The sequence below is a fragment of the Vidua macroura genome, chromosome Z (assembly GCF_024509145.1).
Source record: "Vidua macroura isolate BioBank_ID:100142 chromosome Z, ASM2450914v1, whole genome shotgun sequence".
In the NCBI taxonomy this organism is placed as follows: Eukaryota; Metazoa; Chordata; class Aves; order Passeriformes; family Viduidae; genus Vidua; species Vidua macroura.
Genome location: NC_071611.1, coordinates 46,860,709 through 46,994,044, shown reverse-complemented (window position 1 = coordinate 46,994,044; position 133,336 = coordinate 46,860,709). Strand labels below are relative to the sequence as shown.

General features: G+C 40.2%; 5 protein-coding genes and 3 long non-coding RNA genes across 10 annotated transcripts; 3 read left to right on the top strand and 5 right to left on the bottom strand.

Annotated features, from left to right (window-relative positions):
* Positions 1-1,987: 1,987 nt before the first annotated feature.
* GTF2H2 (general transcription factor IIH subunit 2) lies at positions 1,988-15,917 on the bottom strand. Its single transcript, XM_054002776.1, has 15 exons — positions 15,489-15,917; positions 15,322-15,399; positions 14,335-14,371; positions 13,630-13,716; positions 12,762-12,812; positions 12,306-12,360; positions 11,413-11,518; positions 10,365-10,455; positions 10,114-10,201; positions 9,260-9,367; positions 8,034-8,097; positions 7,044-7,147; positions 4,529-4,631; positions 4,193-4,232; positions 1,988-3,770 (listed from the first exon to the last, which is right to left on the bottom strand). Exons 1-15 carry the CDS (start codon positions 15,542-15,544, stop codon positions 3,651-3,653), a joined length of 1,188 nt encoding a protein of 395 aa, XP_053858751.1. The 5' UTR covers positions 15,545-15,917; the 3' UTR covers positions 1,988-3,650.
* LOC128821585 (uncharacterized) lies at positions 15,417-16,906 on the top strand. The gene is made up of 2 exons (XR_008441155.1): positions 15,417-15,468; positions 15,916-16,906. It is a non-coding gene; the product is annotated as an uncharacterized LOC128821585 (long non-coding RNA).
* Positions 16,907-18,610: 1,704 nt separating this feature from the next.
* Positions 18,611-27,203, bottom strand: MARVELD2 (MARVEL domain containing 2). Its single transcript, XM_054002775.1, has 6 exons — positions 25,791-27,203; positions 24,149-24,181; positions 22,934-23,070; positions 21,956-22,127; positions 21,491-21,541; positions 18,611-20,581 (listed from the first exon to the last, which is right to left on the bottom strand). The coding sequence occupies exons 1-6, from the start codon at positions 26,868-26,870 to the stop codon at positions 20,465-20,467; spliced, it is 1,590 nt and encodes a 529-aa protein (XP_053858750.1). The 5' UTR covers positions 26,871-27,203; the 3' UTR covers positions 18,611-20,464.
* Positions 27,204-36,003: 8,800 nt separating this feature from the next.
* LOC128822309 (serine/threonine-protein kinase PAK 3-like) lies at positions 36,004-40,296 on the top strand. The gene is made up of 4 exons (XM_054004002.1): positions 36,004-36,049; positions 38,190-38,236; positions 39,642-39,779; positions 40,168-40,296. The coding sequence occupies exons 1-4, from the start codon at positions 36,004-36,006 to the stop codon at positions 40,255-40,257; spliced, it is 321 nt and encodes a 106-aa protein (XP_053859977.1). The 3' UTR covers positions 40,258-40,296.
* A 7,025-nt stretch (positions 40,297-47,321) lies between these two features.
* On the bottom strand, positions 47,322-48,165 carry LOC128822257 (uncharacterized). Its single transcript, XR_008441421.1, has 2 exons — positions 47,658-48,165; positions 47,322-47,578 (listed from the first exon to the last, which is right to left on the bottom strand). It is a non-coding gene; the product is annotated as an uncharacterized LOC128822257 (long non-coding RNA).
* A 6,776-nt stretch (positions 48,166-54,941) lies between these two features.
* On the top strand, positions 54,942-57,047 carry LOC128822254 (uncharacterized). The gene is made up of 3 exons (XR_008441417.1): positions 54,942-55,348; positions 56,176-56,298; positions 56,835-57,047. It is a non-coding gene; the product is annotated as an uncharacterized LOC128822254 (long non-coding RNA).
* An 8,002-nt stretch (positions 57,048-65,049) lies between these two features.
* Positions 65,050-67,528, bottom strand: LOC128821826 (acrosin-like). Its single transcript, XM_054003157.1, has 5 exons — positions 67,375-67,528; positions 66,881-67,093; positions 66,311-66,576; positions 65,894-66,030; positions 65,050-65,490 (listed from the first exon to the last, which is right to left on the bottom strand). Exons 1-5 carry the CDS (start codon positions 67,434-67,436, stop codon positions 65,152-65,154), a joined length of 1,017 nt encoding a protein of 338 aa, XP_053859132.1. The 5' UTR covers positions 67,437-67,528; the 3' UTR covers positions 65,050-65,151.
* Positions 67,529-73,570: 6,042 nt separating this feature from the next.
* Positions 73,571-130,728, bottom strand: LNPEP (leucyl and cystinyl aminopeptidase). Of its 3 annotated transcripts, XM_054003395.1 has the most exons (19): positions 130,246-130,728; positions 109,570-109,676; positions 106,645-107,485; positions 104,120-104,258; positions 101,321-101,452; positions 98,909-99,029; positions 98,099-98,253; positions 97,657-97,770; positions 88,481-88,612; positions 85,625-85,756; positions 84,343-84,503; positions 81,738-81,826; positions 80,849-81,029; positions 79,647-79,803; positions 78,102-78,286; positions 77,272-77,433; positions 76,283-76,423; positions 75,226-75,307; positions 73,571-74,226 (listed from the first exon to the last, which is right to left on the bottom strand). In XM_054003395.1, exons 3-19 carry the CDS (start codon positions 107,445-107,447, stop codon positions 74,095-74,097), a joined length of 3,018 nt encoding a protein of 1,005 aa, XP_053859370.1. In that variant the 5' UTR covers positions 107,448-107,485; positions 109,570-109,676; positions 130,246-130,728; the 3' UTR covers positions 73,571-74,094. The 3 variants fall into 3 exon arrangements, with proteins under 3 accessions (XP_053859370.1, XP_053859368.1, XP_053859369.1); XM_054003393.1 differs by lacking the exon at positions 109,570-109,676 and having other exon boundaries at positions 130,246-130,351; XM_054003394.1 differs by lacking the exons at positions 109,570-109,676; positions 130,246-130,728 and adding an exon at positions 117,640-117,653.
* Positions 130,729-133,336: the final 2,608 nt, after the last annotated feature.

Sequence of the window (133,336 nt, the reverse complement as noted above, 5' to 3'; positions counted from 1 at the left end):
TTGACCCTGGCTGGACAAGAGATGCCCACCAAAGCTGCTCTGCCCTACCCTCCTTAGCTGCACAGGGAGGAGGAAACACAATGACAGGCTTCTGGGTCAATATAAGGACAGGCAAATAATTATTCACCTCTTACTGTTGGGCAAAATGGACTTAAAGAGAGGAAATTAATTTGCTACCAAATTAAAGTAGGTAAATGAGTAATAAACCCAAATCTTAAAATACCTTCTTCCCACCCTTCCCTTCTTTATGGACTTCACTTACAATTTTCTCTACCTCCATCTCCCAGCAATGCAGAGAAATGAGGGCTGTGGTCAATTCATCACACAACTCTACTGCTTCTTCTCCATTGGGGGAGGACTCCTCACTTTTCCCCTTCTCCCGTGGGAGACATTCCTCCATGAACTTCTCCAGTGTGGGTCCTTCTTTAGGACTGCAGTTCTTAAAGAATTGCTCCGGTGTGGGTCCCATCCACAAGGTGCAGTCAGTCCTTCAGGATCAGGCTGCTCCAGCATGAATCCCCCAGAGGGTCATAGCCAGCAAGCCTGCTCCAGGATGGACTCTTCTCTACATGAGGCACAGAACCTGCTACAGTGTGGACCTTCCACAGGGTCATAGCCTCCTTCAGGCATCCATCCACCTGCTCCAGTGTGGGGTCCTCTTTTACTCCTATTTTAATGAATGCATTTTCAGCATTTCCACTCTTGGAAATTAGCTATGAGTGTTGTTACAGAGGGGAACTTCTATTTCTACAAAGAAAATGTAAACTGGAAGGAAAGTGAAGGCTCTTGCCTTTTTGAAATCCTCTCCTTTCTACATGGCAGCACTGTCTAGTCTCAAAAATTCTTGCCACACCTGCATCCTCAACCGCACCACAGGGTGTCTTTCTCCAGCACTTTTAAGTCTGAAACTTTTGACACATCTTCAAGACCTACAAGAATTTCTCACAGGCCTCCTAATAACCTTATTGATTGACTGATCTTATGGCAGATAGAGTAAATAAGGAAATAAATAAGAATTAAGAAGGTTGGAGCTTCCCACAAGCAAGGGATACTTGAGAGCCAGTGAATCCTAGTCAGAGAATAGGTGGAGGGAAGATTTCCTCCATACTGCTTTAAATACACAGGACACAGATGAAAGTCTTTATACACCAGAGAAATACTGCCTTAGTAGTGATTTTTTCAGGAGCTGGTTTGAACTGCTCTACCAATGACCAGGGTAGGAAAGAACAAACCAAATTATCACTGTGATCACAAGCTAATAATGGAGTATATGGCTGCAATTTCAACACTGTTTTTACTTTCAGAAATAGAAGCTGGGTAGAGTATGTTATTTTGGTATCTAGCAAGAGAATAAGGAAGATTTGAAGTGTTCTGACAAATCCCTTTTATTTCCATTAGAAAATACTGACTGCAAAGATGAAAATATTACCAGAAAACGCTGTCTTAAGGGGCTGTCACCAGCATCAGAATATGTAAGAGCCAGATGCTTAGAGCTTGGAGTGGCCTACTAGACCAGAACAAACACTGTATGTCCTGTTTCAGCTAGTTTTTAGTAATAGGACTGCAACCACCTGACAGCACAAAGGGTTTATAGGCATTGTTTGACTCAGCACAAAATGAGATGCAGATGCTCAACAGTAATTTTTCTGACAACACAAGAGAATGACTGCCTCTATCCAGCATGCAGGCACTATAGAAAGAGCTTACTAACAATTAAATTAAAACTGCCTGAAAGAAGTGAAAAGTGGCATGTATTGCTTATATGAGATGAGCATGAAAAATTGAACTAATGTAAGAGGAGATGTTTAGATTTTTTGCTTGTTTCTGTGTTAAGTTTCAGCTGTTATATTGCCATTTCTAATCTGACAAAAAAACAAAGCTCAAAAATTAAGTCATATACACCCAGAACAACTCAGTCACAGTTGTACTGACAATCATCACAAGGTGACTCAAGAAAACCCATTGTGATGTATTGCTTCAGACACTGTATCTGTAACTTCCTTTTATTGAGGTGTAGCACATTACAATTCTCATAGGTTCAAGCTGCAAACATACTTTGAACAGACACTGCAAAATGGCAGTCTTGCATTTGTGCCAATTCCTGTTCTTCAGGTAAAGTTCGGAGAAAGATGGACACCTCCCCTCCTGCACTCACTTGTCTGTTGCTCTAGGGGTTTAGCCAAGGACAGAAGATGACATGCAGTTCTGTCAATTCAGCATAGCTTCAGAACCAAACATCATCTCTTTTTGTCTTCAATACTGAGTCCACCAAACAATAGCTTGTATTAACTCAGGTATTGCCCTTTTGCAAGTTCACTGCCTTTCAGCAATCTTACCCTCCTACAAAAAAATTGAAACTTAACCCAGACACAGGAGTATAAAAAATTTATAGTTAGCTTTGAGTTGCACCATTAAAACCTAAAATTTGTTTTCAGCACATTTATAACAGCTGTATTTGAGCTGCCTTACCAAACGCCAAGGTGAATACTCATAATACTTGAAAATAATACATGAAATGTCCACCAATTAATTGCTCAAAAACATCTTTGTTAAATTCTGGCAAAAGAGTATTTTGATCTTGTCTTAGGTTGCAAATGCAAGATGTGGCTGGGGGGGTGTATTCTATTGCCATCTTTTAGAGGTGGGGCAGTTATCGTCTGTTAATTGGGCAGTTTTCTTTATCTCTCCCACAACCAACCCTCCCTCTGGGAAGACATCTACTGTTAATGGCCCTTGAGTGTCACTGCATGACTGATAAAATGACATCACCCCATTGTGAGATGCTTCGCCCAGGGGGAGGAGCCAAGCATTGCTACCTGGATATAGTCTGAAACCTAGAACACCACAGGCAGCCTTTTCCCACTGGATTCCCAGAGAAAGACCAGACCCTACACAACCACTGGACCTTCAGAGGAAAACTACACCCTTCTACAGGATCACTGCTTCAACAGAACTACACCTGACACTCCAGGAGGACTGCAGCCACCATTCAATTGGACTGCTACCAGCAATTGCCGACCAGCAAGGTGTCAGGCTGTATTCTGACTCTGTCAGAGACTTTTGTATCACTGCTTTTTTAATTTTTATTTTTCCTAATAAAGAACTGTTATTCCTACTCTCATATCTTTGCCTGAGAGCCCCTTAATTTCAAAATTATAATAATTCAGAGGGAGGGGTTTACATTTTCCATTTCAAGAGAGGCTCCTGCCTTCCTTACCAGACACCTATCTTTTCAAACCAAGACTGATCTACAGCAATCCACAATCCAACAAAAGCAAAAGCTTGTAACAACAGATATATAAAATGTATTTTCAGGGCTTTTTTTTGAACAAGTAATGAAACCAAGATGAATCATCCCATTATCATAAAAAGCAGTTTTATCACTTTCATATTTACAAATACACGTTATTATAATAACAGCTGGAAAAAGCCATAGTTCTTGAGACAAGAACAAAAAATAGATACAGATAATTCAAGTATATATTAAAAGTAATAAAATAAAAACATTAACATTTGCTCCTACTTCACTGTTCATCCCTCTGTAATCATCTTCTTGTTCAGAGATGCATCAGTTAAAGTGATGGCTGAATAAACTAATTAGATTCATGCAAGAATGACAAAGATACAGCAATTTTTAAAAAGGTATGAGATCATACAGATACAGGAGCAGGGTGCTTATGAATACAGCCAGGACAGCAGTGCAGAGAATCATGAACAAACAGATCGCATTCCACACAAAATGCGTTCTGACACACTTTGCATATGTACACCTGTGTGGGAAGGACAGAAAGACAAATCAAATTAGCAAAAATTATCATCATAGCACTACAGTAGGGCAACAGTTACATCATCAAGGTAATGTAAACAGACTACACTGCTAGCATCACAGAAACTCAATTGAATTAAAGCTTCTGACAGCAAGTGTATTCACAGGCTTGAGCTCAGGTCACTATAAATGCTTCCAAATGGCTGAGAGTGGAAGCTTTTTTTTATGCAGCTCCCTAGGAAATTTCTTCCCACACTTCTACAGACTTTGCAGTCTAGAAAGTGTGACTGTTTAACACATAGCTCTATTTAACCATGACCTTAACTTTCACAAGTATTTTTCTGGTCTTTAGAATATAATGCTAAAGGATCATCTCTATTCCTCACACCCCTCAATGCAAATTACAATGCTATTCAACATACTTACATTTTGATCTTTCATCTCTCCCTGGCAGCCTTGACAATACCTAAAAGCAAAATTTTATACTTTAACTGAAAAAAAATAGTCAAGACTGTGTAAATCAATGTTAAAAAAATCCATCTCATACATAGTAACAATTTCTGGCAATTATTTCAGCTATTCAGCTGAACTCACAGACCATGGAAACGACAAGTATTCCTTAATGCTAGAGGTGCCTCACACCACCCAAACACCCAGGATCTCCAGCAGCAAAGAAGCTGTTGCCAGCTATTCTTACTTTTGTGACAAAAAAAATTATAGGATCCACAAGTACACTCATTATCACAAGTAAGATTTGCATACCGTTCCCCTTTGTATTCTTCCAGTGGAACTTCCTGAAAGGCATCTAAAGGAAACAAGTGGTGGTAAGACCGAGCCAGGTGAGGTGCAGACACTAAAGTAAGACCTGCAATTAAAGAGACACCAAAATTGTTACAAGGAAATATTTACTGAAAAGCTTTTCTGTATGAAATAAAGTAAAAAGGAAAAATAATATTTTTGATTACTTAATGGTTGAGAGCTTAAGAATTTTAAAAAGTAAAAACTTGTTCCATTAGCCAAACCTGTAATCCTGTCCAGTTTTAAATCCAAATGCAAAGAACAAGCAAATTGCTCAAATTTCTACTGAAAAGGTTTAACTCAGCCTTTAGAAATACATTTACAACATACAGTGGTGAAATTAGGAAGCTCCTTTTAGCAATGATGGTTCTGCTGTATCACACCACCAATTAAAATGATGCCCTGTTACAAAGCTCTACTACAGCTTGCTAGTAGTTACTGCCAAAACCATGCCACGGCAACATTCCAGCTAACACAGGTCTGCTGTTTTTAAACCAGTTAATTTTTGGCACACTATCACGTGGCTATGTTTCGGATCTATGCTGGAAACAGGGTTGATTATGCAAGAATGTTTTCTTTACTGCTGACCAGTGTTTACACACAATCAAGGCCTTTTCTGTTTCTTACTCCACCAGTGAGTAGGCTCGGGGGTGCACAAGGCATTGGGAGGGATTGCAGTCAACAGTGCACCAAGAGAACAAAGGGATATCCAATACCATGTGCCACCACGCTCAGCCTATAAAGCTGAGTGGAGAAGGTGGAAAGGGGAGAATGTTCAGGATGATGGCATTTACTTTCTCAAGTAACTGTCATATTACCCATGACAGAGTCCTGCTTTCCTGGAGATTCTGCTGATTGGAAGTGGTGAATGAATTACTTTGCTTGTCTTGTGTACACAGCTTTTGCTGTAGGTTTTCAATTGCCTTTAATGTCACCTATGAGTTTTCTCACTTTTACTCTTCTGATTCTCTCCCCTGTAGCAGTCAGAGGCCCTGCAAGGCCTCCACGGCCGTCACTAGCCTAAGATAAGAAATGCAGAATCATGATGAGTGGAACAGAGCTACCCCTCTTCCGCACATCAGACCCCTGTTATCTCTCTGTAAGGCTATAGGTCATAGTCTCCTCGACCTCAGCCATAGGACAAATCCTGATCCCACAATAGCCTATATAAACCCATACCATTGCCCAGTTCAGACGGAAGAGCTGTCACTGGAACCCTTTGCAGAAGCTGCCAATAAAGACATCTCCACAGAACTCCACACAGCCTTCACCTCTCTCCTTCCCTGCGTCTGCTGAGGCACTTTGCGAGCACAGAGCTGAAATCACTAGAGCTGGAATCACTCACAAGTGCTCGCTAAAGTAGCCAGCGGCTGGGAGCTAGCCCAAGGGCCCAGGCAGGCTGCGCCTCATCAGCACAGTGCTATCCAGGACACCTATGGCAGCTGCTGCCCCGGGGGCCAGACGGACCCCTGGGGAACACCAAGCCGTAATACTCCCCCATCTCACCAGTGTGTGGGTGTCTGGGGCTGAGTCACCAGCTGGGGTTAGACCATGACAACAGGTAAGGCATGGGCTGGCACAAACATCTCACTCACTCACTCACTCACTCACTCACTCACTCACTCACATGTAGTGTAAATGTCCAAACTGTTGCTCTGCTGATCACTGCAGCTGTGGAGAATCCACTGCAGATACACAGGACTTCTCCAGTTACACTATCCCATTGGTGGAATGAAACTCATGCTGGTAGGAAAAACTTGAAATTAAACTACGATAAAGTGACCCAAAACCATAATTTTTTCATCCTCTTGCCAAATACATGCATCCTAGTAATACCTATTGTGTTTTAGTCATGTGCCTGTGGAAGCTAGGAGAACAGCACCCCCTCACAATATTAATATTATAAACCACACTAATCCTCTCTCCCACCTTCACTAAGGGCAATGGAGGGAGGCGTCATTGGTTGTACTGTCCATTAATATTCACAAGACCAAGGGGCTCCTGTTTACAACTCTACAGCCGGCCCTTCAGTTAAACTTGGAAATCTTTCATCCATATACTCATGGAGGGAAGAGTACTTCTGTCCTCCTGCTCCAAAGCACTCCATTTTTATGGCCTTGCACTGAGGATTCTGAAACATGGGTTTGTTTAGTTAAATGAGGATTCTTGAGAAGTCACCATTCCCATGTGCATCATCCCTCTTCCCCACTTTGCCTTAGGTATATTCTTTATACAAATATAAATATGATGTATCATACTCCAATAGGAATATGATACAGCTTTACTGTTACAGGTATAGTCCTGAGAGACACTTTTACAAAGTTGACATCCCAGGTCACCAAAATGCAGGACTCTTTAAGCAGGTTTTTAATTAGTAAAGAGCTGGCTTTTAATTAGTAAGTATAGCTGAATTTTTCCACCCCTTAACTCTCTTACCATGAACTCCTGATTCATCTACTCACCTCTTCTTGCTACTTACCACAGATTTTGCATTCCACAGGAAGCTCACAGTATTTGGCTCTGCACTGAGGACAAAAATATCCACCCAGTGTAAGACCTGGGTCACTGTTATTTTCCAATTGCCTACAGTAGAAAGAAACAATTCAGTACTTAAGAAACAACACCATGCTACTGGGTAAGTACAAATAATGTAGTTTTCACATCAAGTAATTAAAAAAGTTTCACTAGATTGCATGTAACAGTTTAATATGTAAGTGTCAGAAAACAATTTATATGAATAGATATCAGTGACCACATTTTCCCACAGGAACCAAAGACAAAATATTTCCATATAAAGGAGCCATATTTTATTTAAAAATAAAGATATGAACAACAACTGCATGCTTGTTTCTTTTTAGACACAAAAATATTCTATATTGCCTCTAAAATGCATGTACTAATTATTCTTTCAAATAGCACACGGTGTTAGACACTGTTTCATTCTGAAATTCAGACTCCCCTATCACCCTGGAAAATAATGATTCTTTTCACTGAGAAGTGCACTGGTGCAGTCATCAAATGAGGACTCTATTCCAAACTTCCCTTTAAAGTCATGTTAAGAAATACATTAAAAATATTTTATTCAGCTAATACCCTTCCATCCCCATAATTATCTTTTATAATGATAGTAGTAACTAAATCAAGAGCTGCAAGTAATTACTTTAACACCTTGTAGCACCTATGTGCCCCAATCACTGTAACAGAACTAAGTACCTTAAAAAAGGTACTTACTTTACTACCTTAAAAAAACTTAAATGCAAATTTAAAAACACATATTTAACAGAGGATACTGTTAATACCGGAGCTACCAATGGAAATAAAATGTCTACTGAGAAGTCACAAGACATGGCTTACTCTTCTTTTTTCCAAATTATTCTGCAATACTTTCACTGTTGAGCAGATTTTCTAAATATGACTAATTAACATTGAATTCTTATCAGCTTGTTGAATTCTAATCAATGCTACTTACGCCATGCTAAAGGAGGGTTTTGCATCTTGATCAGATAGAGAAGCAATAGTATGCTGAGGAAATCCTGAAGAGAAAAACATCCCAAAATTACAGTTTTAAACATGCAATAATGTGTCAATTTCTTAATTCAATGAAGAAGTTCAAAGATTATTCTAGACATTCAGGCCTATCTCCTTCCCATTTGTTATTACAGCAGAACTAATACACTCTTGCTAGTATCAAATTCTTCCCAAAGGTCTCTAACACCCACACCTCCCTGACTTTACTTCTCCCCAACTGAAAAAATGTCTTTGCCATAGACTTTGTGTTAACTGAAGTGGACTGGAACCCCATTTTTGAAGAACAGTTAAAAAGTAAAATATGTGAAATGGTAGGAAAGCAGAATGAGCAGCATACAAATGTTCACTTAAACAATAGTTTCTAATTAAGGGGGAAATATTTTTATATGCATCCATCCAGCCTATATTCACCTTCTAAGTGCAGTATATGACAGATGAGACTACAGGACTTTTTGGAGACTATTATCTTTCTTTCTTTCTTTCTTTCTATCATTCATTTTTTACAGATCATGACAGGTGAGAAGTTGGTTTTTCCAACTGCAGCTCAGGCTTTACACCTACGAGAAGTAAACCTTTTCATTATCTATATCTAGACATAAAAATACATACATTCTTATCTATGGAAAGGGTGGATGAAAGTGAGAACTTAGTGTTCTACTTTGAAGCATTAGAGTTCCTATTCTGGTTTAACTCCAAGCTTAAATTTATTGAGAAACAGATCAAGAAAAGAAATGGTAATCTACTTCTTGAAAGAATACTCAAGAAGCTGCTAATAAACATGTACTACCTATGGTTATTAAATCAATTAATAGTTTTAAGAGTTGCCTTCTGCAGGCAAAAAAGCAGAGGGAGAAAAAATAGTTTTTCACCCTTCATTTCTATGTATTAAATTTATAACAATTACTGTGTCATCAATATTGTTCCACTTTGTTGTTTCCAAATTCTGCTCAGTAATTTGTCATACTTAATAAGCTTTATTTAAAAGCTGACTACTCAGAAGGAATAACATAAATAAAACAGATACTTATCTAGCAAAATAAAAGTTAAAAAAAGTTGCACAATGTCTTTATTATGCATCTCATTATTTGTATTGCCTTAACACAGAAGAGGCAAATAAAGAAAAAGACAAAAATCTCATGTTAGGAGTTTGACAAAACCATATCCTACCCATTCGAATAAGGGAGCACTCCGAAGTTGAACTAGCAGGTGGAGGACTAACATGGTGCATCAGCAGCTCCTTATAATGACTTTCATCCAAAATAACGTGGTATGTTCCTGTCACAGACAAAGAAATGCCTTTCTGTCAGGTTATGAACAAAAACAAAAACAAACACAAACAAACAAACACACACACACAAAAAAAACCAACAAAAAACCCACAAACAAAAAAACACCAAAACACACAAACAAAACCCCCCCCCAAAAAACCCCCAAAGAAAACCAAACAAAAAAACCAAACCAACAAAAAACCCACAAAAAAACCAAAACCAAAAACCAAAAAAACCCAACCAAACAAACATATACATATGACAGAAAACAACTTAAGTAGAAAACACAATTTATCCAAACTTGCTCCTAAAAGGCAGCCCTGTTAATGCTACAGTAAATGACAGGTTTTAAAAGTAGTAATAACAGAATGTTAAATTAGGTATGAAGGCACAGAGCTTTTTCTCCAACATTACACTGTAGTAATGATACTATAAGAGTTACCACTATAGCAATGGATATTAACATGTTTCACTGATGAAGTTCCACATCACATAGCTTTATACATGGAACAAAAGGTTTGAAAATATATGTATTTCTTTTCTCTAGAGCTGCAGCTACCAGCTGGTAGTAATTTCACTTACTACTGTACATTTTGTAGATTTGGGCAACTCTTTAAATTTTCTGCCAGCACAATGGAAAATATTTATCCGTAAAAATGTCAAAATGCAGTAATAAATATAAAACAAATTACTTACTTAATTTTTATTTTGAACCTGTGTTAGTAATATAATTACTGAACTTCAGATACATACCACCAGTTTCTTGGGCAAGTACTGTACAAACACGAACTTCAGCACTTAGGCCGATGACAGATACTCTGATCTTTACTGCTTTTAAACACTTAAAATAGAGAAAAAAGCATACTCAATTCATGTGCAGAACAAGAAATAGTAAAAAGGTTCAAAGTCTTAAACAAAAATTAATTGGTGAGGACACTGCTACTGCCTGTTTTTCCTCCAGTAGCTTGGATGTTCAATGCAGTAGTCAAACTTCAGTTCTGTACCTTAATTAGATCATAGATGTTGGCTGGATCACATGTCGTCAGACTGCTGAGGACTACCAAAATCTCTCTGCTTGTATGTCCTGGCATGTGCCTAAGGAAAGCATATAGTTAATTTACTTATGCACACTAAGCTATTTTTATGGTAACATCTCCAAGGACCTTAATTTGCTGAAGTCAGAAGGTGACATGATATGAAATTCTCTACAAACTGTGGTAAGATCCTTGTCTGAGCACCAGATTTTCACCTTCTGAAAGCCAAACCTTTCCAATATCTAAAATACCATATTTAATTGTGTAGTTGTAACCTGATTATCTCCTGTAATGAATCCTTTGTACCTCAGCCATACTCACAGGTAAAATTTCATCTTCAAACTAGTACACTGTAGTAAGGCTTCCCGACTTCTTAAAAAGCTCTAATCAGTTTTTTAAGTGTAAATCCATTACTTTTAATTACTTCTAGTTATTAGTTGAAAACTCTCTTCCTGCTAGTAATTAAATAGCTTTTCATGACACTAGTTATCCGCTTTGTTCAGTCAGTGTTTTAGCTGTAATTCTTTACTCAGTCTTCCACAAACTGGGATACATCTCAGTATCTCACATTGCTAAAAAGTATTCTGAATCTATCCTACCTGAAAATTGATCTTTCTAAAGTATGCCAAAACTTTCACAAGATTATTGTAACAGAATGCTTTTTCTTTTCCTGTTCTCTTACATTATTAACCCTATGTCCTCTCTCATAGCACAGTCCTTCAGTAAAAAAGAATGGCAGTGTCTTTCATCACAGTATCTACATACCATCATCAATTTGGTTTTCAAATTTCATTTCTATGAGAAAAACACCCCTAAATACAAGCATCTAGCGGTAGAAAATAAACTTCTGCACTACTAGAATATTTAACTTAATTATTTGTATTTTAAGAGGAGATAAATTCACCTTTTAAAGACTCAAGTCAGCATGATGCAAGATGCTATTTAGAAAAAATTCTGTCTCTGCCTCTCAAAAGTCACAATCACAAAGAAAACAAAAAACCTCCATGTATATACTAACTTTAAAGTCTGCATGGCCAAATTTAGGGAATTATATAGAGAAGGCTCTCCACTGCAGTTCATATCCACTGCTTTCTTCAGAGCAGTTACATGCTTTTTTGAGTTTCCTGTAAGTGAAAAAAATGCAATCAATTTAACTGATACAACAAGTTAAAGAACAGAAATATTTGAAGTATTTATGTAATGAAGTGTACTTGTACAATGACAGGGACTGGTTTCAAAGTGGAATGGATCTGTATTTTTCCTTAGAAATTAGTATCTTGATCAGAATTCAGAAAAGAGTAAAACAAACTTTTACTGTATAGGCACTCAGATGCTATAAAGTTTAGAAGCCAAAAAGAATAAATTCATTGTTGGGTATCATTAAGCACTCAACATGAGGGTGAGATGTCCCATAAGCAGAAAAAGAGTTTTGTTTCCTCTGTTATCCTCAAAGCATGGTTCAAAGATTGACTGATCCTCAATTTCCTCAATGAGACCTGCCGAAGCCACAGAGACTGGTGTAACAGCAGGCAGGAACCAAACAAACCTCGACTTCTTAACATCAGATCAGATCTCACAAAATCCACAGATGTCGTAATATACAAAATTAACAAACTGAGTAGAAAATAAACTATAGAGGAATCAGAACACATCTGAGTTGTATTCTTCTCGAGAAAGAGACTTGACTGGAGATCAAGTAGAGACTTGATCACAAACAAGCACACAATGACAATTCTGGATCAAAGCAGATCAAAACGTAGATTATGGTTTCAGACAACGTGCAATAATCTATCTTTTAAATTAAAACTAATTATGATAATTTAATTTTCAGCAGTGTATCAGGCAGAATTTAGAACACCAATGAAAAGGATAAAAACATCTGCAATTTAAGAAAGAATACTACTTCCCTACCTGAGAGTTCTGTCATTTTTTCTGCTCTTTTACTCTTAGTTACAATTAAGCCAATCTGAAAAAGGGGGGAAAAAAGACCAAACTTTTTCTTAGAAAGTTTTACAATGAGTTTATTTAGAATTTTACTATATTTTTTTACGTCTTTATGGACCAGAATTATTTAACCATACAAGTCTATACAAGTTTTACTTCAAGTGTAACAATAGCAGCACAACATGACACATCAGATTATAAACACTCCTGTATTTTAATTACTACTGCCAAAAGGTACGAAAAGAAATCTTCTAAAATTCTAAATGTCTGGCAGAAACAGGCAGAAACAAGAATTTCAGTAGACTGATGAATAAAGCATCTGAAGGTACACATAAATTGAAAACAGTTTACTTGGTAGTGTTATAACCGAAACTACCTTTTAAAATATTTTCTGTTATTTGTTTCTTGCATGGTTGTACATACCTGACTAATAGGATTCTGGTCAAAGTACTCTTCAACAAAATATTCCAGTAACTATAAAAAAAAGTTAAGGCAGTTAAAAACTAATTATATTTTTATTACAGATACATTAAGTAGATGCAAAACATCTAGTATCACTAAAAAGCAAAACAAAGTAGTTGGGTAACACAAAAAGGGGGAATGAACCTTTCCTTTCCATTATTCTTTCACCCTATCCCTCCCCCCAAGTAATCAATTAAATGAGAATTCAGAAACTACACCCCCTTATTTTATTCATATCCTACATTGAAGTTCTAGATTCCTGCTGGTTCAAATGGAGGTTTTCAATACACCAAAAAGCACTACTCTGCACAAAACCATCAAAATCCAGGATTTCATGCTCAAGTATTGTTGGAGAAGACCATTCAGAACACGAAGTGCACAGTTCAAGTTCACCACAATCTGAAACAGCAATCCAGTTCAAATAGCATCCTTTCAAATAAGAATTCATAAAAAAACCCAACTGTAAGAAAAAAATACAAACTAATTCTAGATATGTAATGAGAACATGTAATCCCCTTATTTTGGGCAACACTTAATTTCCACATAGTTTCCAGATATGTCTTCCCATAATATGCCGTACAAAGTGTTTTCACTCTACAGAAGTACATGTGCAAGGCAAACTAATGCCCCACAGATTTTACTATTCAAAAAACAGGTAAGTTTTTTACTATTCAAAAAACAGGACAGACAGAAACAAGGAGACAAATGTAGGGATGAGAGATGAGAAGCTATGCAGATACAGGAAACTGCAATTCTTTGAAATGCAAAATGCAACCAGTTTCTAGAGAAATGGTGGCTCAGTAAGGAAAAAATTTGAGTGCAGGAATACCTTCAGAGTGCAAGTAAGTCTGTTCGGTTTTAAGTCTTGGTCCTCCATTGTTCTTGATCCATCAATAACCACGTAAAGGTGACGCATCTGCATTTCCACCATATGTGAAAATCACTCACAGAATATGCATTGAAATGAATTAATTATTCCATTTACTTTAAAAAGCCACTACTTCCTCCCTCTAACAGGGAAGATTCACTAGATTGAGAGGTGCAATTAACAGCAACTGAAAAGTAACACATTCTTCCACTTTTTTCTTAAAATGAAAAAAAACCAGTCTTGAAAAATGCACACTGTTCTCCTCTCATGACTCTCATAATAAGTTACAAAACATGCATAGTTTGAATATTTATGTCTTCATCTGAAGAACTCAAGTGTTGTACAAAGCAATGTGGTTATTTACAACGCATTTCCATCATGTCCACTTTTCACAAGAAGAGAAATGGACAGTGTGAGCACGTGTGGTCTGACTTCTTCTGCCAAACACACCCTGTGTGTCAAACCTCCAAACCTGAATAGCCATGCTTCACTTACACTGCTAACAAACAAAGAATGCTTTAAAAAAAAAAAAAAAGTAACAGCTGAAACCACAAGGTTTGGTAAGAAGTATGCTAGGCCAGCAGAAGTGTATTTCAGATCTGGCATACCACCTCTAGCCAAATAGTTTTGGACTAAGAACAGAAGAGGGTTAAGGTATTAACATACCATTCCAAGCCGAACTTGTCCATGGTGTTCACAGAGTCTAACAAAACACAGAACAATTTAAGTCAAATTCAAATGAGTGAATGGCTCCTAAAACAAAAGTCCAAATAAACCCAGTATTAGACTTCTGGCTAAAATGTAGAAGCAATAAACAGCAGACACTTACTCATGCTGAAAAACCCCACAGCTCAACTGCAGATTTCACAACTCTCAGAAAATAAAGAAGAACTATTTCTTACTACCAGGTTTAATGAAGCTTTAAAATTTTATCCAAATTTGACAAATCAAGTTCTAATATAACTTGAAATAATGCAAAACTTAGGATTTTTTTCTAGCTGTTTTTCTGAAATCTGAAACAGAAGTCTGTAGCCATGATACCAGAAACTAGATTCTGTTGTGACAGGACAAGGAACAATGTTTTTAATCAAAAGAGGGTTGATCTAGGTTGGAGACAAACATATTTTTACCACGAGGGTAGTGAGGCACTGGAGCAGGTTGCCCTGAGAAGCTGTGGATGCCCCATCCCTGGGAGAGGTCAAGACCAGTTTGGATGGGGCTCTGACCAATCTGGTCCAATGAAAGGTGTCTCCATTCATGGCAGGCTGAAGTGAGATGATCTTTAAGGTCCCTTCCAACATAAACTATCCTGCGATTCTCTGATATGTATACTAAAAAAAAAATTGATGGAAGATTCCTCTAAGTTGTGCAGATTGCAGCTGCAGTGCTCTGCAGTGTTTCATCAGATCAAGACCTGTAGCTTGCATATACATGGGATACAGAGGTGGTATACATTCAGTGTTTAAAGATAAAAATTAATATTTCACAGGTTTTTTTTGCATGCACCTGCCCCTCTGAAGGAGAAAGGCTATAAAAACATCCTGCAGGCATGCCTTATGCTTAATTCATCCCACAGGACCCAGTTTCAGGATGATCAAGCCCTTATAACTGACAAGTCAGTGCTATTAGCACGCTCGTGGCCACACCACGTACCTTTTCCTCTTTGCCTTGAAGAGAATGTCCTCGATGGTTGCCTTCAACGACCCGGATTCGTCTTCCTTAAGAATCTCCCTACGCAGAACAGACTGTTACAATGAGCAGAAAGGAGGTTTTTCCTCCTTTGCCAGAAAGGAGAGAAAGGTGAGGGGGGAAGAACATACCATGTTCTTTCGTAGCCTCCTTCCCAGCGCTTGGTCCGCTCGGGTTCGTCATCCATCTCCGCGGGGGCTGAGGGGAGACCAGGGGAGATGCGGGGCGCTGAGGGAATATCAGGGGAGCCCAGGGGAAAAGAGAGGGTTCAGGGGTGACGAGGGGGACTGCAGGAAGAAGATGGGGGTGAGAGGGGTCTGAGAGGAGCCGAGGGACACTGAGGGGGGTGAGAAGGGCCGAAAGAGACTAAGGACAACCGAGGAAGGCTGAGTAGAGCCGCAGGACCCGGAGCGCGCACCCCCGCCAGCAGCCAGGCCCTGCAGTCCCCGACACGTTGGCGCCCGCCCTCTTCCGCCTCGGTGCTCCGCCAAACCGTCCCGGCCGCCGCCCGGGCCGCGGAGCGACCGTTCCAGGAAGGTTCCGTTGTGTTTTCCACAGCACTATCAAAATCCTCCAAGTGCGGTGATGGAGAAGACGAGAGCCTAGGGAAGACGCCTCATGGAGACATCGATGGAGAGGACGAGGGCCTAAGGAAGACGCCTCACGGAGACATCGCTCGTGCGGGCGCAGAGCCCCTCGCTCGTGTGTGCGGGCACAGCCGCCAGGCTCATGGCACTGCCTGGGTCTCGGTGGCACTTCTGCAATTAACCGAAGAAATTTCAGTAATTAATGGAAGAACGCAGGATCCTGGGAAAAGCACTGGATTTTAACACATGATTGTGCTCATACGCCGGTTAATGAAGGCAGCCATCTATCACCCCGCCAGCAAAAGCAAGAAAATTCAGGTATTTTGATGTTAAGTAATCATGTTTTCCATCTACCTAAAATATTTGAGTATTCATGTCACGTCATTTTACATTTCATAAGCACCACAGTGAGGATTAGCTCAGAACTAGCTGAGCTAATTGCTGATTGCTCTGCAGAACGATTAAAACTTTACTGGATACAGTGGAAATATGCCAAGACTGGGCTTCACCTCTTGAATTACAGGAAAGTTACTGAACATCCGTTTCCAAGGAGTCTCACTCAGCATCCAAATAAGGCAATACATGAGGAAGAAAGCATGTAAACAGTAGTAACAATTCTTGAAACAAATGGGGCAAAACTAACCACTTCTGTACCCTTCAGCTTATTGCATTTGTCAGGAGCAGTGTATAATTATAATGGAAAGAGAGGAGAAATTTATTAGCTTTCAATTAAACCATTCCTGGGAAAAAGCTATTATTTTTTTGAAGGAAAGCAATCTGAAGATGGGAAAAGAATTCTTTGAAAAGTCAGGATTTGCTTCTTGGAACTGAAAGAGTTGTTTGAACAACTCCCATTAGAACATACACTATTTTTTCTTTAGAAGGAAAAACTCCAATCTATAAAACACTGAAATTAAATGTCTTATAAGCTAGCACTTTAATAAAGTGAGTGAGAAATGAGACTTCTTTCAGAACAGGAGTATTTTTTATTCTCAAGACCAAGAATTTCAGTGCTGGACTGGAACACAGGATATACAGTAATTTTGTAAAACTTAATTGTACGAGTGCTTGAAATCCCACCATGATTTTGAAATTAATAAATAACATACTGGATACCTTCTTTTACAATTTCAAAGCAATTAGGTTCTTAACTGTCATGAGCATGTGTAGTCACTATGCTGGCATGAAAGCTGGTCAGGCTATTGTGCAAGACAAAATTTTGGGTATGTTTGTTAGTCACTACTTTATGTGGCCTGAAAAAATGTACAGTTTAGTAAAAAGTATGCCAATCTTACCACAGCTGTTTTGATCTAGGATACCCAACTGCTTACAAAGACAAGAAGAAACACAAATACAGTTTAGAAACTATGGTATTTGTAGAAACACTAAGAATCTTGAGCATCTCAATTTGTAGATCTGTGGAGCCAGGTAAGCATTTTCTAAGAGGAAAACTGAAGGATAAAACATCTTGTAATACACACTTGGGGTTTGAGGAGAGGCTGTAATTAAAAGCAAGCCCACTGATGTAAGGCAGTATTCCTTGGTGATTAATTTATGTGTTAGCTACTTTCTGCAAAAACCCAGTCACACAGGTACAACCACACAGCACATTGTTTACACATACATGCAAAAATGTAGATTCAGAGCTGAGCCTAGAGGGACTGCACAGAGAGACTGAGATGATAATCAAAATGTCAAAGTTTTGTCTGGAGTATGCCTTCTATTCTTTAAGAATATCAAGAGGCCACTTTCCTTGATAGTTATTATGGTAACTCAGGTTGAGGGATACTCCCATCACTCTCCTCCTAATTTCTGTCTTGCTCCAAGTTGCTTCAGCTTCCAGCCATTAATTCTTATTTCATTCATCTCAATTTCTCTGAGAGATGAACATGTTAGACTAATCTTAGATTAACAGTTTTTCTCCAGTATGTCTGTAGTGTTGTAGACAAAACCCTTTTCAGTCATCCATTGGTAGGTTAAGAGGAATACCAGAGCACAGATTGTATACACCAGAAGTGCTTCAGCAGCCCTGAGGCCTGTAACAGACCTAGGACGAGCAAGTAACTTACTGTAATGGTTGCAACATGTTGCTGCAGCCTTAGGATGGCCTTTGTACCCTTAGGATGGTAGCTTACTTCTGTCGAGCCCTGCATCAATCCTGTTTGGAACCCAAAATGCAGGCAGAAGGGAGTATTTCTCTCCCAGCTTCTCTTCCCAACATTTGGAATATCTACTTGGCCACACCTGTGGCATCTTGCCAGGAAACACAAGAATCCACATACAGATGTTGCTTCTTAATCTCCTCATTCCAGGCACAGGTATGCTGTTCCCTTTTCCCAATCCATTTGTCGGAAACTTTGCAGGAAAGAAGCAGCAGGATGGTTTTCCACAGGCTATGCAGACACTGTCTGAGGGACTAGGAGCCAGCTTCTCAAAGACTAAAACTCAGAACACTGTCAAAAGGAGCCTGGAGCTGGGTCTCACTATCCTACAGAAAGAAGACCTGTTAAGTGTGCAGACTGTGAATCTTCCAAAGAAAACATCAGTCATATGTTATTGTTAGCACTTTATGAACACCAGTTGATCCTCAGATGTGTGCTAATCTTCTTCTGTTATTGATGCAATGCCCAGAACTCTCACTGAGAAAAAAATGACAAACCTGGGTGTACAGTGAGAGGTCATTTATTTAGATTGTGGAGATTTGGACAAGTACTTCTCTTACAAAGAACAATTTAACTAACAAGTATTCAGCACAAGTATAAAAGGTTGACCCATCTCCTTTATAAGGAAGAGAGGTTTCTCCTTTGAAATGAATACAAACCAGAACCAGAAAGGCACTGAAAAGAGAGAGAACAAGGCATAGCACTGGCTATCACCTGTTCTCAGAATGATGAAAAGACTGAGGCACCTTCCAGTAGAAGGCTTTGAAATGAAGAGGTGCCAAATTTTCAAATTCTCTCAGTGTTCCCATGACATCTTGTGCTATTTACTTCATCCACTAAAACGCTTGGAATTAAATGTCTGATAAAATTGGAATGTCAATTTAACAAATATGAAGGTGGGTGCATGGCCATCAGTATTGCAGCGTGAATGATAAGGGTTGAAAAACCAGCAGGGCTACAATGGTGACACTGAGGTATGTTAATACATTTCCAGCAGTGAAGGGCAGAGTTAGTACTACCATGACCACACTAAACTGGAAATGGCTTTCATGATGTTGTTCCTTAATGCATAAGTTAAAACTTTCTTTCAAAGAAAAAAGCAAATCACTAATAAAAATTTGCAGTAATTGTAATCAGAGCACCTTTTTCAAACAAAATGTCTTTATAAGCAATAGAGTAATATGGCTACACTGGTGGGTTTTGTTAATATTAAAAAACATATTTCAGAACAGACAAATTGCAGTCGTAGAAAACTGTACAAAAACTATCAATGCTTCTAACAATTATAGTAAGTTAAAAAGTTAGTAAAGTAAATAAAGATATGAAAAAGGATACAAAGAGAAAATTTACTGGCTTATGAAAATACTTGCACAAACCTATCGCATAATATCCCCAAGAAAATATAAGAATAGATATAGAATTTATGCAAATATGCTCTGGAAAGTATGTCTTTTAATACATTTTATCTGGCCTTAAAGAGGATACTAACAATTTATACTTTGAATGAGAATTCATTTTGCTGTACTCACTCTCTGAATGCCAAGTTAATTAACAGCTGCTGCGTAGACAAGAAGTCCTGTTACTTGCTGATGAAGAGTGAAGCCCTTAAACACACGTACCCCTAACAGCATGATCCACAAGGTAGGCAGAGCACACTGACCTATAGCAACATTAATGGGACACTAATATGCCTCCTCCTGTACCTCTATTCCTTTAAGGCCAAGTATAGATTTGTTGCATCATCTCTGAAGAGGGCAATACAAAAACCAAACCCAAGTCCCCTTCCCCTAGCTGGTTAAATAAGAAGGTATTTTTCCTCTCTTGTTAGGCAAAATTCAAGATGATTTCTAGTATAATTGACAGCATTTGGAAATACAATACAAAATTTCTTATTAAACTAGCTTCTGAATTGTCCAAAATATTCAATACAATCAGGCAGTGCATCAAACCCCATACAGAAAGAACAGCTCAGCTCTTTCTGATATCATTAAGAGTTAACATATAAATAAAATCCAAAATTGTTAACAGCATTTCTGTGCAAAGTTTCCATAAGGTATGTGGAAACTGCTTTCTCTGGTAGGCTTTGCAAGTTTGCAAATGAAGTATTTTCAAATAAAGTATTCAGATTTAAGAGGCCAGGATTTGCAGTAATGAAAGCAGAAAGTTAGCAGCAGTTTCCTATAACTTCAATTACAACTGGATCTGCATACAAAACCTATCAGTAATGTACAACATCCAAACATATGACAGTGATTAAGTAATTCCCATAAGTGTACTGTTCAAAGAGTAAATAAATAGGTTAAAATACGCATATCAATTTTAAAACCAGAAAATAGTGTCCATGAAGTGAAGACATTACTAAGTTTCTACATTCCAATTCATAACTTTATCATAGTCCTGAATTCGTTGTTTTATGTGAGAAAGCTTATTCTTCAGATATTCACAACGCTCCTTTTTCTCCAGAAATGCAGGATCCTGCCAAAAATACAAAAACCTTTACATTAATATATTAGGCTTTCAGACTCTTCCAAGAATAGTCTATTATTGGTTATCTTATTGACTAATATGTAAATATTCTCAAAAAAATCACAATCTTTTTCCCTGGCCCTTTCTTATTTCCTGTTTCCCCTTCCTTCATGAAAGCCCAGAAGAAAATGTTCTGCCTTTATATGCTGTAGTTACTTAGTAAATAGAGCTGTTTTAAAGCCGGAAACTGCAAATATAAATGACATCCTAATACGTAATTTAGACTTTATACACATATTTGTTGTATGTGCAATACATCCTCCCCCCCCCAAAAAAAAAAAAAGCAATGAAGTTTAACTAACATGGACATAAATTCCATGGAGAAAAAAAATGTGTATTTGTAATGCATAATGTTTTTAATGGAACACAGATACATATTTGCTGCCTGCATTTAAAAATTACAAAGAGAAACCTCTTGGATTACACTGAAAATTACTTTCTGAGAGTGTCTTAATTCCATGCCTCAAAAAATACAAAATTTCTTTTGAAGTCTAAGACTATGTTTTCTGGTTTTATCCATTGGCTGTGTCAGTCAGTGAATATAACTGAACTAATCTTCTGAATGCAGAATGCTAAGAGATTAAACATACTCTCAGAAGATGAAAACGCTCAATTCTTGGGTTGTTGTTTGTGGTTTTTCCCCACATGTGGCTACTGGAATCATAATTCTCAAAAATGTTCATTGGCATGAGTGTAGAGGTTGTGACCTAACTTTGCCTAAGTTTTAGAAGACAAAATACACAAAACACTTCAGGTACCCTGAGATACTGAAATCTGCCTAGTGTCAGAAGTATTATCTGTTTACACTCTCTTTGCTAGTCATTAAATTCAATAGCAATGTAAATTTAAAATACTTACGTTTTTCTTCTTCTTGTATTCCTGCAGAACTTTTGATATCCTTTCTTGTTCCTAATGAGAAACCAGAGATTTTTAAACTTTGAATGTGCTCCATATATGCATGTATATACTACAAAATACTCATCAGAATTCTCATTTGATCAGTACCTTGTGGTTATAACATTTTAGATGTAAATCTTGTATTTGAGAAATAATGAAAATATATTAACTGTGACTCACTAGAACTTAAAAGCTACTAGTATGAAACAAAGAAACAAAAACCCCCAGAAAACCACATATACGTCTTAACTGGAACTTGGTATCGCTAACTAATGCCCAGAGATGATGTAACATATGGGGAAATTTCCTCTCACACCAGGTCACAGCCAGCATTAAAAGACATTATGCCCTACCTGAAGACAGTAAAAAACTGCCTATACCACCTAATACAACTATTTTCCATGAGCCCATTTCACAGGTACTCACATATATGCTTTCAGGATGGTGTGGAAGCTGTTTCAGCAATGCATCCAGCTCATCAAACTTTTTTAATACAGCATGAACTTCCATAGACAGTTCTTTATACTCAGCAAACTGATCATTGAATACTGCTTTGTACCGGTCTCTCATTTCATTTGTTTGAATTACAGGGTATTTCCTGAGAAAAAAAAAATTAAGAATTGGTTTTAGAGATACGACTGACTAACGACATTTAGACTCTTCACCTTGGGAGTGTATTCCTGTATTTCTTGCTAATCTCATAACCTGCTGAAATTTGCATGTCTGTAAAGCATTGAAATCAGAGAATCACCATATAGTTGAGATTGCAGGAGATGTCTGGAGGTTATCTGATCTGACCTTCTGTACAATCAGGAACACTTGGACCAGGACTATGTCCAGACAGCTATTGATATCTCCAAGCATGGAGACTCAGTCTCTCTGGCAAACCTTTGTGAACCCTCAATGAGAAAAATATTTTCCTAATATGCAAGTGAAACATCTCCTTGTTTTTATTTGTGCCCATAGCAAATAGTATAAAAATTAATTTATTATATCAGACTTGGAAAAGCCTACTCTTTAAAAGGGAACATGTTATAAACTCAGCATTAGAAAGTATAAGAGTAGTCAAATTTCAGGCCCTAAAAAGGCAATTTCCCATGTATTTTAGTTTCTTCCTCTAATATCTATATTGTGGTCTTCTGTTCCTTTGGCAGTTCACATACTTGCTAGATTATGACATTCTCTTTCAACATTTGAGGTTTGTGGGGGGTTATTTTTTAAATTAAGACTCCTTATTTATATTTACTGGTCTTATGCCACTGATACCAGCCCCATCCTCTCTGCTTTTTAATGTTAACACACAATTGCGAGTTCCCATAGCATGTGCATGGGAGGAGAAATGCAGAGTGAAAAACTATTCAAGTATCCTCCACTAAGGTGGTCCATCAAAATCAAGTCACTTACGCTAAGTAGTCTGGCATCACTATAGGTTTAGGAATGTGACCTGCAGGTATATAACCATTAAGTAGCTCTGGTTTTCTTTCCAGTGACTTCAGCTGCCTGTAACTGATTTCTTCCCTTGGTCTGTCATCACCTTCATACTGTTTTAAAGAGAAACAATTTGTTCTTAATGAAATCAGTTTTACATAAATCACAAAATATGCAACTTTAAGACAGAGATACATATATTGAGCAGCAGTAGAAGCAAATCACAGATATTTCTTACAACTCTTAGTGCAATTAGACAATCAGTTTAATGACTTACAGTAATGCTTTCCATACAGTATTTTTCTTACGTTTGTCCTAATAGCAGTACAGATAAATATTTCTGGAGGTTTGGAAAGATTTGTTTGCATGTCTTAAAAAAATAGTGTAAGGAAGTTTCCTTCAGCATTCGTGTAATTTGTGGATGAACTGGAATCATTCAGTTCTTTGGAGTTCCTTTTTTTCCTTGCTTCCTATTGCAAAACTCATCCTTTGATCCAGAAATAAAAAAAAAAGTGAAATCTTAGAACATAAACAAAAGGATCCTGATCGAGTACTGAATCAACAGAGAAACAGTGGTAGGAAATTCACAGTGTCTATAAGGAGACATTTAAGGTGGAAATTAATACATCATAATTTCTCTGGAAAGCCCATGCCATCTTTGCAGTGTATGCAATGATACTTTGTGTGGCTGAAACACTAACACCGCTGATGCTTTAACTGGGAAGGGCGTCTTTGTAGCAGTCTCAGAGATTGAGGAAGAAGCTCAACTCACAGGGCACCTACACTGTGCTTCCACTGGCTCTCCTGCAAATTAAGCACAGTGCCAGGAAGAAAAAGTCCCAAACCTACCTCTCCATCAAACGACCTGCTGTTTTAGTCATGCCTGCCAAACTCTGTGATAAATGCGACAGAACTTGTCACTTCATAGAAAAGGATAAGAGCACACAGAGAAGCAGCCATCACATCTGCTATTTTACAATTTTATAGATGTTGTAAGCTAGCTTAACTAGGATTCTTTACAAGCTCCTTTTTAATCTTCTAGGCAGGAGACTGCCATCCAAACTAACTTAAAAAACTAAACCTAATCTCCTTGAGGTCAAATAAACAAACAAATAAATAAAAACAGTCACAAGGAAAATAATAATCATTTAGAATTACCAGTAAACAGAAAAATTAATTCCTATTTCCTACCTTCTTTTCTGGAAAAGAGGATTGTGTTTTCATCTATTAAAAAAAAAAAAAAAAAAAAAAAAAAAAAGGAAATAACTAAGTTTTATTTCCAGCAAAAATACTATGCAAAAGCACAGACTACTAACATTTATACATTTTCAAAATCATACTGTACAGAAGATTACATTTATACTTAGGTATGATGAAATTTAGCATAAGGAGTATTTTCAGATCCACTGATTTAAAGACTTGTTGTTTAAGGAAAACAGCCACCCAAACCCCAGAACAACAGGATTTCCCAGAGCACAGCTGTAAGGAACAGCTTGCAGGAAATACTCCATCCACTTCTCAAGCTCCTTTATTATTGTTTCACATTCCAGCCCACCTTAACTCACTAACACGCTGAGCCTAATTCATTGCCTAGGACACACAACAGTGCACTAACCAGTAGCTCAACCTGCATCTGATTTGCACAGCATTCTCCAGTCTCTAACCTCTATTATTAAAGTATTCCCTTTAGAAATGTTTAGTAAGTGGACTAAAAGAACTTGGATAATAACAGGGAAGAATAAACACCTTGTGTACAACTCTGGCAATCACCTCACTCTTGCAGGACATACTATCAGTTGGTTAAAAACCAATTATAATTAGTTTTCAAAAGTAAAGTCTCAATTTTATGCAGGATGGTGAACTGGAAACCAGTGTTAAATAAAAATGCTGCAAATCAGACTGCAGTCACAGAGCAGAGGAAATGCAACTTTAAAACTCTCTCCTTCTAAAATCCCTTAAAGGCTGACCCCTCCTTAATTTAGGCTTATGTACATTTCACATGCATTAATTTTCATGCTATATTAAATCTTACTCATTTTTAAAGGGTGATGTTTTTCATTTTTGGTGATGTTTTCAAATGAAGGAAGTTTTACACAAATTACTTTCAACTCTCTAGGTAAGAGTGTTAAATCTCTACTGTTATAGTTTATCATTAACCAGGCAAATACTGAATGCTTCTAGTGTGGGCAAGGCCAGTAGCCAGGCAAAATATTTGACATGAAAAAGATGTTGCTGACTGACATTTGAGACATCAAAATCTAGCCAAGGCTGTTACTACAAATATTTGCTGATAACTATTGTGAGGAAAGCTGAAAAGTCATAAAGAAGTTGCTTGGAGTTTTGCTTGCAAAGTAAAAGTAAGTATTTCACATTCTTAGGTTTATCCACACTGGCACTTGATGTGCTGAATGCACAGGTTTCGAATAAATGCTAGGTGGCTTTAAGCCACCTAACTCTGCTGAACAGATGAACATTGTTCATTTTTTCCTTTGTTTGGAAAATACACACTAGGAAGTAGTTCCTCAGCTGACTCAAGAAGAGAGCCCAGTATTATGAAGAGAACAGAGATAGGTCCTTACCCAAGGGTGAATTATAAACATTAAAAAAAAGCCATAAACCAAAACGCGTCCACGACTTTGGATCTGACACCTTAAAAACGCCTTTTGTTTGTCAGTTTCTAATACTTAAAGACTGGTTAAAATTCAGCCTCAGGGCTATAGATCTGCTATAGAGAAGACACTTGATCTGACACAGTCTACACCACGGTAAAATCTTACAGCTGCTCCCCATCATGTGGTACCTGGTAGATAAAAAACGGTAACTAATGACTTACCTCCTGTTCCATTAATTCCCTGTGCCTCCTGGCCCCTTCGTGCCTCCACAACTTTAGGCACACCATCGCACTAATTAGATAGAGGATCACCGTGACAAACAAGAAGATTATTGCCGCGGTCTGACCGCCCTCCACACGGCAAAAAGCCGCATTTATCGGAGTCTTAAACAACTGGTAATAGCAGAGCCCACCTCGGTTGGTATCGTTTACGTACACTATGGCAGCAGACATGTACAGGATAAACAAGGCCATATTGATCCCAAACTCGGTCAGAGGCCACCAGTTGGAATCGAGGAGGATAGTTCGGTAGTACATGGACATGCCCAGCACGAGCAGCACTATGGTGACGATCCACGCCATTCCCGCCACCACCAGGATGAAAGGCGTTTTGGGCCCGCTGTAGGCGTATCCCCCGTAGGCGCTGCCCGCCCCGTATCCGTAGGGCTGCGAGTACCCGAACATGTTGTACCACTCGTTGTCCTTGTGTATGTAGGCGGTGACACAGGCGAAGACAGAGGCGCCAAGTAGCAGCTCGGCCACGCCGAGGATCCTAAGCAGCCCTGCCCAGGATTTCATGTAGGCGTACCGCTGGTGGTACTCCTCCACCCGCTCGCTGTACGTCTGCCCAATGCCGGCGCGGCGCTCCAGCGAGCCCGAGGGGTCTCCGGAGGGCAGTATGGCCTCGGCCTCCTTCCCGGAGTGGTAGCTCCCGCCCGACCCCCCGAATGGGTCCGTGTAGGAGCCAGGCACCGTCCTGGTCCCTGGTTGCAGCGGGGCGGGAGAGGCAGGCGGCGAGCACTCGACCCCGTCCGAGATATACCTGATGTCGGAGGCCGTGCTATCCCAGCTGGAACCGGGGTGGCGTCTCCCTTTGAAGAAGTTCTTCCACGAGTCCGGAATGAACCGCCGAACCGGCTTGAGCTCTGCCAGCCCGCTGGGGCCCGGGCTGGCCCCGCCGGGGCCGAAGGGGGACTGCAGGGGCAGCGGGGGCGGCGGCAGCGGGGCGGCGGCTGACCCGGGACTGGCCCCGCGGGGCAGTGGGGACCTGCCGGGCCGCCCGCCCTGCGAGCTCCGCGACATGGCCGGCGCTACCCGCGCGCTACCCGGCCCCGTTCGGCTCACCCGACGGGAGGAAACTGCCGCGGGTTTCCAAGGGCAGCCGGCGCCGGAGAAGGACGAGCCGGGCGGAGAGCGCCCAGTGGTCCGGGAGCAGTCGCCCAACACCTGCGGCGGCCCCACGGCTTTCGCCCGGGGAGGCGGGAGCTTCCGGCCGGCCGGCCGGGAGTGGCAGGACAGCCCCGGCCAGGAGCGGCAGGAGTTTTCCCGAAATTGCGGTGCGCCGGCGGTGCGGGAGCCGGCGAGGCGCGGCCGGGCCTCGCAGGAGGGCTGTGCGCCGTGACTCACAGCATGACAGGATGGGTCAGGTTGGAAGGGACCGCAGAGAATCATGTGTTCCAACCTCCCTGCTCAGCTGCTCAGGGAGGGTCATTCCAGAGCACATCGCACAGGATTGCGTACAGACACTTATTGAATATCTCTGGTGAAGGAGACTTCAGTATCTGTTCCAACGCGTCTTCACTCGCACAGAAATAAAGTATTCTTCATATTCAGATGGAACTTACTTTGCAGCAGTTTCTGCCCATTGTCTCTTGTCCTATTGCTTGGCACCACTGAGGAGAGCCTGACTCCATCATCTTGATACTTTCCATTTAGGTACTTACAAATATTGATAAAGTCCCCTCTCAGTCATCTCTTCTTGAGGCTGAACAGGTGCAACTTCCTCAGCCTTTCCTGGTAAGAGAGATGCTTCAGTCCCCTCATCATCCTTGTCACCCTCCCCTCAAGGAGCTTCATGTCTCTCCTGTACTGGGCACCCCAGAACTGGACACAGCATTCCAGGTGTGACCCTGCCAGGGCTGAGTAAAGGGGCAGGATCACCTCCCTCGACCTGCTGGCAATACTATTGCTAATGCACTGCAGAATCCTCTTGACTCTCTTGGTCACAGGGGCACTGCTGGCTGATGGACAGCTTGTTGTCCAGTAGCACCCCCAGGTCCTTCTCCACAGAGCCACACTTCAGTCCCAGCTTGTGCTGGTGCTTGGGCAGCACCTGGCACAGAGCTGGCCCAGTGATGGGGAAACCCAAGGCACTGAGCAGTCTGTTTGGACAAACCAATTGCCATTGTTTATCAGGTTCAGGAGCTGAAGAAGAAATCTGGTGTGCAGCACCATTGTCTTCTGCAAAGGGCTTTCTACATTCACCACAAAATCTGCAGCTGAGTACAAAACAGCATTAATGCAGTAGGAGTTTTATTTAGATTGCCAGTATGGGCTATCAACTTGTCTATGGTATGCATCAGTCTCTTCTTTTACAAGGTTTAAAATTCCAAACAGTAATCGTTTTTAAGGTATAAATTTTTTATGAAACCTTCAAATGCTCACAACTTATCAATCGTGGACCCTGGAAACAAACTGTACAAATGCAAGGTAAATAAAAATGTGTTAAAAATAAAGAGTTATTCCTTAATTTAATAAAAAGAAGGTGTTCTTAAAAAAAAAGTTCTAAGCTTACCTCCAAAAACACCTTTACAGTAGTGTCTTCCTAAGACCTATGAAAAATAATCACCGGTACTGTATTGGGTAGATCAAAATGAACTTAGAATTAAAGACACTGGAAAGTAATTATTTCAGATGTTTAGTCAAGTGGTCCTGTTTGCATTATTTTGGATACCGAAGTTTATATATCTATTTGAAGTGTTTCTCACATTTTCATAACATATTTACACATTGCCTCCAAATAATAATAAAACCCTACAGTCCATAAGCTATGTATTTATCACACAGTTATCATTACATACCTTGAAAAATGAATTAATCCAGATGGTAAAGCCTCGGTTAAGACATAAAGCCTTTTATTAGGAGTAATTAACATAGCTTAGTGACCAGATGTCTAAACACTGTTTTTTGGATTACATACCATACACAGTAATCACCTGGTACTTGCTTCATTGTACACATTTTTAAAATGTAATGCAAACTTTGGCTTTGTTTATTATTGCAGGAAAAAGCTTTTAATGCCTTTAAAAGAATCAGTAAGCAATGAGGATCTAGTTAATAGAGTCTATTGGATTTCCAAAAGGCTTTCCACCAAGTCTCCTGGCGCAGACTTATTTTAAAAGAAACCTTAAGCCTTAAACGAAGGCTTAAGGCTAAAATAAGAACTTCAGTCTTAGGTTTGATAAAAAATTAACAGACGGGAAGGAAATTGGAGAAGGGAGTATGAGTTAATGGTTAACTCCTGGAACGGAGGAAACTTGCCACTAGAGTTCTGCAAAGATCAGTGCTGGGACCTGGGCTATCCAGTACATTCCTAAATGCAACCTTGTGAAAAAAAGGGAATCCTGTGAAGACTAAGATGAGCAACTTTGCTGCTGATGCTAAGTTAGACAGGTCAGTAAGGATGTGCTCTGCCAGAAGGATTGTGCCAGGACTTTATGATACTGAATAGCAAATGACATCACAAATTCAACATACAGAAAAACCTGAAATCTGGGCAGTATAAAAAGAGATGAACAATTTAAAATACTGCAACATGAGGACCCTGACTCATGTACTTATAAAGCATGACATATGCCTCATTTCTGATGAGACAGATACTTATTTAATTCTATAAAGTTACTTAAGTTTTAAATAAGCTATTGTGTTGTTTCAAACCATGAGTTGACACTGGCAGGCAGTCAGAAGAGCTACAAACTTGCTGTTAGAACAAAACCAATACATTTATTTCCATTTACCTTGCTAATGAGGGGATCCCCAGAGCAGCATCAGGCAGAAACACAAATGGAGATGGTTTGTGCTGGAGGATCACTGGACTGTGGTTCTCAGAGGCTTATCAAGAGTTATTTCCAACTGCAAGGTCACTTGAGTGATTTACAATCCTTCTCAACAGTCTTCCAAGCTTTAACCCGTTCCTCCCAACACAAATGTAACAGGAGAGCTTAATTCTTGGCTATGTTGTGTGACTAGAAGCATATTTATTTACCCACCATATCTATACACCATATGTGGGGTTTTAGTTAGGCAAAAGGAGAGGGAGTATTGACATTTTGGGTTACAAAAAATGTATTAGTATGCCTACTGATAAAAAAACCAAAACCAAAAATCAATGAATGAACAAACTACCTCACAACTAAGTGCAAAACTTACACTCAGTGGGTTTGCTGACATAGCATTTTAAGGCAGGAGCTCAATCTAAATATGCTTTGGTTGTAAAGAGCAGCTTGAAAAGAGATTTTAGAGCAAGACAGTTCTCTTGATACTGTAAGGGAGGGACATAACAGCAAAACAGGAGTGAAAAACCTACTATGCCACAATTAATCTACATACTCTGTGCAAGGAAAAACAGCAAGATGGCTTTAATGATAACTACACATAAGCTGCTGAAGAATGAATCTGGAAAATATATAAGTGGTTAATATATACAGATCACAAATATGGTGAATTCCACAATTTCTGCCTTCACTGGATATTATAATTAAATTTTTTATCATTCAATCATAAATTTTGCCATCTGTGCAGACCAACATGCTCTTTTTTTTTTCTACACTCTACAAAAGTATTGATTCAAATGTAAAAAATTGACAAGTGCTTCTGTATCTCATGAACAAGCTATTTTTGATAAGCACTTAAAAACTATCACATTTACATGACAGTTTAATGTGGTTGAAACTGCACAAGCTTAAAGTTAATGTTAGGAATATTTTGTGGTATTTCTACATTACTTTTGTCTCCATGAACAAGTAATTATGATTCTCTCAGAAATACAGAGAAAGACTAACTCGGACACAGAGAACAAAATTTGTAAGAGGCCCCAGATTTATTCTTCCATTTAAGGAAAAATACAAATGCACTTCTTCAAGCAACTATTTCCATAAAACTAGCTTTTAGTAAAATATGTGACCAGTTTAACATTGAATGGAAATCTTATCTGCACTACTTACTTATCTAACAGATTTATATATAATATCTCCCTCAAAGCACCAAGCACATACCTTTTTACTGATAGGGAACTTCTGGGGCTCAGATATAGCCCAAAAGCTTGTACTTCGGATGTAGTTTAACAGTCATTAAGGTCACTGTCACCTACACTAAGCTAGACATGTGAAGCAATATAGCTTCTAAGAAAATAATTGTCTTGTACCCTTCATGAACAGTTAGAGAAGGATCTAGAAGTTCCGTTTCAGGATATTTAAAATACATATATGAATAAGAAATTACATTCACATTTCTAGATATTATTCTTACAAAGGACAACAGCAGTACTCAAGTATTCATTGTCTCTCTGACATAATTTATGTAAAAAAAAGTTTGCATAGCTGTGGTGAAGATACAGGCTGAACATTTTTACAGACATATCTGATTTTTTTTTACAGCACCATACTAAAAAACATACAAACAAACAAAACATAAATAAACAAAATAGAAAAAAAATAGTTCAGGATTTATGCATTGTAAAAGGAAAAATATTCTATAAAATCTAGGATACATTTAGATAGTTACGGAGCTGGCATTCATGACCTGAGAAGTGGTGCAGGAGGAAGACTGTTTTCTTCAAAACAAAAGCTATTGGTGAGGTATAGGGACAGAAGGTTTTGCTGCCTTAGCTCTGGTGATTAGAGAAAGGTGAGCTCAGATTCCTCCTGACATTGTGGAGCAGAAGAATCAAAGGCAGCTATGAAAAAAGGTTGCAGCAAAGAAAGTTCCACCCCACCCCCCATGGTCAGCTGGTCAGAGAGAAAGAGAGGCAATGTCTATCAAAATTAGAATACAGATGAGAAGGAGCAAGAACAGAGACATGTAACTGCATGAATAGCAGCTTAACGTGTATCTTGAACAAGATTTCGAGCAACTACTGTCTCCATCGACCAATTTGTTACATTGTTTTCAGTTCCCAGGACATTCTTGATGAAGGCATAAGTACTTAATTGCATAGGCAGTGTTACATAGTCGACATCTAATTAGTTACATTATGCTTTATTAAATTATTTTCATATCCCCTCATCTCCTTATTTCTCCTCAAATGATTTTGGAACTATACATTGTTGCCTAAACATGGATAGCCAATGGCATCACAGATCCTGATTCAGTGGAGTGCAGATAGTATTGCAGTATAATAAGTATAAAATTCTTATGAACCACAGTTTTTAAATGTTAAAAAGTCACACTGTGGCCCCATACAGGGAGCAGGCAGGAAGTAAATTTACAGAACCTGAGTGTATAAAATGTTGAATTTTCAAAATCAGGAAAGTGGAAAGCATTATATAGAGGCAGCAAAGAGAGTTGGAAGAACCTTTCAGGTCAGAAAGGAGTTCACACATATTTCTCTCTGACAACAGACATAAAGGAGGTGAGAGAAAAGGAGAGAGGTAAAAACTGCAGAAGGAATCAAACCCATATACACAAATAAGTGAAGCAGTAGCTGAGGGGCTGCAAGACTGTTTCATAATCTTTGAGAAATACAAAACATAACCACATCACTGTGTAAATTCTGTACAAAAAGGAAATTTTGCTTTTACATAAGGCAACAAATGTGGTGACTATTTACCTGGCTTGCTGTGTGTGACAGCACATGAACCTACCGCAATTAGTTATCCAGTTTTATTACATACATGTAGTAGATGTTTATTGAAGCGTGTGCTATTTAGCTAATTGATGTAGACAGCTGCAATCCAAGTTACCACAAACTTTTAATACTGTTTTTATACTGTTTTTATGTCCAAGCATTAATTAGAGGTGAATCTAAGCCTCACTTTAGCAAACCTAGCTACTAGAAGCTGACATTTTTTTCTCATTGAGAACGAAGAGTGAATCAAAGCCTTCTAACTTTTGCAGTAAATTATTTCCCCTTGAACACAGAAAACACAGATGAAAGTATCTTTTCCACCTTGCATCTCCTACTTTTCTGAAATATCAACTATGCTTTCCTTGTTCCAGATAGTGCTGTCACTTCATGTTTGAGAGGTGAGGTCCTTTTCCTCTTGGACCAAAAGTGACTTTCCAAAGAGAAAACAAAGCAATAATTTGCATTAATATTGATTTGATATTGATATTTGAAAAAGAGTATGATTCATTTTTAAGCTCTCTACTTATTACATTGCTACTGATAATGGTCTAAATTGGAAAAAAAAAATAAATAAAATGAACAGAAAAGGTTTTATAAATAGAAGCACTGAAAGAATTTTATTAGGAAGTCAACCAAGTCAGCTAAACCAGCAATCTCCATTCAACTTTTGTGCCCTTGAGAATTTTTTGAATAATGAATAACTGATCTAAAAGAGAACCTGGCATTCTTGGTTACTAATTCTAACTCTGATGAGTGTACAGCTTGCCTTTCTTTTATATTTCTTCTTTATAAATAAAGCAGAAATGCAAATATACATAAATCATCTTTCAGTTGCATTCTCTTCAATTATTAATTTCTCACCTATTTGCATGACCTGTATAATGTTCTCACTGAAATATAAGATGGCAAAGAAACCTTTCATTTAAGTTATTTTTCTAAGAACTCTTCTTACAATGATATGAACTACAAGGAATGAAACCCTTCTTTAACTTAATGCTCAAATTTTAAACCAACAGTTGGATTTAGCGGCAGGTGAAAGCTCTTTATTGAACTAAGGGAACTTAACACATATATTTATCTGCCTCTTCCTCCGGGATTACTATGGATCCATTTTATCCATTAATACTGAAAAAGGGAATGTATTACTTTTGTTACACATACAGAAATGCAGAAGAAAAATTACCTGTGTAAAAAGCAATATTATATTCTGATAGCGCACAGGAGATCAGCATCAAGGTGAGGTCTCCCCAAAATTTACAAAAGATCACTGACTACAAATCTGTTATCTTCCTGAACACCTGAGCAGTTTTTATTTGAAATGATCATCCCTTCTCATTAGTCTCCATTAAATAAAATGCAAGACAAGAGTGTTCGGTGCAATATGATTTGAGTATCTAATTTTGACATATCATGTGTAGAAGTTGTAAAACTGTTACCTTTGTTTTTCTGAAGTTCTCTTTGTAACTCTGGTTTTTATAGTTCAAAATAGTTTATTTAAAATTTAAGGTTACCTTAGGACTATTTCATTTTTTTACACTATATATGAGCTCTTCAAGTGAGCTACAGTGAATTTCTCTTGGATATGCACATCCATTTATCCATGTAATGGCATGAACTCCAAAATGCCAAAATGTTTTTAATGAGAGGTATTTGTCATCTTTTACTAAAGTGCACAAAACATTACAAACTTAGAATGTTACCATTAGAAAAAAAATTATTTTTGTGCTTACAGGTTAAACCTAGAAACACAACTTGTGGCAGCATATATGTACTACCACACAAACTCTCTCCCCTTTGACATACAGCTAAGATATCCCAAATATAATCCCAGCTCTTCAATTTACCAGCAGACCACCTCAAAGCAAAAGAAATAATTTTAGAAGTGCCATACACAAAGTCAATGTGCTATTTCATAAATGCTGCAAGTATGGAGGTAACAACCTAGATAAGTATATAGAACATAACAGTGAAAATATCTCCGCTAAATAAAGGTTACATCATAATAGCTTTGGTCTGTAAAGTCACAGTGGCAAAAAAACTATCAAGAAGACCGGGCACTGTGTTAAATTATAGCAATGTTTACATAGCAGATATCTAATATTGGATTTGGGCTAACTAATTTTGAGGTTTTACATTACAGACATAACCATTCTACACATTCGTTATCAAAAAATATCATTCGTGCTCCAGACCAATACATCAAAAATGTTTTGCACTGCTCTCTTTACTGAGTTTCAAGAGGGAACAGAATACCTTAATAGCAGAACTGGTCAAATGTCATTTAACTTTCACGAAAATCATATGCCTTTATCTGTCATAGAAGAAAATGGGAAATTGTTTATTGCATCACTTGAAAAACCTTGCAAATCACATCCAGAGAGCTTCTTGCGTGAACATAACTCTGTTCTTTATTCTGCTAGGAATATACAACATTCAAAGTAACAGGAAAAAGTAGGAAAGGGCTCTTACCCTTCTTGAAGATAGGAGTGACATTGCTTTCTCCAGTTTTTGGGCAGTGCCCACAGTTGCTGCAATTGGTCAAAGGTTGCTGAGAGGGGCCTCAGAGTTACCTCTCTCAACCCCCTCAACACCCAGCATTTGATGGGTGCATCCCATCAGGGCCCATGGACTTAATTATTTCTAGTTTGCTGAAGTATTCCCTGACCTAATCCTCTTGCACCAATGCCAAATCCCTTCTAATCTCAACCATGCTGTGATTCTGCATTCTCTACAAAGAGCCAGATAACCTCTGGCTCTTTGAGTCATAAGAACACTACATTCAGAGAAGTAAGCAGATCAGGATTGTGTAGTACAGAAACAGCAATCAATATTATAGAAGAGACAGTAAGCATAATGAATATTGGAGAGGTTCTGCTTTTTGTAAGATTGTTGAAAACAACTGTTAGTCCTTCTGCAGAGGAGGGTTCAAGCTACTGGCCACAGTTTATGGCAATCTATTGAACAGAATAAAATCCTTTACTGAATGGAGAGGTCTGTAGAGCCAGAGAGGATACCACAGCAGATGCTACTGCTCTGACAAAAGCAGCAGACCAAGAAATGGATAAAGTAACAGATCACTAGGCCACTTCTGGAGAAAAAAGCAGGATAAAAAGTGAAAAATGTGCTGGATAAAGGAAATACAAAACTTGCTATGGAGAGTACAGTTTAGGAGCTTGCAAGTCTAGTGCGAGAAAATGACCTCGACAAAACGATCATAATTCAGTGACTGCTACACAGATGAGTGCGGTGGCTGCCTGCCACGACCTCAAGCAGTCGAGAAGCACCGGCTAGCACTGCCTGTGAGAGGCCGGGTGGCTGCCACGTGTGTGCAGGCACTCCAGGGTTATGGCACCTGCCTCCTTGGTAATGCTGAGTCCTGTGGCGTGGGTAACGCAGCTTTGGCGGCTTCACACGTTGAGAGACGAAGGGACGAGAGGACACTTTGTTTGCGAGCCCTAAGATCTTTTATTCCCCCATGCGTGGTCGGAGCAAAATGCTCTCAGTGCAATGCAATGCAAATGCTGGAGAACAACGAACGACAACAGGTTAAGTAGGGCGTGGGCGGACAGGGGTGGAAACCTAGCTCGCCCAATGGGGACAAATGACAGAGAAATGACATCAACTATAACAACCAATGGTAACATAACAGAGGTGGGTACAGAATCCTGGGACGAATAGAAAGGCTAAGGTGGGGTGATTGATGCAGAACTTTCATGAAGAAGCTGGGGGTGGTTACAAGATTGACACCCAACAGGGAGTGAGCAACCCCTGACTGACAGAACCAAACAAGGAGAAAACTGGGAGAGGTGAAAGATTGACAGGTAACTGTGGATCTGGGTGGCAGGAACCTTCGGGGTAAATAACTTGGAGCAAACCACTGTGACGGGGAAAAATAGGGGAGTACAAAGAACAAACCTAACTAACATTAACAAAACCCCTAACTAAATCAACCCAACCTACAACAGATGAGTACAGCCTTTCAGGGTATCTAGCATGCAGAGAGACAAAGTGTGACAAAAAGAAAAAAAGAATGAGAAGTCCAAGTGTGGATACAGTCTGTGAAGGAAAAGTGATGGACACAATGAAGCCTCCTAATAAGAAAAAGCAAAAGAAGAAACACTGAAAACCTGGCCTAGGATGGCTTGGAAGGAGCCTTTCAAGGTCACCTCGACCAAATCTCCTTAAGCTAATGAGGAAGTCTACAGCTTCCTCATTATGGGAAGTGGAGGGGCAGGCACTGATCTCTTCTTTCTGGTCATCAGTGACAGAATCAAGGAAATGGCATGAAGTTGTATCAGGGGAGGTTTATATTGGATTTCAGGAGAAGTTTCTACACCCAGAGGGTGGCTGGGGACTGGGACAGGTTCCCAGGGAAGTGGTTAAGGCACCAAGCCTGTCTGAGTTCAAGAAGTGTTTGGACAGTGCTCTCAGTAGCTGGCAGGCAGGTTTGGAGTCTCTGCTGGAGAATATTTCATTATTGCATGGCAGTACACAGGAAGAACAACTCTGTAATCAGAAACACTCAGCTACACAGAGGAAGCAAAGATGGGATGGATGAATTCTGATGCAGTAACTGCAAAATGGCATTATGCTCAGAATGTAAAGTAGAGTGAGGAAGGAGGACTGGGAGGACATGGACAGTTGTCGTGTTTGTCCTCCCAAGTACACGTTACACATGATGGAGTCCTACTTTCCTGGAAATGGCTGGACACCTGCCTGCCCATGGGGAGCAGTGAGTGATTTCCTTGTTTTGTTTTCCTTCCATGTCCAGCTTTTGCTTTACCTATTACTGTCTTTACATCAACCCAGGAGTTTTGTAACTTTTACTCTTCCAGTTCTTTCTCCCTTGCCCCTGGTAGTGGAGTGAGAGAGTGGTTGCATGGTGCTTGGTTGATGACTTGGGTTAAACCACAATACCTTCCCATCCACTGCCACTGGCACATGCCCATAGTGCCAGGTCCCTCTCCGCTTACCATGGCTGCCATGCTTCTGGAAGCTGGTGCTCCTGGCCAGCTGTTGTATTGATGCTCCTCAAAAACATCAGCAATGGAACCTGCTCCCATAGACACAGGAAGGAGCTATAGTTGTAAAAGGGACAACCTTCTTTCTACTCCAGGAAGACCAAGATCCTCGTCTTGGTGGGATGTGCTGTCCCATCCATTGTTCTCTTCAGTGAGACAGAGGCACAGAAGAGAGACAGGGAAGAGAAAGTGGAAAAGGGAGGGAGGGAGGGAGGGAGGGAGGGAGGGAGGGAGGGAGGGAGGGAGGGAGGGAGGGAGGGAGGGAGGGAGGGAGGGAAGGAGGGAGGGAGGGAGAATCACTCCATCAGCCAGACACTTCCTGACTTTGAGGATCAGCCAAGGGGCCAGCTGAGAAGTGTCTTCCTTGAAGCCCATTTCTTCATGCAAGTGTAGCTTTACAAGCAGCATCAAGGCCAATCTGTTCTGAGTGGTGTGATCAGTCACAGAACTCTGGTTATGCATACAAAGTGGTGTTTGGATTCAGAGAAGCTGCTCTAAAGCCCCAGTGCCCTGTACCCTGGGAGGACACCATCTTTTCAGTCACATAGCCTGTCATGACTGGCAGTCAGGAGCCATCCTACCAGTCTGTTTGCCCAGAAAGCCCTCTGACCAAGGGACCACAGGGTCCTTACTGTCCCCTTGGCCACAGAGAAAGGCAGTGCATAGAGCAGCATGTTCATTCCCTCTGTGCATAGGCACCATCCGCCTTTATTTGGCACATTGTCCTACATAAATGCACTGCTCCTTTTCATTCAGAACCTGTTCCACTATCATGGCTGCAGCAGGATTTCCTGCTGGAGGAGGTACCACCAACAGGGCCCTGGGGCTCTGTGAATCTTTGGAGTATGGAGGGTCATGAGATCAGGGACAGGCCCCAGCTGAAGAGAGACAAAGTGCACCAGTGACTGTGTCAGGGAAATAATAATTTATTTCCTGTCTTTTGAATAAAGATTTGCTGGAGCCTTGATTGTGCCACTACTGGACTGGCCTCTTGCAGGGCTGGGAGAGTTCTGGCAGCCAGGGGCCCTCCTCTTCCAGGGGTGCTGGAACCCCCCCATGTGAGAAGTTCCTGTCTTAGACAGAAGAAGAAGGTCTGCATTTGCTGTCCTGGGCAGAACCTGCCTTTTCCACCTCCCTCTGCTCCTCCTGGGCCTGCACCTGCTCTGCAGACAAGGACACAGATGAGGGACAGTCAGTATCCCTGCAGAAGGCAGTTTGTGAGGTGCTGGCTTGGTTCTTCATATCAGAGCCTTCAGGGCTGCTTGTAGGGGAGGCAAGATTTTGCTCCCAGGAGCTTGTGGAGCTGGCTGCAGGGTTGTGGTCCTTCTCCCCAGCAGTGTGGGATTGCAGTAGCCTCTGGGCCTCTGTGCTGCATCCATGCACAATGACATTAATAAGGCCATAGGTCAGTGGTGCTGTATATCCCTCAGGGTCAGGCTGCAGCATCTGAAACAATAACTTCTCATCCAGACTACAGAGGCATAGGGCCTGCAGGATGTGTCCCTCTGCATTTTTTACCAGCCACCACTGGGACCCATATATTGCTTCCAGTCTTTGACACAGCCAGGGCAGCATGGGGTCTAGGAGATGCTTTTGACCTTGGAAAATTCTACCCACACCTCAGACAGGAGCCCCCCATATATAAGGCCTCTGGCCTTATAGGCCCTTGCTCAGCTGGGGGCATTTTTCCCTGTGGAGAAGATGGCAGGGATGGCACAGGGCAATGGGGGCTGTTTTCAGCCAAGTGGCTGGGAGCTCTTCCTGCCTGGCGACAGATCTCTGGCAACTCTCCACAGGGTGTGACAAGACACTGCAGATAGTTGTCTTCTTCATGCACAGAAAACTTGACAATCAAAATTGTGTTGGAATAATCCTTGGAAATAGTAGAGTTAGATTAAAGTCTGTCTTCCACATCGGCTGCAGAGCTGGTATCAGTGCTCAGAGAAGTAAAGTGTGCTTTTGCTGATGGAGTTGCTCCTAATTCCATCAGCCAATGAAATCAGGGGCCAAGGCAAGAGCCTTTGCCTATTGGACTGGCTATGGCTGCCTCGGGCTTTGGGTTCTTTTAGTAGGGGTAGGAAAGCTATCTCCCACCCTCTGGCAGGCAATAAAGAGCCACTGGAGAGTGGAGCTTGTCCAGTGGGGTCTGTGTGAGCAGTTTGGGATGTGAAGGAGGCAGGTAGAGTGTGGCATTTCCTTCTTCTCTAGGTTCAACAGCTGATAAGCACCAGGGGCACCCTGAAGCTGCAGAACCCCAGGCAACAGTCCGCTTGGTTGCGAGACTTTCTGCACTGCTGCCTGGAGACGGACGAGGACAGGTGCTGGTCTGCCCAGGAACTTCTGCAGGTAAAAGGCAAAGCGGCTGCCGGGTGCGCCAGCCGCCCGCTGCCAGAGGCTCCTCATCTGCTCAAGTCCAAGGTGTCAGATGGGCCCCGCTCCTAAGAATCTCCAGTCTGGGGGTTTTTTGAAGGAAAACAGAGGAGAATCCTGGCCTACGATGGGTTGGAAGGAGCCTTTCAAGGTCACCTGGACCAAATCTCCTTAAGCTAAAGACATCTGGATTAATGGATTTGTGGGATTGGAAGCCATGTTTGCCTCCTGTAGCAAGGTCCTGGATGTGGAGACAGAGGTGCACAGAATGCCCTCCTTTCTGTATCTTTCTTGTTGCCAGAGAAAGCCTGTTGCAGCCTGTGAGGTAAGTAGAAATTAATTTCTTCTTTTTCTCTTTGGGCAGCATCTGTTTGTAACCTCAGCCAAGCCGACCTCCAGCCTGACGCCTCTGATCATGGCAACGCAGCAGTTTATGGCCGACAGGAGACACTAGCCCTGGAAGAGACCACTGTTGTTTTCTGTAGTTTCTAGTTTCTAGCTCGTAGCTTGTAGTTTGTTTAGACTGATAGTCAAAATAAATAGGATAATAAATAAAACCTTCACTGTGTTGGAAGCTTCCCTTTGTTCTCACCCTGTGAATAAGCTCTAAATTTGCTTCTGAATGGTCAGGTGTTTCTTAAACGTGGGAAGAGCCATAGATGGGGTTTGTGGCATGGATTGGAAGTGGGCAGAAGTCTTTTGCCTTTGTTGCCACCAGGCCACAACCTCTTGTGGAGAGACAGGCTTGCAGCTGTGACTAGAGGAGCAGAGTAGGGCAAAACGGGGCAGAGCAGTGGTGTCACTGCTGGGGATGCTGCTGTGGCTGTGGTTGTGCTGCAGCTCTTGGGAAAGGTTGGGAGTGTCTGTGTTGCTGTGGGCAGAGGGGGAGGGAGCCGGGCTTCTCCACAGGCTCAGGCACAGGCGAGTGTCCAGTGGGAAGGCAAGTTCTGCCATGGGAACTAAGGCCAACATGAGGGAGTGAAAACTTGTGCAGTTTGGAACTGCGTGAGCCACTGTGGAGGCCTGTGGGCCTGCTAGGGGACTTCTTGGCTCTATGCTCTGGAAGAATGTCCCCTGGACTTTAACCTTTCCCATGGACTCCTGTTTTTCGTTTCAATGTACGTCTGATACATTTTTGGTGATATATAGTGATCATATAGGGATTATTGAAAGTCACTTACTTTGCGATGTTTGGTGGTAATTGACGGTATATTTGACAATCATTTAAATTTAAATTTTAGTTGCACAATATTTAACAGATTTCCTTTCCAGTTTTTGTATTCGACCCCCCACTTCCCTGAACCCACTATCCCTGAGAAGGACAGGACTGGAGACGGATCCTGCTCAAGAGCACAGGCAAGCCACCAGCCATCTACCATCTCCCCTCCTTTTCTGTGCCCTAACCCACTTTGCGACAGCCCTCAGCCTGGCTCCCACTTTCCTACTGTATTAGCAGTCCCCGATTTTTGTTGTAATTCATGTTTCAGAGATTACTGATGTAGGCGACCCTCAGAAGCCAGTCGACCCAGTTCTTTTATTTATTTAGGCAGGCGAGCTGGCACCCTTCGCACAGCCGGAGGAAGGGCTCTGTTGCCCCCACAGGAGACCTGTGCCCGGCCCCGCTGTAAGGTCCCCACAGGCTAGTCCCCCACAAAACCTTTCCTTTTGACTTGTGTGTTTGGTGAAGGGCACCAGGGGAAGGTGCCACCAGAAGTCCTTTTGATTTTCTGTTCTCTTTTGTTTTGTGGGTGAGGGGGAATGAAGTGGCAGAGAGCTGCCCAGGACTTGGGCCCTTAGAAGTGAGGGGAAAGGAAAATTTTATTTACTTATTGTTTAGTTATGCTCTGCAGTATCAACCCACCTGTTTATTTAATTCTCAAGTTTAGTTAAAGTCTATTAAGCACTGTGTTGTTTTTAGTTAAGACAAGATTATTATTTTTACTATGATTGTTATACCTTTCATTTTAAATAAAACCAAAAAGGAGGAGTTGTAGGAGCTTATCCTGGGGGGGATGGGCCATGAAGTGGCCACACGTCAGACAATCAACGACCAACATGAAGCCACGGGAGAAGAGAAGCCACAACGGATGACACCCAGAGAACTTACAGTGAGCTTATCATGAAGAGTAAAGGACTTTGGGACAGACTGGGAGTGGCCATGCAGATCAACAGACGGTGATTGGCCAGAAGGCTTCTGGAACTTGCCATGAAAGACTATACACACACACACACACACACACACACACACACACACATACACATATGTATATATATATAGTGGCAAGCACATTTCTCTCTCTCTCTCAGGATTTTTCATAGAGGTACACAGAGAGAAAGAAAGAGAAAACAGTTTCTATTTCTGCTCTTTGTTTTTCCTATGTGCAATGTGTTTGGAGAATTGTTTACCTGGGGTGATGGCTTGGTTGGATTCTGGTGAGAACTGTTTGAGTCTGATGGCCAATGAAATCCACCTGTGTCTGGACTCTTGAGAGAGGGTCACAAGTTGTGGGTTAGTTAGATTTGGTAGTTAGAACAAGTAGGTTTGTAGTTTTAGTATCTTCCTTTATATAGTATATTAATGTATTATAGCATAGTTATAATAAAGAAATCATTCAGCCTTCTGAACTGGAGTTGGACATCATAATTTCTTCCCACTGGGTTTGCCTGCATTTTACAGTAATATATATATGTATATATGTATATATATATAAAAATATATAAATATATATATAGATCTCTACCTGTGTTGACCCCACTTTGGCGTCTTCTGAAGCAGCCTCTTTATGTTGTGTTTTGCATCCTTGTTTGTGCCCTTTTATTTATTAAATATCTTCAGTTTTGGCACTTCAGTTGTACCCATCTCTTCTCTGTTGCTGTGCCATGTGACCACACCACGGTCATGCTGCCGAGACCGGAGAGTTTCCCCGCGCTCCCCAGGGATGCCTGGGGTGTTGTTGCTGACCCCTCTCTGGCCGCCCCACTGCTAGCTGGGTCGGAGATCACCAGTGGCTGGACGTGCACGCCACAACAAGCCACGGCCTCTCTCAGCTCAGTTCTGTGAGATGTAGCTCACTTTTTGATAGGATTAAGAGGGGACAAAATCTTTGAAGCAAAAAGTATTTATTGATATCAAAGAATCAGCTGAGTCGGATGTGTGTCTCTCCTCCGAGAGACACACACACTTTGTTGAAATGGTAACCTTTTTATACCCTGTTGCAGCCAGGGGGGTCACTGTGACCTTTCTGATTGGTTGGGTATTCAGGAACTTAAACTCCCTCCCGACCGCCTACCCTTCCCCTAGAACCTCCTTTCCCCTCCCCTCTCATCTTTCTCCCTTTTTTGGCTGCATTTTCAACCGTGCTTCTTTTTTGGTTCTGGACAATACTTAACAGGTGCAAGGAGCAGATCAAACAAACCCGTCTAAACCATAGAAAACAGAATAGAAAACAGAATTAACACTTTTCCTTCGCTTACTCCATATTCCTCCTTGAATGAAGCAAAATGCTTTTTTTTTTTTGTTTTTTTTTTGCCATGTCTCATGGCACCCACCACAAGTGAAGGAGGTGCCAGACAGAGCTTCCCTGGGGTCACGCTGCATGAGAGGTTGGAAGGAGGCACAGCCAGGACAGGTGACCCAAACTGGCCAAAGAGATATTCCAGACCATCTGACATCCTGCTCAGTATTCCAAGCTGTGTGCAAGAAGGAGGAAGGAGGGGACGTTTGGAGTGATGGCATTTGTCCTCCCAAGTTACTGTGAGGTGTGAGGGGGCCCTGCTGTCCCGGAGATGCAAAACACCTGCCTACCAATGGGAAATGGTGAATGAGTTCTTTGGGTTTTTTTGCTTGAGTGTGTAGCTTCTGCATTCCCTATGCAACTGAATTATTCTCCACCTGTGAGTTTTCCAGCTTTTACCCTTCCAGTTCTCTGCCCAGTCCATCTTGCTGGTGGGTCATTGAGTGAGAATGACTGTGTGTGGTGCTTGGTTGCTGGCTGGGGTTAAACCACAGCATGAGAAATCGAGAAAAAGTGGTTTAAATGCAAGAGGAGGGAGAATGAAGCTTCCAAATTTTGGAATGGTGGTGGTTTTTCTGTTTTCCTGAGCCTGCCTTCCTGTGGCCTGTCCAGCACCTGACATGTGGGCTTTCTCTCATAGCTTCCAGTTTTGCTGGGACTGGCCCATTTGGGCCCTCTGCTTTCCTCCTACCAGCACTTTGTGAGTTGTCTCACAGTGTGTTGGAACTTTTCTTTCTTTCTTTACATCCATAGTAGCCTGCTCCCTCTGATGTATGGATGTGCCCAGGGAGGTTCCCAGGTGTGCATCTCAGATGAGCAAGGCTCCTTGGAAATGCCACAGCAGTGCAGCAGCAGGATGATGTCTGTACAGTGGATATGTTGCTTGGCTTTCCATTCTTTCATTCATCCTACCCTCTGCAGGCCTGTGTCCCACCTTCTTCTGTGGTGAGCATTTGAGAAGTTCTATGCATGGTTTTCCTAAGACTGGGGGTGCAGCAACACTGAGGTGGTGTTTTCAGTCCTAACCTGTATCACTTGCTTGCTGATGTTAGCTCTGAAGTAAATGGGGAAAATGACAAGCTTTCAAGTCTAGGCAATTACACTGGATATTGAAAACAATTATTCTTCAATAGGATTTCAATATAGCACTGCAACTTCTCAGTGTTTGGATCAATTTTCCAATGCTGCTCTTACTCATAGTGCATGCAAGAATTCATCCAAGGCTTTAGCACTCCCACCCTCTTTTCCTGGTCTGTTATTTCACAACTGACCCAATAAGCTTTGTGATATTTGTTATAAGTTCTTTTCCAGCTTAACGAAGACACCAGGTCACGTGTCAGGGAACTTGGAAATGGGGTGAACAAAGAGAGCACAAGAGACAGAGAGAGGGGTACCGATCCACTTTCTTTTATAGTTTTCCTGGTGCGCACCTCTTATGTAGAACATATTTTGCCACTGTTTCAGGTGTGTGCAGTCAGCCCTTTGGTGCTTTCCAGGAAGGGAGTTCGGAGTCGGAGTTCACACAGCAGCACTAAGGACAAGTCTCAAGACAGAAAGAGCAGTTGGCTCAGCTCAGTGCTTTCCCATCTCCACTCTCTTCCAGTCACAGCTTTTCTGTTGCAACAGTCAGAATGTTTGAGATAAAACATTGTTATGCCTGGTACTCCACAACAGGTGACTGTGTAAGTTATTATCTTGTTATGCACAACACTAACGGTTTACTATTCTAGTAAAAAAAAAAAAATACTTGAAAGCATGGAGCTTTATAATATCTTGTAAGATTTTGAAAGAGAAATGTAGTTTTTATGTTTCTTGAAGAATTGCTGGCCTGGAGGGTGAAACATGCAGTAAACAGCATGAGTCGCCAATATGAGGAAAGCTACTTGATTTACCTGAAATCACAGAATCATAGAATGCTATGGGATTTCAGGGATACTAAAGACCAGCTAGTTGCAACCCCTGTGCCATGGACAGGGCCACCTTCCACTAGGCCTGGTTGTCCAAGCCCTGTCTAACCTGGCCTTGAACACTCCTAGGGAAGGGACAGATGCAGCTTCTTTGGGTAGGCCATGCCAGTGCTTCAGCACTCTCACAATCAAGAATTTCTTCCTAACGTCTTCCCTCAGTTTGAAGCCATTTCCCCTTCTCCTATCACTACATATCTTTGTAGTGTCCCTGTCCAGCTCTCTTGTAGCCCCTTTAGGTACTGGAAAGGGCTGTAAGGTCTCCCAGAGCCTTATCTTCTCCAAACTGAACAAACCCAGTTCTCTTGCCTGTCCCTCAGAGCATAGGTGTTCCATCCCTCTGATCATCTTGGTGGCCTCCTTGGCACTTACTCAAATAGCTCTGTGTCCTTCCTATGCTGGGGGACACAGAGCTGGATGTAGTGTTCTGGGTGGTGTCTCACCAGAGCAGAGTGAAGACACACCCCCATCGACCTGCTGCCCACGCTGCTGGTGATGCAGCCCAGGACACAGTTGGCTTTTTGGGCTGTAATCCCAACTTTGTTGAAGCTGATGAGGTTCCCATGGGCCAACTTGTTGAGCTTGTCCAGGTCCCTCTTGATGGCATTTCACTCCTCAGGCATGTCACCCGCTCAGCATGGCGTCACCTCCAAATTTGCTGAGGGTGCACTAGATTCCTCTGTCTTATGTCCTTGCTGAAGGTGGTATTGGTTCCAGTATGGGCCCCCAAGAAACACCACTTTTCTCTGAGGCCCACAAGGACACTAAGCCATTGACTACTACCATCTAGATATGCCAGTCCAACCAATTCCACTTCCACTGAACAGTTCCATCAAACCCACCTCTCTCCCATTTAGAGCAAAGGATGTTGTGGGGAATAGTGCCCTTACAGAACCCCAGATCAGTAGCCTTTCCCTTATCCATGAGTGTGTTCACTCCATCACAGAAGACCACCACCACTTCCCCTGGATGAGTGTCTACTGGTTCGCCCCTCCCTCCTCCAGAGAGAATTTTTTTGCCACCCAGGTTCTTGTGGGCTGAGTCATGCTCAGAAGGCGTCTCATAAGATGTTTGTGAGGTATACAGCATACACCTGGCCTGGGAGCCAGCACAGGCTTCTGCAGCAGGAGCACGCAGCAGGACAGCAACTGCCTGTTCAGTCACTGAGCTTGCTGCAAGGAAGTGGCAAATCTGCAACTTTCCCACTGTGCTCTGTCAGCCAACCTTTTCTGTGGTCAGAATGAACTGTCCTAGACACTGTACAAACATGAGAAACAAAAAGGCAATGTGCTAAATGTTATTACTTTTTCCTTCTTCAACAGCCTGTAGTAACTTCTTTCTGCTCTCCAACAAACTGATCGCTCAAAATACAAACTTAATGTGTCCAAAAACACTTTACAAAGTTTTAAAGAACAACACTTCTATTTTTTGCTAGGTTTTCTTGGTTGATTGGTTGGTTTTGGTTTTGTTGTTTAGTTTTTTGAAACATATCTGCAAAATGTATAATTAACATCCTTATGAACAGTGCTTCTGGTATTACCTCCTCTTCCACTCCCCAGTTTGATGCACATTTCCTTTTCCTCCTGCCTTCTTTTTATAGTGCTCTACACTGTTATAGATTAGAGTGCATTCTACATTAATGCAGATTATAGCGCATTCTACATTAATGCATATGTCTTTTCCCTCCCACTGATTGAATGAACTCTAATTGGTTGTACCTTCAGGCTGTACCAGTCCTCTGACTATACATCATCAAACTGTACATTTTGCATTAATGCCTTAGGCAGAAATTGTGTTAGGCACTAAGTGTTTTCCTCTTCTCATGTGATGAATGCCTGGTCAGTCTTTCACTCCTGATACCTCTGGTAGCACACCCCAGTGTTTGTTCAAAAGTTTTTCAATCATCACAGCTGCAGCAGGATTTCCTGTGTGGGAGGTACTGCTGAAATGGCCCTGGAGTCCTGGGGGCTCTTGGCTGATAGTGGAGCATGACGTGCAGAGAAAAGCACCAGAACAGGGAGAAAGCAGCACTCAGAGACTTTGTCAGGGAAATGACAATTTATTTCTTTTTTCTTGGCTGAAGAGTTCCTGGATGTGTGCTAGTGCTGCTGGCACGGTGGCCTCTTCTTGGGTCTGGGGGAATTCTGGAGGCTGGGGGTTCTCTTCTTCTGGGCATGCCGGGACTCTCCAGAAGAGTGGTCCCTGCCCTGGTCAGGAGCAGAGGGGCTGTAGCCCTGAGCAGATGGACCTGCCGCTGCCACTGTCTGCTCCTGCTCTTCTTGGGGCTGGTCCTGCTCTGAGCAGGTGGGCATAGATGAGGAGTGGCTGGGACTCCGCTGGAGACCAGTTTCTTGTGTACCAGCTTCCTCCTCTACCTCAGAGCCTGTGGGTCCACTGGCAAGCATCACCTCCTGGGAGCTAGTGTAGCTGGAGCTACTGGAGTTGGTGCTGGCATGATGGAAGCACAGCAGCCTCTGGGCTTTGTCACTGCACTGGCCTGCAATGACATTGATGATGCCATAGACCAGTGATGCTGTGTGCCCATTGAGGAGAGGCTCCAGCAGCTCGACCAAAATATTTGCATTTGGACCACAGACACAGAGGCCATGCAGGATACAGCCCTCTGCAGCCTCTGCTCACCACCACTGCAGGAGGCAGCCCAGGCAGAACTGGGGCAGAGCAGAAGCCAAATCACTCCGAGTGCTGTGGCAGATAGGACAGCTCCAGTCTGTCCCCATGGCCACGTCTACTTGCTGCAGCAGGCTGTGGAGAACTGAGGGCCAGAAGGAGCTCCCACATGCAGACACACTCAGTAGAAGCCCAGGCTTGAGCTAAACTGGCCCAGCCGACTCTGCAGGCACACATACAACCAGTGAGGGATGTCATATCACAGTCCATCTCCTGTTGATGTTGTTCTCTACCACCCAGTGATGTCACAGTCAAAGGATGTCTGGCTCCTGAATATAAGCAGTGAGGGATGTTAGGTTACAATCTGTCTCCTGGTGATGCCATTCTCCCACCCAGTGATGTTACAACAGGACATCTGTCCCTGCATTTCCTTGTGCCTCTATGCATACGTCCAGGGCTACTGCAGCTCCACGTTACCCTCTCTCTTCTCGCCCATGTCTTTGGCTCATCATCACAGTTAAATGCAAGCCACCAAGGCCTTGGCCATGTGTCCAGTTTTAGTATCAGTTCATCACAGCATTTCTATGGACATTGTTGTGAATTTTTTAGGTGAATTTTGATTCCTTATTTTGAGCAGGATTTCTGCTTATGGATCTGATCCACACTGAGTTTCATTTTTCCCATTTCCTACCAAGCAATTCAGCACTCTTATGAGGCCATAGTAGTTTCTGGAAAGAAGTAGTTAAAAGGTGGAAGCAATAGGGTCCTTTTGAGAGGGAAGACGAGGTCAAATCCCACAAAAATAATGACCTGAAAGAATAGATATTCAACTGGAGAGTCAGATCCACAACCTGGCTCCATTCACAGAGGTCTTTGCCAAACCATTCTAAACTCATTTCCACATTAGAAGGATGGGTCTTTGAAGATATCTCTTCCACTTTCTTTGTTCTCCGCCTTCATTGGAAGCAGAGAATTAGAAAAGGAAGAACAAATATAAAATTTACCTTTTCTGATAAAGGAAACCCCACAACAAAAGAAGTCAAGAAGTCTCTTGCTCTGCTTCAATGTTCTCCCTTTTTAGGCTGCAGAATTTTTTTTCAGCTCACAATTCAACTGGACCAGGTGGACAGTATCAATTAGTGCTCAGCAGGTGTTTTTCAGTGAATGCATGCTTGGGTTTATATCTGAAAATTAGTGTAAAGGGAGATGATTACTACAAAAGCTGTTCTCAGACTTAGAGAAAGTTGGGTAGAAAGGTAGGTGAGTAGGTGGGTAGGTAGGTAGATAGTTGGACAGATGGATGGACAGACATAAAAGCTGCCTTATATGTTTCAAACTATATTACATACAAATTTAATACAATTTTATATTAACTCTAGGATGCTTGGCCATTAGAAATGTAAAGAAAATAAACACACATGTTAGTTGTATATGTAATTTACAGGATCCAGTGGGTAGATCTAAAAGGCAATAGCATAAAAATTGGACCATACCATCTCAGTTGCCCTTCATCATGAAGGAAAATTAGCAGTATTTAATCAAATAAGCAGTATTTCAGGAAAGCCCCCACACCTTTCATAAGGAGGACCAGGAGAGAGAATTAATGCGCTATGCAGCTAAGAGTACTTACTGAAGTAATGATAAATTGACTCCCTGTCAGAGACTCTGAAATGGATTTCCATCTTCCCAGCCTTGTGAAACAAGATTCATCACTTGAAAGAACAGCAATGGTAGCAGTAAAGTCAATAGCATGTGACAGAGGTGTATTGAAGCAACGATTTAGGAAGTTCAGTGTATAAAATGGATTATTAGGCCCAAAATGGGGTCAAAAGTCCTTGCATTTCATGGCTTTGTAGGAATGTAAGAGGAATGGGAAAAGACATCCTTGTTTCAATCAAGTGAGAGGGGATTGTTTCCTTGGAGTTTTTGTGCATGCAACCCTACATGCACAGGGATATTGTCTAAGCTGAAAATAACTGCAAATGATTCTGTGAAGGCAGAACTTCCTTAGCGATCTTGCCACTTTCATGGGCTTCTGAATTGCAATAACAAAAACAGAAGTATAAAAATTTTTCATCTGACCTCTGATGACTGTAAACAATCAGAGTCTTTGATAAAATAAGGCAGAGTCACTGGTTATGCTAACAAAGCATCATCAGTTTGGCTTTGAGCCTTGTAGTATCTTCACACAACTGGACTTGCTGCTGTTGGCAATCAACATGTTAACCTCATGCTAACATGAGGTTAACACAAATAGATTGAGATACCACTCACCACTTGCCCCACCAGACTAGCAGGACATACATAATTTATCCTCTAGGCTTTCATATCCTCAGAGTATATATCTGTATTTTGTTAGAAATTGCTGGATGATCAAATTTAAACCACATTTTGTTATTTATTTAGTACTGTAAGGAAGGAAAAGAAAGTCACAAAATATTGGTGAGATGTCAGAGTCCAGGACATCCCTCTGGCTGCCCTGGCTGTCTCGAGACCCTGGCAGGGGTCTTGGAGACCCTGGCATGAAGTCAAAAACACCTGTGGCTTTGATTTTAGGCTGTGGAAAGGGCTGTCAATTTTGTATGAGGAATTACAAGCCAAAAGGGTTTGAGTAGTGTAATAGGCGAACTGACACAGGGTGGAAAAGTAGAATTTTGGGGTTTTTAAGATAAGGGATTCAGGGGACAAGATGGAGGGATTTGGGAGTGTCGTGACCTTCTTCTCCTTCTTCTTGCAGTCCATGTCTTGCTGTGATAGTGACACTTTTCTATTGGTTTAAGGCAGGGACACACTGTCCAACATAAATTTTAGATATTAGTAATAAATTATAAACATAGTATACCTAACTTTTGATATAAAAGGTAAACACCACCTGACAGGGGAGGGAAGAATGCCATGGCTGCCTTGCTGAGAGGATCTCGGCAGGTCAGAGAAAGAATGTTTAGATAAGAAAAAATAAACAACCTTGAAAATGCAGTCGGAAGCATTCCAGGCTCCTTCTTTGCATTGGGCTAGGGAAGAAAAGACTCTTTATGATCTCTTGAGGTCACCCTGATCCTTCAGAACCTCGAGAGAAATCAACAGGGAGAAAATATTTGTAAGCCATAAAAGAAAATCTGACACAGATCTGTCTAGCATTGCTAGATTAGCTTTCCTTATTCACAAGAAGAAAACTGTAATCCAACATCATGCTCTGTAGAATGTCATTAGGATGTTCCCTGAGAAAAGTGTTTACAGCTAGTTCATCTGTAATAAGAAGTTAAAAAGGAACATTTTTTTTCTGTTACTAGTTTTACTTGCTGGTAGTATGCTTGTCTCTTATATATAAGGGGTACAGAGTACTGCAGAATAAAAAATTCAAAATAAATATGTCTTATGTCTTTTACAGTGCTATTCTAGGCATGCCTAGTGAAATATTACTTTGCTTTTTGTTAATTAGTAAATGACTCCTAATTTTCTGTGTCACATGCAATTTCACATGTAACAAAAGCTCTCTCAGCGTGCCCATTTTCTTACATATAAATATAAACAACAGATACCAACTCAGTGTTGCCAGGTGTGGATATTCATCATGGTACAAACACAAGAAAGTCAGTTAAATCCAATGCCCATCTGCTAAGACATTTAGATACAAAGAGAGCTACCAAGCTGCAGCCTACAGCAGAAAAGTCAATGGAGTGAGCATTCAAATGTTCACATTGAATGTTCACATTTGACATGTTTAGCATGTCAAACACATGCTAAAACAATGTGCAGTACTGTGATTGTATGCAGTAGACAGACAAGGACTTGTGCATGCACAAGTCCTTATAGCATGGCACAAAGGCAAGAGCTGCTCATCACCCTGAATTAAACCCCTGATATTCCTCACTCCAGGATATGGCAGTATTGAATTATTTTCATTGGAAAAGACCCTTAAGATCAAGTCCAACTGTAAACCAACAACCTTGTTATAAGTACAAATCCAACTATTTAAAGTTTCCTGCACGGTGAGGAAAGGTATTGCTTTCCCAGGTGCAGCAGAAATGCATACCACCAAGAATGATTCCTGACAGCAAAACAATGAAGGAAATATCTAGCAACAAGTGCGATCCAGCAGGGGTCTAACATGGGATGTTTCCTGTTTAAACTTGTTTGCAATGGGCAAAGCAAAGGAGAACACTGACATTGGCAGATGATGATAAACTAGGGAAGAGGAGGAGAAGAAGAAGGAGGATGTCAATATGTACAAGAGCAGGGCAGCCATCCACAGGTAGCAGAACTAGGGGGAGGAATCAGCTAAAAGGAATCCCATCACATTCAGATGGACAAAAGGGATTATCACTTATGATGCACATGTCACACCACAAATGGATCCTGCATCCAGGTCCTGATCCACAAGTCAAGATGGAAATTGGCAAAATTCAGGGAAGGCCACCATGAGAGTGGGGCTGAGGCATTGACTGCGATAGGTGAGGCCATGGATCCAGGACTGGTTCACTCTGGAGCAGAGACAGCTGTAAGGCATCTGAAAGCACCGTGAGGCTATGGGATGGGATGGGATGGGATGGGATGGGATGGGATGGGATGGGATGGGATGGGATGGGATCAAGGGGCTGAGGCCATGCTCTTCACAGACGTGCCTCGCAGGAGAAAAGAGAAAATGGCATCAGCTGAAGCTACAGAGGCTTGGGTTGGAAATAAGGAAAAGCTTATTACAACGTGGTGGAGTGAGGGTCCAGAGAGGTATTGCATCCTTTAACTGGTAAGGGCCGAGGCAGCCTGGTCTGACCCGATGAATGACTGTGCTTTGAGCAGGAGGCTGAAGGGGAGATCTTGTGAGGTGACTTGCAGCCTGAATGATTCCGTTCTAAATTTTCCGTGACTGGTGAGCTCATTGATGTTCCAGAGGTTCATTGTATGGTCACGCCGTCTGTCTGAGGGATGGCGGAGCACAGTGCCCCCTGCTGGCCCCATGCCATTACCCAGGCATGTGCCGGGGGCGGGCCGGCACGGTTCTTGCGCCGCGGCTGTTGGCACTCGGTCGTTGGGCGTGCACGTGCCCCGCCGTGTGTCGCAACTGTTGCTGACTGCACACGATGGAGGAGCTGCCCCCGCCGCCCTCAGCCCCGGCCCAACCGACCTCGAGGTTGTGTTTCAGGCCCTCGAGGAGGTTGTTCCTCTGTCCCACCCTGAACTGGCTGCCTCTTTGGATGTGACTCTATTCGATGGCAATGCTGGAGTGTGCACTGAGAGCTTTTCAGTGCCGTCACGTGCCTGAGAAGTAAAGGCATCTTTAGTTAAGTGCTTGTTTATTAAATGCAAAATTTTAAAAAGAGAAGTGAATCAAAACTATCCCACCTTCTGGAGCATGAGACCATTACTTGCGTTGGCCAGATTCAGGTGCTCATTTTCAAGGGAAAAATGCACATTTGTAAATTCATTCACGTAGACGAAGTGGAAACTTTTTAGGTTATGTCTTTAATCCTAAAGAATATTTTGAGAATTGCCACAGAAGGCAAACATTTTTGTTGAAAACTCAGTGAAATGGTTAGATGGAGTTACTAATTTTATGTCTTCTATGGAAAATACAATTTTTAAACATTTGGTTGGTCCAAAATATGTCCATACTTTATGGCACCTGGCAAGTTGTGAGTGTCCTTTGCTCTACCTGTGGCTGGTCCTACTTGTATAGAAAACTGGAAGTCTCATGTGCAGAGAGGGGCATGGGAGAGGTCATTCTCTTACATCACCAAATGCACTCTCTCCTTTTGGTTTTGCACACAAAGGAAAAGAAAAAGGTTGGCTGAATCTTTTGCTGCTGCATGAGACCTGCCTAGTATGTAGGCACTTGAAATGCCATGTTTGTGTATGTGTTGAAGCTACTGGTTTTTTATTTTGTACTCTCAGTACCCTGATGCCTTCAATTAAGTTTCTACATGGGAGGTCCTCAGCTGGTGCAAACTTGCCACTAGTGTTGTCTGTGTTGCAAGGATTAGTCATCTTCCTCTTGGGAAAGATGTATATTCTGATGAATCCCTTACAAAGCTCCAGCCTGAACTAGACTGTTCTATTCAGTGCTGGGTAGAGAGGAGCATGTCCTTGTGCCAGTGCACACAGAGGTGGCAGGACTCCTTCCTTAGTGCCCACTAAGTGAATTGCCTTGCCTGCACTTCGGACTTTGTCAGTTTTGACAGCTTTTGAACAGTGTTTCTAGAAGTCTATATTTTCCATTGCTGAAGGCTTTGGCAATTAGAGCCCAGATTTCATCCTTAGGAATAGAGGGATTAAGTGTGTGAGTCAAGGTGTCTTGGTTTTGAATCCTCATGAGTTATGTATGTGATGAGAAGGTTATTGTTGATCCTGGATGTGAAGTGGTTAAAGATTTGCAGCTTATTCTGTGTTGAAGAGTAGTTCAGGGACTACTAGGCCTTTGGTTTGACAGCTTCCCTCTTTTGATTAAAAATGTCCTTTCTTTAACTCTTGGCTCTTCCCAGACTTCCCTGTATTGACCCAGCCTTTTTGCATATTTTTATACGGCTTCATCAAAAAATGTCTATTTCTATTAGTATACACAGGCATTGATCTTTAAATATCTGAGTAAGAGCAGACTAAAGGGGGGGAGTGTGATCTTTTGGAACTGTCCATTTCCTTTTACTCAGTGTGATGCCCTTTTGTCTTCTGTAAATTCACACGTACCAGTTTTCAAAAGCCGTCTTTTCCTTAACAGAAGGAAATGTTGCAGGCTCTAAACAATCATTCATCTTCAAGGTACTGATGGCTAGCCAGTTTGCAGAAGAGACTTACTGTTGCATCCCAGGTTGGTTTAGTTAGGGGTTCTAATAACTGTTAGTTAGCCGGTTCTATGTACCCCCATTTCCCCTCACAGTGGTTCGCTCCGGGTCACTCACCATTGGAGCCTTCCCATGCCAATCTTGTGGCCACCCCCCCCCACCCCCCCCCCCCGTCCATTCCTGAGAGTTCTGTGTCTGTTACCCCATCCCCATATCCCTATTTGTCCTGGAACCCTGTATACACCCCTGTCATGTTCCCATTGGTTGCTGCAGTCCACGTCACTCCCCCGTTGCCTGTCCCCATTGGGCAAGGGGGCTTCCGCCCTTATCTGCCCGCCCCCTATAAAACCCCATGCGTCCCTTTGTTCCATCGCCATCTTGTCCATGCAGGCACTGGGAACAGACACTGCTCTCCACCGCAGCCACCACGCAGCAGTAAAAGTTCTCCAACCAACCGCAGGGCAAGGTGTATCATTCCTTCGCCCCTTCATCTCCTCCCAGTGCCAGTTACAGAATGTGGCAGCCCATGCAGAGGCTCGGCGCCGGAGCCTCCAAACCAGCAGCAGCCCCGGACTCCTGGATGATACACAGAGCCTAGCCGGGCTACCCGAGCCGCCTGGGACCGGGGAGAAGAACGCAACGCCACAACTTACATTCTTTAACAGGTGGTAATGAGAATATCTTTCTGTCTAAAGATAAATTCCAGGTATTTAACTTAAGGCCTTTACTTCCTCAGTGGAACAGATACCTAACTGGCTTGTCAACCTTTATGAGGTTTTTATAACCCTGTAGATTTTTGCTACATAATAATGGAAACATAGCCATGCAGTAAATGGTTGCCTACAAAATACATATGGAGCGGGAGAGAAGAGCTCCAAAAAGCAAGCAACATGTTATAATTTAAAAATTATTAAATTATTAATTTATAATTAGACTTAGTAATTGTATGAGGTGGGTGAGATTCACAGCCAGAAATGTATGGCTAATGAATGTAGTTTTGAACCACACAGACCTCTGCAGTGGTTTGAGTGAGATCTCTCAGTAATAACACACGTATAAGTCTAGTGGTAACTAGGAAGGCACCTTGATTTCTCCCTCTGGGTTTTTTCTTGTTTCTTATAGCTAGTGTCACAAGCAAGGTCAAAGTTAAGACTGTGACGACATGTATTCTTACTTGCTGTATTCTGTTTCTTTTTTTGTTTTTTTTTTTTTTTTTTTTTTTGTTTTTTTTTTTTTTGTTTTTTTTTTTTTTCTTTTTTTTGTGCTTTGGTTAATAGGTATTTTGTAAGAGTCTGAGTTTCCATCTGTCAAATGTCTGAATCTAAAAGGCTTGCAATGTTAACCACGTTAACAGTGTTAACCTTGTGTTACATGTCCTTCCAGGGTGGAGAAGAACAGTTATTATTGTGTCCCAAAAACAATTACAAGAAAATAGCAAATGATCATTGGGTTTGCTTCTTTTTTTCTTTTTGTTTTTTTTTATTCTTTTAAGAAGAATATTTTGGGTCAGTGTGAGTCTTCAGGAAGTGAGCCTGTGAACATTGCGGTGGAAGAGAGAGCTTCACTTGACAAAGCATGAGCTGTGGGAACAGTTCCCTTGAGCCAAAGGACCCTGGTAAGAAGAGAGTACATGTTTTTAGAGATGATTGAGACAGCTACTCTGAGCCTGACTTCTACAGAAAGGGGAAATCAGAGTAGTTGATCCAAGAGCTGATGGTAGAGTTGAAGAAGCTGTTATTCACTTCAAAGGGTAGTTTCTCTGTCCCAGGTAACAATATTAGTTAATAACTCATCTCACAATGCCCATCAGTTTCTACCATTTAAGTAAGGAGTGAGGTCTCTTTGTCAGTACAGAGAAGAAGCAAGGCTGGAGTTCTTTTCATGAGATGTGAATGTTTCTGTTCAAAGTTCTTGTGGGTGCCATTTACAGTGCTAGTGTTACAGCTTTTATCAGGGTACTTCAAAACTTTAAAGTTTTGAAAACGTGGAAGAATTCCTATTCTTTAAACAGCAGGCTTCAAATTTCCAAGGGAGAACCTGCCTTTTGGACCATGTTTTATAGTCTCTGATAAAAGTACAATTACTAGATGTGCTGCCAGGGGAGACATAAACTAGGTCCCATGTTGACTCAGTGTTCCCTTTGCTTCCTAGATGTCCATCTGCTGTACCTTTCCAGAAAGGCTGCTCTGCATAGGAGGAAGCTACCAAGGGAAAGCCTGTGAAAATGGACCTGGGATCCCTCTATATATAGTTATACTTATCGATGTATTATGCTGTTGTACTTACACAGTTAGAGGTATATGGATATTTAGATAGATATACTGATATTTGCATGCTTAGATATAGGCAGTACAGTTGTAGCAACCTGCAATAAATTAAATTTTTTAACTGAAATTGACATTTGTATATTTATATGTAGTCAGCAGACTCTCTGCCCATGTCTCTCTCTTGGGCAGGATGTACATCCTGTCTTGTCCCTGAGAGTTCAGTTGAGTCTTCCAGGGTGAGGAGGAACAGCAGAATCACTGCTGTCAATCTCTGTCATCCTTGCAGACCCTGAGGGCTGTGGACACCATGCTGGAAGCAATGGTGCTCAGCTCTCCTGCCTCCAGAGTCAATGAGGTGCTGCATTACATCTTTGAGTTCTGGCCTGTGAAAAGAGTGGGCATCACAGGGCTATTCCTCACCCTATGTAGGAGGGATTGCCCACTCCTGAATAAGTGATCCCCAGCTCAGTGCCATGCAGGCAGTGTGCTGTGGGGAGGGTGCTCAGTTCCCCTGGAGAAGCACCAGGGGCTGGTACCAAGCTCTTTTGGAGTACAGTGGCTGCAGAGGTTGGCATCTGCCTTGCAAGAGGGTTGGCCTGGAGCCTTTGTTCCAGGTCTGCAAGGGACTCTTTGAGCAAGAGCCTACCAAGACTTTGTTCAAGATCAGAGGAAGCCTTGAGGGACCATGCAAGTCTTGCTCAGGAGTGGAGTCACATTGCTCCTGCTGGGGTGGGTGCTTGCTTCCAGGGTTTATCTACAGCTTCTCTTTTCCCAGGTGCTGCTAGACTTCACCAACTCTGAAACTATGCTGTGCAGAAGAGGGTCTGAGGGAGGATCAGAAATCTGAGTCATGGGCTGGCTGGCATTTCCAAATGGGCAGTAAGGCCCAGGCATCTTCCAGCCAGGCCATGCTGCCCTCCCTGCTGCTCTCTCCATAAGGCTGCTATCCAGCTGGCTGCTTCTGAAGACCCACAAGGCCTTTCACAGCATGGTCTCACCTGGATCCAGCCCTGAACCCTGCTGTTAAGGAAGCTTCTCTGTATGACCATCCAGGAGCCACTCTGGCAGTCACATTCACACCACCTAAGCTGGGACTGAAGCCTTTTCACAGCTACACCCCTCACACTCACATTCAGACCAGGATTCCTTACCAGCTCAACCCCAGGTTTCCCACAGCAGATTCCCAGACATCCAGGTCCTTCAAATAGCTAATCATGGTGCAGTACATAAATAACAACAACTCCATCTGGTGCCCCTGAGAAGGGGCCCTGAACAAAGGAACCCCTGGGCTTTCATACCCTCACAGCACCAAAGTCTGGGGGTCTCAGCTCCTGCTGTGTCTCAGTGTCCAGTCCCCAGGCTGGTGCCACAGGTCCCTGTGCCCTTTCCTGTGCCAAGGGTCGGCAGCTCATGGCCTCTTGCCTCTGGCTCTCATCCAGAGCTCAGCCTGCAGCTCTCACTGTAACTGCAACTTCCTCAATAGCCTGCCTCCCTAACAGGCAAGTGCCAGCCACAGTGGGCACAAGGGGAAGGGGAAAGGCAGCAGAAAGGGGAGAAAGCAGCAGCCACATACTGTGTGAGAGAAATAATGTATTTCCTTTTTCCAGTCTAGAAATGTGCTGGAGCCCTGCTAGTTCTGCCAGCAAAATAGTTTGCTTGCAGGGCTGGGTAGAATCCTGGGGCCAGCAGCCCTCCTCTTTTAGGGATGTCAGGGCTCCCTGTCAGAGTGTCCCTAGCCCTGACAAGGAACAGTTGGATGGTGGCTGCTGCCCTTGATGGCTAGAGATTTCTGCTTTCTATATGTTTTTCATGTATTTGTAGATATGTAGACTACTAATACATGGTTCTACTTTTCCTACCCTTTCCCCCTACCTTTCAGAACAGTTAGCTAACCTAAAACATTCCTGAAATACTGTTTAATCTTGTTTTTTAGGCTACCAAGGACACTGTGTTTTCCACTAGAACTTAGGAGACATAACCAGAAAGACCTTGGAACTCCACTGGGGCAGAACCCAGGGGAAATTTACCTAAACAACTGCTCTTCTAATTGGACAATATTTGTTAAATATGCTAATTTGTTAAACTTACAAAAATTGTAGAAATCCAGTGCCAAGTGTGCCCATGGCCATAGGGGCACCTGGAAGCTTCCAGTGAGGACTTAGGGTTTTTTGACTATTTTAAGACTGTTGCAAGAGTTTTCTTTCTTGACATTAGACAACATCCTGGGCAGAGAAACTTGGCACCACGACCTCCCCCTGCTGTTTCTGGGACTGCACCTGCTCTGTACCAATTGGCACAGACGGCTGGAGCATGCGGAGGGCACAGAGGACAGCTTCAGATGCACTGGGTTGGTCCTCCATGTCAGAGCCTGCAGGGCTGCTGGCAGGGCTTGGATGCCAGGTAGGAGTCCCTCCCTGGGAGCCGGTGGAACAGGAACTGGCCTCGGGGCTGTTGTCCTCCTTTCCAGCAGCATGGGAGCACAGCAGCCTCTGGGCCTTCTCACTGCATTGGCCCACAATGAAACTGACAGTGCCATCAACCAGCTGTTCTGTGTATTCCTCCAGGAGAGGCTGCAGCATCTGGACCATGACCTCCCCATTGTCATGGATCAAGTGGGAGCTTCAGGCAAGCCCTGCCTAAAACTCAGATTTTTGGCAACAGCTTAAATTTGGGTTGCCCACACCTAAAATTACTCTAGCCTTCAAGTTCTAAGCATGGCAGATCAGGTCTATTCATAAAATGAGTTATTTATTGAACAGACAGCAGATAACCAAAACAAGGCCTTAATCCAAGTTACTTACTACATGGTATAAACCAAAAAGCACATCTAGTAGACTACATAAAACAGTACACAGTATTATTGTACCTATATTAAAGCTAGCAAAAGAAATTGTATCGATTAGGAGTCAGATGTAATTTACCACTGAAATGATGATAGTGTACACTAAATCCTTTCACTCAACCTCAGGGAGTAACCACAAATCAACTGTCCCTGCTTTGGGGGAAAATCCCATACATTTCCAGGGAATGTGCAGAAGATTTCCTGCTTTGTGAAAATTTGGTGTAGCTTTCATAGTTTGTAAGGTGGGGTGTCCATCAGTCAGAAATTCCAGCTTATCTTTCCAGATGTCACTTCCAGAGCAAGATGTCTGTTATCAGCTGGCAGTGTTACTCCCATGGTGTGAAAATAACTCACTACAAGACAGCTTGTCATATTTGCATTTTTTCACCAATTAGCACAAAACAGAAAAGTTCTGGGGCAAGGTGCTCTGTTATTCCATCAGCTAAAAGCAACAGATAATCTCCTTTGGGGCGAGATGCCCTGCTACACCACCTGGACCACAGAGGCACAGGGCATACAAGACTGCCAGCCACCATGAGACCCCTGCTGCAGACGCCTGCTTAGCTGGGGAGACTAACTCTCCCCAAAGACTGAGAAACAACTACAAGGCACTGGCAGATGTTTCTGTCCAGGAGGACAAGAGCTCCTTCTTCCTGGATCCAGCCCTGCATCCAACCTGACTGCTGGTCTCTGGTGATTCTCCCCGGGGTGTGATGACACACTCTAGGCATTGTTGTTCCTGCAGAGAAAACCTGACAGACTCTATCAATCCTCTGCAGAGTGGGCACTCTGGTTTCTTCTCTGCCCAACGCAGGATGCAGCCCATGCAGAACTCATGGCCACAGGGTATCACATAAGTGACACCCTCTCGCTCATCATGACAAATGGGCCAGCTCCACTCTGTCCCCATGGCTTTGTCTGTTCTCCATGGAAAATTCAGGGAGTCCTGAGAAGCTGCTCCCCATCACAGGGACTACCAAAGTGTCTCACACACTGCAATGGAGAAATCTTGGTCCCTTACTGTCCCAAGGAGGAGATGAAGAAATACCCAAGCCCCTGGAGAAGGATGCCTTCTGACTCTTCAAGCCCTAGTGCCCTTCTCACTACCACTCTGGAGAGATGCAGCCCTCCAGATCTTACAGGCATGCTTGACAGGCTGTGTCTTTTCTGCAACCCTGGGAAGATGGTGTCTGGCAGCTGAAAATATGTAGGGTTGAGACACTTGTCTGTCATAAACAGATAGTGGGAATTAAGTGGTTCAATACCTTTGAGGTGCTGGGCTGCTAAATAAATCTCAGGGCTGGAGGCTGGATTTTTCCTTTCTTTCTATCTTTTTTTGTTTTAAGTTCACTATTGAATTAGCAAAGGTTATTAATTGAATGCAGTTTTTAAAACAGGCAGGTTCTCTTCTTACAAAGTAAACACTGTGGACAAAAATCCAGTGTGGCCTTAGCAGGCCCTACACACATCAGCTGGGTATGCTGGTCAAGCATCACCTGTGCAGGTGATCTCTAGTGAAGACTAGATGAAGACTTTGCTCCCTGCTGACAGGTCTCAGGGGCTCTGAGAACCTGTGCACCCTTGATGACCAGAGCTGCATAAAATATTGCAGGAGACTTAAAGAGCACAATTGCCTTAAACACCAATCACAGAATCACAGAATCAACTAGGTTGGAAAAAACCTCTGAGATCACTGAGTCTAACCTATGACCAAAGATCACCTTGTCAACCAGACCACAGCTCTAAGAGCCATGTCCAGTCTTTCCTTAAACACCTCCAGAGACAGTGACTCCACCACCTCCCTGGGAAGTCTATTCCAATGCCCAAAATCACCCTTTCTGTGAAGATTTTTTCCTAATGTCCAGCCTAAACCTCCCCAGTACAGCTTAAGATTTTGTCCTCTTCTATTGCTGGTTGCCTGGGGGAAGAGACTGACCCCCACCTGGCTACACCCTCCTTTCAGGGGGTTGATATGGGTTGATAAGGTCACCCCTGAGCCTTCTCTTCTCTAGGCTAAACAACCCCAGCTCTCTCAGCTGCTCTTCATAGGGCCTGTGTCCCAGACCATTCACCATACTTATTGCCCTCCTCTGGATGCATCTGAGCATCTCAACATCCTTCCTAAACTGAGGGACCTAGAACTGGACATAGCACTCAAGGTGTGGCCTCACCAGTGCTGAGTACAGGGGAAGAATCACTACCCTGGTCCTGCTGGCCACACTATTCCTGATAAAGGCCAGGATGCTGTTGGCCTTCTTGGCCACCAGGGCACACTGCTGGCTCATGTTCAATCACCTGCTGACCAGCATCCCCAGGTCCCTTTCTGCCTGGGCACTGTCCAGCCACTCTGACCCCAGCCTGTGGTGCTGCAGGGGCTTGTTGTGACTCAAGGGAAGGACCCGGCACTTGGACTTGTTAAACCTCCTATCATTGGACTTGGTCCAGCTATCCAGCCTGTCCAGATCCCTCTGCAGAGCCCTCCTACCCTCTAACATCAATACTTTCATCCAATTTGGTGTCATCTCAAATTTGCTAATGGTGGACTCAGTCCCCTCATCCAGACTATTAATAAAGGTATTCAGCAGGACTGGCCCCAGTGCTGAGCCCTGGGGGGCTTCACTGGTGACTGCCCACCAAGTGGATGTGACACCATTCACCTCCGCTCTCTGTGCCTGGCCATGCAGCCAGTTTCTAACCCAGCAAAGAGTGCTCCTGTCCAAGCCATGGGCTGCCAGCTTTTCCAGGAGTGTCCTATGGGGAGATGGTGTCAAAGGCATTGCTGAATGTCAGGTAGACAACATCCACAGCCTCCCCTCATCCATCAGGTGGGTTACCTGGTTATAAAAGGAGATCAGGTTGTTCAGGCAGGACCTGCCCCTCCTAAATCCATGCTGCCTGGGTCTGATCCCTCAGCTGTCCTGTAGGTGCTGTGTCACCACACTCAAGGTGATATGTGCCGTAGCCTTACTAGGCACCAAGGTCAGGCTGACAGGCCTGTAGTTTTCTGTGTGGTCCTTATGGCCCTTCTTATGGATGAGCATCACATTGGCCAACTCAGTCATCTGGCACCTCCCTGGTTACTCAGGACTGATGGTAAATGATAGAAAGCATCTTAGCAAGGTCTTCTGCCATCTCCCTCATCAACCTAGGATGGATCCTGTGTGGTCTCATAGACTTGTGAGCATCTAAGTGGCTCAGCAGGTCACTAACTGCTTCCTCCTGGATGACAGGGGAGGCTATTCTGTTTTCTGTCCTCATCTACCAGCTCAGGACGCCAGTTGTCCTGAGGACAACCTGTCTTATTGTTGAAAACTGAAGCAAAGAAGATGTTAGGTACCTCAGCCTTTTCCTCGTCTTTGGTAACTATATTCCCTCCTTGTCCAATAAAGAATGGAGGTTCTCCTTGCCCCTCCAAGATGTGTTAAGTTCACTGAAGGACTTTGCCCACCGTGACAAACTCTCCAAAGAAGCAACTGCTCATCTGTGATGACTGAAGCTCCCCCTCCCTGAACATGCCTCTGTGAAACTGGGAGTTAACCCACTTGAGAGGAACGTGAGATAAGATTGTCTGGGTGTTATCTCAGACTAGTGGGCGGAAAACAGATACTGGAAGAGAACTGATACTGGATAGAAAGAATCCACACAGAAAGCCAACCCAGCAACTGTGCTGAAAATCAACTCTGTGTGGAGCCAATGAGCATTAATTCCTTTGTTTGCTAAAATGTATAAAGAGCGAAAAGTTTTGAACACCTTGGGAACCACATCAGCAAGAAGGCCAGGGTGAAGAAAGATGCAACAGGATGCTTTCTGGATCCAAGTGTGGTGATAGCTTTTTACTTAAATTGTCTCTGGCCCTCCTTTTCTGTTTCTTTCCTATTCCTCCTCCTCTTTCCTATTTCTGTCTATCTACTTCACGTTGACTGTTAAAAAAAATCCATACTATTGACTTTGGCACATGGTGTTGTCTGCATCTTAATTCAGGTAGAGGCGTCTGTCAGTAATTGGATCATAACAGATGTGCTGACACAACAGACTGCTGCTGTGAGAGGGTGAGATGTGCAGCTGATCCTTGCCCCAGGGATTGGCACTGGAGAAGGCAGGTGCAGCTCTTATCTTCCCTGGAGTGTTTGTGCATTGGTGTTACATTCCACCCCTATGTGGAAGGCAGCAAACAAGATTTGTAGATGTTCACAGATGAAAAAGAATGGCAAAAACCAAAAGGGTCCAAAAAAACCTCACAAATATTTATTAACAAACTACACACTCAGCATGGCAATTGGTATGTGTTTTGCCACTATCTTCTAATAGTAAGAGAAACAAAGAATAAAATAATAGAGGGAAGAAGAAAGGAAAAAGAAATCAGGTAGGAGAGGAAAGAAGTTCATGGTCCTGGGTCCAGCACTGATCCAGCCAACAGGTGTCCAGGGTCCTGAGAGAATGCCACCCAGCCTCTGTGGTGGTACATTTTTATAGGTAAATTTTCCCCATTCTGGGATTAGGTTCCTCACTCTTCATACAAATAAGTTAGCATGTGCAGCCCAGTATTCTGGACCTTTCTGGAAATGGGCTGGGGGACTTTGTGGTTTTTTTTGGTGGTCTTGATTCTCCCTCTACTGGTCTTGCTTGCTCCTTGACCCCACTCCTACATTTAAGTTGTCCTTTATGTTGTGTGGTCACCATGGGCTGGAACAGGAAATTCAGCTCCAGAATGGTGCTGCCTTACCTTCATATGGTTCCCCTTTCCAGACACATCCTGTTATAACTTGCCTGCTTGATGGCTGTTTAGGGATGGCTTGATGGGTGTTTAGGGCATAGCAATGTGTTAACTCTTTACTGCCTAGGTTTCTACATTGGTCAAAAAACCCAGTTACCATCTGATAGGGACAAAAATCATCCTTAGAGCAGAGAAGGGTTTCACTTTCTTAATGACAGGGCAACATCTGCACCCTTTTTTTTTTCCCTTTCTCTTGTTTTCCTAGTGTTGTGTTTCTTGCACTTCTTGTTGTTGCAGACTTAAGGAGCCAGATGCTACTTTTCCACTGTAGATATATTAATATCTGTAGGGAAGACATTGATCTGTACAGAAGGGAGTGTGAAGCCAAATTCTTCCTAGATGAGGGTGAAGGGTTCCCTGAGTTAAGGGCTGCTTGGGCAATTATCAAGCCAGTAGGATTTTAGAAAATTTGGATGGAGAGTATTCTCAGAGCAGAAAATACAGGTCTCTTTTTTTTTTTTTTTTTTTTTTTTCTTCTTACAATTTAAAATTTAATTCAGTTTAATGAATTTCAAATTAATATAACACAGAAGGAAAGGGTTGTGGTCCACTTTAGCCTGAACTGCAGGTGGTCCATTTTGCAGTTCAAAACATTTTTTCCTTTAGGTAACGCAAGATATCCTTCAGCAGATTAAAGAATTGCAGCAGCTTTTCACGTGGAAATGGACAGGGTTGTGTTGGTCTTGGAGTTACTGTCTGCAGGGGGGCTGCGGTGTATGTTGGCGCTGGTGCTGGCGCTGGAGTAACTGCTGGTGCTGGCCTTTTTCCCATTGTGGTCCAGATCCAGTTGTAGTAGTACTGAGTGGAGCTGGAGACTGCAGGCCGTTTAGGTCTGGCACAGCCTACTCCCCAGCTGGTCACACCAATTTGCCAGAAGAAGCCAGCACGCTTATCTTGGCAGACAAGAGGCCCCCCACTGTCACCCTGAAGCAGAGCAGAGAGGATTAAGGTGCTTTTGCTTGCCTCTGTCAGCAGTTAGCTGGCTCCTTTATTTTCCCAGCCCTTGCCAGAACTGGATTCCTGGCAGAGCAAGGCTCTGCTCAAGTGCTGGGACCTGCAGAACCTTGACACCCTTGGGAGCAGGTTGGGGGCCTGTTAGGTGAGACTCTCTGTCTCCCCTGTGTGTGGATGTTTCAGGGTTGGCATCTGGACCTCACTGGAGCAAGGACCCACAGATGGGAAAGGGGGTGGAAGCTCCAGCGGTGGTGCAGAGCTGGGGCTTTGAGAGCAACTGACCAGGGAAAGCAGGTGCTGGGCTGTGCTTGGGTGGTGTGATGGGGGGCTGCCCACACTGCTGGGGGCTGGGGGACTCATAGCACGCTCCTACCTGGCAGGTGCCAACACCGCCTTGCCCAGCACACACGTGGAAGTCGTAGATATACCCTTGCAGCCACTCGCTACTGTTGCAGAGCTGCTTATCGACGACTTGGACCTTGGCCTGCTGCAGGACATCTCTACCTGATGCTGTGAGCAGGGAAAGGAATGAGTTCCCAGCAGCTCCTTGCCTATTCTTCTGGTCTGTGTGTTGAAGTCCTTCCCTAGGGCTTAGCTCTGCCTCTAGAGAGCTGTTGGATTGCTGTGTCACTGCTGTCTGGCGTTGGGCAGCAGGCCAGACCCATGTCTCCAGAGGTATATATCCCATAGCCCAACTCTCATTTTGGCTTCTGCTGTCAGGAAGCCCCATACATCCCTCCCTTGTGTGCCAGCCTTGCCCTCAGGGCACAGGTCCTTTATGGAAACTCACATTTTACAATTCTGTCACCCCAGCCAGCAACATAACAGTTTTTCAGCTCCGATACTTTCACCGAAGGACCAGGCAGGCAGGCAGTCTGAATGGAAGACCTGCACCGGACTGGCCGGTCCAATTCCAGCAAGGCGATGTCATTATACTCAAGTTCAGGAGTATATTTTTCATGAATGATCAGCTGCTTAATCCGGCGCACTTCCACATCAGGGCCTGACTGGCCCAACGAGGTGGCCCCAAGCACGATGGCCCACTCGCTGAGGGGACTGGAAGGCAGATGGAGAGAGGGGTGAGAGGGAGTAGAATCATGTGCTGTGACAGACCAGCACTTCCCTGCCTTCTGCTTCCTGAGGCAGAGAGGAAAAAAGGACTACAGTGAGTGAAAGAAAGACTCAAAATATGTTAAGCTGGAGGCTGCTAGGAAGCAGCGGCATGAGCCCACTCTTCTCCCTGAGCAGTGTCCCAGCTGGGCCCTGCAATGTCAAGGCACTAGGCACACTGCAAGGAAATGGGATGGGAATAGTATGCACTGGTGGTATGGGGATATCCCTGTACCTAGGTCCTCCTTACTTTGTGATGTTGACAAAGCAGTGGGCAGCTGTGAGGAGCCACTGTGCGCTGACGAGGGTCCCTCCACAGACATGCACAGATACTGGTGGGTTCCAGTAGCAACGGACACTGGCAATGCCTGCCCAGGCTCCCATCCCTGGCATGACATCTGTGCCACCCACAACACGTGTTGAGCCGAGCGTAGTACCCATGGGCCGGAGACCACAGGTCTGTCTGTAAGCAGAAATTCATTACTGTCCTGTGAGAAGGCTTCCACAAGGCTTTGGTTGCAAACCCAGCGGGGCCAGGGAACTGCCTGGAGTGTGCGTATGTTGGCCTGTTTCTGCTTGAGCCCCATAGACAAGTGGTGCCAGCCACCGGGGTACTGGTGATAAACTGAGGCTCCTGCCCAGGGTTTTGGAAACTGGTATGGACACAGGTGGCAAGCGGGCATCCAAAGGGAACCCCCTAAGCCTTAGCCGTGGTCCCCTCAGGTCAAGCCTGGGGCTACTTACCCACAGGTGCCATGTGCAGGCCTGCACAGAGCCAGAAGGATGAGGATGCACAGCAAAATCATTGTGGTCAGAAACAGAAGTCAGCTGCAAGGAGAGAGGACTTGTCACCTCCAGTGCAGCTGCCAACGTAGTGCCACAGAAACTGCACTGCTGCAGTGCCCTTGGCCCTGGAGCTGATGTCACAGAGGGACTGGTTCCATGTTCTGGTCATGGTGCTGGCCTCTGGAAGGCAGGGGAAAAGGCAACATAGAGCCACAGAACCACAGCAAGGTCTGGATTGGAAAGTACCTTAAGGATCGACTAGTTTCAAACCCCAGCCATGCACATGGATGCCTTCCACTACACCAGGTTGCTCAGAGTCCCATCCAAGCTGGCCTCAAATGATAACAGGAATGGGGCATCCACAGCTTCTCTGGGCAGGCAACCTGTGCCAGTACTTTGACAATGATACAAGATTTTACTTGTCATCAAAAAATCCTACAGAATTTGCAGCAACAACAATCAAAAGCAACACACATTCTGATTTTTAAAAACAATTTGTGAAATTGTTTTCACTTGCTTTGCTTGAGACAGAAAAATCAACTAAACAAATGTAACTCAAGGCCTTAAGAAAAAAAAAAGTCTCAATGCCTAAGCTCTTTTGGTGTTGTTTAGAAATTAACTATGACGAATTCTAATTAAAAGTCATTTTCCATCAAGAAGCCAGAGCCCCTTTACAGTTGAGCCTGTTTATTTAGTTGTTTCCACTGGACTGCTGAACAGCTTACCCCTATTTCGAGAGGTACAGCAGAGGCTGTGCACTGAACTGCCATTTCAGTTACTGCCAATAAGTTCTTTTCTTTGACTACCAAATTCCAGTTTTCTTAGCTTTCCTTTGATGAAGTTCAGGGATATCCAGAGTCAAGTTTCAAGTTCCCTAGTGTGCTGTACACAGATGGATCATGTGTCAGAAGCCTAAGACACTGCATTTACAGTTGCTGTCCCCAAGAGCTGGAAGCCTCTAGGACCTGTGTTCCCTTACTCCATTACACCCTTGTCCTCCTCTCCGAGTGAGCAGTTCCAGCCCTTTGGAGGGACCCTTTCCCTTTGGGCTTGACTTGCCTGCCCACAGCTGCATTTTGCAAATCCCAGCTCAGGGAGGCCTTGGCTCACACAGCAGAATGAGTGGGACTGCATACATGGCTATCTGTGAAAATATACCACTTTATTTCTACAGCAACTGTCACCATCAGCCATTGCACACATGTGGAGGAGGAGTGTGGGCAGGACAGAGTGGGCCTTTGGCACTGAGGCTACCTTTGGATCAGCAGCCACTGCCCCAGAAGGAGAGGGCTGTGGTCCACTGCAGCCTGAACTGCAGCCAGTCAATCCCTCCCTAGCATGCCTTAGGCTCCAGGCTGCCGGTCTTCAAGCTGCCATTTGACTTGAGCACGAGATGAGGCTGGGTTTTTGTTTCTTTGAACTCAGGAAATCTGGTAATCCCCTTCCCCTGCCTTGGTTACAGGGGAAAAGAGAAACAAAAATATTTATTTCAGTTTGTTGCTGTAGTTCTTTGGCTTTTAAGGCAGAAATGCTTTTCATGCCATGCCAACAGCGGTATTTCAGGTGAAGTGGGCATGAGCTCTAGGCCTTTGGCTTTTGCAGAAGGAAAAGGAGAAAAAAAGGAAAAAAAATAGAGAAAAAGAGAAAAAATAGAGAAAAAGATAAAAAAAAAGAAAAAAAAGAAAGAGAAATGAGAAAAAAAGAGGAAAAAAAAAAAAGAGAAAAAAAAGGAGAAAAAAGGGACAAAAAAAGAAAAAAAGAGAATAAAAAGAGGATAAAGGTTTTCCCCGGAAAGTGTGTCTGCACCAAGGGAAGCCTGAACCTCGTGTGGCACAGTTTCAAAAGTTTTACCCTTGCAGATTCTTGAGGGCCTTTGTTGTTGATGGCCACGTCCCACTGCCAAGTGTGATCTAAGGAGGCCTGCAGGTGTGATGTTTGAACATTGAAAGTTGTTGTGATCAAAACAGCAGGTTTTTGGTTTTGCTTTGTTTTTTATATTTTCCCCAGTTTGGAAACTCCCCCTCCCTCCTGCTCCTCCTTTTTTTTTCCCCCTTAGGAACAGGGTAGGAAACTTATTTTTGGTTTGAAACTCTCAGACTCTCCCTCTGTAACAAATACTTTCAGATTCCCACTGCATACAATATAGGTGATACTACAGGCTGTTTTATATGGGTATGGGAAAAACTACAGGTCTGTGTTTTTGGAGGAGAAGCCATGCCGAGGTGTGATGGTGATGGACTTGCATGGACGCAGAGGTGGATGATGCCTGGGAGGATGTAAGAGAGCTGTACACACCCAGCCCAGCTTGTACCTTCCCCCTGCTATACAGATGAAGAGGTAGCAACTAACTGAGGAATGATGAGCAATGCTGTCAATATTCAGTATGAGACGTTGGAAGGGAAGTGTCTGAGATCCTGGTAGAAAGGCCACCACAGTTGTGGGTTTGTCCATTGCACAAAGTCCCTACGCCTGTTGCACAATGTTACAGCATGTGCAGCAAAATGTGCCGTGATACTAAATGAACAAACACTGTTATTTCCACAGGCTTTAAAAAATATTATAGCTTTTAAACCAAGGGGGAAAGTCTCCCCAGCTCTGGTGTGAGCCTTCACCACAGGGCTGGATAGTTTGATTTCTCACAGAGGCTCTCCTAACTTGGAGAGGTCAGAAGAATGATGTGATGGCTGCAGACAGTGGTCTGTCATTTTCTTATTTGTTCTTGAGTTCATTATCATAGGGCTGATTTGATCTTGACACCTTGTGCCATGCAAATATTAAAAAAAAAAACAACCTGCTGAGTCATGAACAAATCTGAGTTGTTTGGCCAAAGCTGAAATTTGAGAAGAGGTTTCACGATTTCAGGAACACTTGCTGCCAGCACTAGTTGCAAAGCTGGAGCAAAATGGACTTTGAACAAACGACAGGAGTGCACCATTAAGGGATACAGTGAAAAAGAGATCAAGAGAAGGTGTTATTTCCTCCTTGGATGGATGCACTGATTTAACTGTGGTTTCTGTATCAGCTGGCTCCCCAATATCAAAAGCAGATGCCACTTTTTTGCAGACCTCTGAATCCTGTGCAAGGGTGTGCAGATACCACTGGTCAGGCACAGCCACTGGCATCATGAACCCCATAGCTGGAAGCATCAGAAAGAGAAGGCCTTTGCTCTGACAGAGCAGGACTACTGCTGCAACAATCCACATCACTCACTAATCTCCTTGGGGCTATGTGGGCACTATGTGAGGTCTTCTGCAGGCAGGTCCATGTGGCTAGTTGTTCTTCTGAGGGAAAGTGGTATTGTTTAGTAAGATGACCTTTTTCCAGACATTTTTTAAATTTAGGGCAGTTTAAGTGCGTAATTTAGTTAAACACATCTTCCTGCCTTTAAAAATAGAAGTATGGGGGAAGAAAGCAGTCTATCCTTATGTAGAGGTGAAACAGATGTTTCTCCTCCATGGCTCTGGGCAAGCCTGCACAGACCTAGGGGTAAGGGTCTAGCCCAATAATAATGGCTGAACTGGTGCACATCTGATGCCCACTCTGAATGTGAGCACAATAGCCACAGTAACAGGATGGAACTTTTTTCTTCTATCCCCAGACACCCCTTTCCAGTGGGTACAGTTCATCCTCAGGACCAAGTAAGGATGAGCAGCACATCCCTCATTACTTATTCTCTGAGCTGGATGAGAGCTGTATGAGAGAGGCTGAAGATGCTGAGTGGAAACAAATGGCAAGGTAAATCCCTGCTGCCAGCTGTGATGGGAGAGAAGTGCCCACACTGGCAGTACTCTCAGGCTCTGCCTTCTCCTCTCTGGAACACTTTCTGCAGCTGCAGGTGCTGATGTGAGCAGCTTTCTCCTCTTACCACCAAAGAAATTTAGCAATGGAGCTGGAGATCAGGAGCTGAAGAGGAGGTAAAAGACAGTATCAGGTGCAGGATCAAGCCCTGTGTGGCCACTCTGTCCTTGCACAGCCTCTGAGATGAGGAGCTGCACCACCAACGAAAGGATGCTGCTGGACAATTGTGCCAACAGCATCAAAGACACTGAAGGTAATGTGGGAGTCATATCCCTCTGGGAGTGGCCAAGCTTGGTTAGTCACACGGCCCTTCACTCCCAAATCAACCCTGCCCCAATGATGTATCCTTTTTCAGAAGTCCTGCTGTATATTTAAATTCTGTAGTTATCCCAGTAGCATTGCTAAGGCTCACTCATTAAGTCAATTCCTAAGGCATCTAAGGAAACATCTGCTTACTACACTTCAGCCTATTATCAGTCTGCTTTTGTACAGCCCTAATACTTGGTGTCCTACAAATGGTAGTCTCACTTACTACGTACTACTTAGTTATACTAAGAATTCCATAATCCTGCATTACCTGGCTTAGCTTGAACAGTTCAAGTTTTTGTCCTGCACGTATGGCTAATCTTAACTAGTCATACTCACACTAGCTCTAACCAGAATCCAGTTAATGGGACATCCAACTCTCTCTGGCTCTCACCAGAGTGGCAGTCCTTACCTTCCCTTGGAGGCTTTTTCACAGCCCTCCTAACACTGGGTTCCTGCTCTTTGTTTTGCACTGACACCTCACCCTTTTCCTGACCCTCACCCTGCCCTAAACCCATGCCCAGCATGAACGTTGCCAGCAAAGGCAGTCTGCCCTGCACCAGGTCTTAAGACATTTCAGTCTTCATCAATTCCCAATACACTCAAAAAAAGGAGAATTATATTTAAGCATTTCTCATGGAAGGAGGAATTGACTCCAGTACAACTTATTAATAGGGCTGGAGACTCCCTAACAGAAAAACAGTTTTAAAACCTCTACAACTGACATAACAAAAGTATGCATATGCGACAAATGGTAAAATGAAAAAAACCTCCCCAACTTTCCAGATTTTCTTGGTACACTTTCCTGTCTAAAACTCAGCTCCATGCTATTGTTTCATAGTTGTCATTAAAACATTTTAACAGAATAGTGAAAATTTTTAAAATTCCAGAGCAGAAATGAAAAGGAAGATGGGATCCTATTCCGCAGTTTTGATTTTAAAGTTTTAAAGACTCAATACTGTGACCAGGAATGAAATAAAACACATGTGAGGGGACAGCAGAGATAGAAAAGTGGAAGTTTACTACTGACTTCTAATTTAATTTAAGAAGTGACTAGGAAGAAAAAGATGGCATATATACACATACAAAAATATTCAAAGATGGAAATAGTATTTCTGTAGAATTTGAAAGATTTAAAATAAAGGAGGAATCAAAGTAATAACACATAACAGTATAAAAACTCCAAGCATATACTTAATTGCAATTCTCATTCCATAATTTAAAAGTTCTAAATCTGCTTGCATGAATCCACAGAAGATACACTGGTAGTGAAATGAAAAGATAAAAAAGTATGTTTACTCTTGCATGTATTGTATATATATATATATATAAAAAACCTAAAAAATTGCTTTTTTTCATCACTTCTGAAAGACATAGATTGCACTGCAGGTATTGCATCTTTATAGTGTTGTGCATTAGTGTTTTAGCTCCTATTCTTCAAAAGATTTTGAGGATCTGTCTCACAAGATTTTTTACAATAGCAGAAGAACAAATAATTAAAATGTAAATTAGAAACTTTCTTAAAACTAATGGCATAGAGTGAGTAATAATGACAGATTACACTGTGATTTGCAAGTTATCAGGCAATGAAAGACCAGAAGCTTACAAAAAATAAAGTGACTGATTAATCTATCAACTGCAAATGCTCTGCAACAAGTAGTGAAATTGGAAGTCAGTAGTCAAAAAAGCACAAATCAGTATCAGTCTAACAGATAACTAACCTGAAAAAAATACAGTTCTGTGCAGCTGGTCAGAGACCAATACCACAAAATCAGTTAAAGTTTGATAACTAATGATGAGATTCTCAGAACTATCTGATAAATTCAGAGTGAAAGTACCAAAGTCAAACCACCATTTCTAGAAATCCCATCTCTAAAACACTTGGTTTTGCTATCTGTTTCTTCTTTTCTGTATTACCATCCAGCCACTTTTATATATCAAATATATATAATCAAATAAATATATTTATGCTAATAAATCTATTAGCATAAGATTTTTAAATGTGTAATTTCTAAAGAACACCATGAAAATAAAAAAATCCAAACTTAAATCAAATTGGAATTGTATTTATTTTGCCTCTTGAACTTCGTAACATTCACTACTACTTACATATCTGAAATATAATTCTGTTTCACAACAGCTTCTATATCTACAAATGTGGAAACCACATACAGTTTTGCATTAAGAAAAAATCTACTGCTCAGTAAGCAGTCTGCAAAGAAGTAACAGCTCACGGTAACTCTTTCTTTCTTACCTGTCAGTATTAACCCACTGCCAAGAAACTATAACACAACTCCAAAAGAAAGGGCATAAGTTTCATATATAAAATTATATTTAATCATTTGTGCAGATGTTTGGTCTATAGATTAAAAGAGTTTCAGGGTAAATACTTACATATTGCTCAAAATGCTTCAAGGAAAATAAAAATTTTTCTGAGACATGCCCTGAGCTATCTAAATTCCTTAATAGTGCAATGTTGCAGTGATGCCTGGTTTCACCCTGGCTTTTCCAAATGAAACACAATAACTGCTCACAGAGCTCCTAAATGGCTGACACAGCACAGTATTATATGCACTACAGCAGTTCTTGTAGCTTTGCCAAGTTTCTCTCCATCCACTGGATATTGAGCTGAATTGTGTCAATTGCCTCTTTTACACAATGCAGTTGAGAACTCTCCTCTGATTTTGACTCAAAAAATGACTTGACCTGCATAGCAAGAATAAAGAAAGAAAAAGAAAATCTTAATTAAAATCAATATTAGCCAGACAAATAGGTTCAGCAGCAAAGGTTATACACATGTTGCAGGAAATCCATTTTTGAGAATTGTCTGTATCTATGCAGTAAACAAACCTCTCAAAGGAGTTCTCAAAATGCAAGGAAAGCATTTTCACGGATACAGCAGCAATAACTCATTTGGTTTCAATATGTCATTTCACCAATAAGCAAACACTTATTTACCATATCACAAAGCCAAGAGAGGATGCAGAGCTCTGGAAAAGGAGTCCTATTCTGTGACAAAGAATCGGTTGTTGCAAGCAATCCTCTTCAGCATTCTGGAACAGCCCCCACACCCAATCATCTTTATAATTGTCAATGGTAACACTTAAAATATTATAAATGAAACCATTAACACCTATCTCTACCAAATATCTGAATGAAAACATTAGACTAAACCGTAAACAATTCTTGATACATTAACTTCAAGGGAAGAAGCCTTTTTAGGGAAGACAACAGAGCTTTCTAAAAGCTATTAAACAACTCTTGGCTGATACTCAACTTCCACAATAACTCTTTGGGACTGATGACAGAAAAAAATAGCAAAAAGCAATTTTTATCGCACAGTACCATATTTCAGAGATACAGAACGCATATCTCATTTACAAAATCTAGATCAAAACTAGATATAGATCAAGTCATTATTTTGTGAGACAGTGTGTTCCAGCGTACAGGAAAACACAACACTATAAACCAGTAACTGGGTTCAACTCTGTAATGCAACTCTGTCACAGACTCAGTATATAATCTCCCAGTGTCTATGCAAATATTTGCCGTGTGTGAAATAGGGAAAGCAACTGATACATATACTCCTAACAGGGTGTCAAGGATATAAGTAACATGTGAACATGTATTTTCCTCATCCTTCAACTAAATGAAAACAACACTGGCACTAGTAAATACCCCCTTCCAGTAGATTGTGCCACCAACCTCAAGCAGATGTGCCTTCGTTGCAAACTGCGAAGTTGACCAGGTAATGATATTCTGAATAGTATATGAGCCTAGGTGAAACCTGTAAGACAAACAAGTATTTTCAGCTAGGAGACACTTTAAGATGCAGTTTTGGTGTACGTATGCATTCTTTTCTACTGTTTCTACTTTTTTGTTTAGTAGTTCAAAAATATTAAAAACACTTAAATGCAATACCTTTCATTACAATTACATACCTTATTTTTGAAAAGAAATGTAAGTTCTTAGAAATCCAAGCCTCTGGCTCCCTATTCCCTCTAAAATGTAACATCAGAGTGAAAAGCCATGGAAAATTTTCAAACTTCTATCACAGATCAAACAGTAAAGAACCGAGGACACCACACAGTGAATATCAAGATCTGTATTTGTGGTACGTATGTGTTCTAAAGCTCTTCCAAAATTGAATTTGCAACCAGGTTTTCTTTCAAGTGAGGTAAGTCTGTAATATTGGTTATGAAGAGCTTGCTAGAGCAGAAGTTTTCATAGAGGAGAAACTTTTTAAGCAGCATGAAACTATTTAAAATCAAAACTGGGATTTAGAAACAGAGACTTTGGCTTTTTGAAGACTTGGGGGGGCCAGCTTTCCTGCTGGGTACCCTTCAAGGACAGTGAGAGAAAACATATTTCTGAAGCAAGTGGGATATTTGGTTACTTGGCTTTAGGAGTGCTGTGACAATTCAGAAAATATAAATGCTGAATTATTTCCCTGGATGTCCTTTTGAATCCATTTGATTCACATAAATATCTTGCAACTGAACCAATCATCTTAGAGACAGCAACCTTTCAAGAGAAATTAAGATCAAGATTGTTTAGAATTACTCTGAGGCTCTAGGACGATTGTTCAGAGTTCAAATTTTATGTAGTAAGTTATATTTGTAAACTCTAATTTTAAAACATGATTTAGAATATTAATATGAATCTTATATGAACGTTCCTATTTACTGTCTTGTTTGAAACAATGAAACAGGTGCTTTTGCCACTGTGAGTTTGAAAGTTTCAGCTGCATCAAAAGCCTTACTTTCGTATAAGCTTTTCCCAGTTCTCTTTGACGAAGTCCCAGGCCAGTAAATATCCAGGCAAACTCTGGCTAACGGTTGCTATGATATGTGAAAGCTCCTGTGACCTGATGACTTCTCCTTCAAGACTGTTCTGCATTAGCCTAGGAGACAAAGCATATGCAAACAGGAAAAAAACTGTAATTTTTATGTTCACATGGGCTTCCTGACAGTCCTCAATTAGATGGGAAAGATGATATAATACTTTAAGCAAGCAAATTCTGGCACCTGGAAGGAATCAATGTTACATTTTATTACAAAAACTGTATTTACTTAGCTTTAATTTCCAGAAGTCAGAATGACCTTAGCTCTAATCTGAGTACCTAAATTTTCACTGGCGTTGGAAAAGATAAGTAAATTCTAGTAACTTGTAAAAGAAAAACAACAGATTGAAGATGTAAGAGACAGAAGCTGAAGACTAAATTAACAGGACAAGTTTGTGTTCTCCATGCAGTATTAAGATTTAGTCTACAGAGAGGAACATAATGTAAACTCAAATTTTCACCCAAGAAAGAAATGAAAAAAAGAAGAGGAAAAAAACCTGAACAAAAATTATACCTCCAGTAGTTATTAATTTGAGTATAAAGATAAATCAGTCTTTTAAGGTTCTATAGAGCAGCTTGCAATTTTGCTATCTGCACTGCAAAATCCAAAATTTTGTGTTACCAGTGGTGCAAGGCCTGTAAGTTCGATTCTTTTCTCTTTATGCATACTCAGAAATCGTTTTTTTGTGCTGCTCTGTTACAAAAGTTATTTTTAAGTGAAAAATATAAGGTTCTTTGTGTGTATGGAAGCCTGTGCAAAACATTTGGATGGATTTTCTTTAGCCATCAGAAACTTTTTCAGCAATAGAAAAAGGAAATGCGCTTTTCCAAGAAGATTCTATCACTTGTAATTTAAGATTCTATCACTTGTAATTTACACAGCATACAACTTTTTGTCTCCTTCATACCATATCAGCTTTCTGGCATCTTCTGTGCTGGCCAAGGCTTCAATCATTTTGCTTTTCTCTGCTTCAGAAACTGAAGAAAAGTACATCTTCAGGAGGAATTCCCAGCCATCACCAGACTTGGCTCCAACTGCAAATATGGCTTTCATAACATCACTAGACAGACTACAAGGAAAAACAAAAGCAACAAAACAAATAAACATAGGGGGTACAAAAATGCTCACCTGACGAAATAAGAAAGAACTCACAAAATTAAAATATTAACTTGAAGGAGATGCCTCTCTTTGGAGCAATTTGATTCTGTAGCAATTGTTAAGACTTGGCATTACTGAACTCATGCCAATCTAATACTTCCAGTCACTAGGAAAAAGCAAATCATTTAGCCACATGAAAACAAATTGTACACAAAACTGAGAATTTTCTATGGCTCAAAATGCACATGAATCCACAGCAGAATGAGTTCTGCATGTGCTTTGGCTTTGCCACTAAGTAATCTTCTTTCAGCATGCAGCTCAGGAAATTCAGATGAAAAAAAATTTATGGCTTGTTTTGCATTTAAACCAAATGAGACTGAAGACAAAGCCTGGCACAGTCATGCGAACAGCCATTACCTCTACATGTGGAACAGTTAAAAGGTAGAATCACATTCTTTATCAATACTAAGTCGGTGGTGGTGGGGTTTTTGGTTTTTTTTTTGGTTGTTTTTTTGGTTTGTTTTTTTTTTTTTTTGGATTGTTCTGTTTGCTGTTGGGGTATTTTTTCCAAGTAAAATGGTGGCAATGTAACAGGAAAGCAGATGGGTAAAAGAAGCGGAAGCTCAGTTTTTGTAGTACCTTATTGTTCCGTTCGACTTCATCCATGTCTCAAACATCTTAGCAGCAGTTGTCCTACAGTTTCTTATATCATGGGTGCAGGCAAAAGCCAGCAGTGTTGACCGGAGCTCTCGTTCAGACAGGGTCCCATCATCTGTCCAGTACTGTTGATCCATTTTATCTCCAAGCAAGTGCTCTATCCTATGCTAAAGGAGGAAAAGTTACTAGCAATAGCTAGTAATCCTTCCAAGAGGATTTTCTATATATAAAATTAGTTTAAAGCAAGAAAAAAATAAAGGGTTGAACTTTCAAACCGTAGAAGCTAAACACAGTAGCTTTTAATCTATTTATTCTAACTTACACATCCTATTTCTTAACTGTAAGAGTAAGTATCAGATACCACATAAATCTGAAAGATGGGCCAGGTTACATCTTAAACTGCACATGGAAACTGAAGACCCCTCTTTGAGCCGTGTCTCAAACTTGCTTGTAATCAGCTTACAATCACAAAGTACTGTAAATTCTATATTTTTATCTGCTTTAACTTCACCAAGTCACAGTAAATACACCTTCATTTAGCACAATGATATTACTTTTGTGTGTCTATAGGCTGAACACCCTTCAGTTTTGTAGTTCCATAGCTTGCCAAAACCACAGCAGGATGCCTGATCAGCTATCACATCTCAGCTGAAAATTTTGAACTTAAATAAAACTGCATAAACACTGCATTGCAAACCAGAGCTTGGGCTGTTTATAGCAGATACATAACAACTTTGAGTAAATTGAAATACTGCTTTTTTTTCCCTTATGTTTATTTAAGCACTCACTAGTTATCCCTTCCTATCATAAAGAAAAAATGTCTGTTATTTTATCCAATCATTTAATAATTTCCTTATAGACTAAATCCCTTTACTGATTTACACTGTGAAGCAGCAAAGGTCATTTTAAACCAGTATATGATTATGGAGAAGAAACTCCATAATAAGAAGGTAAACACAGAAATGAAAGACATATGCTCATCAAGAACTGAACCTACAATATTGATTTCACTGTCAAGTCTTTGTATTACTAGTATTACTCTATTACACAACTGGCACGGGACAATGACAACCATCCTTGTGTTTCTATTTCTACAGAAAACAGTTCGTTTTTTTCTCTTGTCTCTCTATAAAGCAATTAGAGCTACGATCTCTAGCCACTCTAACTTTTGAAAATAACTTTCCTGCACAAGAGAAGTACATGGAATCTGTTTAATTACATATTTCTATTGACTTGTATGGGCACTTTAAGATAGCCCCAGACACCACTGCACCACACTTCCTACAAAACATTTTGGGGCATATGGGTATGGTATGGAAACAGGGAAGAAGCTGGTCCAAGATATGTAGCATTTTAGTAAGAGACCATTAGAAAAAGCTGGCAAAACTGGCAACTCTCTAGAGTCCCCATCAAACTTAGTGAATTTAATGAATATGTTCAGCAGTCAACATGTAAAAAGAGAATGTAACTATAAAGAACATTATAGCTAATTATTTTAAATTATCATTTATGAAAACTAAGACATACCATGACTCGTGCTGCCAGTTGTTGTTCACCCTTTTTGTCTAAAAGGCTGTATATAAGACTCAGCTGAAACAAAGCTTGAGTAAGTGGCGCAGTGCTGTTCTCTTTGTTGAGGTAATCAATCAACTCAAAGGCCTTTTCCAGGGACTCTCTTCCTAGACTATGGGTCAATGAACACAAACATTAAAATGGACTATAAAACAAAAGCATTCTCTGAAACAAATCAGAAGTGATGCTTTCCATTACACTAACGGAGAGATAAGTGAATAGAGGAGGTGACATAAGAAACAATTTACATGTAGAAATGTTCATATTTTAACTTCAGCAAGATTACAACAAAGCAACAATGGCCACTAACATGCCTCCAGTTAATAAAAATTGAAAATGGGTAAGGAAGTGTGGCAAGGATGTCTGAAAATATTTATCATAAATAAGGGTACTCAGATAGAATAGCAGTTTCTGAAGAGACGATCTATAATGTTCTGCCTCACCTGCTTCTGATAGTGGTGGTGAAACACATGAGAGGGTACCAGCAAAAATTTAAGAGGGAAATAGCTTACTTTTCTACAGTGGAGCACTAGAGTACAGGAAAACAGTTAGCAGGCAGATTATTGGGCACTAAATAAAACAGGGTCTTCCAGAAATGGAAACTATCATGTGGCTCTCTGTGATCCAAACAAATAGATGATGCTATAAAGAAGAGGGAAATAACATCCAGGCAACATAACTGTTGCCCTGATTTTTAGAAGTGTTTTCTTTTATAGTTCTTTTGAAAGTTTTAAAGTTTTCATAAAACTTCTTTAGCCTTCTGTTACATATTTGAGAGTCAGAGTTCCCACACAATTTCATGTATAAATAGAATAGTTTACATATTTCTCTGTGGGTGGAGAGAAATGATTGATTGATCTTTGGACCGGTGTGGTTGGAGAGGTGGTAATTCCATCCTCCAATCCACGGTCACCTTTGGAATTCTATGAATACCAGATGTTTGAATAAAACTGGGTCTTTTTCTCTTTTGAACTTACCAAGCTTCTGTGTACTCATTTTGTGTCCAATAGCAACAGTGAACAGTTGCAACAATGTTATTGAAGACTGAATTAAACTTCCTCTAAAGCAGTTGTCTCTAGAAACTAAATTTGATCTTCTCAGACTTGGAAAAAACTTGAAACACATAGTAAATATCTTTTCCAGTATAGAAGTCTTACCGTGCAAGGTTGAAGATATTGTTGATCAAATTCGCTCTGTCTTTAGGACTCAGAGCAGTGTGGTTTTTTTTCAAGAGATCAATCAGCGTTTTCCAGTCTTCAGCATAGTGTACTATGTAATAGCCATTCATGTCCACGTTGAATTTTATCCATTCCACCTCTTCTGGAAGTTCAATGACAGCTAGTGGATAGACAATATGTTATCAGCTGAAACAAACATTTAACAACTGTTTATTCAAATCAAAGTCTACAAAGTAGATTAGTACCAGAGAGACAGTAAATTCTTTCCCACTATTTCCCCCTACAATGACAAAGGAAAAGCCAGCACAAAGGTTTTGAAAGACAGCTCAAAAATTCCAGGTTGTACTTCCTCATCCTTCTTCCTACATCTGATTGAAAGAACATTATCACAGTCTGCCCCAAGCTGCACCAGTAAATTTTTCTCCTTTTGTCCTGTTGTTCTTTCAAACAGCCCCATCTACTGATCCAAATAAAATATTTTCCCACACAATTAAATAAAATAAATATTTCAGTGGAAAGTTACTTCCTAACATTTCAGCAAACTGGCAAATTGACTTTCATATAACTTGCTCTCTAAAGAACATATAGTTTGAGAGATTGTGTGTATGCACTGTGATGAAAAGCATAGGCTTTTACAAATTTCAAACCTGTGATTCTGTTCCAGTTGCTGTCATGTATTTATACACACAATGCTACAGGGAGCCAGCTCTGTGATGATGACAACACCAGCAGTGCTCTGCTCCAGATCTCTGAAATTACTTTGTACCCTGTATGTCTTCAGCTTCACATCTTACTCAAGGGTGCTCTCAGAAAAATCATGTATCTGTAACCCTAAATTAACTTGCTACCAAAGCTTTTAGTTACATACCTGACTTCTGGTCCAGTAAATATGCATTAGTGCAATGGGTGAAGTTGCACCTATTTGTTATGTAAGTGAGAGGAATATGCCACAGGTAACTGCAAAGGAAAACAAATGTTTACTAACATGTTCTATACATATTATCTCCCTTGAATGGTTTGTTTTAATTTAAGCACTTTTATTTACTAATAATACTAGAATCACTGAATGCTGTGTAGAATAATAAAGTATAAATCTCACTTATATAATCAGAATATGATGAAAGAACACATGAACAGCATGCACAGAAATTATTTTTTTAAATCCCACCATGTTGAGAAATGGGTACATTTTATAGAACAGACTGGATTCAAAGAGACCTTTTAAGGTCATCTCTTTCAGGTCCCCTGCAATGAGCAGGAACATCTTCAACTAGATCATGTTGCTTAGAGTCCTATTCAACCTGGCCCTGAATGTTTTCAGGGATGGTGCATCGACCACCTCTCTGGGCCACCAGTGCCACTGTTTTACTATCCTTATCATAAAAATACCATTCCTTATATCTAGTCTAAATCTACCCTTTTTTATTTTAAAACCATTATTCTTTGTCCTATCATGAGAGGACCTACTAAAAAGTCTGTCTCCATCTTTCCTTTAAGTACTTGAAAGAATGCAGTAAGGTCTCCCCAGAGCCTTTTGTTCTCCAGAGTGAACAGCCTAAACTGTCTGTTTGTCCTTGTATAAGAGAGGTGTTATGTCCATGATTATTTTTGTGAACCTACTCTGGACTCACTCCAGCAGTACCATGATCTTCTTGTGCTGGGACCCCAGAGCTGGATGCAGGGTTCCAGGTGGAGTCTCACCAGAGCAGAGCAGAGGGGCAGAATCCCCTCCCTCCCCTGCTGCCCACGCTGCTTTGGATGCAGCCCAAGATACAGCTGGAATTCTGGGCTGTGAATGCACACTGCGGGCCTGTGTCCAGTACCACGACTTCCCCCAAGTACTCCTTTGCAAGGCTGCTCTTGATTTGTTCATCCCCCAGCCTATGTTGATACCAGAAGCTGGACTGACCAAGGGCCCACTGCTTGAGCTTGCCCAAATTACTCTGGATGGCATCCCTTCCCCCAGGCACACCAACTGCACCACTCAGTTTGGTGTCATCTACAAATTCTCTGCAGAAGCATTTGATTCCACTGTGTACATCACTGATGAAGAACTTAAACTGCACTAGTCCCTAATGGACTCTACTTTTCCTAGTACTTCTTTCCCAGTTACAGCATGCTAGGTAGCTAGTCCAAAATCATACAGACAGTAAATCTCTGGCTGCATCAGAAGTTCATCCAGTATGATTTTTACCTGAGTCTAGCATTGTTTATTTGATCTTTTACATGTTTTAACTAAAAAAAGATTATCCAAGTACAAGACTCAAATACCAAATTGTGCTATAGAAACCACAATTCATTGCATACCACGTGGGCTTTCTTAAGTGAACTGCAAGCTGGAAGAACAAAAGCTAAGGAGGCTCATAATGATGATAAGGACTTGGCTATTTAGAGAAAAACATAAATCTGAGTGGGATGAAAGAAGCTGCACACATAAATCTGATTTTGACAGGGATCTCCTCTATGTATGATTCACAGAGAGTGCTCTTTTTCTAAATCTTTTCATACATGCCCCAAACTTAGATGAACTAGAAACAGAAACTACTTAGCTTAAAAATCCTTCCCTTCTTCCCTTTCAACCTCACATTGCTTTTCCTTCTCCACATAACAAAAGTAAAACAGAACCCTCTAAATTCCTACATTTCAAGAGACAAATTTCTTTCACAAACCTAATTTTCTGCAAGGTGATGCAATGGACCTAGCTCCTGTTAAAACTTCAAACAACTGAATAAAACCAGCAAAATAGCAAAAGAATTCACACTTACATATTTTTGTTAGAAGACACTGTTGAGGGTCATATGGTAAGTCACATGTGCAGTAAACAAAATTTTAAAACTACCAACGGCCATATCTTTGGTTCTTCAGTATTTTTATATATATTTCCTTTTAGGTTTTGGTACAATGGATATTGCCTCTGTTGTACATTTAGTCATTTGTTGTCATGTAGTACTGTCATCTTCAAATTTCGAAGCCAAGAAAGCATTGACACTAGCTTCTCTACCTTCTTGTAGCAAAGCCCAAGGTATACAACTGAATTTTGGAAGTAAGAAGCAGAGGCTTTAAAGTAGAATACATGCATCTGTAACTTCTGCGAAACTTCTGCAGCCTGCCTTTCTTCAGAGTCTTGTTAAACGCACAAAACTTTCTCAAATGTAAAGAAACCTTTACTTACTAGATCTGCCTTTTTTTATTGAAAACCAACTCATGATGTCAAGCTTAAAAGCTTCAGGAAAAGGATGCATGTAAGAAATTCAGATTACAAAGGGTGTCACTGATTTTTACCACTTCCTTCAGTGGAAACAGACATGGACCTTCAGGCAGACAACAGATGTGTGAATTTCTGTGCCAAATTCTCTGCTACTACCTGCCTTCAAAGGAAACACTAAAAGGCCTGAATACAAGTCAGAAAGATATACAAGCTTTAAGACAGCAGCTTGCTTTTCATGGATAAAAAGTATTAAGAAGGCAATAACCTTGCATCGGATGTCCAATTTTCTGGTTCCACACGATATAAAAATTTCTCTTGTTGTACTGAAATAATCTTTCCCTTTCGGACAACAGTGACTAAAGGAAATCCTTTATGCACAATCCAAGTCTTCATAATTTTTTTTACATCTAGTGTTCCATTGGTAATCTGTAAAAACAATCATAACATAAAAAGCAAATGGAGAACACTTTATTCTTAAGTTACTCAATTAAACTAGTTGCGCGATTTTGCATCTGTAAACAATCACTTTGACAGTGAACTTGCGAATTTCCCTCCACTCTCTGGGCCTGGCCATCCAGCCAGCTCTTAACCCAACAAAGAGTGCACTTGCCCAGGCCATGAGCTGCCACCTTTTCCAGGAAAATGCCATGGGAGACAGTATCAAAGGCTTTGCTGAAGGTCAGGGAGACAACATCCACAGCTTTTCCCTCATCCACCAGGTAGGTCACCTGGTCAAAAAAGGAGACTAGGTTGGTCAGGCAGGACCTGGTCCTCCTAAATCAGACCCATGCTGGGTTTGATTCCCTGGTTGTCCTGTATGTGCCCTGTAATGGTACTAAAGACAATCTGCTCCATGACCTTCCTTGGCACTCAGTTCAGGCCAACAGACCTGTAGCTCTCTGGACCATCAGTCCATCCCCTGTTCTTCCTGCTGTCTCTCCACCCTCCTTTCCCTGGCCTCTCTGACTCCCACAGCCTTGCTGACACTAGCCCTCAGTCTCTTCTATCCGAGCCCTTGCTTTATTGAGCGCTTCACACTCATTTTAAAATTAGACACAGCCTTATGCCTTCCTTGTGACTTGAGAACTGCCTGTACAGTCTGCTTTCCTAAAATTTCATCAAAAAACAAAAGCTATCACAAAGTTACACTAGTAGAGAGTAACCCAAGACTTCTGTGAAGCTGGATATAGCTATTCCTTGAAAGTAAATTTTATCCTGAATTTTATTACTTTCATTCCAGTCTTAACACACTACCCATGTAATTCTAGACAGGGTATGTCCATTCTGGATGGACATGCAGGGCAGTACATACTCACTCACAGTGCTTTTTTGGGATGATATGCAATATAGCCCAAGAAGCTTCAGTAATCTCCCTATCTATATGAAAGAACTTTGGAATAGGATGAGCAACTAATTGACAGTATTTACCTGTAGTCCATTATCCTATTTTTTTTAATAAACAAGAAAATAAATGAAACCTATGACACTCTTAGAGAAGCGGAGGGAAAAAAAAAAGAAAAGAAGAACAGTGTGTCCAAGACGGATACCTCATTCATGCTGTCCCACAGGTCATCACTCTGGGCAGTTCCATAGTTGTGATTATGCAAGTATACCTCAATGCCAGCTTGGAAAACATCCTTAGTGAGATAATGCTTCAGCATCAAAAGAAGTGAAGCCCCCTTTAAGGAGAAAAAAAAAAAAAAAGAAAATGAATCAATAAATTGAAGTTAAAGAACTTTTTTAAGCATATGTGTATTATAGCTCTTTCACAGTACAGGAGTAAGTCAGAAGCTAGCAGATTTTATTCCAAATAATATCCTTCAAATAATTACCTTTACACTCAGTTTCCTTGGAAAAATATTCTTTTACTATTTCAAAAACTCCAAATATAGTTACAGAAAAGGCTAATGTAATTTAAAAATTTTTCCCAGCTGCTTTGGAAAAAATATTTTAAAGGCTCAAACTACAATTACAAAATGGACTAGTAGAATTTGACATTTTTTCCAATCAACATAATCTGAAAACTATTGCCTTCTTACTGATATGTCTCTGCTGGCTGCCATTTTTCATTACGAATACTCATCTGTATGGTACAGAACTGCACTTTTGAGTCAGTGTTTAACAATCATATGATGTGCACTTATATCAAAAACCTAAAAACAGAGGAAAAAGATGAGATGCACTTGGTAGGCTGGAATTGACTGCAGAAGAACAAGTATGTTTAAATACAGCCATATCTTGTAAAGAAAAAAAAATAGTAGTAACTGAGTAGTTTTAGTATCAAAAGGGTTGTGAATGTTTCTATGTGAAAGCCACCAGTAAGTAAATTGCCTGAAGACTTGCATACTGTAGAACTGAATGCAGAGGAGCAGCCATAGATCAAGAATAGTTTAAAGGTGCACTTTATATTTTTGCTACAATTTCTAGGAAAGAAACAAGAAGGAGAAAATTTTAAAGAGACAATGCATTGTTCTCATAAATTCCAATCTCAAGTTCTGGAATTGGAGTAACATCTTATCTGAAACTGAAGGCTGCCTGGTTATTTACTAGTCACCGAACGTCAGGAATAGCCCTTACTACAGTTTTTAATAATATAGCCACAATCTCCTCTTCTGTATGCACCCATACTTCACCTACAGCTCTGCTCCTTTGTTTTTCCTACTTTCATATCCTTCCAGGTGGATTTTGTCCCATGTATGGGTGTTAGGCTTACTGACAGTCTGCAAAACAGTCAGACTAAAAATAATATTGTACAATTATTTCTATTCAAGACAGTACAATGCAGAGGTCACCTACTAATCTGTGTCAGTTGGTAGTCCAATAAAACAAATTATATTGTACAATTCAGTAACAAACAATCCTTTGCTTATCTGGGACTACATTGCAGTGTCTTCTCATGTGAATTGCCAAGAATTCTACCTAAGCTACAGAGTAGTGGAATACAAGAACTTCATGCAGAAATTAAAAGCTATGTAATGAAATCCTCTGAAACACAGAAAGCAGCTGTGAAAACACTATTTCTGACAACATACAAAAAACCTCTTTTGGTCAGCTCTTAAAGGTGTAGGTTAGTACAATTCTATTCAAACTGTGCACATACTTATTAGTAGCAATGAAGTAATAAAATAATTCTCCAAATACAATGTGATACTAATTGACTGAAATGCCAATCCAATCATTTAGGAAACTTTTCCATTAAAATTATATAGAGAAGTTTCAATCAGTCAAAGACTGTTGACAGTCTTTGACTGAAACTTCTCTATATAGTTAATTGGCTCTAAAGTTAGTTGGCTACAGACATGATTGTGCCAAATGCATAGCTTCCAGAAGCTCATCAAAAAGAGAAATACTTGAGGCAGTACCTCTGAAGCAATAAACAACAGCCATGCCTTTTGATAAAAGGAAAAAATCCAAATTCATTTGGCAACCAAGGTAACCTGAAAATCACACATATCCGTTCTTGCAGTTGAGAAAGCAAAGTCCAAAATAAATGGAAGCACATCACTACCGTAAGTCTATATGGCATCCCAGACTATTCAAGGATGCCAGACAAGATGTGTTGAATAGTTGCAAAAATAAGTCAGAGAAAACAAACCAAGACTGTCATGGGATCTGCATTCCACGGAGCAGAGGAAGATGTAGTATCTGACTATTTTCTAGCAGAAAATAGCTATCCCCATGATTTCTAATTAGATGAAAGTACAAGACAGTGATGGAAAAAAATGCCAGCTACTCCAAAATAAACAAACAAAAGGCTTTCCTCCAACACTACCAAAATCTGGTATCTAAAATCTGAGACAATGTGAATAAAAATTTTGCAAATACAGGTATTTCTTCTCTCATGCATTTTTAAATAAGGCACTGAGATGCTTTAATAACATAAGCCTCACACACATGTCTCACTAGACATTAGAAATAATCACGTTTCAGACAACCAGGACCAGCAGTAAAATAATTTGCATTCAGAAGCAAGCTTCCAGTTCAGGATATCTCTAAAATACTGGGGTTTTTTTAAACCAGGGAGAGTATAACATGGAGCTATTACTTTGGTGTTTTGTTTTTACTCTTTTTTTAATCACTTGTTACAGTCTGCTACCAGAAGAATATATGCCTAACTGGTTACGTTGCTTCATCTATTGGTTCCCCTCCTACAATTATATTTTGTGCTCAAGCATTCAACAAGATGGTAAGTAAAGCAACAAATACATATACATAATATTTTCCTAATTAAATGCTACATATATGCTCAAAAACATTATTGAGAAATCCTGCATTGTTTGAGTTGGGTGTAAATAACCTCCAAAGGTTTGTCAATACATGCCTATTCACTTGTGATTCCACATTCATAGTTTCAATAGCTAATGTATCACTTTCTAAATATTTTGGAATATTTTTACAGTTACCTTGATGTAAGAAAGAGCATCAAACATTTCTTCAATTTGCTCTGAAGACTGAACTGCAGAAGAGATTGGATGTGAAGAATTCAAGGCATCTTTCATCATAGCCTTGAAAATTGAAGTAAGGAAATCTTCATCCTAGAAGAGAAACATTTTTAACTATTTAGGAAGCTGAAATGTACATGTTAAGCAGAAAAATAAAAGTGGTCTCTCCTTTGCTCCTCCATTGCTCTATGCAGCAAAAGAATTGTCAGGATATTATTTATAAAAGCTGCTATTTCCCTGCCATATTTTAGCAGTGGAATCTCACTTTTGAGTTTGCATCATTATACAGACCCTTAAGCCCCTATCTTAGGCATGTGTCAATGGCACCCGACAAAAATGCACCTTCTAAATAAGTGTGTGTCAAATTTCCTATTAAATTTCACTGCTGTTTTCATTTACAGGAGGCAGGGAATACAAAAATATGACTTTCATGTGCTTTAAGCATGAAGTCTAGAGAAATTATTCATTACAGAAATGTTTGGGAGAATGTAAACAGCACCTTATCTAGTGATTACCAAAATCTCTTACTTCTTTTCTTCTAGAATGAGGATATTTGAATTTATTACATTGGTAACAGAACAAACAACGCCAAACACTGAAAAGAAGCTGATCATATCTGTATTTGTTCATTTCACTTCATCTAGGCAAGCAAACAATTCTCTATACAGTAGAGTTAAAAAAAACCCCAAAACCCCCAACAATAACAACAAAACAAACCCACAAAACCCCTCTGTGAAATACAATGCAAACAACTGTTAAAGTTTAAAATGTTAAGGCTATTCTTCTTGAATGGAGAAGTTCTGGGTGATGTCTTTTATTTTCACCAAAACACATTCTGGGACTATCAAACAACGAAATGAAGTATTTGTCAAGGCAGTTTGTCAGACAACTTTTAGAATGAAGTACACAGATGTTAGATGTGTCCTTGTTAAATAAGGACACTATTTGTGTCCCACCCTCAGCACATATGCACCCAACAAGCAGAATACTTTTGGTGACAATCCAGCTGAACAACCAAACTAGGCCAAATGAAGAAGTTTTGAAACATCCAGTGCTGTAAAAGAATTCTACTGGACCAGGTTACCAACTCAAGTTTCTTAATACTAATAAGAGTGATTTAAGTACTCACAGCTCTCCAGAATGCTGAGAAGAACGCTATCTATCAGGCAGGAAAGTCAGTACAAATCAGGTGCTTAATCCCATGACTAAGACAAATTACATAAACACTCCTGGAAGTTGATTTCAGGCCTCAGGTATGTCCTCTCCTTGGAGATATCTCTATTCGGAATGCAAAATTACTCTCTCCACTACCATCTACATTTAATTCCACTAACCTTTGTTTATCTGCCTGTCATTCTCAGTGACAAGAAAGTTTTATAGAAGTAGGTGATATCCTTTCATTGGAAAAGACAGACTAAATTTGAATCCATCATGTTTTCCAGTGTCTGAAAAGCTAGGTCACTTAGTACCTGAGTGAGTTAATAAATAATCACTGCATTATTATATCAGAAAGATTTTATCCTTCAGCCATGTATGTAAACAGATGTGCCTGTGGGAGCAGTGCTTTGCATTAAGCGTAACTCAATGCTATCAGAATCCTTTGTGGTGGACCATTTGATATTTTTATGCCAGGTCTGCTCATTTGTGAAGTTCAAACTGATTCAGACACAAGCACCACAATGATGGGAAGACAGGAGTTACTTCATGTAGGGAAATAAAACAAAGGGAACTTATAACAAAAAGCATTTACTTAGAAAGAAAAGACTCTTCACTCAAGGCAGAAGAAATATATGAAAGTTTTAAAAAATGTAGCAGGTGTAACAAGTAGCGGGTGCACAGCAGTTTGCAGAAAGAACTATTATATAAGCATTTATCTTTGAGAGAGAAGTCTGATGTTGCTATTAGCGAATTGATCACAAATATTATTGGTTAGCAAGCCTATTAACAATTATACTATTGGCTTTCCAGACTGACATTATTCTAACCCAATGGTGAAAATATTATAAAAGCTATATACACTTTTAATAGACACCTGTGGTTATACCACAACTGAGGACTGTGTTTCTTTCCTATGCTTGCAAATGGCTCCTTGAACCTACATATAATCTCCTAAGGCAATCCTGGACTGTGCAGTGCATCCCGACTGTACCAACAGTGAGCTTCAAGGATCACTGAGGACGTCCCTTCATTGCTGGCTAAAAAAAAGGTTAGCAGCAGAGTCAGGCAATTCCCTCATAAAATGGGCAACAATATCTCTAAACTAGAAGCCTTCCATAAAGGCTGCTTACTATGTATAGCAAAGGAGCAAAATCTTAAAATTCAGGAAAAGAAATGAATACAACTCCTTATATGGGAGAAAACTAACTGTCGCTGGTACCCCCGTAAAGGCTCCTATGACCTCAATCACTAGACGTGAGTGGAAGATGCTTTAAAAGCACATCAAACACATATGCCCGAGATTAACTCAGATGAATTTATAACATGGAAAATTATATATTCTGCATTGCAAGCTTTTCATAATTCCGAAGATATAGTACTCCCAGCTGTAAATTTTCCTGCTGATGCTTCCCCCGCACCCACAGCAATGCTTTCATGTTCTAATTCACTTGTTTTGCATGTGGACAGGACCACTAGGGAGGAAAAAGAAAGTGAACTTGTAGAAAAAAGCTGCAATTCGTATTCTAAAATACCATTGCAACAGCTGAAAAATATGGCTGCAGCACCATCTACTGACACAGAAGTGCCAAAACAGCCCTTCGTGACTGATAGTGAATTTTCTCTGCTCCCTGAGCCAAAAGACTTTTTAGGTATCTGTAGAAAAACAGCTTTGCTTCAAGGGGATGTTGAATTGCTTCATCCTTTGCCTGTAGTTTATCAAGGCAATCAGCCTCAACATGAGGAACTTTCCTATGAAATGGTTAAAGAATTAAGAAAATCTATGAAAGAGAAAGGATTGCAATCTTTCTATACCTTGAGACTTATAGAAGCTATTGCAGAGAGCTGTGTTATGTTACCTGCTGACTGGAAAGCTTTATTTAAATCAATTAGGACAGCAGCACAATATTCTATATGGTGGACAGAGTACAACAGGCTTTGTGAAGATCAAGTGCGGGCTAACATAGACACTGCTAATGCTGCAATAACAAGGGATCATTTGACAGGGACTGGACATCAGACCATGATAAAAGAACAGTTAGGGATGCCCCCAGAAACATATAACCAAGCAAAGGAACTGGTTAAAAGAGCTTCAAAAAGAGTGACGGACATTAATAAGACTGAACATGGCTTCTCTACTATAAGGCAGGGACATCAAGAGGCCTACATTACTTTTATTGATCGTTTGCAAACAGCTGTGACAAGGCAAATTGATTTACCAGATGCAGCTGAAGTTTTACTCAAATCCTTAGCTGATGAAAATACTAATCCTGACTGTTGCAAGGCACTTGACCTAGTTAAACACAAACCAGATGTTTCCTTACATGACTTTATCGTAACTTGTGCACATGTTGGTACAGAACAATACAAAGCAGGTTTACCAGCAACAGCCTTAGCTCAACAGCTACAGGTTGCTAGGGCAACAGTCAAATGTTTTGACTGTGGAGAAGAAGGTCATGTGAAAAAGCAGTGCTCAAAGAATAAACAACAAAGGGAACAAAAACCTAATAAACTGTGCCCTAGATGCAAGAAAGGTTACCATTAGAGCAATTAATGCCATTCTAAGTATGACAAAATGGCAAACCTCTGCCACAGCAGGGAAACTCAAAGACGGGTTCAGAATCCTTTGCCTCCCAACAGAACAGGATCCAGCTGCAGCTCAAGCTCAAGGAACATCAGGGGAACCCCAGGCAGTTGCTGGCTTGGACTTGGCAGTTTCCACCAAAATCACAATAAATGACACATTGGTTCACCTTATACCTACAGGTTTAAATTGACCCCTTCCTTTTAAATGTCATGCATTGTTACTCAGGAGATCATCATCATCTAAAAGTAGACTCTCTATTTTACCAGGAATCATCAACTCTGAATCTAGGGGTGAAATAAAAATCATGGCTCGGACTCCTAACCAACCTTGTACTGTTCCAGCAAGATCATGCATTGCTCAATTCATCCCACTTCCTACATTGCCAGATGGATACCATCTGTCAGTGCTGACAGAGGCACTGGAGGTTTTGGGAGCACAGGCACTCCTCCCATTTACTGGTCTAAATTTACTTCAGTGCAGCAACCTTTTCTAGCCTGTGTTGCAGATGGCAAGTCTTCTACAGGATTAAGATACCAGAGCCGACAAAACCATCATCAGTGAATGTGATTGGCCACCGACCTAGCCCTTGTCAACGCCATCAGCGATGGTCACACGCACTGGAGGTCAATAGATGTCACAGGAGGTCAGCAGTCAGCTAAGGAACTCATGGTATATGGGCCAGAAGGGAAACAAGCACAGCTCAAACCACATGTACTTTCTACTACTGCACACTGTGGGGAAGAGATTTGTTATCACAGTGGGGACTGACACTGAAAACAAACTTTTCAGTGCCTCTGATGTGCAGCCGAGACTTAAACTCACGTGGAACATTAACACCCCTCTGTGGGTGGATCAGTGGCCACGCAAAAGGAACGACTGCAACAAGCACAAAAGCTGGTCAAAACAATTGGATCTGGCAAATATAGTTCCTTCTACAAGCTTCTGGAGCACCACAATATTTGTGATTCCAAAAAAGACTGGCAAATGGAGACTTACAAGATATGGCTATCGGTGCACTAATAGCCCTGATCGGCGCTCAGCAACCTGGAATTCCTAATCTGAAATTAGGAAATTTGGGAATTACTGAAAATTGGGAATTACTAATAATTGTCTTAAAATATTATTTTTTCACAATTGCATTACATCCTGATGCTGCACCTTGTTTTACTTTTTCATTACTATCCTTGAACAACACTGAACCTATGCAAAGGTATCACTGTGTTGTGTTACCCCAAGGAATGAAAAACAGTCCTACAATGCGTCAGTTTGTGGTAGCAAGTGCTTTACAACTGGTGCGACAGCAATTTTCAAAGGTTTTGCTGTATCATGGTATGGATGATATACTGCTAGCAGCAGATGACCCTGTAGTACTGCAGAACTGTTTTTCCCTTTTGTGTTTTTCTCTTGATAAATTTGGTCTTTGTATTGCAGCAGGCAAGGTTCAAACTGTCCCACCATGGAAATACCTAGGGTTTCTATTATTTGAACAGAAAATTGTTCCTCAGCCCATTGTCCTTTGGACCTCTATTAAAACACAATGATTTGCAAAAATTATTAGGAACTATTACCCTTGTTTAATTTACTTAAGGGAGGCACAGATTTAATATCTCCTCTCCTTGCAATCCAGAATCAGAAGCCTGTGAAGCATTGCAACTCCGAATGAAATTCAGACCACTCTTGTACCCAGACAACAAGCAGAGTTACCACTCAGGCTTTTTCTTATCCTGGCTGAATGCCAACCATAGGCACTAATAGCACAGTGGTGTACACACAACAATTGTGGATGATAGAGTGGATATTTTTACCTCACACATTTTCAAAAACAGTGAACTACATTGCTTGACTTATCGTTAGGCTTGTTTCCACAGGACAAAAATTATGCCAGACCCTAAGTGGGGATGATCCTTCTCACATCCACATTCCTTTACCTGCAAATGCCTTTCAGGATATATTCCAAGAATCCTCACCTTTACAGGCTGCCCTGACAGACTTTTTGAGAAACATTGTTAATTCTTTGCCGAAAAAAAAACTTTTGCAATCTTTAAAAGATCTTTCTTTACAGCCACGTTTTTTAACATCATCACAGCCCCTGTCTGGAGCAAAGACAGTTTTCATCGATGGTTCTGGGAATAATCAGAAAACAGCTGTTGTTTGGAAAAACTCCACAGGGGATTGGGAAAACTGATTTTTCAGCCAAGGTCAACACAGCTAGTAGGTTAGCAGCCACTGCAGAAGCTCTGATGGTTTCAAAATGAACCTTTCAACTTAGTATCATATTCCTTTTATGTAGTAGGTATTTAAACTGTACTGAACATTAATTTTTAAAGCAAGTACTCAATAAGGATTTTTATGCTGTTATCTACTGTGCATGATTATGTCCAGTACCATTTCACTGTTTTTATGTTATGCATCTCAGGTCTCACTCATTGTCTGGACCTCTGGTGGAAGGGCCATGCAGCTGCTGGCACTCTGACGATGACGGCAACAGTTCCGAATCAAATTACACAAGCAAAGCTGTCACATGACTTTTATCACCAGAATGCAAAATATTTGAGTAAATAATTTGACCTTATCCTTTCTCAAGCCAGACAAATTCTTAATTCTTGCCCTGATTGTGCTTTTTTAATACCTTTACCTACCACAGTAGGTACAAATCTAAGAGATTTGGATGTCAATGGATGCTACACACGTTTCCTCTTTTGGCACCCTAAAATATGTGCATTTATCAGTTGACACATATTCCAAATTTTTGTTGCCTCCACTCATAAAGAGAAAAAGGCAAGAGATGCCATTAGTACAGGTTGTGAGCTATTGCTACTTTAGAAGTCCCCAAAGTAATGAAAACTGATAATGGTGCAGTATATGCTTCACAATCAAGGAAAACATTTTTTCAACAGGTCAAACTGTTGTGGAACGAGTACATGCCTTTTTAAAGAACATGCTTCTTAAAGACAAAAGAGGGGATCCCCTTGGTATAACATCTCAGGAACAATTAACAAAGCAACATTTGTTTTAAATTTCTTAAATATTTCCAGATTTGATAAGAAAACAGCAAGTGAAAAAATATTTTCCCATGATGCTTTAGCAGATTCTCAATGACTTCTTTATTATAAAGACTTGCAGAGTGGACAATGGCTAGGCCCTTGCTTTTGCTAACAGGGGGGTGTGGTTATGGTTGTGTTTCTCTATACACAGGAGCTCATTGGCTACCTGCAAAGAACATCAAACCCACCGCAGAAGGGATGAAGACTTGAAGGCATCACAATTTTGGTTTGGTAATCAGTTGCAATGGGTTTGGGCACAACGTATGTAACCCTTTTTATCATCCTCAGTGTATTCTCAATGAATGTGAATCAAGCATGGATCTCACAACCACACATCAATGTTAGGTTCACATTAGCCAAAGCAATTAACCAATCTACCCTTCATATATCCATGACCAGTCCTAGTGATCCATTTCAATCATGCCTGGTTGGCATTCCTTTGTTGGAGGACAAACAGAACAAATTATACAATCAAACAGTTCCATGTGATTGTACAGCTCCAGGTAAGCGTAGATCATCGTGGTGTTTGGGATCACAGCAGTCTAATGCTGGCCAGTCTGTGAAATGGTATATGGGCAATACTGACAGAGGCATGAGAAAAGTAAGTAACTTCCCTACTCTCTCACTGCAGCCTCAAGTGCTAGATGTACTAGGCTCTATAAAAGCTCCTGTGTGTTTTTACCTTAATTATGCTAATGATTCAAAAGCAGACAACACAGGGGTTGATGTAAGTGGCACTGGCAATTACTCTAATGCTTCTGCCTGGTGTAATTTTACTACTTTCTCATAAATCACAACATAGATCTGAGCAGTAAGCCTGCCTCATAACGTATTTTCAATTTGTGGCAACAGAGCATGGAAAAGCATTCCAAGTAATGCAGTGGGAGGTCCATGTACTTTTGGTCGTTTGACTGTTTCATCCCAATCTTGAAACTCTAACTAATTGGACACTACAACACAGGTGAAATAAACATGACGCTCAGTCATTTGACCCTGACTGTAACTCTGAGGTTGAATTCTGGAATAGCGCAAAGAGATTTTTTAGTTCCTTAGTTGCCTGTATTGATACTGCACATGCCATCAACACAATTAACAAACAAGGTTGTTGGCTTGCAAAAGAAACCAAGGCTACTAGTAATGCTTCAACAGGATTGTTAACAGATGTCAACTGAGAACGTCATGCAACACTGCAAAATAGAGCAGCAAAAGACTTTTTAATGTTAGCCCAAGGACACAGATATGAAGACTTCAAGAGAATGTGCTGCTGTACGACCACTCCAAATCCATTCAGAAAAACATCCAGGAACTGAAGGAGCTATCTGGAGAGCTGCAGCAAAATCAGGATTGGGATCCTTTTGCCTCTTCTCCTGGTTGGGAAGATTTAATTTTGGACCTTGGGTCAAACATATAGTTGGTTTCACTGTAGTAGGAGTCATGGCCCTTTTGATGATTATGTTATGTTTCCCATGCATATTTTCTTGTGTTCAACGGCTTATCCATCAGAAAATGAAGCATGTAATGCTTATGCAGACACCTACTGTACTTTGCAATACTTAGTAAAAAAGAAAGGGGGCGATATAGGGAAAGAAAACAAAGAGAGTTTGTAATTGAGAGAACAAAGAGCATTTTGTTAGAAAGACTATTCAGTCACCAGAGATGTAACGAAGTTTTAAAAAAAGTAACAAGTAACAGGTACACAGTAGTTTGCAGAAAGAACTATTATATAAGCATTTTTTCTTTAGGAGAAAAGTCTGACGTTGCTATTAGGGAATTGATCACAAATATTATTGGTTAGCAATTTTATTAACAATTATACTATTGGCTTTCCAGGCTCACACCCAATGGTGAAAATATTATAAAAGCTATGTACACTTTTAATAGACGTCTGTGGTTATACCACAATTGGGGACTGTGTTTTTTCCATGCGCTTGCAACCTCAGGCACATTTAATAACCTAAAGCTTCCTAAGTCTATTAGGAAAAGCAGAAGTAGACAAACATGTTCAACATCATGTCTGGACTTTTTCTAGAAAGATTTTAAGCAGTTTGATTTATAGACACCTACAAGTTTTAACACCTGCTATTTTGCACAGAATACCTTAACCTTCAGAAAACACAGTAGACTGCCTGTAGATTATTACCAAAAAAAAAAAAGTAAAAAAAAAATTAAAACCCACAGAACAATGTACCCTTTTCAAAGCCACTTCCAGTATAATAGCAGAAATGTAGCATGATCTCAGTGGTGCCCAAAATTAATTTTAGTATCAGTTTATAAGTATCAATCATTTATAGGCAGCACAAAAAACAGATAACAGTGAAGGTAAAGTAAATGTAACTTCAGAAATTACTTACTGAACATAATTCTGGAAAAACCTCTTCCATGGCAAAGTATTCCATGAACGTGGCAAATCCCTCATTCAGCCAGAGATCATTCCACCATTCCATAGTTACTAGATTGCCAAACCACTAAGAAAGACCAAAAACATCATTATTTTCTTAGAATTAAAATCAAATGAGAAGTACTCCATCCATCCTCTGCTTTATTTAAAATAAACGTAAGGTAAAATGAAGGTCAGTCAAAACTACAGAAAAGTCTTCACAGCAACAACTCCTTAAGCATGGCATGAGAGTTGCACTCTGTCTGTTGTGCTGTAGAAAATACACCTGCAGGCTATCTAAACAGATGCAATGAACTACCCAGTCACAGTGAGGGGAGGGGTGAATTTAAGGACAGAACTGCACTTAAAAAACAAAGAAATTAAAAAAGAAAAAAATAATCTTCCCAGACTAGTACCTGATGGGCAAGCTCATGTGCTATCACTGCAGTTATTAGCTTTTTATCCCTCACTGAAGAAGTATTGTTGTCAAATAAGAGTGTTGTTTCTCGGAAGGTAATCAAGCCCCAGTTTTCCATTGCACCAGACTGAAAATCAGGAATTGCTACCAGATCTGGAAAAGATTTGAAAGAAGATTTTGAAAACTACTAGTTAAACCAATCCTATCTTTCAAGCCTACCTATTATATGATATAATCATTAAAAAAAATAATTATTTAAACCCTGCTGTGCGGACATACACTCAAATCTCAAGTACAGAAGCCCCACAGATTTATAATGATGCTTCTCTAGCAGTACTCTGACACAAACAACAAGAACCTGCCTATGGATCCTGCATGAGCAAAAGTAGTATGGAAATGAAATGGCCTGAAAAGTACACTATTGAAAAATAATGTCTTAGAAGACTGCATTTCACTATCTTTCCAGTCAAACCAATGCATGTAGAGGAGACATGCTGCAGATCTTGCAGTTGTGAACATTGTTCACAGACTGAGAATTTCCTCACTACTAAGTTGAATAACACCAAAGAAATTCTTCTGTGTAAATTTATGTAAAAATATAAGCAATCTGTCTCCAAACTCTCACAAAAGCTTTACAACTTGGGACTCACTTAATACTTGCTGTCAGACAAACATGTAATTAGTTTTTAAATTTATTTAATAATTTAATAATTGTAATACTTTTTTTAAAATGAAAATTCCCATGCATTTTTCAGATCAGAGCTACTTCTATTTTTTTTTAATTAAAAAAAAGTCCTGAAGAACTTACCTAATTTTTCAAGAGGGTATTTCATAAAAAAGTATTTTTGGTAAAATTCCAGAAGCTTCACTGCTGTGTCTAGGGCATACCCAACTTGGCTTAGATGCTGCGGTATGGCATAGACAGATACCTAGTCCAAACAGAGAAGAGAAAATATTTTGAAACTTATACCTACAAAAGATTTAGAATTGAAGGAGGAGCTGGCAGGAGCTCCTGAAACAGGTAAGACACATTTTTGCAAGTATGTACACAAATTATTGCATAGATTAGTTATGAAGCTGCTCAGAAAAAGCTGATTTTTCTTAATAGAGCTTATTAACAGGTCAAAATACAGGGACACTATCCTGTGTGTATGCAAGAACAATTAAAGGATGATAACTTTAAGGAATGTGTCCAAGAAGGGTCTACAGGACACAGATTTTAAAATCCCTCATGAGTTAAGTGACCCTCCTTGTATACCTCAACCAATCTTTAGTCTATGATAGAATTTATAATATGATAGCAGTAGTTTAATCTGCAAGAAATTATTAAAAAAAAATTGGCATAAAGCTCATCCCTATCTAAGGTATGGCCGCATAACACATGATGTAAGAAGCATTTGTATAAAAATTGAAAGGTTACAATCTCCCCCTATTTATGTTGAATTACTGTATCCAGAAAACGTCTTTGATTAGGTTACAGGTAGGTTCACATTTAGGACACCCTTTACTACACAAACTAAGAAATACGTGGACAACCATATTCCAGTTCTATAAAAAAGGAGTTGCTCTTCCTGTGCTATAAATCAATTCAACAAACGACATCTAAAACAGATGGAAAAGGTTACCTTTTAATTTTTGAATGAAGCACATATAAATAAGTTTGAATGAAGCACATATAAATAAGAATCCAGTCTACTGTTCCTGGAGTACAAAAGTATTATTTGCTACAAATTTTAAGCTCAAAACCGAAATATAAGATCCTCCTAGAATCTTCTGGAGTTGAGAAAAATCTTATTGCATTATAAGCATGAAGCAATTTTACTTCAACTCTGCACTATCTTAAAGCTTTCATGACAATAAACTTCTTCTGTGTGAAGCTCAAATTCTTTGGATCTCCCAACCACGAATTGCTGGGAGCATTCTGAGTCTGTGTTTCCTGGGAAATGCCAATATATGCTTCCTTTTTACTGACTTCCTTGGCCTGCTGGACACTGATGAGACTACTTTAGGCCTACTAAAACTCTGGCCTTACTTGGTATTCTTATGCTTTCTCCCTTCAAGGTAGTAAGTACTCTTAATAAGATTAAAATACTAATAACTTTTTTTTAAAAAAGAAATTAAAAATAATAAATTAAAGATAAGTAAGAACTATTCTTTTTAGAGTAAAAAAGTTATCTGCCTCAAAGAACTGACTGTACGATTTTACCAGTGTACAGCTCAAAGACAGACCTGAATAAAAGCCACAAGGCAAAAAAAAAAAAAAAAAAAAAAGAAAGAAAAAAAAAAAGAAAAAAGTGTATAAATCTATTCTATTAATCTTTCATTAGAAATACTTGCCTAGATTAGAATCAAAGCCCGTCTTGCATCTTTACTTGTGTTTGTTTATTGGATTAGAGAGCTTCTCCTTCTACAATGCTACTAGCACTATTCTCTCTGGCTTTTTCTAGGTATATAGGCACTTCTGACATTTCACCACCAAGGGGCACTTTCTGCTAAAGAGTCATGAAAGTCATTGCTTACATGAAACTTCTGCACTTTCTAAAATAAGATTAAGGAGCATCTATTAATATTACCACGTTTATTCTTTAGTTTCTCTAACTGCACACATTACAGAAATAGGTCATACCCTTGCAAAGGACAAAGCTCAAGCAGGACTCACTCTTTTATATTTACAACCTTTGGAAAAACGAAATTAAATAATTGTATTTAAGTGACTAAATGCAGATTTAAAGTCAGCCTAAATTTGCTTTACTGTAGGGCACAAGTTTTTCACGTATGTTATCTTGGCAGGTACAGAAAGTTTTTGTGGCACTGCTTGAAACCATGTGTAGGTGTTCCTAGAAACTTGTCGCATTTCTTTATATCCTCAGAACAACTCCTAGTTTGTGTGACATTACTGCTCACAGATGAAGCATTGAAAAGAAGAGTTTAAAGCTGCCAGCTCTTAAAGCTCTTAGGAAATTTACATTTTGTAAATTTCCACTTTTAACAAGACTTGATGCAGAGTCCCTTGCTGTAAAAGTGTATTCAGTCTGGCATCACCTCAGTCCACTTTATAGCATATGGCTTTTGTCCCCTACCTAGGATGGGTATATGAAACCAAGAAGATAAATTTAAAAGAGACAGTTTGCTTGTTGGTTTGGGGATCTTTTTGTTTTGTTTAGTAGCCTGGTCAGCTTGAGAAGAGTGAAGCAGAACTTAAAGTGAAACAAACACATACCACAGTCCCATTAGTTTCCCTGCTGATGTTTTTCAAGTCTGCAACAACAAAAGCTACTAGGTAGGTGCTCATCTTCAAACTCACAAAAAACTCATCCTGAACAATTCCATCTGTCACAGGTGTAGTAGCTTTCTGCAGGGGAAATGCAGTATTATTAATGCAGACAAAAGAACACTAAAACATAAAATAAATCAATGTTAAATAATTATATAATGCTACAAACAGTTAATAGACATGCTTACATAATATCTTTACATTTTTGTTATATTTCAGAAGGATTGATAATACTTACAACAATGTAACAAGCTTAAGAAGACATTAAACATTTATGCTTATAAATACAAAAATTATTTGTCAAGTTTTATTACATAGTATTACCAAACAACTACTCTGTTGGAGAAACTAATCTTTAGATTGCATTTGAAGTCCCAGTATAATCCAAAGTCAACATATAGATCAGCATTAATTCAAGGGAGTGTTAGGCTAGGCCAGAAACACAGTTCAGCATAGCCAACTAAAAATACTGGTGTTACATGAAATAAGTATTTGTCTCTTTCCTTAAGTCTCAGCAAAACTAGGTAACCAGACATACTTACTATTTTAAAATTGAACAAAATATTCCTCCGACGCACTTTTACAAATCAAAAGAGAACATGTTTTAAAAACTGAGGAAAACCTAAGACTTTAGTTACTTCAAAGGAAAAAGATGTCCAGCTCAAACATACACTGACAAAAGTGACTGTCTGCCCAGTTGTCTGAGCACACAGTAAGATACCATACAGAAGTAATATACTGCACTGTACCCCAACTTACTTTTTGTGCAGTTTTTTTTTTAAGACTAGTCCTATAAAAGCATGCTATATGCCTTTAAGTACTTTTCTATGTATTCCTTCACAAACATGAAATACAAAAAGAACAAAGCAAAATTTTTAAAACCACTGTAGTGGAGAATACTAAAGGTCTGGAAAGAGAAATGGCAGTTTATAAATTATGAAACTTCATATACGATTTTGTTTTCAGAACCCACAAACATTTAAAAAACAACAACAATAACCTTAGTTTTATACAAAACCATTTGAAACCAAACGTTTTGACATTTAACTGTCACTGCAAATTTAACTGTCACAGCCTTAAAGAGAAATGTATTTTTAAACCCGAAGATATAGTCACTATAATAATTTAATCTGACCATTATGTATGAGCAGAACGCCATCTTTTATTTCTCTAGTGAATTCATAAATTTCTGCTTTTGTTTTATAAGGAGGTGACAGTTTATTTAAGAAAATCTGCTGCAGTTTAATTTTTAAACTGGTTTAAAAATTAGTTATCCTCATTAGAAAAAAAAAAACACACTCAAACCAAAAAACAGGACAAACAAAACCACAAAAAGTAGCTCTACAGGCCCAAAATATGCTGTTTATTTTTAGCCTTAATCCACGTCAGACACTGTATGTTGCCAAGTTAGTGATGTACACACTAGGTGACAAGGCCTACTTCTGAAATCTCTTGGTCATGCAGGTATAGATGATTATTTCAGCAACGTCTGCTGCACACATTACAAAATATTCTGAGTTGGAAGGAACCCACAAGGACCACGGAATCCCAGTCCAAGTGAATGGCCATATGGGGCTCTAACCCACAACCTTGGCATTATTAGCACCCTGCTCTGACCAATGGAACTAATTGTGGGTGTATGCAGCAGGGCTAAACCATCATTTAATTTCTGTACATGAGGAACTTGTGAGGCTGTTGAAAGATGCCTTAGCCACTTGCCCAGTTCCTAGCAGAGAAGAGAGAGTGAGCACCCTGTCTTGTTTACATAAAACAGAAGAGTGAGCCACCAGAGTTCATTTCTTCTTGTATTGCTAAGAATCAGTACAAATCCAAATAAATGTTCATACACTGTGAAAAGATACTGTTTCATAAGTTATTAGCTTCGTTTTCAAAAACAAGGCATCTGCATGAGCACCTGAGCTTTAGACAGCTTCCTGGAACCCAAGCTGCACAGTGTACATAAATATACCAGAAACCCCAAAGGTGTAATTTTCTCATTACTGATTAGATCAATGTCAGTATTGAGTTTCTGCTGGGTGATAAATGGTGGTGTTTTGATGAGAGAATACCTAGTTCAGACACAGACTAGGTAATGTTAGTCTTTCTTGTCTGTCTAAATTAATTAGGCTTCCATAAAGGTTTGTCAAAGGCATAAGGGCATAAAACATCACCATAAAATTCAGATAAGCTCTTACAAGATTTTGTCTGAAAAATTCTAGGTGAAGGAATGTCAGATTCCTCATTCACATTCTAGAGCTGACTCTGTCTGTATTCATACCACACCTCCCCTCATGTAGCCACAGAAGCACATCCTTCAAGATCAGGCATATATTTCACATAGACTGGTGCTAATTACACAAACTACTGCTGAAGGTACTTCAGTACTCTGCACGCGTGCAGCAGCAGCAAACACAGAGAACTGGAAAGCAAACCTTAAGGGCTGCTGAGACCAATGTCACCAACAACATAACCTTTGCAAAATAATAGTTTATTTAATTTCAACAGGAATCCTTCAGTCATTCAGCTGTCTTTCAGTAACATCATACACCATGCAATGCATTGAACAGTTGTTTTCTCTATGAAGTTCAAGTCTTTGAGAACAAAACAGTTGATAAAGTCGTATAGTTTATAGCTTAGCCACTCAAGTCAATCCCCTGGACATTAATGCAATAAAACCAATCACAAATACTGAAACGGATTACCTAGGCAGCAGCTCTACTAGAATTCCCCTACAAAAACAGGTACCTTTGGCATATTTGACAGAGTGGAAAGTTTCTCATCCCTTTTGATCTTGATTAAAAAAGTAGCTTTAAGTGCTGGTTCATCAAAGCATGGAAAAGCAGACCTTGCTGCCAGAGGTTCAAACTGAGTTGCTGCAAACCACCTAATGGGAAGAGTGGAGAACAGCAAAATAAAAATTATTAAAGATATAAATGTCAGTTTAGTTAGGATAGAACAGTCATTTCCCTCCCAAACATTCTAAGAGCTTGTTATAGGAATAGATTTTTGAACAATAGATGATAAGGCTGGGCCAGTCAGAGTAAATGTTTAATTCACGATTTTTTATTTAAAACCCAATAACATACTTATTTGAGGAGTAATCTTCTTGGCTTTTTTTGCTTTCTGAACAAAGAAGAATGCACCTGGAATAACTCATTTACAAAACAACTGACAAAATATAAGCCAGCCAGTTTCCAAAGAAAGGGAACAAAAAGAATATTGAAAAATTAAATTAGCAAGCATGTCTACTAAATAAGAGTTTGGAAACCTCTGCAGTAGACTGCAGAAGGACTGCAAGGAAGCTTTTTCATCTAATTGCCTGGCCATTTCCTGCAGATGTTCCCACAGTTCATCTAACTGTATGCCTGTTCCCTGTGCTGGCTAGTGGATGGATTTTGTCCAAGTCCAAGTTGTCTTGTCTCTAATCCAATAGCTATTAATATCACAAGAAGACTTCTCAGGAGTCTACCTTCCTTCTCCACTATTTTCATACTAACTAGCCACAGAAATTATGGCTTTTGATGGAGAGCATCTTTGACTTCTGCACCTGCAAGACAACACAGAGTTCAACAAGTCTACTAATTGAAGTATTTACTGGGGCTACACGGAGAAGATGGTACACATTGTGGAGTTTTTTCTCCCCTTGCTTTTTTTTTTTACCTACTGCTAAGCTACCCACAAGTGTTTGGGCGGTTTATTTGTTCTGTACCATGATTCGAACATTTTTGGATATACAGCTTTTCTGAGACGGCACAGTGCTGACAACTCACAAGATTAAACTGTATGTCTGCTTTCAACTTCTTACTCTTTTTTTTTCCTCTGACAAATCGGTGCAGTTTCGCTGCAAGACTGCGCAGAAGAAAAGCAAAGAATAAAGAACCATTCTGCATAAAAATATAAATAAGATCCAGTTTATTTTTTTAATTTTGCTTTTGGCAACAAGTTAAGTGAGTTATTTTGCCATTTTATATTTCTGTGATGGTATAAAAATATTCAAAAGAAAGCAAAACTAAACTTATTTTCTTCCAAAATCAATTCATTGTTTGAGTTTTATATAGAAAGTACAGTAACCACGAAAGTTATCAGGGTAGTCTGCATTTGTAAAACTACAGACAACAGATGAACAGAGACAATGCCCCTGCAAAAAGATGAGGCAGGCAAGGCAATGGAAATGATGAAATCACTAAAGAGTTATCTGAAAAGGATTTACTGAAAAACATACAGGCTAAAACATGTTTAACATACAGGTCAAAACACCCTGCTCCTGAACAAAAGCAGGTAGCACTGGACTGAAGGGGGACAAAATCTCAAAAAAATACTGACAGGTCATATTCTTCCTCTGTGAACAATTAAGCATTCTCTTTCTACTATGGTAAATACAAACAGAAAAGAAAGCTGCAGCTACATCAGAATAGGAAAAAAATCCACTGAGTTTCAATCATTCAGGTAATTTTTGCCTTCTACACTTACCACTGCACTCTTATATCTCCTTACTTCATGGGAATGCATGTTTTTAATGCTTGGATTAAGTTGCTTAGTTGACTCACACTGCTTTTCCTGTCTCTTTTTTATTGCACCACACTGTTTCTAGAAGACCTGCATGGATAGTTATTTGCCCACAAAGGCATGAACACTCTTAAGTATGTGACCAACCTAAGGCCCATTTGAAGTGGGGAAGGAGGGTCAATTTTTAATAATCTTTTTGATAAAAAGCACTTATTTACTCTATGCAAAAATAAGTGCAACGTTTCCCTTTTCTCCAGTCATGTGGGAATTTGCCTGATTGCCATGACTTTTTCATATATGATTGAGAACATCTTGGCAATGACATCTCTCAGTTCCCTTAGAACTGTGTGATGCATCTCTTTGGGCCCCGCTGGGTTCCTCTGTTGGTCTTGAATCTGGGCCTCTTTCTATGAGGACAGGAATTTGTTTCCTCAGTCCCTGCCTTGAGACTCAAGGGCTCAAGAAATGTGGTAAGAATTTCCAAAGACAGAAACAAAAAAATTAACAAACCAAAAAAGCCACACTACAACTACCTAAAACCTCCACACTGAAGTACATTTCACTGTAGGAGAGGCTGCCCTGACTTAAGGAACTCATCCATGAAAGACATTTTTCAAGTAGATTAATCAAGAGATAAAGCACTGATTTTTCTCAACAGGAATAAGTAGCATAAAATATCCAATTAAAAAAGCAACCTTTCTACTTCTGTTATCAAAGCACAATCTAGAAGTGACAGAACAGAGAAGCTGTATTAGTGGGCATACCTTTGCTTAGAGTTCTCATCCTTGTAAGAAATTTTGTAGAAGCCATAGTAGGTGTCTGATAAATTAGATGAATATTCCATGTTGACAGTATAATTCTGTCCTGCAAGGAGAGCCTCCGGAGCCATGAGTGCAATCTGGTCATGCAATGGATATTCCAGGAATTCAACAGCCTTTGCTTGCTGTCCTTGTGCTGAAGTAATTGTTGCCTTGATGATATTAAGTCCTGAGCTGTGAAGTACAATCTTCCGAGTTACATGGAGGATGTTGACCACTATTTTTACAGAGCCTGCAAATTTCAGAGTAGTCAAATTTGGCTGCAAGACAAGATCATAGTGCAGTGGTACAACATCAGGAGGAAGTCTAAGTTTTGCCCATGGAAATAGTTTTCCATTTGTTGCCAAAGGATATATTAGTTCCATTGTATGATTTCTTTTATGGCAGCCTTCTTTGGTAAAAGTACACTTGGGAAGAAGATAAATCACTATAATTAATGAAAATGCAATCACAAAAACAACTGTGCAAACTACCATGGTCCTTGTAGAGGGCACTGAGCATGATCCATTTGGATTTTGTCTATATGCAGACCTGTTATTCTGCAGATTTGAGCTTCTGTTCATGAAGGACATCCCCAACAATTTTGCTGATGACTCATAATCCTCTTCATCATCATCTATTTCATGCTCTCCAAGGCCACGCACCAAGAGACGGGAGCTTCTTGGCTCATATTCCACTTCATCAGGCTCCAGTGGATGTAAACAAGGCTCTTTTGCTAGGTCAACCACATCAGGCTCCTCTTCAAACATACTGTTTTCAATCACATTCCTGGGTAACTGGATTCGATCTGAAAAATAAATGACCATATATTACACCATAAACAACAGGCTTGAGTGTAACACCTCAAAGATATTTCACTGAATTACAGAATAGGAAACATCTTTACAATATATACTATCAAGATCTCTTCCATTTTCTCTCCTAAGTTTGTTTCCTGGAAATATTTCTATGCTTTTCTGCCTATCCTAATTTTGTTTTCAGTGTTTTCAAAAGGATGCTTTCCTTGGACATAATCAAAAGCATCTTACACCATAACTGGAGGTCAGCTAGACCACTGCACTGCTCTCCCACTCCACTGATGTCATTGGCCTGGCTGCATTTCCTCTACTCCAGTAAACTATATTTGTACTCAGCTTTGAGTAAAATAACTAAATTCTTTAAGTTGGATTATTTTTATGTTGCACAGTAAAGTACAGCAGCCAATACAGTTCTAGAAGTGTTTCAAATATGCTGCTTTTTGAATTCTTTAGCAGAGGAGAAAATCTGCCAATGTGATGGCAGCCACACAAATAAAACATCTATTAGACATTTTTAAACTTAATTTTTCACAAACATTGCAAAAAAGATAAAAATATTTCTCACAAAGAAATAGCAGTATAAAAATCATAGTTCCAATCAACATCTTCATTTAAGATCTAGCTACAATCCTTGAAAGAATCCAGACATCTAAGAAGTCAAATCAGTGCCAATCAGACTGTTTGCCTCCATACAATTTGTCCTTAATTGATAATGGACCAGTGAATATAAAGGAGGAATTGAGATTCATACCAAATTTTAAAATAACATTTTTATAGCATGCAGTTACATTTTTATCAAACTTCTGATCTTATCTTCCACTGTTTATGTAAAAGGTTATCTTTTAGCTCTTTAGTCTCCAGTCACAGGTTCTATGCAAGGGACTAGACAATACTTTTGCCCAACTTAAAGGGTTCAGAAATGAACCTAATCTCTTTAAGATATGCCTGTCTACTGTCAACTGAACAATATTCACATCACACCTCTATCTTTCACATTATTTGTTTCCAGAAGAAGAAAGCTGATTTTTGCTCTGGATGTAAACTTACTATAAAGTAGGCTTTTATTAATTTCTGGCAAGAATGTACATTTTGCCAATCTATAAACAACCTAGAATATAACTGTTCCTCCAATGCATTATTTCTTTTATTTTTCATTTTATTAAAATCAAGTTTCTATATGGCTGAAAATCTCAAAAGTGAATACAAAACATTTTAAAGAAAAGATGGCAAGAATATTTTCAAACTAGATATACTAAGTTCCTCAACATTCACTCTAAATGTATCAAGACTTCTTGCTTCAAGGCCACAAACTCAGAAAAACTGGAGTGTCAGTAACTGTAGCAATTAAAAGGGCCTTAAAATAAGGTAAACGGAAAATAAAAAATCCTTCCCCAGAAAATCCAGTAAGAGAAAGGTGCACTAGTCAACCTGAACAGGAGATACAGTGATGTATGAAAGCAGGGAGTTTGGTGAAACTTGGATCTACGTGCTCTAAGAAATAATAGGATCAGAGTGTCACAAGATATCCGAGGCTGGCAGGAACTTCGGGAAGTCATCTGCTTCAACCTCTAGGCAAAAGCTTCCAGAATTTTCTATTCTTATGGCATTTCCCAGTACAGCGCTCACATGCCAGCCTTCACGCTGCAGTTGCATTCAGTGATCTAGCACCATGATCGCTACACCAGAGCACGTGCACTTGCATCTCAGATTGGGGGCCACACAGAATTGAGAGGACAGAAAGCTAAGTTAAATTAGAAGTGAAAACACATAGGCAAACTAGTGGAGCAAAAAAATGCGGAAGGAAAAGTATTGTGCGGCAGAAACTCTTTTACAATTCCTCTCCCAAAGAACAGTTTATCAAAAATTCACTACAACTTTTAACAGAATTTCTTTATTACTCCCTTCAGCTGGTTGCTTTTGAAATTTGCTGACTAGCTTCAATCAAATTTGAAAACAGACTGAAGACCAAATTTCTTCAAGTCCCAATATAATCCCATCCCAAAACAACCAGCTGCTGGTAGAAGACATCCAAATCCATATCTGCTATGTAGAAAAGGCAGGTATTAAGACTCACATCTTAACCACTCCAAAAGGTAGCAGTCAATCAGTACAGAGCTCCAACCCCAGCCATGGCATGTGCAGCTGCATGGCCAGCAAAAGAGGTAGAAGACAGGGGAGGCACTGCAGAGGGAAGGAGGAGAAAGATAAAGTGCATAAATCTAGCAGAAATCAGGTTTCATCAGGTCTGAGCACAGTCTGCTTTTTGAGGAGCTTATTCTCTATTAAGTTGCTTCTAAAGACAGCATTTTCAAAGTCACATGCAGGTATTAACAACATTTTCAGTAAGAAATAATTATACTAAAAAATCTCAAACTGGAACTAAGATAGAAAAGTTAAACTAGAAGTTAGCTTCAAGACAATTCACAGTTTTAATACCTAGAGACATTAATTTCTAGGAAAAAAACAGTTATAGGCAATTTCTACAGAAATATTTGCACAAATTGGAAGTAATCAAAATCTGTAAGATCAAAACTTTACTGCCTATCAAAAGCATCACAAGACTACTACTCTCCACTGGAAAGAACATAGACCAAGTATCAAAAGATTACTAGAGCTATTTATGCTGACATAAAAGTCTTTATCATTTTCTTTATTCACAGAACACGTTTTTAGGAGATGAACCATAGAAAATTTGTTTAAAACTTTAACACTCAGATAAACTCTGAACTCTTTGCTTCCTGCTGGTTCACTGGCATTACATGATAGTGTGAGTGAACTTTGATGACATTTCAATTTTAACAATATGAGCTAAACAGCCACATGAAGGGGAATACCCCAGTATTCTTAAGCTGAAACATGCCACAAGGAATAAGGAGCAGCTTTAGGAGCATGATTGCAAGTATCACATTTCACTGTCATCTCTTATACCACGTACGGCCAAGCAGCAAACATTCCCATTTTAAGATACATACAAAACAGATTAATTCATATTCCAAACACAACACAGGACAAATGACTATAAATTCAGGAGTAGGAAAATTAGCCTGGAAAGAACTTGCATGGTTCCAGTGAACTACCACTGTCATGCCAGAGGTTGCAGGTGCGCTACAGACATTTGTGGTCACACCAGTCCACAATAATGGAAGTACTGATCTGAGCTGCTAAAATGTGTTACAAAAGCCATCTGCCATCAAGCATGGCAGCTTGAATCTAAATCTTTGCTAAACACAAGTCTAGTGTGAGAGTAAACAAGGAGGTGAAAAAAAAAAGTCTTGGAAGTGAGTCTTGCTGCTCTCTAAATAGCCCTAATGAAATACTGAGAGCCTAAAGGTGAAAGTGTAAGCTTTTAGCTACATCAGCTAAAAGCTTAAACATACCCAAAAGCGATTTTACACAATTCTTCTACAAATTTTTATTCTGAAAACATGGGATTTTAAACATATTCCCCAATACATGATCTATTATCACATTTAATGGTGAATAATATGAATACTCACAGTTAGAAACAATCCTGAGAATAGATGTGAGGTTAACTACTATAAGATTGACAAATCCAGAAAGCTAACCTTCCTTATACTGAAAAAATTAAGGAAAGCAGACATTTTCTCAAAACTGATGGCTCTGAAAGTTTCCTTAGAGCTGCCTCCTGCAGCACAGATTCCCAAAAATCTATTGCAAGGTATCTCCTCATTACAATATTCAGGTATGGTAACAAGCTGGGTCTATTATTTTCTGTGAAGAGGACAGAATGCTTATATGTGAACTTCAAATGTAGTTTGTGCCAAGATAACAGTACAATGAGCTTGATCGATGTTCTGCAGGCTTTGACAATGTAATCCCCATAGGCTTTGATAATGTGACCTAGGTGGTATAGAGTGGCGTGACTTAAGGACATAAAGGCAAGCCACACAGCTTGCTCCTGTAAGACAGACACTCTTCACTTCTATACCTTTCACAAATTAGTCTTTAAACTTACGAAGAAACTTCACCACAATACTCATGTTCAGTATGTAACATGATCCTACAGGAAGAATCAGGTTTTGAAGTAAAACAGTAGTCCAGCATTTGCTCCCAGTATTTATTTTGTCTAAAGAGGTCCCATCTCATTAAGAAGGAGAATGTAAGCTTTTTCCTGAAGTTTAATAGGGAACACATTGTTTTGAATTTTAGTGTGTGCAACAACAAAGTATCTCATGATGTTTGGTTTTTGGAATCCATTATAAATATTCTGTAGAATACAGAAAGAAATTATTCCTTTATATTTCAGAGACAGTATCTTCCTGCAATGTTATTGATACCTCTTCTTAGTTCTAGAAGTATGTACTTCTCCCTTGCAAAAGAAAATCAGTAGTCTCTTGTCTATGTCTATCATATCTGGGTATTCTACCTCAGAGCAGAAATCTTAATACTGAAAAGTCTTATATGGATCTAAGTGACCTATTCATTGAGTTCATTCCTTTTTAAGAGATATGCAGAAAATGCTCAAATGCATTTTATTTTTCAATTTGTCAATTCTGATTAAGAGGGTAAAACTAATAAAAACCACCTAAAAATCCTGTTCAATTCTATTCAATTTAGACAGACTGTTATTGCTTTCTGAGACTGAAATTCAACACAATATGATCTTTAAATAGTGAGCAGATAAGATAAAATATTTTAACTGAAAAAAAATGTTAGAGAAATTAGAGCAACACCTGACACATTGTAGCAATCAAACTCCCGCTGAAAATAAGTGAGAACCTTTCTGTAATTCTGGAATAACCTAGGAGCAAAATAACTTTCAGGTAGCATGTACCAGCAGAAGCAGCAAAACCCAAGGCCAGACGAAACTCGTAAAGGGGTATAAAGTGTGGCAACCAACTGGAATAAAAATTGATTCCCACCGAATGTAAACTACTTCAGCTTCATATAAATAATAGAAGAGAAGATGCAGAGTTAAGCCTCCCCAAAACAAGATATTCATGCCTTGTGGGTGAGGAAAGAACACAGAAAAACTGTGAGCCAAGTACTTGTTTTGCTATCAAGCAACTCACTGATATTATGTCAAAGAATAATTTTGCCCAATGAATTCAGGAACAGATGTTTAACAATGCTATTAGCTATTAAGAGCTATAATACTGTTTCACATACAGACCTTTTATGTCCAAATTTAAAAGCATTGGCTTTTTTTTTGGCAGAAGCAGCTGCTGACAAATAAGCAAATTCCATAGAGAAACCGCATAAATTTGCCCCTATCAAAAGCCTGGTTGCTTTGGCTAAGGCCATCCAGCAGGGCAAAAAGCAACTCTGAGATGAGTATTTTCCATTTAAAGATATTTTTTATCTTCATGTACCTGTCTAAATGCCACTTCAGCTATAAGCAGCAGTGAAACACTTTGCAAGATTTCAGCACAGGTACTAAGATCAGAGTATGTTATTCCTAATACCTGAATGTGCTTGCCACCAGGATGGTAAAGTGAGTTGGAGGAGAAGATGCTATTGGGCACAAATACTGTATCACACATTCTAAAACTAAAAGAACAAAGGCTCCACTAATACTTAAGAATTGGAGAAATTAGTTCTACACTGTTAAGGTTTAGCAAACAGCATAAAATTCCTTGTTTCCAGGACTCTGAGGAACTATTTGAAGCACTTATGAGCACTTGCAAATACTTTGTGTATGGCATGTAAGCATGCTCCAAGCAGAGAAATGCATGCTTGTATGTATATTTAACTCATCAGTAAAAATAGTAAGACTGGTTAGAGTACATGGAACCTGACCTTCTCTCCTTCACTTGGTCTTTGGGACAAGCAGAAAGGAATGTTAGTTGGGACAAGCAGAAAGGAATGTAGTTATGACTGAAGCAGGTCAGTCGTACATAGTCATGGATACAAAACTGTAGAAATGCTACTGCTCTTTAAGTTGTTTAGTCTTTGTCAGTAACTAACATCATGTCACATGGAAAAGCCAATGGAGGAATTCTGCAGAAATAATGACACATACAGAGTAACTGCCTTCTCTCATATCAAAAGCAGTAAATTTAGTATAACTATTTCCCAGAAAAAGAAGAAAAAACAAAGGTTGAAATTTAGATAGCCAAAAAATGTTTTCACTGTAACTTAAAATTTACATTTTGCTTAGTGAAATAGTAATTTCTCATTGTATCTGAAAAAAAATAGAAACAGCACAAATTAAAAAGAACCTATTAGCCATGACAAACATATTTAAGTTTTCTGCTATAACTGCACTGCCTTTAAGAGGTAATATGATTTGTACAGACATGGCTCTATAAGGTTTGGAAATAACAGGTACCTGCTACAGAATCTGTTTTTTAGGGAAAAGATGAAGACATTACACACAATAGAGTACACATCTATATTTATGAGAGAGGAAACAAAAATATACCTACTTAGTGAAATTTCTTACACATGTCTGCCGTCATGTCAAGCTAGTGACCAGAACAGGATTAAATATGAGACTCAATTAAAACCAGACGTATTTGCATTGTACAGTTTGCATGCAAGAAGGAACAAAACAAGCTATAGAACAGTATAACGAATATTCAACAAGCTTTCAGAAGTGTTACGTGTTTCTATTATTAGTTTCTACTTAAATTTAAAATAACTCAACATTTTAAATGCACAAACCACTAAGGCTGTCACTATAAAAAAAAATAAATCTTAATGCTCCTTTCTCTCTGTCATGGTTGGACACTGGCGCAATGCCAGCGTCCCCATGAAAATGCACCTTTTCTAAATAAATGCTGTGAGATGTTATCAGGAACAGAGCAGAGCAGGCCCAAGCTTAATAACAAAGGAAAAAAAACTTTATTAAACTACTACTAATACAGAAAACACATAAACTAAATCCAGGATGAAGACCTTTTAAACCACCCCTCTTCCTCTTAATTCCAAAAACACCCAGCCATGAAACATCACCCGGGATTCTTGATCAAATCACTACCCTTCAGGTAATCTATACTCAAACTATCAAGGGAGAGAGAAGTCTCTCTTGTACCACAGACCCCCAGGAAACACAGCTGCCCCCCTGTGTTTCCCTGTCACACATGGCAACCGCCCGGAAAAAATCTGCCAGTGTGACACTCTCCATTCTATGTCACAGTGCTCTCACTACTGTGCATGGACAGACTGCTCATAGGGCTCCTTTAAGGATGCTTTGCTACGGACCCAAAGATATAACAGTTCAGTTTCTCATCCTGGGACTACAGTCCCCCCCATTTTCCCCTGGGGCCAAGGGGTCCAAAAACAGGACTCATCTTCTTCCCGAAGACAGAGGGTATCACCATTCCCTCTTCAGCTTTCTTCGTTTCTCGCCATTCTTGTGCTGCTCGAAGCTGAAACAGGTCTCCTTGGGTCACCACTGCATCCCCCTAAAATGCAGTCTCTATTGCAGGAGAGTTTGGTTCAGTCCATGGCTAACAAGAAAAGTCCAGCCAAAGCTACTTCATCATCTCTTCCCACCTAAATATTTCTTCTTCTAACATCTCAGTTTCCCGGACTATCTCTCTTCTACTACAAATCAAGGAGGAGTAATACTTTTAAAAAGCCCTCATTTCCTGGAAAGGGTTAAAAGTTCAGACTCCCTGGACGGCTGATATCTCTGTCCGCAGTTCCGCCTCCCACGCTGGGCATTCCCCCCCCCCCCCCCTCCTCCTTCTCCTCTGCCGGCAAATTTCCAGGTGCCGCCAGGCTCTCTGTCTCTTTCCCTCTTGGGGGGGGGGGGGGGGCAAAGGCATCTCCGCTTCTCTCCACCCTTCCGTCCACAGGAGCTGGCTCGGTTCCAGACCCTCAGCCCCTCGGCCTACCTGGGCAAGGCCGCGTGGCTTCCCCTCCCCCACCCAGCCTAAGGCTGGGCAGGGGGAGAGTCTGCACTCTCTGACGACCGGAACCAAAAGAGAGAGTTCTCCTGGCAGTTCTTGCTTTTAACCCCCTGTGTTCTCAGAGGCGTGTCCATACTTTCAGTGGTCACTCCAGGTGCCAATATCTAAACCTGACCACTGATTGGTTTGACCCAACTTCCTGGAAAAAATTCACTTCCATGTCAAACCACGACACTCTCCTAGAAAGATTTGACTTGACTGTAGAAAGAAAACTGTGATTTTTCACATTAAAGAGTCATCTAAAATGTGTTTAAGGACATCTGAGGCACTAAGGATTTGGAAACACTATTAAAGGTTTATACTTTTCTTCCTGAACTGTCTGATCTGAAGACGCAAATCTGCATCTTCAACCTCAAACAGGAGGCAGATAGAGACAGAGAAATGTTTAATACACCAAATGTCTCCAATATGAAAAAGCAACATAGCAAATAGTAATAATTCACCTTTTTTAAGTTTGGGGAATTTTTAAATTCAATTCAGCATAGGCCCAAATTTTACATATAAATAATAAAAGCCATAAATCTATTTATTTAAGCTGAATTACTTAGTAAAAATATAATTTTAACAGAATTGTAAAAATTAAAATTATATACCTGGGCTCTGCTCGCTCTTAAGGCAGTTCACCAATTCTACTTTACAGGAAGAAGCAGATCAATCCCTCCAGTTCTGAACTGCCAAATATTAATGTTTTTATAGAAGACAGAAGGGAACATTCACTCTTATTTGTGCACCTCATGCTGGACTCATTGCTTGAGACTTGCTCCAAATTTTACATCCTATTCTCACCCAAAACTGTTGTCCTGGTTATTGTTTCTACGTTGTCTGAGAGGAGAGAAGAGAGATGGGCAGCCCAAAGGGGAGTGCTAAAACAGATTAATTGTCACAGATACTCAAACTGGCATACAGAGGCATTTTTAAGAAAATTTTGATTCCAAATACTACTGGAAATCCAAAAGGTGAGAAATATTTCAGAAAGTGAAATCACTTCCTCAATGGAGATCAAAAATCACTAGTTCCAAACATCACTAGTTAAGGGCTTTTATTATTGCACATTAGCATTAGAGTTTAAGTAAACATAAATAAGAACAGCCAGGAGTATAGATAAAATATGGTTGTCTATGATATTTTTTTTCAACAGATGAGGAATAAAATGGCTGGCAAAGAAGAGGTTTAATTGACAGTAAAACCAATCTGAATTGGTAGACTTTGAAAATGCACATTCAAGACATAAATTGTTAACATTTTCTTAGATATAAACTTCACATTTCTAAACCTAAAGAATAAATTAGGCTGGAAACTTTAGCTAATGCAGTTTATGACTTGCATAACCTAATAAGACAGAAATTAATTTCAAAAATCCAGCAGAGAAGGAAGCAACATTCTACTCAACTACTTCAGCAAATGAATTGAGAAAAAAAACCAAAGATCAAGAAACAGAAGTGACAACTTAGAAAACTGACAGTATTTTATAGGAAAAGTTTTGTGGGAGAGAAATATTTTAAGAATAAAACCCTCAACAGATTACTGAAAGAATATGTTTCTTGGTTTTTCTCAGTCCCACTTCCCTATTTATTTAGGCATCATTCAGATTCATATATATCTAATATGTCCTATCTATATGCTATATTATAACATATTTGGCACAGTATTTTAACTCATAGATGACATTATCACTAGGTGGCATCTAATTTTCTACCACAAAATTCTCAAAGAACACAAATAATTGGCATTGACTGATCTCTGGCAATATATGCCAGTAAATGCTTAGTCTACTAAGTGCTTTAGACAAAAAAAAAAAACCACCTCCTGCTATCAAAAGCCTTCTATTATGTTTGGATGCAGATTCAGAGCTGCTTTTTGTGTTACTGCAATTTCAAAACCTACTGGTCAAATCAGAAATAACCTCAGCTCTGCAATAGGCTTATGACAGGTTGCTTGCTCAAGCAAGCATTTCGAAATCTGAACAATTATACAAAAGACACTTAAATCAACTGGCTAAAAGCAACCATACTGGTATTTAACCTTTAAACTGTAATTCACTGTTGATGAAGCAGCAGCAGCTAGGAAAGGAAAGCCAGGCTTTCTCACCATTGAGTACAAATATGAAGTTTAAGTTTTTAAAGACAATTAAGCAAACAGATAAACAGACGCACTCATATGCAGAAGTGATTGTCATCTTAATGTTCATGGCCAGTCCAGAGCTATGGGTTGAAGCCTCTCAATCCACCTGAACACTTAGTATGAGTAGATAGAAGCTGCATTACCTTTTGACATCTGAAAGGAGACCACCTCCAGAGTTACTTCTGAAGCAGAACTGCCTCCCATCTCGGCTCAATCAGAGAATTTAACAGGACGAATAAAGTACTGACTGGACCCAGACTGGAGCTGTGCAATACAGTTGTTGTCACAAACATGCAAAACAACTGATAATCAATCAGACAGACTTTACATGCAATTCCATCCCCCCCCCCCTCCCCGAAAAAGAAAAAAAAACATGAATCTGAAGCCACATCTCACATCCTTTTACATTGCCTTAGCACTACCTTCTGTCTATTTCACTGATCATTCAACTACCTCAAAGAAAAAGTCTTCAACGTACAAAAAAAAAAGGTGCACTGAAAAATAAACACTCAGTAGTATCGGTAATGCTACAGACAGTATTGGAAAGTTTCTGTAGTTTATCTGCTAGCAATATTCGATGCTCAGCATGCAATTATTCCCAATACTGTAGGTTCCCTGCTACTACCTAGCAACCATTCTTTAAGGATTAAATTTGCCTTTTGTATCAACTGTTAATTGCTGTGGTCTAGTGTCTTATTTTTCCTTGATGAATTATGTACATTAGGATAATCAAAATCAGCACACAGTGGTTGCTATGGATTGATAAAAAATAAAAAAGGAACAAAATTGCTGAAATCGAGCAAAAAAAAAAAGGCAGACATTTTATACATATAGCGGAAAATGGTAGTAACAGTTGATCAGACCTGTGCTTATAAACACTTAGGAGAATTGCTGTATGATTTTGATATGATTTTGTCTGAGAGGTATTTGCTTTTGAAAGAACTTCGTTTTGAATTTTTCATTCATTGCTTGCTGGTAAGCTCTTCTGGATAGTCTGAACAAGCAGCATTCTATAAAAAAAGAATATCTAAATTGCTTTCCCTAGTTTAGAAACCCTCTAATATATTTTAGGATTGAGGTAATTCCTCTAAAGATATTTGCTCTTATTTTAGCTGCATTTAGAGTAAGTTGCTCCAAGGCAACCCTTGGCCTAAAGGTTTAGTATGGCCGGTAGGTTAGGCTGCAGTGAGAGTAGATATGTTCAGTGGTAGCTGTTAAGTCTTAGAGGTTTGAGCAAAAGTAAACTGAACACAAAAGGCTTCTAGTGGCTCAACAGGTCTTGAAGTTGTAGAATAAGTACCATAAACTTATTTTCACATCGACAGTCTGATTTCTGAAATCACTGATGCAGACAATAGAAAAATAAAATCAAAGGCTATGCTTAACAATAGCTGTCTAATGATACCAGCTCTTAAAGACATAGGCCTCTCTCCTTTTTTATAAAAGAAGTTTAAAAAAGAGATAAAGGTGTTACTTGATAGCTCAGCAATGATCTTTTCTGGGATTAATTACTTTGAATCTCAGCAGTCCAAGTGAAAACTGCATCTCATCTGTGCTCTCCTCTATGCAGCAGATGTTTTGATGTCCTCAAATTTCTCCCAAAACAGTCATGCAGTGTATTGTGTTCCTGGATCCTTTTTTCCTGGCCCACAGAGCCATTTTTCCAATTTCATTATATGTAAACTCCAGCGAAGACCAACAAAAACACTCAGAAAATTATTTGTTACTGACATTTTCACTTTTCAACTGTTCTGCTTTTGTAGCTGTTCAATTTAAAAGTTGCGTGAAAATACCCAGGCTGTGTTCATAAAGATTTCTGCAGTTCAAATACATCAAATATGGCTGAAGAGTAGGTTATTTAAAAAAAATAAGAAACAAGCAAACAGAAGTCTAAAATTAATTTCTTGTTGAAAAGCAAAAGCCACAATTCAGATACAACTTCCCCATTTGCATTTCTATACCCAGTTCTCAGAGAGTCTGAGTTACTGTATGGGCTTACGGTCAAAACATCTAAAGAAGTGTAATTTAAACATTCAGTTGCTGTTACTTCTGGAAAAAAATGATGATCGGTAAGCAGCTTCTCTTCATAGGGACAAAAACAAAACAGAACTTTGGTTAAAGTTATTACCTCATCAACTCACAGAGCCACTGCTGAATGTTCATGATGAAGGAACTGAGGACAATATACAGATTTAATGTCTTCTATCCAGAAATTTAATTCTTATTTGGTTAAATATGGTTTGGGATATTTCTTTTTTGTTTACTTTATCAATGGGTAAATTACTTTAAATCTAAGTGACTTGAAATAACAAGGAAAAAATTAGAGCCAAAATGCTGAATTAAGTTACTGAACTTTACGCCAGTTCCCATACAATATAGAGAATTCCCATTTTTACACTAGATTTCAATTACACATTCTGGAAAAAAGCAAAAAACACATCAAAACACACACTACAGTTAAGCAGGACAGGAATTTTCCAAGTTACTTAGTTTCTCTCCAACTACCTGAAAAGTGGTTAGTGAGGTGGGTGTTGGTCTCCTCTCAGGTAGTAAATAACAGGACAAGAGGAAATGGCCTCAAGTTCACCAAGTGTGGTTTAGATTAGGTATTAGAAAAAAATTCTTCACTGAAAGGGTTATCAAACTTTGGAACAGTCTGGCATGGGAAGTGACGGAGTCATCATCCTTGGAGGTACGTAAGGACACATGGATGTGGCACTAAGGAACATGGTTTAGTGGTGGACTTGCCAGTGTTAGATTAACGGTTGTAATCCATGATCCTAAAGGTCTTTTCCAAACTATGATTCGATAAATAATTGCTTAGCATGGGGACTTCTAGTATTAGGTATAAATTCTATAAATCTGATCTAATTAAGTAAATTGCACAATCTGTGCAATTATTTGCTGATGCCATACTGTATTCCTACCTGTTAAAACTCACAGAACATCCCTCTAAACATTATTGGGCCTATGCCCCCACCCAACTCACCACTTCCTCTAACAGAAGGTACATCACTCCCTCAGCATATCCCACCATCCTTTCCCAGACATTGGTGTTCAGGATAATACAGACACCATTTTATTTTCCATCTTCCTCTTTGTTCTTTTACTTCTTTCATAATAACAGTTTTGGACATCCAGCTGCTGCTACCCAGCAGAAGATTAAATAATTTAAATGTGAGCAAGCTCTTCCTACTTCTCTTCTGAGCACTACATTCACTGATTCACTGTAGGACTGTTCACCTATTTCCAGGAGCAATTAACACAGGAATTAGTGTAGTTCCTTATTCTGAAAGCCTGCGACAGTCACAAACTCTTAACTACCTCCTAGTCTACTTTAGTTTCCATGCACAGATAGAAGACTCACTTAGCTTTTCTAATTGCCAGCTCTCCCTGCTCTGTCACTGTATATGCCTTGTCTGGTCACAGCTTGAAAAGAAATACCTCAAAATTTTGGAGGAAGCAATTAAAAAAAAAATCTTTGAAGCAGAAAAAATACTTAACTAACAAATATTAATTTTTAAAATTGCTTTTCTGTTCTTCTAAAATATCACCCCACAGAAGTTTTGTTGAATATCAGTTTTGTTGAATTTTTCTCACAGACAATTTACTTACAGTATAATCAGTAAATAACCCCTGTTGCCACCTGCTTGCTCTTTGAGACAAAGAAATTCACTTGCAGAAAGCATATAAAGGTACTTGCACAGGCCATTGATGATCACATGCCAAATGTCTGAGTACATCAGGAAACCCATCCAAAATCCTAACTAAAACCTCAAGCTTTCATGGGTCAGGCAAGCAGTGATGTTTCTACTTCTATCCTCCCTCCTACAGAAGAAAGGAAGTATGAGGAAGATCATCAAGCAGAAAGTTTTATTTACTCAAAGTCTTCATGAAAGCAAATTACTCATGGCATTTCTGGACCCAGAAGTCAACAAAAAAAAACTCTGAAGATTGGCTGCATGGATCTTATAGGAGACAAGCACAACTCCTTAAATGCAAGACATGCTCAAGACATGCTCACAAATTTACAGGCAAAAAAAAAAAACACCCTGAAGATTTAGTTACGAAATCGAATTTTTGAAAGATACTGTACATTGTTATTGGAACAACGTGTAAGTAAAACATAAGTAAAGAGTAAAACAAGTAAAAATCTTCATATTTTCAAAACTTTATGCAAAATTCTGTCTAGTAGAAGCAGTGATTAACATCCCTGTATTAACACTTAAATATTGAATTACACTGTTTCTTCTTGTGGGTATGTATCAACAGATACATCATATCAGACATTAAAAATTACTGAACTGAAGAAAGTTATTTTTACAAGGCTGCCTTTTAATTTTATAATCTTTTCAGCATGCTTCAAGAACTTGTTTGTTTATGATTATTATTCCTTGTCATATCAATTTAGCTCTTCCTTCTATAATGCGAATTACTTCCTGCACTGTTATGCCCTGGGCTGTCTCCAACTCATCCATTAAAAATTCTGTGTTTGGAGGGAATGAAGAAAAGCTTATTTTATCTTTTCCAACAAGCTTGCTCAGCAAACAAAGCCCATGTCCACAAACACATTAGTTATGCTAAGAACCTTACTAAAGATTTCCTTCTTCTCTGCCATGTCTCCCTAATCATTCCATACATTATAAGTTCCTTCTGAGCAAGAAAATAATTCAATTCTACACAGAAAAATTATTTGCTCTTACTAAAGCAGGACAGTACACAATGTCATTCATGTAATTTCAAACTTGCATCTATCTGCAATAAGAAAACAGTTTTAACCTTTACTCAGCTAACAAAAACAAAGCAAACAACTGGAATGAATATGTGAGATAAATATTGTAATGACAAGCTTCTGCACATAGACTGGAATAAAACCCTGCCAATTCACTGTATAATGGAAATTAAAAGAATGTGTGCTTATGTATTTTAAGACCTTCTCTTATCTGAAGTTGCCATAAGAAACATGAGCGTGGAGTGTAATTTCAAGGAAGTGTTTACACTTCAGTGTTTATTAGTCTTGGGTGCTTCTAAAAGGTTCTCTGAAAGTCTATTCCTGATTTTTAAGCGAAGTGCTATTGCATTTTCTTTGTCAGGACCTCAGGTTGAATAACTACATGGATCAATTACATTTCATCATTTACCAGTTAGATTTAAATATAAATAGCCAGGCTACTATGGAGACTTCTTTTCAAATCTTCACATCTATGTTATCAACAAAAAGAAAGTATCATAGAAGGAGAAAAAGTGAATATATCATTTACTGAATACTCCACCTATACAGCTGGCAAAAAATCGTAGCTTATTTTTGTCATAATTTTTTATCAGAGCTAAGAGGAAGTAAGAGGAGAACTTAAAGCTAACCAAACCAAGGTTAGTCTGGATTTTGACATCCAACAGATATATATCACATCTGTTCACATTTAACCATATATTTTCAAATTTAAATACCAGTTAGGTTTCCTATGAGAAAATGCAGGGGAAGTGGAGGGAAGGAAAGAGGAAGTAGTTTTAAATGACACTTTCCTCTTTGGATACCACTGAGAAGGAAAACCTTCCACAAGGCTGAGGAAGTGTTCAATCCTCAGCCACTGATTGAACAAAAAACGGGACAGGAAAGAAGCTTCTGGCTTTGATTATAGAATATGGTTGTTTTAATTTCCTGCTACCAGTCTTACCAAAGGCATGTTTTGCAATTAAAATCACATAAAACGTTTAACCACAGGGGTCTAATGAAAAGGTTCTGAATCTTAAGAGACACACAGGAAGTTGTGTCTCAGATTTCTTGAGCTACTCAACTCCCAGATTCAGAACTGCTGACTATCCTCTTCGCAACACCTGCCCATTAACTTCATGTCTGACAAATACTAGATTCATCATAGCTGAGCATATAAAACATCTCTCTGCTGGTACCAGTTGTTCTGAAAAAAAAAATTGAGAGTTTTCTGAAACATCTAACAGTTAGGTATAGAACCTGACGTACTATATTCAAACTGATGCTTGCCGAATCTTTTAATTCTCTTGCTTACTTTTAGCAATAAATTAATGGAATCATATTGTCTTGTCTTGAACACTCACTCTCTACAGAGGCAACCCAATATGCCTTCTGGATTACTACTGTTACTTAATACCCAAGTGACAACTTGAACCATACCAAACCATCTGCAGGTCACAAGCACACATTACGTGTTCACTGCTCCATAACTGGTAGTCCAGTTCACAGAAAGCAAGACGCAACAATGTCTAGAGGTTATTGGCTGTGACTCCCGACACAGTAAGTTTTGTATCATCTTAACAGAGCAAAAATACATCTATCTACATTTTTCTCAGTCTCATAATATAACAAGACAAAGGGTATTGATAAAGAAAGAAGTAGCAATGTGTCTGCCTGGTAGCTTAAGACATACTGAAATCTAGATTACTCCAAAATTCTATCCAGGTATATAAGCTTTGAAATTATCTTTGTAACAACCATCACCATGGGGGTGCAGACAGCTTAGATACCAGTCACTTTTCAGAAGGTCCCTTGAAAACTAAATCATTCAATTATTTACACTTTTGATAATTCATCTATGCCAAAAGAGACACTAAAGCCTCATTAATATCTCCATCAATGATAAAAAGTGCAGGTTTTGACAGCAACTGACAGTTTATACATATTGTATTCACAGCCCCATTTTCCAAAAACCTACTCTTTGTTGCTCTCTTATAATGGTTTACAGGTCAGAAGTATGAGGCCTCTAAAGTATTTTGATCTCCCACTAACACAAGTCTTGCTGAAATCCAGAACTTTTGTTTTTCATGCATGAAAAATAGTAAAAGTGGTTCTACTAATGTGCTACCAGCTCATTGCTACTGAAGAAACTGTCAGTTTCTATACAAAAGAAAGGCTTAAATAAAAATCACTATTAGGCCCTAGAACAGTAGGTGAATTCGGCACATTTTTAGTTTTGAACACAATCAATTCTCTATAACAATCAATGGCACTGTGGTAGAAGTATTGTTACACAACAACTCCAGTTAACAGAATGTATTCCTTCAATGTCAGAGAAATTACAACCAAGGAATGCTCTCTGCACACAGTTATGCTTAGTAAAGCACACTGAAACACTCCTCCAAACATTGTGGTGGGAGTTTTGATTGGAATAAAAAACAAATCCCAAAATCAAAACTGACCTTATTTCCACACGAACAAACAGTTGACTGAAAGCATCTCGTGTTTCAGTGGAATCAGGATTCCATTTCTTCACTCTCCACCTGATGTAGTAAAGAAGACCTCTGCTTCAATAGACAGCACACCCTGAATAATCCAGGAGAAGAGCTGGGCTCTGAGGTCTTCCTTGAACATCTATTTTAAGACAACACTCATGAAGCAATAAAGTATCAGCTGTGCCCTAGGGACATGAACTGCGCAGAACCCAACACACTGTATTACCCTGAAATTCCTGTCTCTATGATCAACCAGATGAGTTTTCCAGGCATCTTCCCTCCCCTCTTTAGTCCAAATATCCTTCAGGATTATCCAGCTTTCTGTGTGCAAGAAGGCACACAATCTTTTTGTGATTATTATCATTTAAGGTTAATATACGTCCACTATTTAAAGTACTATCATAAGTAATCAAAACACAACTTCAAAAGGTATTATATGTACTCTTTAAAATACTTTGAGGCCATTAAAACCCAGATCACACAAGATTCTGGTTTATTTTAGAAGTTAATATGATCTTATTTTAAGGTACTGTTAGACAGAAGTCTAAGCAGCAGCTGCCATGCATATATTTCTGACAGACAAAGGAATAATACTGCTCCCAGTCATAAAGAAATCTTAATGTTTTTGCTCTTCTACACAATCCTTGCTTTTGTACTTAAAAAATATTGTGCAGGAGAACTGGAAATTCATTGAACTTTCTTACATCACTGACTAAAGGATGAAAAACCTGAATTCTCTGAATTTATCACTACTTTAATCAGAGGATGCATTAAATACAGATAAATTCAGCTTCTTTATATGTAATTGTTACACCAATGCCCATCTAATATGAAAAAAGTATTCTGACTAGTGAAACAAACAGAGGTGGTTTTATCCTCGCTTTTACTTGTTTCTACTATTCTTCTATGGCAGTCATTCCAGGACTTTATGTAGCACACATTCACATAGCCCTAACAATGTGAAACATGGTTGCTCAACTTTACATCGTCTTCCCAAAAAATGACAAGACAATCATGGAACACTTTTACAGGTAGATACTGAGGTTAGCATAAGATATCATCATTTTTTACTTATGAAGTAAACACACAGATAGTCCACAGCTTCATTCTGCAAGTGGAAGACCAACTGCTTAGTGGAAAAACACTAACAAATGAGTAATAGTGAGCACCTATACTCTCATCTTCAGACATTCTTTCAGTTACTGAATTCCCCTTCTAAACATCCATTGCTTGGCAGGAAGTTCACAGTAAAGCAGTAAAAGCAAACACATACCCAATATATTGAAAAAAAAGGTTCCTGTTCAGCTGAGCTGACACAGGAACACAAGCACAGATACTACAATATGGCCTTGTAGAAAACGATGACCCAGCAAAATACGCTTGGCCAACATAAAACTCACACTCTGGAACAGATGAAATAAGTATTTTTTTCCAGTAATAATTGATGGGATAGGTAAAACACAGGGAAGAAAAAAGACATTAAAACCAGACCTCTTTGATGTTTTCTATCTACCACTGTACAAAAAAAAATTACTCAGTCTGTTATTTAGGACTGACTAACAGTTTAAGGAACCCTTCTTCTCCATGACACAACATTGTAAAACATTGTCAGTCAAGGCTTTGCCTGCTGTCCCAAATAGAATTAAAGCTATGCACACAAGAACATGCTTCGGCAACCTTCAATACACTTCTGTACTGAACAAAATTAACACGAAAAACAAAAACATTTTAGAATTGACAGGAACTACCTGACATAACTAGACTTTGCAAATGACATTTTAATTTTGTAAAGAACATTACCTAACTTGATTTATTTGTACTTTCCAAAAACCCCTCACTTCTACCCATGAGAGTCTTTTTATTTTGTTCATCAATTTAGACATGCAATTAATATCAAAGATTGCATCTGTTGTGTATTAAAAGGATAAAAATAATTCAGGAATGTCAGTGAAACTGAGTGTTATTTGCACTTCAGATCCTCACAAGTCATCCCATCTACAGTTGCAAGTTCATGCATGCCACCTGTCTTAAATGAGAAACTCTGTAATAGCTCACTTCTACCTCTTTTTTCTGCGTCAAGTAGAGAAGTGACATATTTAATGTATTAAACAGGAAATGATGAAATGACCTTTCAGAAACACATACAATCTAAAAAATAAGCAAAAAATTTGCAAAATAATTTTTACTGATGTCCAAGATAGTGATGTCCAAAATTACATTACATATTCCCTTTAATCTGTATTTCACTTCTTTCAGTTGTTTTGTTTCTTTAAATTTTAGTGAAACTGTCTAGGTAAGAAATGACTAGTCAAAATAAATAAATTCTGCTCATTGATTCAGTGCAGAATTCAAAGGAATGGGAGACCATACAATTTAGGGGGAAAAATTATGTGCAACAAATAAGGAAGACTTCAATTAACTTTTAATCAAACTTTTATTATTCATTCTCAGGGAAAAATCTCAAATTAGGAACAGTCATGCAAAATAGAGGAATCCATCTCAAAAAAAATCCTACCAGTAACCATTTCTAGAACATTTACTACTTTGTAGTATTCATAACTTTCAAGGAGAACTGCAGATGGGACATCAGGAAAATATTCTGCACTGAGAGGGTGGTTGGTCACTGGAATAGGGATATGGTTATGGCATCAAGCCTGCCAGAGATCACAGAATGTCTAGATACCACTCTTAGTTATATGGTTTAGTTTTAGGTCGTCCTGAGGATCAGGGAGTTGGACTTAACGATCCTTATAGTTCCCTTCCAACTTGAGATACTCTGTGATTAACTCAACTATTCCAGGCACTAAAAATAAATATGCAATTAACTGTTCTTCCAGAGCTACAGACCTCATGCATCATCTCCACCTAAATTCCTAGGCAAGGAGGAAGACACAACCTAGATCTCTTCAAAGAGGTTCAAAACTAAGTTTACAGTACAGGGATGAGGGAAGAAATAAAAAATAACCCTTAAGTATATTTAGTTTATCTGATCATTTCCACTGGAGAAGCTCTTCAAACAGTAAAGAGTTCAGCACACCCACTAGGATTTCAAGGAAAGGATAATAAGGGTTTTTTTGACTTTTGAAATGCATTATGGCTGTATTTTTTCTTTTATTTAAGAAAAAAAATCCAAACAAATAGTGAATAGAAAAGCTGGAATTTATATCCACTTTAGAGCATTTGCTGCCTTAAGTCTATTTTAAGATACATACCCATTCTGACACAGCTCTACTTCCATAAAGAAAAACAAGAAATTGTCTCATTGCTAGTTTGCCCAATGGGCATCAGAGTATTGAATCCAACTAAAATGCTTTTGCAAAATCTTAAAATTCAGTCTGTTCCCTCTTCCCTATATTTTACAAGGGTAAAAGCCCCAAAGAACCGAGATCTACAAGTATAATATTGTAGCTTCCTGCGACAGGCATGCTTTCTTCTGAATTTAAACAGCACTTTGCACAGGAAGTCAACACAAACTCACAAACAGAACTCATAAGTATTGTATAAGACAAAACAAAAACCCAGTTTATTTGAAAAATATGATGCCCACAAAAGGTTCCAGACCACCAGGCATGAAAATTCTATTCAAAAAGCCAATAATGTAAGCACTCTCTTCACTTCAGATTTTTGCAGCTGCCATTGAGCACCAAACATGCCTCAAGATCATCAGAAATAAGGAGCAACACTTTTGCTCTAATATTTGCATATTCTCTGTGGTGTCCATTCCAGCAGAGCCAGCTTTCAGGAAGAAACTTATTGACCAACTTCAGCTCTAAATTTTCTTCCAGTCTTACCACCATCTGCAGGGTTTTCATTTCAGGGAACAAAATCAGAAAGTTCAGTGCATGAATACTGCTTGTCAGTACCTTAATCTACATGCTAAAGCCCATTTCTTCCAGTTGTATGGAGCAGAATTTTTAAGATGTTTTGTCACAGAGTGCAGCAATAGCATTATGTCAAACAGACCTTTAAAACAACATTTCATCTCTTTCAAAAGGAATGGCCTTAGCAAGATGACTTCAAAATAAAATTCTCCCCCAAGCTGCATTACTCTTAAAAGACAAGCTCTTTTTACGATGCATACAAGAATGCAGATTACAACTCTGTGACGGAAATAGGCCGTAGTTGAAAGCCCTTGTACTAAGGCCAGGATTAACTAGAGAACCAAAACATCAACTGCTTGTATAAACTGTAATTTTAGCATGACAATACAAAAGAGGGGAAAAAAAAATTGAGGGAAAAGGTCTCTCCTGCTAGTTATGCCACCAAAATACGTCCAGATCTCATGACCTTCAGTTTCTTTCAGATTCTAAACAGCAGCAGCAAATTATAGGAGATATTTCATGTGCTTGAAAACAGGGAAATGCAGGGCAATGAAGATATATTTATAGATTCACAATATGGTTCACAGAACTATAGAATGGATTAGAGGGAACCTTAAAGATCATCCAGTGCCAACCCCCTTGCCACGAGACAGAAAATTTATTTTTAGTGCATGAGTTTTTTAAAATTTTTTAAAATTTGACATTATAAAAAACTGATATATATTCAGAAAAAAAACTAACTTTGCCTCTGACTTGGCAGGTCACTGTGTAGTTAAAATATGATGCAGCAAACTCTACCTGGTACTTTAGCAATGGCTATCCAACATGCTTGTCATTTAACAGACCAAATCCCACCTGTAACAAAAGTGCTGCGTTTTCAGCAGGAAGGCTGTTGTTTTACCCACTGTCTATTTCCATATTTGGCCATGGTCGTGAATCTAACCAAATATGCTTCAGTTTCAGTTTGATCTGGGAACTTAATTTCCTTCTCTGTCCTGGACGGGCAGAATTCTATTAGTAGAGGCAGATGCAACACGGACTTTTCACGGCTTCATTTCAGGCACAAGCATAGGATGCACACACACTGCTGTAGCACGTTGCCAGCAAACGCCTCCGTATAGCTTACCTCGAAGCATATGCAACCACGTCGGTATTTCAAGCACTTCCGTCAATGCACGGGCAGCTCTGAAAGCTTTCTGGCTTTCATGAACACCCTGAAACACTATTTCGTACACCGCTGATACTGCTGTATTTTATTTCTCCTTTTGCTCGGGGTGCGGGGGGAGGGCGGGGGGCACGTCCTGGTGAGAATGCCCCGATCAGGAAAACGCCATGAACAGCGGGTCTGGCTCCTACCTCCCATCAGAATTATGTCGGCTTTGGAACTCCAGACACCTATAAGGCTCCTTCAATGGTGCCACCCACACACGGCGAGTGTACACCTGGTGTACAAGGGGCCCCGGCTATCCAGTGTCAGTGAGACCCCGGCCGAGCAGTGAGAAGCTCAACAGCGCCGAAAAAGCGAGGGAGCTCCTCTTACCTCTGTCGTTCTAGCCACCTACTCCTAATTAACCTGAGACAGTTTTCAAGCCGCGGACTACGGGGACAGCAAGACCACGAAGATTCTCGTTTTCCTCTGGGCAAAGAACTTCCGCTGAACGCGGCTCCGCCGGGAGGCCCCACGGCCCCGTCCCGAGCACCGACGGCCGCCTGGGTACTCACCGCTGGGGAAAGGCTCCATCTTCCTCCCGGAGACCGCTCTCAGCGGAGGCGCTGCCACGGCTCTTCACTCTTCCTCCTCCTGCCGCCGCATGCTCCCAGGACGGGCTCAGTCCGTGCCCCCTGCCAGCACCGCTCCGCTGGGGCCGCAGCGGTATCAGCCCGCGGCTCCCTCCCCGCTCAGCTTTTTCAGGCGAGGCAGCTCCGGCTAACCACCACCGCCGCTGCCTCAGTGCTCGCTTCCTCCTCGTCCCTGGCTGGGCCTCGCGGCACCGCCTCCTCCCCGCATGGGCCTGCCTCACGCCGGGGAGGCCGGGGCGGGCTCCGGACGCCGAGAGAACGAGTGTCGGATCGCGGCGTCCCGTGGGCAGCTCCGCCGATCGGGTGACACGGTCGCGGTCATACCGGGCCCGCCGCGCAACGGCCGCGCAGGGCCGTGGTGGTGCTGCCGGGCCGTCTTTGCCTGCATTTCCCCGCCGTGCGCCTTCCGTCACAATTTAACCTTACTTTTTATTTAAATAAGTAATTCCCTTATCATGCAGTAGCATTCTGCTGTGCAAGGCGCAAGAATCAAAAGGCACAACCGATTGTGTGAAATGTGATCAATTCATGCCACAAAGAAAGATTGGATAGTGTTCCAGGAACCAAACACAGAGGATCAAAACAGTGAGTTATAAAAACTGGATCTGGTATTTGTGAAAGAGAACCAGGCATCCACGGTGAATGTCACCATGAAAAATGGAAGTGTTGAAACATCATTAGAAGTGGCTGCTGTGGGAAAAGCAGAGAAGTATGAACATCTTCAAAAACATCTTCAAGAACTAAAAAATGCTACAAATACTGTATTTATGGGTTTTCTGCTTGACACACATGGGAAGTGGCATCGTAGCAACTGTGAACTTTCAAAGGCCCGGGGTCTCTCCAGCTTGAGGAGAGAGGACTGCCCATGCTTTGGTTTTCAGAGCACTTTTTACTTTTGTGGGCATTGTGTACATGTTTCCTGGTAAAGCACATAGCATTGTATCATCTTAATGTAATATTTAATAACTACATAACATCTTGTACAACTGTGTTTATTGTAATGTGTATTAATACCTACATTGAGGTATTGATAGGTGACAGTAACACCTGCTGCCAACCCCCGTACTCCCAGAGGAGTTGGGACACGAGAGACAAAAGCTTGTGATTATGACTGAACATCAACAAAGAGCCATGAGATTGAAGGCAAACACCATGAACCTAAAGCCACTGTAATCCTCTTGGCATTAGAGAGGGATTGTATGTAGAGATAACAAAGGAATCATGGTGTGATATGTCACATACCATCAATTTGGGATAAAATTTTCCTGGTGTAGATCAAAGTGGCCAGGCCATCTATACTTAACCTGGAAAAGGAAAATACATAAATTATATGTATTCAATATATGTGTGCCTCCTTATTAACTTGCCTGCCCCCTGCTCCCTTACAGCTACGCTCCTGCTATTATCTGACTGGTTAAGTTTTTTTCTTAACACAGGAGATTTTTAAACACTGATTTTTTGGGAAAGGAGAAAATGTAAATGGATTACTCCAAAAGAACACAAATTTAATGTCCCATATTTATTTAAAAAATAATTTATAAAGAGGTTAGTTGTTTTTTGGGTAAAGAAAGGGACTAGGGCCAGGGGTCCACAAGAGCCCAGGTGCTAGTGCAGCCCTATACCTCTTCTCTGTGTTTCATAAACCTAGAAGTGCACTTTTTCACACATGATCATGTTTCACAGACTTAGTTATGGTGACAACCTTGTAGCACAATCTAGGTCAAAGTCATGTTTCTCACTAAATCCTTGGAATTTAACACTGGCCTTAATGTTGGCTAAGTGAGTTTTAATAACCATTTACATATTCTCAGACATACCTTAACATATCACAACAGCCCATCGTCAAAAGAAAAACTTCTTTAAATTATTAAATCACCAAAAAATTTCTTTTAATAGGATGACAGGTCTCTAGAGCTTTCTTTTCAAAGCACTAACCCTGTCTGGCCTATATTTAAATATATTGGAGAAACAATATCTATGTAGCTAACTTTCCTGGGATTCTACACAGTGTCATGCAGAGGCTGCAGAGAGGCCTGAATGGTGTTTTTTGAGCACCTCATCACATGCTTTCACCATTCTTCATTTCTGCTAATCAAAAATCCTTAATTAGTATAATACATCTTTGAGAAGCTAAAAAGCTAAAACAAAATCTTGCTCCATTACATGTACAGAGATATTCATATCCAGATTTTTCTATTAATGATGAGTTTTAAGATAATACAGTGGGAATTAGTCATACAGAATAAGTCAGGTATAGAGCTCATTTCACAGTAGCACTGTTTGTACCATAGTAGAAGAATAAGGGTTTCGCTGTACTTTGAATAACATCATTTAGAAAAAAAATTAATGGATTTGAAGGTCCATCTTTGCTTGTGTTGGTAAAAAGCTAGAGTTTCTACAACATGATTTTTTAAAAAGTGCCTAAAAGTTACAGGTCCTTTCCACTATAAAATATATACAGTTTTTAGTTATAGCTTGTGAGTGATTTGTAGAAGTGAAGGATTTTAAATTGTTTCTTTTTTTCAGATTCTGAGTCAACTATTACCACAATTTCTCTCTCTTTTTTTAAGATGCAGAATAAATAAATCAATTCTGTGATTGCTCAAAGCCGTAAATATATCCTTAGAGCATCTGCAATAACCTATATTGTGCCATAATTTGGTAGCTTCCATTCAGCAAGGTCTTAATTGAGACCTTTCCATGGATTAAAATATGTTTGCCAGCAACCCTGCACCTTTTTTAACTTTGAAGACAAGCCATCTCTAAAGAATGCTTTAGATCTTCCAGCTTTTAGACACCTGGGAACATGACTCAGGCTGTCTTTTTCTGGTTTATTTTTCTTGTGAAAGGCACAGAGATTTCATGAACAGTACAAGTGTCAGTAGACACTTGGGTGCTTTTGACCCAGTGGAAAGTCTTCAATTGTTTTCAACCGGATCTGCACATAAGAAGCAACTTGTAGCTGAGAAATTGCCAGGCCTCCAGGGACTGGAAGGCAAGGGTTCATCAGTCT

Bases quoted from the DNA above. Each gene is read 5' to 3' on its own strand.
- MARVELD2 (XM_054002775.1), bottom strand. From the start codon at position 26,870: ATGTCGCGGAGCTCGCAGGGCGGGCGGCCCGGCAGGTCCCCACTGCCC. The intron at 23,071-24,148 runs GTAGGAAATAGG...TCTTTAAAACAG, and splicing joins CCTCTTTTCCAGAAAAGAAG to TATGAAGGTGATGACAGACC. The intron at 21,542-21,955 runs GTGAGTACCTGT...GTTTCTCATTAG, and splicing joins ACCATCCTGAAAGCATATAT to GAACAAGAAAGGATATCAAA.
- LOC128822309 (XM_054004002.1), top strand. From the start codon at position 36,004: ATGGGGACAAATGACAGAGAAATGACATCAACTATAACAACCAATG. The intron at 36,050-38,189 runs GTAACATAACAG...CTTTTCATTCAG, and splicing joins ATCAACTATAACAACCAATG to AACCTGTTCCACTATCATGG. The intron at 38,237-39,641 runs GTACCACCAACA...CTTCTTCTCTAG, and splicing joins AGGATTTCCTGCTGGAGGAG to GTTCAACAGCTGATAAGCAC.
- LOC128821826 (XM_054003157.1), bottom strand. From the start codon at position 67,436: ATGATTTTGCTGTGCATCCTCATCCTTCTGGCTCTGTGCAGGCCTGCA. The intron at 66,577-66,880 runs GTAAGGAGGACC...TCTGCCTTCCAG, and splicing joins TGCTTTGTCAACATCACAAA to TCCCCTCAGCGAGTGGGCCA. The intron at 66,031-66,310 runs GTGAGTTTCCAT...CCCTGCTCACAG, and splicing joins GGGTGACAGAATTGTAAAAT to CATCAGGTAGAGATGTCCTG.
- LNPEP (XM_054003393.1), bottom strand. The intron at 81,030-81,737 runs GTATGTAACTAA...TCTATCCACTAG, and splicing joins TTTACTGGACCAGAAGTCAG to CTGTCATTGAACTTCCAGAA. The intron at 76,424-77,271 runs GTATGAAGGAGA...TTTGTCTCCTAG, and splicing joins GATGCCAGAAAGCTGATATG to GCTAATGCAGAACAGTCTTG.
- GTF2H2 (XM_054002776.1), bottom strand. From the start codon at position 15,544: ATGGATGACGAACCCGAGCGGACCAAGCGCTGGGAAGGAGGCTACGAA. The intron at 14,372-15,321 runs GTACGTGGTGTG...GTGTTTTGTTAG, and splicing joins TTCAAGGCAAAGAGGAAAAG to ACTCTGTGAACACCATGGAC. The intron at 7,148-8,033 runs GTAAGTAGCATT...TTTCTACTGTAG, and splicing joins AAACCCTCCTTTAGCATGGC to GCAATTGGAAAATAACAGTG.